Here is a 114,484-nt window from a genome sequence, read left to right as displayed (position 1 = left end):
AACATTTTAAAATGATTCCTTTATTTTTCGAAATAATTTCAAAACTATTTTAAATTTTCTAATGATTTATTATAGAACAAGACAGTAAGTAGTAAATTTATAAATATAACCAACACTTAATCAACACTTTTTGGTTGCTTCAAAGATATTTCATGTAAAATGATCAGCAAGTTGAAAAAAATATGATTCACAGCATTTAGCTGTCCGTTCGATAAACGGAAATTTGAGTGAAAAGTGCATATTCTTGTTGAATCTGGTACAACATTTAAAACTTGCTGCTTTGTAGAGCCTTTCTTATATTAGACCTACGAAGATAATTTTTGAAAACTAAACATAAAATCATAGTAGGATGAAACCCATCGGAAGCGAAAGATTAAATAATAGGCATTAAAGAAAAAATAATTTAAAGGATATTTGAGGACGAGGAACGAAGGAGATCAATCCTATTCTTGAATTTTTTCGGTTTATTTCGTTTATTTCGCGGTAAAACTACGAGTCGTATAGAAAAAAATCGTATGGCAATGTTGTAGCTAATGCAAATAACTATATCTTTTGTATGTAGACTGTTTTTACATAACCTCCAAATTTATGTGAAAACTTTGAAAATACCAAGTTTTTTTGATTTTTTGTTTTTATTTTGTCCAAGAAATTTTTCTTTCTCGAAATTTGCTATAAACTTATCTTCTTATGGCCGAAAAACACTGTATTTTTTATTTAAAATATTAAGAAGAAACTCTTGATTCGATTTAAACTAAAAAAAACTCTAATTTTCAATCAAATATTCTCACGTAAAAATTTCAGATTAAAAAAAAAACAGTAAAATTGTTTTCATTGAAATCTTTACTTACTGATGGTGTAAAGATATATACATACATACATTAATATGGTATGGTAAACGTTCTCAGCAAATGTAAAAAAAGATCGCATAGTGCCTTTCTAAAAGGGGAAAATAGAACGGCACTGTGAAATACTACCATAAAAGCCTTACAACTCCAATGCATAAAATCAGAATCTTTGAAGGATACTCTATCGCCTCCATATGTATGATATTTGATATCTGTCGCACCACTTAAGTTCTAAAAACAAAATTAGCAACACAATGTGATTACTGTTTAAACATGTTTTTAATATAATTGTAAAAAAAAATATTTTTCAAGAAATAATTAAATTGTTTTATATCTCTGCCTAAACCCCTATAAAACTCCATAAAAAGGGGATTAAGCTAAGGAAAGAAGATGACAGCTATTTATATCTCTAGCTTCAGAAAATTGGTATACTAACTTTTATTCGTCCGGTTGTTCAGTGGGCTTTAAAGGGCACACCTAGTGTGGCAGCTTAAAAAACGACGATATTTTTGAATGTAAAAAAACTTTATTGTTTTTATATTTCTCTCTAAGCTCCATAAAAAGGTTAGGATTATGCTATGGAAAGCAGATAAAACTACTATATCGATTGTTTTGAAATTTTCAGGGTATATTTCGTCACCTTTTTATAACCAAAACTCAAATTTTGTTTCAATGTGAGTGATTTCGAATATATTGTTTTTAGTTTAAGTGTGTTAAGTTATTTTGCATATATATATATATATGCGCATAAATATTTCGGATCATTCCGAAAAGCGCTCGAGAAAAACGCTTTTGAGGAAAAACTGTTTGAATTGTCCTTTAAACGGGTGTAACTCAAAAACTATTTCAGATATCGATTTGAAATTTTAGTATGTTATTTATAAAGGTAAACTATCGAAATATGAAAAATCGATGCTAATTGATTTTTTCCACTTTGTTAAGACTTTTGACTTATGGTGGTATTTACCTCTCGATTTCGTCCGAACGAGAGACAATTTTTGAAATTATAAAATAACATAAATGTCAGTTGTAATAACTTGAAGAATGGTAAAGTCTTGGCAAATTACGTTATGGTCAAGATAATATGAGGTTTTGTCAAATTAAGATGCAGTGTGGTTACATTAAATAAAAGATGCAATAAAATTTATTTAAAATATTATAATGTTGAGTTCGCTATCAGTCAGCATTTTGCATTAAATATCTTGGCGAAAAATTGGGCTAAGCCATCTTGAGTATTCCAAAATATATCTTCTTCCAAGCTTAGCCAGGTCCTTCTCCACCTGGTCCTTCCAACGGAGTGGAGGTCTTCCTCTTCCTCTGCTTCCCCCGGCGGGTACAGCGTCGAATACTTTCAGAGCTGGAGTGTTTTCGTCCATTCGGACAACATGAGCCGCTGTCTTTTAATTCGCTGAACTATGTCAATGTCGTCATACATATATCTCGTACAGCTCATCGTTCCATCGAATGCGATATTCGCCGTGGCCAACGCGCAAATTACCATAAATTTTTCGCAGAACTTTTCTCTCAAAAACTCGCAACGTCGACTCATCAGTTGTTGACATCGTCCAAGCCTCTGCACCATATATCAGGACGGAAATTATGAGTGACTTATAGAGTTTGGTTTTTGTTTGTCGAGAGAGGACTTTGCTCTCAATTTCCTACTCAGTCCGAAGTAGCACCTGTTGGCAAGAGTTATCCTGCGTTGGATTTCTAGGCTGACATTGTTGGTGGTGTTTACGCTGGTTCCAAGATAGACGAAATTATCTACGACTTCAAAGTTATGACAGTCAGCAGTGACGTGTGGGCCAAGTCGCGAGTGCGACGACTGTTTGTTTGATGATAGGAGCTATTTCGTCTTGACCTCGTTCACTGCCGGACCCATTTAAATAAAAGGAAAAGGATGAAATATTCACAAAATAAAGCAGAAAATCGGAAAAACAATTATTGTTTCTAATTTTTTACTTGGCAGACATTTGTAATTAACTTAAATGATTGTTCTTGAAAAATATATTTATAAATATAACTTTTTAAATAAATTAACAATTAAACAAGAACAAGGAGAGTGCAGTTACTACTTTTTAAAGTGATAAATAAAATTTATAGTCGCAGGGGGCAAAAAATTAAATTTTTTTTGCTTAAATCTCTTTAAAAATAATCTAACAATACTTTACCATAGTTATAGATGGGAATTCGAAATATTTTCAAAGCTAGAAGGGAAAGAAAGGAGCTTCTAGCAAATATATTAGCGCTTGGGCCGAAAGCGAAAACTTTGACGCGCGAATTCTCAGTTGTTCACGTTTACGATTTTCCTTAATTGGCGGGCAGGCTAGAAAAAAAACTAAACGTCATATGGAAATGGTTTAATATCTTTGGCTTTAAATTATCTTCTATTTAAACTAAAAAAAAACTAAGAAAAGTCAAGTTGGAACATATTATTAAACAACATAAAATAAAATTTTTTTGCTCAAAACCCACTTTTTTCAATTTTTAAAAATTTTGTAAAACTTTAAATTTTTTTTGGAACTTTTTTAGCTTAACTAAAACATAAATGATTAGAAAACATGAATCTCTTTAAATTTTTTGTTTCCGATAGAAATTGCGACCTGCATCCTGCCCGCCGTCCGACAAATGCACATACGAGATGCATCGGGCAATTGCTTTCCAAAGGCAGAATATCAAAGATTTCGTATCCAAAAAATTTGCGAATAATGTTTAAATATATAACTATAAACGCTAGAAATTTTGCATTAATCAATTATTTCTTTCCTTCCCTAAAAAATTCTCCAAAAATCGATTTTTTGAAACGTCTAAAGCAGGCTCACCCCTTAATAACCAATCATTAAACTGATGTATGGTCTCAATTATGACAAAACCATATACAAATGCTTAAATTTCAAAAATATATATATATATTTTTGTAATATTTGCTTATTTTTGTTTTATTTTCTGATACCAATTGATATCTAAGATGATGTATCGCAGATACTTATATACATAATATGAAAATAGCTAGACCTGTGTGTGTTTTAAAAGCAAAATACCTATACACAAAAGTGCAGATAATAACAATCATATAAATAGTATTATGAAATACTTAACAAATTCTTTTTTTTTCGCAAACTTTTATTTTGAACTTGAATTTGGCTTTCTTCCAATTGTGCGATTTTTTCGCTTTTGTAAACATAATACTATAATATTATATGTATGTATGTGTTATACGCATGTATTTAGGAAATTCATAATCTATGCGATAAATTTTGAGGAAGAAAATTAATGACAATGAATTCTAATTGAAAATTGCAAAAATGTATAGCATTTTTCTGTACAATTCGATTATAAGTTGTGCGATTTGTTTGAAATTTTGGCTATAAGACTTTATGCATTATTAGGAATTCAATGTTTCAAAAAAATTTTGTGGCTATAAATGTACATATGTAATTGTCATCACTTCAATCGTTAATACTAAATACAAGTTTATGAATTTTCAATTTAATATTTTTGCTTAAGAAATTATATAGATATATAAATAATTGAGGATTGTACCGCGACCTAAGGTGTACTGTGCCCTAAGACATTATATTAAAATTGTAATATTAAAATATGAATTGAAGACATTTAGTTGCCATGTTTTTGATAATTTAATTTTATTTGTGAAATTAGTTTTTCCCCAAAGAGTTATTATAAATAAAAGCAATAAAAATATATAGAATATTATTTCTTTGATTTTTGTTGTTAAAAACTATTCAAAAAATATGTTTCTGAAGGTCAAACTAATAATAATGTCTATATAATAATATTTTATAATAAAGCTTTCTTCTTCTTCTTCTATGCTTAATAATAAAATAATAAAATCGTATAAACATAATAAATATGATATTATGGTAACTAGGAAGGTAACAATAAGCATATTGGGTTCCAGTCCGTCCCTGCTTTTAGCTCTATAAAGTACAAAAAAACAATAAAATTTAAAATAATAAATAAAAAAAAATAAGTTTATAATCTTAAATGTTTATAAAATGCAAAAAAATATATATATTTTGTTTTCATAATAAAATATATTTTTTCAAATAAAGTATAGTAAAGTTTTTTATAAATAATTGGTTCCAAAAAGCTTCTTAAATTTTTTACAGAGAATGTATCAGATGGAATTTTCAAAAAGCTGTTATATTGGAAAACTTTTGAAGATTTAAAATTTTCAAAATGTCATACAAAAAAATATTTATCAGAATAATATTATTTCCGAATTTCTAAATCGGTTTAAAAATGTCTGAAATATATCTTGTTCTTTATATATTTATTTTTAAAAAAGCCTATGTATGCTATTTATGTACTAATTAATTAAAATTTTGTTTTAAAACGTTTTTGGTATTAGTTTAACGCAAAAAAATTTTGAAAATAATTACTAATATTTTTGACGTGGAATGATTTTTCCATCTTTAAATGTTTATAAAATACCAAAAATATTATAATTTTTTACTTTACGTGTATTTATGTGTGACTGTATATACATATGTATATTTTATAAATTTGTATAAAGTTTCTTAAAAACAAATCAGAACTTTTTTTCGAAAATGTTTCCGAAACAAATAATAGACAATATTTACCAAGAAGTATTTTTAATAATTATTTATTTTTTAATTTATAATTTTTTTAACTCAAAATGTTTGCAAAACAGACGGACGGACGGAATTTACATTTTTCGACTCTACTCGTCACCCTGATCATTTATATATAAATATTATTTAGTTTTAAACAAACAACCGTTATTTTACAAAAAATAAATACTCTCGTTAAAATTGTTGCGAGAGTAAAAAAATAAGTTTTTTATCTTCGGAAAAAAATTTTTACAGAAAATTTGTAATTTATATATTTTTTCGCAAAAAAAAATTCAATATATACCTACTATATTATTTACACCCTGTATTTTGAACGACACACATATTTTATCAGCGATAACAAGCAGCATGCCACCACTCATTACACACGCGCATACTCTAACTCGAGCAGCTTATACACACACATATTCGACGCTTTGTCGTCGTCGTTTGCTTGTTAAGTGTATAAACATGCACAAATCGTTTCACTGCCGAATGCCACCGGCACCACCAACGCAGGTCGAGAGGGTTGAATGCCTGAATGCCGACAGGGCCACAAGCAGCACAGTTGAGAAAAGTGGGTCAATGGTGAGTGCAGGACGAGTAGAGGGTGGATCTTCCACTCTTAATTGTTTGCATTTGCTCGCCATTTCACCGATAACGTAATGAAGCTACTGGAAAACAATTCACTCATTAAGCGATTACGGTAAACACTGCGTATAAGCGATGGGTTTGAGGGAGCTACAAGTATGTATAGAAATTGAAGCCTCACGGCATTAATGTATGTTGTTATTGTTGTGCGGTCTTATCGGCTTATTGTCCTCGATACAATACGTGTAAGCGGCGTGGGAGATAACGGTGTTGTAAATAATATATAACCGCTATAATTGTGATTTTATATGAAAGCATGAAATCAGTGTAACGATGCACAGAAGGGTTTTAGTAATAACATTAGTTGGAGACAGATTAGAGTAAATATTTACAAATAATATACTTGTAGCTATTCAAATTTACAACACTTAACGCATATAATTTAGGGGTGAATTTTAGTAACTAAAAAATGCACTTTGTTTACAAACTCGGCACATCGGGAGGCCTGCGCACTTCTGGTCCAGTTCAGATGTTTAATGTAAACAAAAAACAGCTGATTTTCACACTGCCAAGCCGCACTTGTTGTTCAGCTTCGGGTTGAATAACTTCTAAAATAATATGTATGAAATTGCTTCGGCACATCAAAGAGGCCATCGAGGTTGTTTAGAAAGCCTTTAACAAAAGCAGTGACAATAAAAGTGAAATCAAAATAGAAGAGCACTAGAGAGATAAGTGGAATTACTGAGTTTGCGTACTTACAGCCATCGAGCCCATTGATGAATTGGGATGCTGGTAGAAGGGCAACAAGTTGATGAGTTGCTTTCGCCGGCTTTATCAGTTAGTGACCCCTATCAGTCAGTTGCTAGGTAGTGTTATCAGAACATAAACAGTGTTTGTGACAGGCTTTTATAATAACCTCCATTCTGATATGTCCAAAAAGTTTGTTCACAAAATTCAGTTTTGGTTAATAAAAAAATATTTCGATACCTTACGCAATTTTTTTAAGTTAAGTTATTAATTTGGGGATCACGATATATAATTTTACCCTCATCTGCTTTATGACAAATATATTTGATTATTTTACTTCACTGGAGCTCAAGATGAAAAGAAGTTCACATAAAAACATGCATATCAATTGTGGGGTGCGTATGAGTAACACTGTGCGGTAGATATATTACTCATACGCCATGCCAGTTCTGTGAAAAGTGACAGCTTTTTAAAATCAAGAAAAGTTATGTAAAAAAGTAGCTAGTTTATCTTCTTATTTTATTAAAAGAAAATACGATTTCATTCAAGAGAGAATTAAACTTATGGACAATTATTAAGTATTAAAGGACTGAATAATGTTGCTCATACGCCCCGGCATTATTATATTATATATGGTACATATATTAAATATTATCTTTTTTGTCTCCGGACTCTAATAATCTAAGTTTTAAAGAGTAGATAAAACGCTGTGTTTAGCGTTTCTTCATATTAACATGATTAAGGCAACTGTCTGAGCGTTATTGTTGGAAAAAATTGGAATTAAGCGGAACTCATAGTAAGAAATTTTGAAGAACATTTTTTTTTTGTTTTTGCATATTGTGATACTTTTTACCTTCAAAAATACAATGATAAAATTTAAATAGATATTTCAAATATGTACGTTTTTAGGTACTTCTTAAGTGTAACCGCTCAGCTCAAATCTTTGAACGCTTTTTTTCTCGAAACAGCATTTATCGAATTTGCTGAAATGATTACTCGAAGGCATTTTAAATTGTTCCTCGAAAAATATTTAATTTTTGACTTACAAATTTTTAGCGTGTATTCTTACATTGTGACGAAAGAGTACCCGAAAATTGTAAATAAAACGCAAAATATTTAATTATTCTTCAATATTTTTTTTGTCGCCTTCAAAGTAATCCCAAACAGATGCAATATACTTATGCCAACGCCTTTTCTAATTTTCGAATTTTGTTTTATCTCTTCGATCAACAAGAAACGAGTTCCACGGTGCGGCAATTTCAGTTTGAAGAACAAGAAAAAATCACACGGAGCCAAATCTGCTGAATACGGTGGTTGATCGATGGTATTCATTGCGTTTTTGGCTGTAAATTCGGTCACAAACGTGGTTCGAAGTGATGGTGCATTATCATCGTTTAAAATCCATGAATTGTTCTTTCACAATTTCGGCCATTTTCGATGGAACTTCTCAGGCAAACGCCTCACTACGACCAAAAAGAACTTCTTATTTCCATGTTTCTTCAAACCATGAATATCGAAAAAACAACAATGATCATCACCTTAATTTTCGATTTGTTTGATTTCGGCTCGGTTTTTTACCTACATTCCGAAGATTGTTAACTTGTTTGCATGTCAAACTCATAAGCCCATATCTGATCGACAGTTTAATGTTCTCCATGAATGTAGAATTGGAATTCGCACCATCAAGCATGTCCAAAGAGGCATGTTTACGGTAGTCATTTTGAAAAAAATTCAGCTTTTAAGGGACGAGTCGAGCTCTCTTACCTTCTCTCTAAAACTTGCCGGACGATTTTAAAGTACCATATTCTTCACTTTTTTAGTAATTTCATCAGTTGAAGCGGCCGTCCAGAAGAAGTCATGTCTTCAACGATATCTCGACCGTCTTTGAAGGCATGTCTTTTTGATAAAATGTAATCACCGCAAGCCTTTTCCAACATTCGACTATAGCAGCTGCTGTAAAAAAACTGGTTAACGGATCGCGCTCATATTTGGCATAGTAATTAAGAACAGTCCTATGAAGGTAGCAGAAAAATTTTTTTTTTTTGAAATATCGCTTACTCGTGAATTTAAATTACAGTTTATAATTTTTTTATCCCAAATATAGGATTAAAAAATTACTTTTGAGGGGTCAGTAGGGTAATCTGGCCTGTTTTTTTTGAATTTTTGTTGTCATAGAAATTTTTATTCTACAATAGAACTTTTTTTTTACATATCATGAGGTGTATCGTGGAGTGCCTAAACAAATTTTTTCGTGGCATCTGTCGGAGAAATGGCTGGGTGAATGAGATGTGTGTTTTCACTGGCGGACACGATTTCTCATGTTTGGAGGATCTGAAACACAAAAACGCAATTTATTCTTAAAAAGTTCGTGAATGGTAATCGTCCCCACTAGAATCATGAAAAAAAGTTAATAAATAAAAAAAAGTAATTAACGTTTTTTTTTTCAATTTTTCTACATGTTTTTTACATGAATTTCGTCATAACATTGACAATAAATTATAAAAAATTATGAATCTAGATTCTAGGGACGATAGCCAGGCGTTTTTATTTTTGGGCCTTTTTCGAAACCTTTCAATGGTAAAGTGGGTTTCTACATTAATTCTAAGGGTATAAGGGAACAAAAAATGCAAAAACAAAAAAAAAAAAAAATTGAAAAAGATGACCCTACTGACCCCTTAATTCCAAACTACCAGATTAAAATATGAAAGTATAAAATTTTAATTCCAATCATATAATTTAGAATTAAAAAGAATGAGAATTTGTTTTAGGATTAATAATCTGCTGGATTGCGTTTACTTACTTCATTCAAATAAAAAAAAAAAGAAATAATCCGAACTTTCAACTTTTAATCCCAAAACATATTGTATAAAAAAATAAAAATTTAATTTTAATCATAACATTGACATTAAAAAATAAAAAAACCCGTTTTAAATACAAAATTTTTGAATCTCACAATTTCGATATACAATGAAAGAAAAATATATTCTTTAGTTTAGCGAAAAAATATAATTTTGATTAAATTGGTGGTGAAAGAAACTTTAAAGCATTCTAAATATCCAAATAATTTAAAATGTTTCCTATATTTTCAGCAACTATAATGCGTGTGAAGCAACTTTGTTTATTTTAAAAATAAATCAATAACAATTTTTGACCATTAAAGGTGCTAAATATGTATGCTTCTTCCATCTTGTCTAGGATATCACACAGTTTTCTGTTTACACACAGTAAGTGAGCATGTCAAATAAAATATAATTAATTATAGCAAATCGATATGTATATCTGCTTCGCCGATACATAATGCTGTATATATGCATGTATTTTATTTGCAAATAATACGGCGAAGCACCGAAAGCCACAAAATAAGATAATAAATGAAAAGAATTTCTGTGTCATCGCTGGTAAAAATAGTGAAACCAAAAACATGTTGCGTGGCGGCATAAACCAATTCATGCTCTCGCATACCAATACATACAAACAAATATAAGCACAATGCAGGGAGCATATACAGTTAGGCGTTTGTATGTAAGAACAATGGAATTTTTCACTCGACACAATGCGAACAACATGCAGACATGCTTAATAAGTATGCAGGAGAGGTGGTGAATTTGACCATTTTTATATGCGTATGTATGTAGGTAACTAGGCAGATATAACATACATATGTGCATGTGTTTAGGTATATTTGAAGCTTATCAAAATACTGTCTGTATGTATGTATGACCAAAGATGACGCTTTTCAAAGGTTTTCAGGAAAATATTAGGAAACAATCAACGCACGCACACACATACATAGGCATGAGGAAAATTATTGCAACCAGCGAAGTGATCAGGGTCAATAGGCAAAAAATATTTGGCTACAAACTAATTATGCCTATTGATTATATTGTATACAAGCATATTCTTATATTTATATAGAGTTTGTAGTTGGGATTATTTGCGTTGTTTTAATAAAATGCCAGGCGCTGCTCATACGTACATACATAACTAGAACACATTCGCATACAGCTCTTTGAAAAGGCAAATATCCAATGATATTCAACACTAAGGCCGGCAACGGCTGACGATTATTACTGCTGTACATATATGCATGTATGTATTGCATGTAGTTTCCTATGCGCATCCGAGTAAAAATAGCAACGACCACTGAGCATGCCGTAAGACGTAGTCGACAGAGACGCGAGGTGGCGGTGGTGGTGCTGGTGGCGACTATTTTGTAGCTTTCGTTGCTGCTATTGCTATTGTTTGGCGTATTTTGTGGTGGCCAGCTCAACAAGTAAATCACCTGTAGGCTATGCCGCCCTTGCCAAATAACAAAAACAACAACAACAGCAACAAGTGAGCATCTCAATGTGTTTGCGTGTGTGTGTGTTTTTACTTAGAAAAAATTGAATTATTTTGTATACTTAAATAGGCACACATACAGATATGTATAGACGCAACATAAAATATTTTGTGGGAAAAAAATTTTTCTTTAGAGAAAAGTAATTTTTATGAGCAAACACTGAGCAACAACAAATATGCGAAACACTGCAGCCATGCTAAGCATACACAAATACATATGCAACTCTCATTTTGTGTGTGTGTATGTGTTCATCTCAAACAGCCGATTACCCGCCCAACAACCGAATTACCCGTTTTACCCAGCGATTTCACGCACACATCGGTAGCTGAGTGATCGTGCAGCGCTCGGCTTCGGCTGCTGCACGTTCGTATGTGTAACGGGAAAATTGTGAAAAACTTTTTGGCTGGCCAAGCGACAGGAAAGTACCTAACACGCGTGCTGTAGACGAGAAACGTTCAGTCGAGACAGAGCTCATCCACGGGTTAGTTGATTTTTTCTCATCCAACAAACAAAATGGTGAGTGACTGCTGCTCTAACGCTTGAGGATCGCCACAATTAGAACAAAAATAATAAGCATTTGTTCCTACATAACCTTAAAAAAGTTGGAACAAATGTAAAATTTTCGTTTTTAATCAAATAATATTTTATACAACAACAAGAAAGTAACAAATATTTTAATTTCTTCTAATTCTAGGCCGATTTACCAAAACGTGATATTGAAAGTAAGTTCGCATACAAGTTGTTATTTAAAAAATAGTGGTATAAAAATTACTGGAAATGATTATACAAGCGTCTCCAAGGACAATTAAATATATATTAGAAGATATTTTTAAATTAAAATGAAAGTAATTTCAGTACAAATAACTTTTTTTGACAAAATTTATGGTGTTAACTCATGAAAATTCTATAAACACACCATAACCAAATAACCACGAAGCATATACTTACATAACGGTACAAAGTGTTAACGTTACTTTCAAAAGGCTGCCGAGGCTACGTATAGTTTTCGAAAAAAGAGCAATGCAGACGCATAATTTTGGAATACCAGTTTTGGAATACCAATTGCCGCTAGGCAATTTTTGTTGCTTTTTGGATACAGCGCAACCTACAAAAGCGTATAGTTACAACGGTACATAGCGGTAATAGCCACAAATGACAAACGGACAAACGCTGCCATATTAACGCAACACCTACGTATTTCAGCGACGAAGGTGCCCATAAAAAGTCTACATAACGGCATAAACGAAGCGAAACGCCAACGAAACGGAATGGAAATGGAATGGAAACGAAAAATTTTACAATCGTTTGCGTGCTATTTTTAACGTGCGACTGAATGCCGCTAGTGTGTTCACAAAAAAAATCTCATTTGTTCAAAAACAAAGTTTTCGTAGAGAAAAAGTTGAAAAAAAATTGAAAACTTTAAAAATAAATTTGCTAAAAAAATGTGCTTAAACTAACTGCGCAACTGTTGTTGGCATTATAAAAATAAATGCAAATATGTGAACGAAAATAAAACAACGAGAGAAAATATAAAAACTAGAAATGAAGGACTGAGCGCAGAAATATATATGTATATACATATACATATATACTATAGTATATGATCAAAAAAGTATAAGTGAATGTATGTGTATGTTGAAATAATTTAAAAAAGTTAATATGTGTGCGCACAGACTAACGGTAAATGCGTGAACACGAATAGTACGAATAGGCGCTGGCCGAGCAACGGCACACCGAACGCATTTCTAATTTTGGGAAAAAATCGTGCATTAAGTTTTCATTCCGCATACCTCACATACTCAAAGGTGCTTATACATATGTATATATACACACAAACAAAAACAAATCACCGACATAAACTCGGTAAAAATCGCATGCGTGTTCGGTGCGCTAACTCGTCCATACAGCCGATCGTGTGCTCAACTATTCGTACGCTCGGGTGTCAGATTTCTTTCTCACGACACGCTTATATACACTGAGCGAAATTCCACTAGCTATGCGCTGTCAAAATGTATACTAATGAAGGCCCCATTAGTTGGGGGTGCGCTGCATATATGGCATGTGTCATAAATATCTTTTTTTTTGTTGGTCTTGAATCTACGGATCAAGTTCGTTGATTAGCGTGAAGGAGGAAACGCATATGAAATATGTAGGTTTTATGGATCGAATGGATACATTTATATTTGTTTAAGGGCAGTAGGACAAGGACGTCTATTTAATTGAAGTTGGGGTATGCAAGATTTCTTCTTTTTTCAAAATTTTTATTTCATAAAATAAACCGTTATCGCACTGAAACTTAAGTGCTTATATAACGGCTTATTTACTTAAGAGAAGTGCTTTCCTATAATTCCCGGGGGCACATTAGACCGAAGGTCGCGGTGCAATGCTCATCTATTTATCTTCCCATAATTTGTGGGAATATTTGTATTTAATAATTTCTTGAAATTTGCCTCAAACCCTCTGAAAAAGTAGAGTTATACCATTACCTCATCTCATCTGAAAGTTTTTCCGTGTTATTGGTTGAAAAAATGTTTGGTTGGGATCACCCTCATCAAAATCATTTTGACGAATATGTTTGTTTACAGAAGAATCAGCTTTCTGTTAGTCATTCTAATTCACCTAAGCTTATGAAACTGATTATAAAAAAGCTTTTTCGCAATTATTTAAAGTAAAAATAAATAAAATCATTACAGTAACAATACTTTTTAATCTTTTTATAGTACCGTTAATTTAATGAGAGTTGCATGGTCTTTTAAATTTGCATAATTTCTTAAATGCTAAAAGCTTTGAAGACATCGAACTTTTATACAAAAAAACAATAATATGTTAAAATAATAAAATGGAAATCAATACTAGATATTACAAGCCTGTTGGCTTTCATAACATATTGAACCTAAGCATAAAGCAACGAAAGTGAAAGCTCTGTGAAAGCTCTATGAAAGCTTTATGAAAGCTTGATATGAAGTTGCACTCTAATCAAAAAAGTACATAGAAATAAATAAATGATGTGACCTGGTCAAAATAATATCAATTTTCCAATAATACTTATGCCACTTTTATCAATAAATAACTTCATTTTCCATCAAAAAAAAATCAATATTAATAATTTTTTCGCTGTTTTTCGCAGATGTCGAATTCGTTTTCGAAATCATGGGCTCTCCCGGCGTGGGCATTGATGCCGTCGATCTAGGTGATGCCCTCCGTGCTCTCAACTTGAACCCAACCTTGGCGTTGATCGAGAAATTGGGCGGCACCAAGAAGCGCAATGAGAAGAAAATCACCTTCGAAGAATTCCTCCCCATCTACTCACAAGTTAAGAAGGAGAAGGACCAAGGTTGCTACGAAGATTTCATTGAATGTTTGAAATTGTACGACAAAGCCGAGGACGGCACCATGCTCTTGGCTGAATTGCAACACGCCCTCCTGTCACTTGGTAAGTTAGATTGACATCTAGCTATTAAATTGTAGTTGTAGGGGAGCAAGTCTTAGAAGTGATCCAATTGGAGTTTTAGTTGAGTTTTCTTGAAAGAGAGAAAGTTTAAAACTTCATTGCATGCCATGATCAAATCTTTAGACAGCTCTCTGAACTGTTATTTTAGTAATATTTTAACCGTTTACAATTTACTCTTCAACTCACAGGTGAGCAATTGGATGATGAACAAGTTGAGACACTGTTCGCCGACTGCATGGACCCCGAAGATGATGAAGGCATGATTCCATACTCCCGTAAGTAGAAGCAAAATAGTATTCTTCTAATTTCATCTAACTCATATACATATAATGCACTATATATTTATGTATAGTGTTTATTTTTAAAATTCAAAAATCATTTTTGTTGTCATTCACCAACATACATATGTTTATGTTTGTTGAATTTCGCACCTTCTCACCTTCACCGAAAAAATACATAATCTCTATATTTATTTATATATTATATATGTACTTATACCATATGTTGTCTCTGCATATATTTGTATTAAATTTGTTTTTGTTTTTCACATGTATTCTCATTCTATGTCGACTTATGTATATGTACCTACGTTTTATGTGCCCGTCGAATGTCGAAAATCCAAAAATAAACCCCAACGCACTGTGGAAAAAATACACCAAAAAACCAAAAAAAAAAAAAATGCACCACCTCACCTCCCCATATATGTATGTATGTGTATGACGCACTTTCACTTTGTTTTACAATCATATACACATAAACACACACACACGCGCTCGCCCACCTACGAATGTGAATGATTGTTTGCGCACACAATTGCACAATTCTTGCGTGAAATACATATATACACATACACATACGTATGTAAAATGCCTGCAACAACAACAAAAACACATTATTATGTTTACACAACGTGTGCACCATGCAGAGTTCATCCAAAGAATGATGAGCGATCCAGTTGTCTTCGACTAAACGGTAAGTACCCGATTAATTATACGCACACATGCACACAAAACTCGTATATGTGTGTAAATGGGAGGGTTAAGTTTGGGGTGTAATTAGGTCAAATTTAAAAGGAGTATAGTATGCATATACATATGTATGTACGCAGAAATTGTAGAATTTAATTTGGGAATTTAACGTATCTTATTTATATACATAAAGTATTCATATACATATGTAGTTGTAGTCGCGGTTGTAGATAATATTACAAAATAAATTGCGACGCGTCGAGAAAATTTTAGGTAAAATAAAAAATTATTAAAAGATAATTGTATTACGAAATTTTCTTAATAAAACAAAAATTGTGAAAATAAAATGAAATAAAATAAAATTTAAATTAAAACTAAAAACAACAAATAAATTAAATTTTATTAACATGAAATATAATAATTTTAAATAAAATTATAAATAGAAAAAATAAAATGAAATACAAAATAATGTAAAATAAAACATAATATATATAATAAAATATAATTAAAAAAAAAATAAATAAAATTAAATCAAATTAAATTAAATTTAAATTAAAAATTAAATTAAATTTGACACTAAAATTAAATTTATGGTAAAAATTAAAATTAAATCTAAAATAGATATATAAATTAAATTAAATTTTAATTACATAAAGTGTTACAATTCAAAATAAAATTAAAAAATAGAATTAAATTAAAATAAAATAAAACAATGAAAATTGAAAAATTGAACAAAATATAATAATATTAAAATAGAAAAATTATAAAATAAGAAAATATAAAGTAAAATTAAATAAAAATAAAATTTAATTAATTACAACATAATAAAAAAACAAAAAATAAAATAAAACAATGCAAAAAAATACAATGAAATAAAATAAAAAGAAAAATAAAGTAAAAATAAAAAAAATTGGATAATTTTTCAGAATTTTTAATAAAGGTTTCATCATTTAATTCGGATGCTGTTTCGGTAGAGAACAGGAATTTTAGACACTTGCCATAAATTTCGAATAAGACAGTATCTAACCCAATAATAAAAAAAAAACTTACAAATTTTGGTAAAAAATAAATAACTTAAAGGATAAGATAGGATGAATATTATTATTTTTCATATATTATGTTTTCTTTTTTACTTTTTTCTAAATATTTATTTAAAGTAAATATGTAGATACATACATATGTAGATCTGCTCTACATTTTATTGTATACTCTTGTACGGTTTAAAATCGCTTAGTTAAATATTTTGAAGGGCTTAAAATTTTCGATATCAAAATCAGGAATATCCATTAGTTTTCACTCAAAAACTTATTCAATTCCAAATACAAATATTATCAATTATGTATAAGTTCCTCACTATCTACCACGTCTTTATGTGCACAACAAAATTTAGCACTTTTTGTTTGTATGTATACACAATGTTTATGTGGGTGTTTCTCAAAATATAAAATTTACAAATTAATTAAATTAAATTATTAAATTAAAAATTTTTTCAATACATACAACTAATTATATATATTTCTTTCTTTCCTCCCACGCAGCATTTCTTGCCAGAATGTGTGATAGACCAGATCAGCTATAAAAATACCAACAACCAGTTATAGCAACAACCATTCTCCATAGATGTTTTATTCATCTCTCTCTCTCTCTTATATATTTATTTTAAATTAAATTTTTAATTTCTCTGCTTATAAATACACTTAATTGTACTGCGAACGTGGTGCAATTACTTTTGAAGAAGGCATATATTAAAACAAAGCAAACAAAACTCAAAACAAATGATGAAGAACTTAAAACAATTTTTAAATTATGTATATAAAAAAAGTTAAACCAAAAAAAAAAAACTAAAATTAGAAAATAATTTTGTTGTTCATTTATTTAATTTTAATTACATGAAAAACGTATTTAATATATAGTAAAACAATATATTAATATATAGAATGTCGTGAAGTAACAGCGAACACGACAAAGCACGAGTGGCCAACGTTACGAAAAGGACTTAAAGCAATGTACTTGTTACTACCTATAATAAAATCACTTGGAAACGGATAACATGAACTCCTATTATATAATATTTAATAACGAAAGGGAAACAACAACATAATGATAAACATTTTTAATTTTGAATTTAGTAATATATTATTTAATTTTTTTTGGTATTGGAAAACTCTAACCAGTGTCATATTCTGTGCCAAAGCTCCTTGAAAACGGAACGAACTAAGAAAACTTAACAACAATAGCAACAAAGTGATCAAAGTCGACTCCAAAAAATATCAAATATCTCTCTCTCTCTCTGAACTCCATATGCGCATATAAAGTTGATATGTACATATGTAGATATATATGGAAATTCATCTCTCTTATTATATAAATAAATATGCAAAAAATTTGTTTTTTTTTAGTTTTGTAACAATATTTAATGTGACATAGACGTTCATTAGGAATAATACTAAGTTAAAAATAATTTGTTCGGTTTAAAATGTCATCGTTCCATCGAATGCGGTATTCGCCGCGGACAATGCGCAAAAGAAAGAAACTTTTCTCCACAGGTATGATGAGAGTCTTTTAGAATTTGGTATTTGTTCGACGAGAGAGGACTTTACTTACCAATTGCCTACTTAGTCCGAAGGAGCACTTGTGAACAAGCGTTATTCTGCGTTGGATTTCGAGGCTGACATTGTTGTTGGTGTTAATGCTGGTTCCAAGATAGACGAAATTATCTACGACTTCAAAGTTATAACCGTCCACGTTGACGTAGGAGCCAAACCGCGAATGCGACGCATGTTTGCTTGTTGACAGGGGATATTTCGTCTTGCCATCGTTCTCGATCAGACCCATTTTCTTTAATTCTTTGTCCAACCTGTAGAAAGTAGAACTAACAATGCCGCTGTTACGGCCAATGATATCGATGGCACGCCAGCTCTTGTAGAAGATCTTCTCTATTCAGATGTGCAGAAGAAGTCGCACAATAGGGAGTTGCCGTGTCTGAAACCTCGTTTGGTATGGAACTGCTCGGAAAGGTCCTTACTATTCCTATGCTCATCATCGGTCTCCGGCGCTTTGTTGTTCTATAGACATGTAACTGCTATTCAAACTTCTTCTTGGTCGGGCAATGGAACATCTGCTCTTCCGTTATCGATTGAGGAATCGGGTTCACCATACTCTGGTGTTATGCTTTCTCTGCCATGTAGCAGGCTGAAGAAGTTGTTTCTTCATAATTTCAATATGCTCTGGGCACCAGTTACTAGATCACCTTTGGGGGTTCTATAACAGTGTGCTCCGGTCTTGAAACCTTCTGTTAGTCGCCGCATCTTTTCATAGAATTTGCGAGCATTACCTCTGTCAGTCGGCTTGTCAAGCTTGTTGTTGATGACTTTGATGATTTGTTTTTGTCATGTATCTCAGAGTTGGATTAGAAGGAGGGGGTTTTATTTTCCATTTGGCAGGAAAAACTTTAGTTCTAAATTACTTAATCCTGTACTTAATGGTAAGACTAACTCAGAGTGGGATTAATACATACATATATGAAAGAAATTCAAGTAGTGGCATAATGTTTAAGAAACCAGCCTGGCCTAGTTTAGGCTAATAGTCATTTCTTGATTCAAGCGGAATTGCGATACAGACTTCAGCTAGAATTATTCAGAAAGATCAAATGATAAATAGTAATCGTGATACACCCCATTTCTAAATCCTCTTCCATTGAAGTGAAGAGGTGGAATAACTTTACAGAAGACACCCCACCAAACCATTACAGCAGGTGGATAGTGACTATGTTGAGCCCTTGGGATAAAATATTTTGTGTCTTTGGAAGTTTTTTTTTTATTAAAAATTTCTTTAACAGTGACAATTTTTTCATCCATAAAAGTGAAGCTTTCGAGACCGCATATCGCTGAAGAAGACGATTGTATCAATGGGGCTTAATTTGCTTCAAGTGCGTTGTCCGAAGATGACCAGTACACCGACGGTAGGCTTTTATGTGAAGATCATATCGAATACCTCTTGATATTTATCGATATATCCTTTTGATTATTTACAAGTTCCTGCTTTTTAAGGGCATTTCTGCGAATGCGTTCGTGAACGATGTTGTTCAAATGACGCTAAATCATAATATTTCTTTACGATTCTCAATTGAAGCATTGTTAAAACCGCTTTCAAAACGATAGAATACACTACCTGGAAATGTCTCATGCTGTAATGGAAGTGTTTCCCGGGACGTATGACATGTGGCATTGTCTCGTTGAAGCCACATATTGGCCACATCAATAACATTCAATTTCGGCAAAAAGAACTGGGTTATTATCATGTCGCGATATCCAGTAACAGTCATTGCTAATTTTCAAAAAAGTATGGTCCAACTATGTCTTCAGGTCAAAATCCGCACCAAACAGTGACACGTCCTGGATGCATCTCTTTTTCAACAATCACATTAGGGTTCTTAGGACCCCAAAAGCGTCAATTTTGCCGATTAACAAACCCTTCAAGGTAAATATATGCTTCCTCGCTTAGGATGATTTTGCTCGAAAAATCAGCATCCATTTGCTGATGCTCAATAATCCATTCAACAATCGTCTTCAAAGCAGAAAACATAAAATATTTCGATTTGCATCTTCTCATTGTTTTATGTTCCCTGGCTCTACATAGTAATTTTTGAAACATTCATGCATTTTCCGTCAGATGCCGCTGTTGCAGCTTTTACGCCAACCGCTCTGCTAACAGCGCTGGTTAACAGCATTACCGGCTTTCGTGTACTAAAAGCTCACCACAAAAGCGTCTTTGTGCGCGCTCTCACACAAATGCAATGTCTTCTGCATTGGTTCTCCGCGGCTTTTGGGCTTGCGACGCGAGCTGTACGCATTCGAACGTTAATTATAAATTCTTCTTTGCAGCGCGCAATCAGTTCGAGACGAGATAACAGACCAAATAGATTCATCCTCGGTTTAACAACTATTTACGGTGCGACACAACACTAAGGTGTGTGACAGTGTGTTTTTTGCTCTTTTCATTTCATTACAGTTTGCTGATGGTTAGTTTTTTTTTGTTGAGCGTTTTTGTGCATATTAAATAAATTTTTTCTTTTTCATATGCAAATAAATGCTTTGTGAGTGAATTGTGAAATTTGAATTTCGTTTCTAACTAGTTACTATTGAAAGTGCACTGCGCAGTGCGGCGCAGAGCAAAGTGTGAATAAAATTTAGGAAAATAGATGCATACACACATATGTACATACATACATATGTATGTTGTGGTGTATACACAAAAGTTTCAGCGAGGAAAAATAGCCAATTTGTAGCAAATTGTGAATTGAAAAGAGACTATTCCAGAAAGGCAACGGTAGTTGGTATACCAGAACGCACGCAAACCGCGAGTGACCCTCACCGTTAATTTAATTTCCGGTGTGAAGGTGGTGCATGAAGCGCGTAATAAACACGGGTGATTAATAATGCTTTCTTTACAGGTTCGAAATTGTACATACATACATACAAACCTCTTGTTTTGTTAGCAAAGAAAGAGTTACATAAGAAAAGTGCATTTAATAGCAAAGCGAAATTGAATCGCGTTGAAAAGTGCTTTAAAATTTAAAGAAGAAATTGTGAATAGAAAAAATTTTCAACAAACAAAAGATACACACACAATCCACGAAGGCACGAAGTGAGAGCCAGTGCGACGCAGGCGGCAGCAGAGGGTGAGCGCAAAGCGAAATACAACAATAACACTGCGTACTGTTACTGTAAAAACAAAATCATTAAAACACACACCCCCACACATACATACATACATACACAGACGAAGCTTCGTAGTCCTGAGTGCAACGCATTCCTTCGCATTATAGAACTCGTCTTCTGCAAGGGGTGTCCCTTATCGTCGCTGCGCATCGCAATCCACCCCACCGCATCCTTAAGAGCGCACGGCACGGAAGTAGAACACACACGCATACATACCAGCAAACGAGCGCTCTAAACCACACACACACACTCGCATAATAAGCGCTGAGTGGCGAGCAGCAAGTCAATATGGCGGATATTTTGGAGAAAAGCTCCGTGCCACTGGAAGCTGCAGCTACTGTTAGTAACGGTACGGCAGCGACAGAGGTCGCAGCAGCAGCAGGCGCAACCACAACAAGAACAGAGTCAACCACAGGCATACCGGCACAGCCGATTGCCGCAACAACAGTGAATGACTCACACTCGCCGCTGTTGTTGAAGGAGCAACAGCATCAACAGGAGCAAATCTACCAACAACAGAAGGAGCAACAGCAGTCGGCCGCTGTCAATGTAACAGCCATCGCCGCAGCAGCAGTACCACCAACACCGCCAGTGTCGGCTTTGGATGTTAAGCAGGCGCAACCCGAGCAGAAAGGTAAGCAAACAAATGAATACTTGCACACAGCAGAATGAAAGTCCAAATGGAATTTGTGCTAAAAGGAATTGCAAAAATAGCAACACACACATACGTGCATATACATATGTATATATAAATAAGTATTTGTGTACCAGAGGCAAACAGTGGTTATTGAATAAGCTCGCTTAAAATCGATTTTTGTTTAATCTTTCGTAAGTAACAAACGCAAATAGCACAAACACACACTTTTTATCAACCAATTGATTGCTATTTTGTGATTCAACAAATGCTAGGTAGATAAAATTATTTTTTGTGTGACTAAACTTTCTTTTATTTGACTAAATGTGCAAATTTTCTACTCACGCAAATATGTTCGGCTCTTATCAGGTACAGGTGTATGGCTGTCATATTGATGTTGATATTGAAAGCTGTTAGAATTATCAAATTGCTTGCAATAATTGATAGCGGTACTAAGTATACCTTTCTAGATGTGTGTATGTACATATGTACATTAGGATAGTACTAAAAATACTGCAAATCATATGTGAGAATTATCTAGTAGTGAAGGTTGGACGATGTCAACAACGGAAAGCAACGGAGCAACGGCGAAAGATTTATGGTCCTTTGCGCGTTAGCCACGGCGAATACCGCATTCGATGGAACGATGAGCTGTACGAGATATACCACGACATCGACATAGTTCAGCGAATTAAAAGACAGCGGCTACGCTAGCTAGGTCATGTTGTCCGGATGGACGAAAACACTCCAGCTCTGAAAGTATTCGACGAAGTACCCGCCGGGGGAAGCAGAAGAAGAGGAAGACCTGCACTCCGTTGGAAGGACCAAGTGGAGAAGGACCTGGCTTCGCTTGGAATATCCAATTGGCGCTACGTAGCGAAAAGAAGAAACGACTGGCGCGCTGTTGTTAACTCGGCTATAATCGCGTAAGCGGTATCTACGCCAATTAAGAAGAAGAAGAAAGGTGTTACATTATCGTCTAAAAATAATAGTAATCAGATTATTCTAAACGGTAGCAAAAATTTAAAAAGAAGACGAAGCAAAAATTAAAATACGGAAAAAATAAAAATTTCAATAAAATTAAAAAATATCAATTAGTGAATAAAATCAATTTTTTCTTAATCTAAAAACAAGGTTTAGTACAAATATATATAAATTTTGCCAAAAAATACCCGGAAATTGTAAATAAAACGCAAAGTATTTAATTATTCACGAATTTTTATTTTGTTGCCTTCAAAGTAATCCCCACCAAATGTAATACATTGCCAACGATTTTTCCAGTCATTTACAATTTCGGGTTATTTTTTGTCCCAATGTATTTATATATATTGGAATATTCGGATATTATCTTTGATTTTGACAATTTTTTAAGCGCCAATAATTGAGTTAAAATCGACGAAAAAGTGAAGGTTTAGAAAATCTGTTACAAAAATTGGTTAAACTTTATGGTATTTCAGAATCACCCTTATATAGCAATAAACATATGCATGTTGCTATGACGGAACAATTATAATAAAATTATTTATACTGCTATTATCTTCCAAGTGTCTTTTTTTTAACAATTAAATTGTCATTTCTTCAATTTGCTTTATTACTTTCATTATATGAAAATAATAAAAAATATGAAAAAATCTTGTAGGAAAAGAAAGCACGAATGTCGTTTAAATAACATTATTAATTTATTTTGAAGTATATATTTAAATACTTTATACCTTTGCTAATTTGAATATGTATTAAATATTCAAAATGATTTCGTAACGAACGGAATATAATGAAATGTTCATAGATCTTAATTTTTAAGAACAGGTTTTTGCAAATAGAATGAGGTTATGCATCACGTAAAACTAATCGAAATAGATTTGGGGTTATATGAATATATATAAATGATCAGGATAACGAGACGAATTGAAATCCGGATGACTGTCTGTCTGTTCGTTCGTCCGTCTGTGCAAGCTGTAACTTGAGTAAAAATTGAGATATCTCGATGGAAGTGGCACCGCCCACTTTTAGGTGAAATCGTATATGTCGAGATCAGCTTGACCGATTTTAACCTAATTTTTTGAAATTTTTATGTTACAATGTGAAAATAGACGAAATCGGACTATAGCCACGACTTATTCTCATAAAATGTGTTAAGATCTCAATTGAAACTTTCACTTTCCAGTATAGAAATCAATAAACGAATATTATATCAGGATAAAACTTTGCATGAATAGTGCCTTTGAGGTGTGTCATCTTATGTCTTAAAATTGGCCAAATCGAACCGAAACTATTCAAGCCCCTAGGTACTGAATATGTGAACCCAGTGCTTATAGCTGAATTTTTACCAAAAATATCGATCATTGTGCGAGATATACTATATAATTGAAATGTAGAGAAAAATCTTTCTTAGTAATAGTATTACTGTGTGTCAAAACTGGTTCCATCGGATCAGTACCTTCTTTAGCCCCCATATACCTTATATAAAGATTTTCGAACTTCCGGGTGACTTTTACTATATATATCGGCCAATATGTGAGTTATCTTAATAAAATTAAGAGAGCGTTTTTCATTATAACGGTGCATCCTTGTTCTTAGATTGAATAAAATCGTGTGAAAACCCGCTCTATACCCCATATAATTTAATAAACCTTATGTACCTGAAGATACCTTCATGTATTTAATTATTGCAAGTTGCAAGAGTATGAAATTTTTCGGTTACACTCGAACTTAGCTCTTCCTTACTTGTTAAATCTAAGTTTTTTTTTGCGGGTGAGGGGGAGGAGAATGCCATCCCTTTCCCTTTCCACAGCAATGGTATGTGCCACTTGCAGGATACTAAAAACCCCCCTCTAAGGAATCGTCGGCCACCCTGAGACCGCATTTGCATTACTTTAGGGTGGCGTTCCATTTTTCTCATTGAGAGATTTAAATCTGCGCGCCTGCGTCCCGCTTTTTGCTGCGTAGCAATATTGCTGCGAGTTTCTGGATAATCCCTCATTTAGCTCCACTCTCCACCATGGCGCTGATTAAATTGCCCGCTTTTATTGGGCTGACTAGGTCTTCTACTAGTACGGCGGTACGTTCTCGATGCCTGCGCACAATTCTTACTTTTTGAAGCATCCGTGATCGAATAACAGCTGGGTTGAGTAAAAATCGACTTCTTCGAAAACTTTGCGTACACGAGTCACATTGTCGGTGTTTGTCGAAGTCGTAGGTCTTCCAGCACGGTTTTCATCAGCGACCTCTTCTCGGCCCTCCAAAAAGGCCTGATGCCATCGAAACACACCACTTCTTGCTAAAGCAACATCTGGGTAAGGCTGCTTGATCATATCAAACGTCCCTGTCACAGATTTACCGAGTTTCACAGAGAATTTAATCGCGTACCTCTGCTCTAACTAACGCTGCATTTTCGACTTGCACCACTCATAGAAACACGGATATCAGCTAAACGCTTTGATATCCTAAAAATTAGAAACAAATTTTGGAGTGTTTACGGTACAAACTTGAAAGTCTTGAAATATAATTTATTTTATAAATGATTATGTGTTTTATGACACCTCACCTATACGTACCAACCTCCTAATGAATACAAATAGGAACCATACTAACACATATGTACTTCTATATGCATGAGGTTATATTATATATACATATATCACCTCCCAGACAGTTGTGGAATGCCTCCATGTACCAATATACGGTTTAACGGTACATGAATCCCAAGAATTAATAATTGAAATGGCATGTATGTGCCCGTTTGTAGACAGCGCTTGGGCCAACTCCCTTTTTTCAGTGCCAAATGCAATGGAGCGAATGGCATAAATACCAGACAGTATACTGCTTGACACACACGCACACATTTATCAAGTAAAAAAAAAAAATAATAATGAATTTTTATGAATGAAGCGCATACACGCAACCAGAAAATTAGGTATTAACCACGTATGACACTTGGTTATTGAAGAACGGTGATGTGAGTGCGGACATGAGACTATATGTGTCTCTCTAAGTGTCTATATGTGCATATAAAATTATATGTATATTTTTATGAGAGCTTATTTGTACTTGTGTGCCTTTGAAAATGACAGTCGGTTAGACTGAATGTCTAGCGCGGCCAAGAAAAGTCACACCGCAGCCGCTTGCTGCTGGTGGCCGATAAGTCAGACTTTGAGACCGCGCAAGTGTCCTTCTAAAATGGAAACGACAGCGACAAGTGCTTAACTGGCGAACATGGCTTTGTTGTCAATTGTTGTAACATGAGAATTGCATTGTGATGACTGTAAGGAGAGAGGGAGTAGCGGTTTAACAGAACAGAGGAATACAGACATACATACGAATATGAAGAGACATACTTAACTGGAAACATAATTTTCATAAGTGCCACATTTGTTCGTATGAGTGTAAGAAGGTGCCTGTGGCATGCACCACCCACACTAAAACATACATACATATATACATACTCGCATATAGACATATTTATATAATAAGACTATAAGAGAACCTGCGAAAAGCAATGGCATCATGTTAACTGCCGAAGTCGCTCGCTGCATGTCTACATGTGAATATGTACATATGTTTGCATGTTGACATTTTGTCTTAGAGTTTTGTGACTCTTTTTCACAGCTCCATTGTCTTCATATTTGCTACATGCTTCTGCCACTTCGGCTTAAAAGTGCATTCGCAGGGGGAGCGGTGCAATATTCAGCATTATTTTTTCAGATTTTTCCAACTCTTATATGTATATATGTATGTTTGTAGGTGCGTATGTGAAAGCGATGAAGTGATTACATACAATGTTAGAACAATTACAAATCGGCGCGCATACAAGTGTGAGTTGAAAGACCTCAAAGTGTGACAATTGCCGTATCTAGCATCTGCAAATCGCGACAAAATACATATATGTGAATGCAAATATACAAAAATATGTATTTATATGCATACTTATATGCCTGTAGTTATCATTTAGCGTTTTTTGCATTTAAAGCTCCTTTACATACATATGCAAAATGCGTGTGTGTTCTTTAATTATATATGAGCTTGCGCTCATGCATATAAATATGTTTATTCGCCTATAAGTCGATCTGTTGATGGATATGTGTAAAATGTACAGTTTTTTATAATTTCAGCAATGTATTTTATGACATGTTTTATGGTGTAATTGCACATTTATGCGGATGCATGTTGAGCAAATGTCATGCCAAGTGCACGACTACAGTGGAACGAACTGAATTTTTGGTAAACAAAAAATATTTTGTCAAATTTGTTGTTAATATTAATATAAAATATGTGTTTCGATGTAAAACAATTTTTTTAACGATAGCTGGCAACTCTGTTCATGTTCTAATTATTTGCGTTTCAAAAACATATCTCCTTTAATTTGATACATATTATTTACTCGTTGGAGGTAATTTAATTTTTTTAGACTGATAGATACCGTACACTTCGCAAGAAGACGCTTCTGAATTCGATAAAGCAATCCTGATAATTTTAATAAAAGAGTTTTAATTGTTTTAATGCCTGTTTCCATAATATATTCATTTTGAGTCTTGCTTCTGTTAAGGAATGAGTGAAAAAATTTGCTAGTAAAAATCCTTGTATTACATTAGTCAGTTAAGAGTTAGCCTCAGCATCTCTGACCGATTTAATTACTTGTATCCAGCTGTAAATATCAAAATATCGATTTTTTTCATAATATTTTAAATGAAAATTTAAATGGTGATCCATTTCGAGGTTCCCTACATTTCTAAAGAAAAAACACAGAAACTCTAAATTTAATGAGAAATGTTTATTGTCATTCAAAAGAACTTCTGTGGCATTTATTTTTTGAAGATTATCTTTTTTAAATGTTGTGCGCGGCTACGTCTCAAACGGTCCATCCGTTGAGTCCAATTTTCGATCACTCGTTCGAGCATTTCGACTGCTAACTGGCGAATGGCATGTGTAATGTTTTCCTCATAGACTTTAAGCTTTACAAATCCTTACAGAAAAAAGTCTAATGGTGTGACATTACACGATCTTGGTGGCCAATCGATCGGCCCAAAACATTAAATTATCAGCTCACCGAAGTGTTCTCTCAAAAATCCATTGATTGATGCGATGTTTTGGAAGTGGCGCCATCTTGTTGAAACCAAATGTCACCGAGATCACGATTTTCAATTTCGGGCATCACATAGTGGGTTAATGTGGTGCGAGAACGATCACCTTTGACTGTTACGTTCTCATCGGCATCATTTTTGAAGAAATATGGACCGATGATTCCACCGATCCACAAACCGCAACAAACCATTGTTTTTTTTTTGTTTTGAAGGAAATGGCAGCTGTTGAATCCTTTCAGGTTGATCTTCGTCCCAAATGTGGCAGTTTTGCTTGTTTACGTACCTTTTGTTTCAAACCGCTGCATCTTTTTAGAACTTTTCAAGAGTCCATAGAAGGAAATTATCTCGCTTGGAAGGTCGAGCGGCTTCAGTTATTACTCAAGCTGTATTTTGTACGTTTTCAAGTTAGGATCTCGCCGTTAAATGCACCAAGTCGTTTCATACGTAAGACCAAGTTGCTGCGAACGGCGTCGAATTGACTTTCCACGGTCTTTGTGTATACTCTCAGCTAAGGCTTTTATATTGTCTTCACTGCGTGTTGGACGTGGTCTATTTAGCAGAACATTACCCAATAATGAATGGTGAGTCTCCAGATGGGTGATAGTGTTGCGAAGTTGAACGAAGTTCACGCGCTTCTTCTTTATAGAATGTGAATTTTCGTAATAAAGTTGAACGGTTTGTAAACGTTGTTCAGACGTAAGACTTTCCATGATGAAATGCCAAACATTACTGAACAAATATAATATGTATGATAGATTGACACGACTCACGCGTAATCTATAAAAAAAAGCATTTTGATAAAAATATCTTTACTTGGATCACCCGTTTTTTAATGTTATTCTCTGAAAATTTGAAGTTCATCAGTTTGAAACATTCACAATAGTAAAACTGATCAAGAGACAAGAGAGCAGAATCAAACGGAGAAATGGCGAATCGAAGACAGCTAATATCATATTCTCTATAAAAACTTAAATTTTATGTTGCAATAATTTTCTGGGAGTTACGAGTATTGACTATATTCCTAAAAATATTGACAAAAATTTTCTCTTAAATGTACCAGTTTCAAAGACTTCATTTTTATGCTCGGCAATACTATTTTTTCTGTTCATCCGACAATTAACTGTGGTCAGTGTATGCGTATGTATGTCCATTTGGGGTTACGTTTGCGCTCATTTATGATCTCTTTTGTTTCTTATGTTGCATTAATTAATGCGTGTATGGCATTTATTCGTTCCACTAACTATAGCGCACATTCTGAATGCTCAAACACCCACTTGTACCACATAAATTCATATGTACACGCATACATATGTACATATGTAACTGGATCAAAATATTTAGATGAAGTCCATGCGTTGGACTCATGGACTCAATTTCGAGGCAAACATTCGGGTTACGAGCACGAATTTTTAAGTCAACTGTATATATAGCCACACGTTCTGATTAATTCCCAGCAAATAGCGTGCAACAAATGCTGAATTTTTCTTCCATTGGCAATATGCAATATGAAAGTGTTTATGATTACCACATTTTCCCCCTCAGTGTTTTATGGCAGTCATATAGTACAACAGCGGCAACTCAGTTACCGATTTGTTACCCAGTCATATATTAGTTACACACACATATACACAGTTTCTGTAGATTTAAATTTGCACCTTGTATTTGTATTTGACTTGGCTTGAGGCGCTTATATCTGTACAAACCTTACGCCGCCGGTCTCACGCTTTCCACCGCTTGTCACTTTAAATAATCAATTCTAATTTATCTGTCATTTGTTTTATGATTGCGCTGAGCGCCGTGGACAACAAGCTATTTGAGAACAATTTGTTGGCGATTTTGTATTTGTGATTTCTTATGTGCGGTTGTAACATATGTACATATGTGTTGTGAATTTAGATCGAATGAAGTCATTGTGTGTTGTGTTTTGAGAATTGCGATTTTCAATGAGTTCTTTGAAGAAAGCAAGTTGATAATTTAATAGCCAGTCTTATGTTAAATTGCCAGAAATTTTGGGATATTTTGACGGTCATAATTGTTTATCGGGAGAAAGTGTTTTTGTTTGTTATAAATTATTCAAAGAGGGTCGAGAACGCGTTGACGACTAACCACGTACAGAACGGCCACCAACATCAACGGATGATCAACTCGTCAAGAAAATAAAGGAATTGCTGCTTGAGAATCGACGATTAACAGTCGGAGATCTTACTGGCATCATTGGAATATCGGAAGGATAGTGAAAACGATTTTAAAAGATCATTGCCTAAGAAAAGTGAGAGTACGATTGTTTCGAAAATCACTAAATGTCTGTGAAACAATGCTTTCCGACTACCGTGTTGTCATGAAACTCATTATTATTGGCAATGAGTCTTAGGTCTATGCTTACAATCCGGAAACAAGCAATCAGTCCGCCTAATTTAGTAGCAAAGGTGAGCCGAAAAAATTAAGTCAAAGCAAGACAAAAAGCAATGCTACGTTAACAGTTTTCTCTCCAGATGTCGTGCACTCCGAATTCCTTACGACCGGCAAACTGTCGGGAAGGAATAATATTAGGGTGTTATGCGTCGTTTACGCGAATCTATTCGTAAAAAGAGACCGGAATTATAGGCCGACAGTTCTTGGTTTTTGCACTGATTCTTCGTGAGTGGTGCGCCAAATTTTCAACCAATATCGTGCCGCAACCACCGTATTCGCCTGATTTTTCTCCAAGTGAATTCTGGCTATTTCGTTTTGAGTCAGTTGAAGACCTTAAACGAGAAACGCTACGCGCATTGAAGACTATTCCGGAAATTTATTTAAACAACAGTTTCAAGGAATAGAAAAACTTTGGCACAAGTCTATTGGAGTGCACGGGGAAGTACGTTGAGGGGGACGACATAGATTTTGAACAAATAATTAAGAATTATAAAATTATGAGCAAACTCTTAATATATTTTGGTCATTGTAGTATTTGAATCGATTTCATATATCGATATGTTGTGAGAAGTCATTCAAAAATTATTCTCAAATTAAAAACAAAATGATTTGGTATAATCCTATATTCCAATTCAAACTTGTAACCAATTCAAAGCAAAAAAGCGTATTGTATTAATATGTACTGGTATGTGTTCATTACAATAGCGCCGGCGCTGATCGCTTATCAACTGCTTTCGTATTCCACTTGAATATTATTACCTTTTTATTCAAATTAGTAAGTATAACCTGTACAACTGATATAATTGTTTATACAAAGTTTGTTTGCATACTATATACATACATAAGTAGGTAAAAGAGCCGGTTGTAGGGCTATTTTTGAAACACTGCTTTGGATTTTAAATAAACAGTAAACATACAAGGAGCGTTCCAAAGTAAGCAGGACTTTTTGAATCTAGCGCCCCCTGGTGGGGTCATCTATATGACGGCTGATGCGTTAGAATCTGCTATCTTTATCGATTGTCCAGTGAGAATTTCATGACATTTCGTTGATTGGAAGTGAAGTTATTGCGTTTTAAGTGTCAGTATGTTTGTGTTATTGGTGCGAAAATGAGCTTCGAACAAAGAGCCAACATCAAATTTTGTTTTAAAATTGAAAAAACTTCTACCGAAACGTTTCAATTGATGAAACAAGTTTATGGCGATGGTTGCTTATCCTGTAGCAGAGTGCACGAGTGGTTTCAATATTTTAAAGTGGTCGTGAGGACATAAATGACGATCAACATGTGGGCCAATCAAAATCCGTGATCACCGGAAATTCCATCGAAACTGTGCGTGACTTCATCAAAAATCAGCCGAAATCATCATTGAAATTCATGGAAATGGAATTGAGCATCTCAAAAACATCGACTTATCGCATTTTGACCAAACATTTGGGCTTACGTAAGGTGTGTACACGGTTTGTTCCCCACAAATTGACTGACGACCAATAATTGCTCAGAATCCAACATTCGAAGGACGATTATTTGACCAAGAATCACATTTTAACCATTAGCCACTCCCCGTATTCACCTGATATGGCACCGTGCGACTTCTTCCTTTTCGGAAAAATGCATTTGCCCATGAAAGGAAAGCGTTATGCAGACGTAGAGGCCATTCAAAAGGCTTGCACCGGCATACTGGCGGCCATACCGGCCAACGAGCTAAAACACTCGTTCGACATGCTTTTGGACCGTGCAAAAAGCTGTATTGCAGCAGAAGGAGACTCTTTTGAATAAAATAAATTGATTTTGCCAAAAAAAAACATTTGTTCTATTTTTTTTAAGTCCTGTTTACTTTGGAAAGCACCTTGTTCATATGTATAACATTAAAATATATAATTATGCATAAAGGTGTTATTGTTAGCATTAATTAATTGTTACAAATCGTCACCTAAAATGCAAAACAACGTATGTATGATCAAAAAATTCGAAATTGACGAATCCACTACTTCAAATTACATACATATACATAAGTACATACATATGTCTAATATTTTAAGTTTCTGCTATCAGATATAACCCAGTTTTAAACAAATTTCTTTCACTCATGTTCCACTTTATATCATGTGTCATTCATTTCCGTGTAAATTTCTGAAAATGTTGTTACGTTATTTTGCATTTTAGGTGACGAAAATTACATACAATTGAATTTAAATCGTGAAGTATAATTTTATTCATTGAAGATTATAAGCTTTTATATATTAACACTGATTATATACATATATGTAGTATTAAGGTTTATATTTGTGTTTACCTCCACAGTAATTTCCTCTGAGTTAATAATTTGTTCAAGATTTGAACTAGAGCTATATGAAACACTTATTCTCTACTTTCGAATATGTATTGAAGAGTTGGCAACTTTAGTTGTGTTTCTTTTTATGTTCAGGGCCATGTTTGTGAATAAACTTGATGTGCAGTATGATAATTCGATTTATCAATTTTGGTAGATTATAACTATTTCCAATTTACCAGATGTACCGAGGAAATTTTGCTTCAAAGGCCAGAAGGTGATCAAAACGCAATAATTTATATAAATATTTTTTACATGGTGCACTTGGTATATAGTATATATGTGACCTGGTCTACGAAAAGGGAGCTAACGTGCGAAAACTAGTTTTCTGGGAAAAGCTGTTAAAAATAATCGTCAGTTTCTCGTTATCTCATTAATTGTTCTCCTTTTTTTTGACACCTACTAAGTCCCCTTTCCGTAGACCAGGTCACATATATTTTTTTAAACAAACTGGTGTTCAGTGGCCAACTTTTTGTGATTAATAATTTTCTTGAGGTTGTATTTTTCAAAGGCTTACGAAGAACCAAATGAAACCAAAATTGTAATTGATGGTTCAAGGTCGAAAAGCAAATTGTAAGAAAAACAAGAAAAAATGCTCTTCACAAATGCATCTTTTATAGTAACTATATTTATAGCAAACGTTGTTTTGACATAAACCACCTCCAATTCGAACTAAAACTATCGTATCGCTGACTTGGACCACATTCTACTCAAAATTTCGTTAAGATATCTTGTCCAATAACAAAGTTTTCCACACAAGAATTTGATTTTCATCAGTTCAGTTTGTATGACAGCTATAATGATCCGATTTTGGCGGTTTTGAATTTCGATATCTAAAAAACTTAGGGACTTATTCGCTTATAGCCATTAATCATAGCAGCCGTAGCTGAGAGTGTCTACGAAGATCGGGAGAGCCGATTCGGCGCCGTTCACAGCAACTCGAACCGACATACGAAACGACTTCGTACATCTTGTGTCGAGATCTTAAATTAAAAGCGTAAAAACTACAGCTTGTGCAAAAAGTGAAACCATTCGACCTTGGAGCAAAACATCGCGCAAGTCAATCGCCAGTTTTCAGTCGAAATGCACGAACGTGTCATCGAAAATTGGTCTCAAAGGATGGACCATCTGAGAAGTAGCCGTGACTAACAAATGAAATAGATAATCTTTAAAAAATAATTGCCAAACAATGTTCTTCCGAATGATAAAAAATGTTCCCCATTAAATTTAAAGTTTCTGTGTTTTTTCTTTAAAAAGTAGGGAACCTTGAAATGGATCACCCTTTACATACGTATGCTTTTTGAGTGTTACAATCTTTTTGAGAAACTCGGTTCGAAAGTTAAAGAACGGCGCGGAGTTTAGGTAAGAGTTAAGTTTGTAGTGTACCAGAAGAAACTCAGTAAAAACTAAATTCACAGCAGCGTCTATAACTGTTCAAACCTCTATGATGTATCACACTATAATATACTTATTTTTCGTAATTTTGAAATTATCGATTTGATTGTAGCACATAAAACACATTATTTTTCTCTTTGGTTTCGGATACCACGTTCAATATAAAAAGTACAAATGCGGAAAGCAATTGACATTTCAATTTGAACTTCCTTTGCGGCAAACACACCCAGAAAAATATGTTTTCTACTAACTAACTACAAATATATGTACGTGTACATTTATGGTTATGCTATGTCTTTGGTGCAATCATAAAATCGATATTTGGTCAAGTTGACCTTAATTAGTTTCTTTTTTATGTGTATAAGTGATTTCTTAGTTGGTAACTGATTTATTATGAAAAAAGTGCGTATTAGCGCTTTCAAGTCAAGAATCGAACATATGTATACAAAAATGCTATTGCAAATCTTATGTTTGGCTGCATATGAGTTCACATATGCGTTAATTCGAAGGAGTGTCTCCAAGCTAGCAGTCAAGACAGACATTATTTACGAAACATTAAACACGAAATTTATAAGAAATTAACCTATGCGCCATATATTGTCAAAGTATATGGCATAAGAGTTTTTCATGGCCAATTACGTACCATTTAGGAAATCTTGAATACTTTCACAGACAATAAATAACCTTAGCATTGAATTCTGTGCAGAAAAAAGTAATAAAAAAAGAATTCTTGCTGACTTATGTCATCTGTTGTGCTTATAAGGCGAGCGACCAGTCTCTAATTGCTTGAAGATGTACAGCTGTGTGCTTAAGAAATCATGAAAATTGGCTGAAACGTTGAGTGGACAGACGCAGCTGGAGATTTCGAACTGAATATAATTTAATTGTTGAAGTTTGCAATTGAAAAGAACGCAAGATTTATGCAAAATCTCAAAGCCAACTGAAAAGTTGCGCACTCGAAGCATTATTTGCATACATACATATATGTATATATGTACGTATGTATGTGTTCCATCATCAATTTCAACTTGGCCTCCACAATAGAGCACTCTTTAAGCAAGGCATTTTACGGTATGAGATTGGCATCAATTACCTGTTGCTTAGCTAATTTGCATGCAACATTCAAGTGCAACTCACAGACTTTCATTAGACTGACTATTTCCACATATGTACATATGCGTGTGTGTTTGTGTGTGGCTGTGCATAACTATATTATTTGCATATTTACGAGTACTTAGTTGCACAAACTCAACTATGTAGAAATTTTTAGTTTTTATAGACATTAAAGCATTTCCGACGCTTGCTCAGCGCAATTAATTTACATGCAACAGCTTTGGCGTTGTTGCTGCACCTTTTGTGGCAGCTCTTTAAATCGTACATTTGTGGCTGCAGAGCGTCAAAGATGCCACAAAGAAACGTATCTAATACGCGATAGCGCTAAATACCATAAGCGCATACACACATACATGGCACATACACATACACACATGTGTGTGCAGGCACTTTTCACTTGCGCTTCACCGCCGCCAGTGTAAGTGGAGCGTGGCTATCTTTAGCAAAACTTTCGCGTCGGTCACTGTGAGTGCCCTTCAAGTGATTTAGCACGCTAATGATTGCTAGAACGTGTTGATGACTTACTAGGCACACAAACACACACACACACATACTATATACAATATATATACTTATTTGTATGTGTGGATATAAATTTTGCATGCACTTGTGTCTTGGCTGTCGGGCAATGTGGGCCAAACTGTGCGAAGTGTGAATGCACTCAATTAGAGCGCAAAAGATAAAGAAAACAAAAAGCAGCAGCAACAACCAGCACCGCGAGTAATCAAGTAAAAGCGCATTGTGCTCAGCGCCTACGCGTCGGAAATGTGTACATGATAGCTGTGTTTCCATATCGGTAATTAGATAAAGCACCTTTCTTCCGATAATAATTGCAATCCATATGCATACATACAAACACATACATACATATATAACTATACATATGTAAAAGCCGGTTGATTCCAAGCTATTTCCAGTGCAAATTCAATTAAAACGCTTAGATGCACAACCACAAAACAATTGCTAGAGAAAATATAAAACACACGCGGATATTTCATTTGTATGTACATTTATAAAGGGTGCAACAATATTAACGCATGATTGGAATTACACACAGGGTGTTCCATAATTAACGTAAGATTTAGATTTGCCGTCATTTCTGTGAAAAATGTTCAAAACCCTAAAAAAACACACATCGACAGCTGTCAGTTTAGACTTAGTAAAAATGGACCGTTACACAATAGAAAAACGTGCCTTCATTATTGTATCATATTTCAAAAATAATGAAAGCTTGGCGGCGCAGTTCGAAAGTTTCACACAAAATATGGTCGGAATAGTGTTTTAAGGGGGTATTCTGGTCTAGGACTTTGAAAAAATCGTTTTTTTTGCATCTTTGCAAAAATATGACCTTGGAAGGATTTTTCAAAATTCGACTTATTTTCGGAGATACAGCCGATTTTGTGACGTGGCGTCCGTGTTCACTAGAATTGCCTCCTAAACTTTAAACGCGTTTTTTTCGAAACTACTTTTTTTGAGGTGGTTGACATGATATCTCAAGTTCTACTGAACCGATTCCTTTGAAATTTGATATATATCTTCTTTATACAATGATCTATCGTGTCTGTTTTGGATTCCCAAAAATTTTGATTTGAAGTGTTTTTAAAAAATTCGAAAAGGTCGAAAAAATTGGGCCAAAAAAAAATTTTTTTTTCAAGTCGACGCCATTTTGTTATTTTTTTTTTTGTTTAGTCAACCCGATAACGACATCCTTAATAATGAAGAATCTTCTTGTTTTTTGTGTTTTAGATCTCTACAAGGGTGGTAATCACGTCAACCGTTTTATTTCGACGAATTTTGATTTTTTTTCTTGCATTTTTTTTATATTATTAAAATATCAATAAAAAAAACATATAAAAAAATGGATAGTAAAAATGTTTTTAATTTTTTTATCCTAGTTTATAAAATGCCTAAAATTCATGCGTCTTGACCAAAATACCCCCTTAAATCCGTCAACTGCGAACATTAATATTGATGGCGGCAAATTTAAATCTTGCGTTAATTTTGAGACACCCTGTATATGTACATTTGTTATCTACGTACATAAATGCGTATATATGCAAAATGAATAATTGTTATTAGAGGTGTTACTACTAACTAGCTTCTAGATTCTAACTACTATTTAGCAGGCCAATTGAAAAGTCTCCGGCCTACAACAGTAAAACACATTTTTTTGGCACTTTTTATTCGACGAACATTTTTTTCCAGTGAGCATTCTTTTGAGCTAGTCGCTGGAGACCAAAGCGGGAGAATACGGTGGGTGCGGAAGCAATTCAAAGCCCAATTCATGGATTTTTTGTTTTCATTAACTTGTGACACGGTGTATTGTCTTGACGAAATATCATTTTCTTTTTCTTCAAATTCGGCGATTTCGTTCTTCAAACGGTCAAATAACACTATGTAATAGTCTCTGTTGATGATCTTTCCTTTTTCAAGGTAGTCGATAAAAATTATTCCATATGCGTCTCAAAATACCAATGCCATAATCTTGCCAGCCGACACTTTCGTTTTGTCATGCTTTGGAGCGGATTCATCATATGCAGTTCACTCGGATGACTGTCGATTGGACTTCGGAGTGAAATGATATCATGTTTCATCCCATTGTCACATATTTTTGCTACTCGAATCATCTACTTTGCTATCTCTTTGCACCGAGCTTTCTCATACCAATATATTCGTGAATTCGTGAATGTACACTTTCAGTTGATATCCTTAGAGTGCCTGCTATTGCGAACAACTTCCTTTTACGGTCATCCAGAATTGTTTTGTGGACTTTTTTGATGTTTTCTGTCGGTAACAACTTCTTTTGGGTGTCCACAGTGTTCAGCGTCTTCGGTGCTCATTTCATCAGATCTAAATTTAGCATACCACTCTTGATGAAAGATTTTCCTGGGGCAGTGTCCAAAAACTCATCATCAAGCCAAGTTCTTGCTTCAACAGTATTTTTTCCTTCAAAAAGCAATATTTGATCAACACGCATTGTTCCACCTTAAGCACTTTTTGCAATAAAAAACATTTGCTTTACTCAAAATGATATAATTCACAAACTAAGGGCTAACTAAAAATCACTTTTTAATTGCCCTGTTAGTCCCTCGATAGAACACGTTTCTACTCTCGTATGCCGCATTATTTCTTACAAAGATGGGTTAAAATAAATGTTTCACATATTGACTGATGCAATGGTGTAAAATCAACCGGATGTTCAGAAATTCAATTGCTGCGAGAGCTATGGGAAGTATTCAATATTGACCATTTTAGAGATGTTAATACACTGTTGACAAAACGAGATGCTCTCTCAATATAGAAGGTATGAAATCAACCGAAAGTTCGAAATCTTTACATTTCATATATTGGACCTAGGCGAACTAAGTGTTGACTCGGTTATACTTGTTTTTGATAGAAGGGCCCATTGTTATCGGGAAAGCATCTCTCTGAATTTCAATAATACGTCTCACAGATTGCACGCTGTTTTCACTAAAAAGTCATCCATAGACACTGAGATCCATAAATTCGGTATCAGAAGACTTGAAAAGTTATTGCCCAATTTCGACAATTTCTAAATTTGTGAATTCCCAACCTTAATATATAGACTTATGTATATGTAAGTGTATTTTCATAAAATTAAAATCTTTAATTTTTCGTGAGTTAAAACTAACTTGTCCTCTGAGTTTTTGACTAATTAATTTTTATACGCATAAATTAATTAATTATATTTTCTCGCTCTTTATTGTTGCTACTTCTTAATTGCCTGACTTATGCATGAACTAGCGTAGTTTGATCAATAAAATGTATGAAAAATTAAATTTTTGCGTGTAGATTGCTATGTTTTAGCAAAACTTTGTGCAAAAACAATAAGAAATGGCACACAACAACAAATACACACGGTATGTTAAAGTAAGGCATGTAAATGTAATGAAATTAAAATTGGCAAAAAAGGTTACACGACTAGAGTAGCTACAGGTTGTGTCGTGAAGGCAAAACAAAGAAAAGGAAGGATTTTGCATATACAATACATATATACATATATAACACACACATACATGTACATATGCATGATTTAATGCTAAAACCCTGTAAAAAATGCGCTAAGTCCGGAATGAGTCCGCGACTAGACGCAGAGAAACATGTTAATAATAGAATTTTTGATCTTTTTTGTGGAAGGAACTTGTGTTTGGAAGCTGTTTGTTTACGACGCGAAAGTTTTGTCTGGCGATTTTTACCATAAAAACAAAAGTTTTACAAAGAATTTGCTTGAAATTTTGCGTTTTCAATGAAATTACGGCTACAGAATCCTAGAAAAATTTGCCCTTTGTTGTCTTTTATAGAGTCTAGTTTACCACGTACGAACACTAGTGTTAGGGAGATACTTACGCTTAACGTATCGTCTCTGGCCGTACATTAAATAAAAAGAGAACGCGTTTGTCAGGATAATTAAGCAGTATATTCATTAACAATGTTTGTTTCAGTGTATGATTGTTAATGAAAGTTAATACACATTTCATTTCATTATAAATTGATTTAAAAGAAACGGAAAAATATTAGATTATATCGTGGTATACGTGTCACGGCGTCGGTCGTTGATTGCTCACTACTCTTCTTCTCGTTGACGTTCTGTACATTCGGTTACAGTACTCACTGCTCTTCTTCTTACTGATGTTTCTAACACAAGTACGTATATGCATGGTATAAAGTATTTAGTCGAAAACAGACCTCATGCGAGACGTCCATCCACCAATTTACTGACAATAACATTGAAAAAGGTAAAGAAACTGTGAAAAGTTAGTCTCTTATCGACCGACTCAACATAATTTGGTTAATGTTCTGGGTATGACGAGTGGCAATGCTGGATTCGTATCAAAAGACCTGAATCGTTTGCAAAAATGGCGTGGAATAGAGGTCACCATGGATATGTTTGACAATGTAACTGATCCCACATTTATTAAACAAATCATTACTGGCGACGAGCCATTGGCTTATGAATATGATATCGAAACTGTTCAGCAATCTAACAATCCAAAAATGAACACAAAACGAAAAAATTGAAATTTGCTGAAGGTACTAAAGGCCATCTCAGAATTGGAAGCGGAGACAAGCTTGCTCAAAGGAAACTTATTTTGAATGCGATAATTAATATTTGTATGAAAACACGTGAATGTGAAGTTTTTCTGTAAGTCCTGATCAAAATTTATCAGATGATACATGGGTGCGTGAACTAGTTTTCTATTTCTAGAAATTTAAAAATACAACTTCCTTTCAGTCGATTTACGCTATTTTAACATATTACTGTGGCTATATTATTCCTTGGTTAAGACTGAGGGCAGGAAATGACAAACTTCTCGCAAACTTTCACTCAGCTTATACGCCGACATTTTATATATTAATTTCTATAAATCTGATACATACATAAATATATGCATACACATAAATTTTACAAAGCATGAAAATATTAATAAATATGTATGCCAACATGCGTTTAATATGCACCAGAGTATGCGTGTTGCAAGTACAATTATAACGGCGTATACAACGCACACAAATCATCACTTATATACTTACATATGAACACACATAATTATATGTGCAAAGCAAGTTTGCACAAGCATCCACCATAAGCGAACTTGGTGGTGGCGGCTTTGCAAATAAGGCAACGGGAAAAGCGGCAAAAATCCCACTATTCAATTTGTAAACTTTTCATGTAACGGAAAACTTCACAAGTACAAAAGTCGTTGAGAAGCCAACCGAAGCGTACAAACAGACAAACACACAGCACATTTAAGGAAAATTCAGTCACTTTCGTTTATCAAGATAACAACAAATGAAGCAAGTCATAAATGCAATCACATTTATAAAAAGTAATGAGTATATTTGTATTTGTTTGACTAACTTCAACGAGTTGCTTACGAGCATGAGAAGGAGCTTTTGCGGCTATCAACATGTTTATCAACATCAACAGTTTGCGCAACAACATTCCCATGTTGATGGCTATGCCGATGTTGATGATGATGATGATGATGTGGTGGTGGATGATAATTACAGCGCTGCTGTTCATAATTTATGCATGACCATTTTCGTGTTCCCCGGTTGTTGGCGTTAGATGACTCGCGCTTTTTGGTCACTGCTGGCCGGTCGCTTTGTCCACTTTGTTAGCTTTGCCGCTGCCGTACTGTACATATAGACTTATGTTGTTATGTATTGACTTTGTCCATACAGATCGAATGGCATTCCGTTGCGTGCGGTGCTACAGGAGCCGCCATCGTGTAGCTGTCAATCGCCAAGCAATCGATAATTTCCAAATGCGTTGCACGAAAGTAACCCTAAACCGTAAAGGACTGCGCATATTATGAGTATACTATACGAACTTCGCTTTTGTTTTTTTACTCGCTTCCAATTTGTGCTACAAATGGTGTCCGTATAATTTTGGTTGGATGACCTCAGTGGGCCATAAATTGTTTCTGTATATAATTGCTGCAGGAGTTAATACTAGCAGTATAAATGTCTAAGCAAGTTGTTTTTAGTGATACTGTTGAAATACTATATATTTACATATCAATATTCTCGTAGATATATGTACATATGTATAATGTTATTATTGTATTTGTCTGCATGTAATTATATGTTATGACTCTGGGAAATGTAGTAACATTTGCTCACCATATAAACAACTAAAGGTACACTAACAAAAAATATTTAAACTTGGATATATGTATCTATATTTAAGTTTGTATCTATGCATATAATATGCAGGGAGTGCCAATTTTAATCTCATTCCGTGCTGACTTAATGAAATCAGTAGCTTTTGTGGGCAACCACATCAGTCAACATTCATCGGCATCGATTTTCAGCGACATCGATTTCCAAAGACTGTTTCGTTTTGTGTTTTCATTTAATGAAAACAAGAAACTTCGGTTGCACCAAATCCCTAATATACTTCCCAAATACCAAAGATTCCTTACCAGAACTAAATTTTGATGAGTCAGTTTGTATGACAGCTAAACGCTATGGTGATCCGATCTGAATAATTTCTTCGGAGATTTCACCATTGCCTTAAGAAATGAGTTATACTGAGTTTCGTAAAGGTATATTCTCAAATGAAAAAGATGAACACTTGATCTCGATCGTTCAGATCCTGAAATCGGTTACCATTAATGAACTGTCAATCGAAGTGTCATGAAACATTGAAATGACTGAGCGAAATATTTTCTAATTATTTCTAAATGCTTTTCCATATAATATTGAATCCTCATAACATAGCGTTTCAGAATCATAGCATGCCTGGTTAGCAATGAATTGTCCATCAGTTGTTGATTTACAGTCGGGTCGATAAGTGACTAACTCTTTTACTAATTGAATAATGATTAGACATTTGGTTTATATAGGCCTATGTAGCGTACATACAAGGTCTGTCGCAAAAGAAACAGAACTTTTTAAATATAACTGTTTCTGGTGGCGCCACCTATTGGTGGGTATATGAAATAAAAAGTTTGATCTCTTGTTGATATTTCGTAAAAATTTTAAGACAATTGGATAACTACAATCGATGTTATCGATCAAAAAGTGACAGCAACTTTTGGTCATCGGTCGTAAAATGCATTTTGAACAAAGAGCAAATATTAAATTTTGTTTTAAACTTGGGAAAACGTTTACTGAAACATTTCAAATGATGAAAAAAGTTTATGGTGATTAGTGCCTTTCCCGTAGTAATGTGCATGAGTGGTTTAAGCGATTCCAAGCAGGTCGTGAGGACCTCTGTGACGATCAGAAGTTGGGCCGGCCAAAATCAGTGATTAACCAAAACAATATTGAAAAAGTGCAGGAATTTATTAAGAATGAGCCGAAATCTTCTTTGCGTTACATGGAAATAGAGTTAAATATCACCAAAGACTCCATTCATCGCATTTTGATAGATAAATTGGGTCTACGGAAGGTGTGCTCCAAGTTTGTTCCGCACAAATTGACTGAAGAGCAAAAATTGCTACGAATCTAACATTGTAAGGATTTGATTAAGGAGTCGAGAAAGAACATAAACTACAAATATTCGATTGTGACTGGTGATAAAAGCCTGATCTGGCACCCTGTGATTTTTACCTATTTGGAAAACTTCATTTACCCATGAATGGACACTGGTTTCAGGACATTTCAGCTATCCAAAAGGCGACGACCGATATTCTCAAGAGCATTCCGAAAAATGACCTTAAACACTCATTTGAAATGCTAATTGACCGGGCTAAACGCTGTATCGAAGCACAAGGAAACTACTTTGAATAAAAAATATAACTTTTGAAAAATATTAATTTTTTGTTGTTTTTTTTAACAGTCCTGTTTCTCTTGCGACAGACGCTGTATGTATACATATGTTTTAGCATTTAGATGTTAGTAAATAGATGTATATGATTAAAAATTAATACCCTAAACTTCAGTCTATTTTGCAGCAGTCGTAAATATGTATTCAAATAACTTCATATTGATTATACCGAATACATTTAAATATTTTAAATTGTTGAAAGGCTGAGATCATAATTGGAAATTACTAAAAATATAAACTATTAATATATAAATATATATGTATTTTTGTTTACAACTTCTAAGCGCTATTTATTTCGAGCTGTTGTATATTACATTGTATTTAACATAGATTTTAAAATATGCTAATATGTATTTTCAATAGAGCTGACTCATACTCAAACTTTCATATGTACATATGTATTTACTTGATTACGCGCATGCTGTAGTGGATTTCTGAATGAAATCACATTTTGTTAAAGCGACAATTAATCAAAAATGATAAATTACAAAACTAAATTGACTTAATAAATATTCTCGTATTTGTCATTTTTTAACGAGCTGACCGACGTGGCTAATAACAATAGAGGCATGTACTACTATGAGCAAAAAATAGTAAGACTTTGTTCATAATTTTAAAATTCTTAATTTATTCTTCAAAATCTATGTCGTCCCCTCACAGTAATCCGCCTTGGCCTAAATACACATGTGACAATGTTTTGAAATATTGTTGAATAATATCACTTATCGTAAAAATCGCCGAATAAACTTTATGTACTTCAGAAAGACAATCATATACTGAACACTAATGATTATTTTGATGTGAAATTTGGCAAAGATGTCACTGGCAGTCATACCCACCTATAAAAAAAAAATTTCAACGAATGGGGTTTTCGCGCGAAAAGTCTTACTATTATTTGCCCACAGTAGTATTTATGTTAAGACATAAATTAAATATATGAATAAAGAAAATTTTAGAAATGAAAAAGTTAAGACGAATGCCACATTTGAAATAATTAAAAAAATATTGTTGGTATATTATTATCTAAAATTATAAAAAAGAATCATAAATCATCAATTCTTCCACCAAAATTATATAAATGTAGGTTGGACTTATTATCCTTGTTAAAGTTTCTTACAAGCAAATTAATATACCAGTTTCAGGGATATCACACTGAAACACAAAGTATTTTTTGAAATGTCAAAAAAAGTTAAAATAACACTAAAATGAGTTCCTTTTAGAAGTGTTGTTTCAGGCATCACTGTGCCACACTCGAGTATTGGACCAAACCTAAGTAAAAAGTAATTTCTTCACGTTTTCCTTGAAACCTTAAACAATAGTAAGCTCGACCAAAAAAATTTATAAACCTTTGAATGGAGCCCACATTTTTCATTATTAGGAAGACAACTGAACAAACATTTTTTTTTCAAAAAATAAAAATTCCCTTAATTTTTAACACATCTCCAGAAAAAAATTTTTCCGTTTTACGAGATTAGCCTTGAGAATCGAAATAAAACGTATAAATTGATTTTTTCCTTAGGAGAAGTGTTCAAAAAAACAGGAATTTTCAATTTTTGAAAAAGAATGTTTATTTATTTGTCTGTTGTCGCCTACAAAATATTCCTCCTTTGATATTATATAGTACTTTCATGCCAGCGCTTCTTTCAATCGTCGAAACACTCCTCAAACTCGATTTGTGGGATAGCCTATAGCTCTTTCGGCCTTGCCATGTTGAATATGAAGGCTGTGCTATCGTTGCAGTATTGTTTTTGTCCAGGAGTTCTCGAAAAAATTCTTTGAATCATTTGTTTTAACAAACGAAAATCGTCAATGTATAAAAACACATCTAACTTTAGTGACTTCAACAGTCAAAGTAAGCAACTTATACAACTGAAAATTTTGTCGTACTTCAAGGGCTGACATACATACATGTCATACATAATGAAAATAAATTTGTTAATTGGATTCTCCATCCCCCAGGCCCCCAAATCCTTTTAGCTGGAATGAGAAAACGCAAGTTAGAAAGATTTTTTTTTTTTGGTGATAACTATTCACCAGTTCAACCTATATCGGTGGATGCTTCTAACTAACGTGCTCATGTGCGGCCACCTGATTTATATAGTTTCCGTCATCCGGTGTACCCTGTTTAGGCGCTAATGGCCGCCAAATGGTGACACGAAAAAAGGCAAAATGCTTTTTATGCGGTTGCCACGCCCCTAGTAGTGCTAGGCAGATGGTTGATAATGCCAATAAAAGCCCTGATCCTCTAGGCTGTGCAAATTGTTTTTACATAGCTCATATACTCTGGCCGCTAGATGTCGCAGAAGGGTGCAAAAATACCTGTTTTTATGGCAGAACGGTCATTTTATATTCTATACGATTGTCACGCTCCTGGTGGAAGTAAGAGGGAGGTTGATGGTGATAATGGGAGCTCTGAGTGTCCTCCAGAGAATCCACTTGGAAAATTTTAATTACAAAATTCCCGTTATTTTTGAACACACCTCGTGAAAATACCCAGGAAAACGTTGATTTTAACGTATTACAAAAAAAAAAAAAAAAAAATACATACAGACTCTTGTAGGTTAATGCACCAATAAGACTGACCAGCTTTTGTTTCATTGAGGTAGGTCCAAGTATGGCGCTGGCTTCAATTTATCATGAGAAGCATCTGTCTGCAGTCTCCTCACATGTTAACTTTTTACACTTTATTTAGTTATATATGTATGTACATATATCGCTATATACATACATATAAGCCCTGCAGTAAAAGTTTTTTGATGTGCAAAAAACAGCGGGTGAGCGCTGCAAAGTGTTCAGCGGGTATTTGAAAGGTGCAAATTGAACGTCTCAATTACCGGCTAATTAAAAGTTCGATGAATTTAGCATGCGTTTTTGCACAGTTAGCACTTGCAGTCATATGGTGACGGTATACCGTACATACATACAAATACACAACACTATGGTAAAAACTAAAAACACAAACACTCATGACTTTAGCGAGTTGTTTTTGCTTTCTTTTTTCAATATTGCACTGTTATACTAAATTCTATATGCATGCATCTGTAAGTGAGAGTGCTAAGTGTATTTTTTTGTAGTTTTTGTATGCATATGTATGTGTACATATTTACTGTTAGTTAAAGTATAATATACGAGCCACAGCTATGGCATTATGAGCTTATAAGCTTAATTGCGCACTGCGCCAGCGCATTCAGCCGTCAAACAAGGTGGCAGTGATGACATCGCAGTGCATACGGTTTATAGTGTCTGCTAATACATACATACATATGTACATGCTATATATCCCTGCATACTTTTACAAATCAATGGCTTTAGTCTCTTAAGACCATCGTATACGCTGGGTCCACCCCGTTTAGACAACACCCTTAACTACATTGCATTTCTCAATAGTTGTTGGTGTTGTCGTTGTACTATATACATATGTACTTCTGTACATGTAAGTATATACAAATATAAGTATAAGCCTACTGGCACACCCCGCACACGCTGCGCGCCGTTTGAGCGATTAGTCATGTAAATGGGGCAAGGAGTGCTTTGGGGAAGACTTCAAGCAACCAAACAGAATAAGGGAGAACTTGAATAAAAAAACGGAAGAAAGTAAAAATATTGACATTAATTTAAACTAAAATTTGTAGTATAACAGTACTTTGCTTTCAAAACGTAGTGGTATACCTGCAGCATAATTATAGTGTTTAGAAAGAAACCACAACAACAAACGGGCTGCTGATGACATATAAAAGTTGGGAAAAGAAGAAAAAATAAAAACAAAACCAACACAAAGCCATATGCCTGCTGCGGGTCTGAGGGTGACCACTGGCCACTCATTGTTGACATTTTCTAATACTCGCATGTTCGGCTTTTTCAATGGGGCTCGTGCTGGCTTGCGCGTGTATGTGTGTGCGGTTAGTTGAGAAGAGTCAATTTGCTGAGAGATATCAAAAAGACAACTAATTAACAGCGCAACTGTAATGTTGAGCTTTCGCTTTTTGCTGACAGCTTTTTTAGTACTTTCTTACAAAGCTTTGCTGCGGCGGTACTCTAGCGGTAAATGCGCATACGTGTGTGAAAAGTTTAATAGGAATATTAAAGCGCTTCCGGTTTGCAGTGCCGTTAGTTTTAAATTAGTTTGATCTTGATATACTATACTGAAATTTTGAATTTTCAGCATTTTATTAATTTATATTTATTTTTTTAATTTCAGGTAAGCCTTATGATCTTCCAAAAGTGACTCCAATACTTGCACGACAATTATTTTGAGGTAAAAAAGGCTTCATTGTCAATTACATACTAAAAAAACATATATGTATGTATATTATAATTGAAGTTGTTATCCATAATTATTTTTTTTTTTGTTAGCAATGAAAGTGAATAACTTACATAATAGCATTATTAAAAGTTTATTATAAGACTGGTACTTAGGTCGCGAATCATGGTCGAATCGAATGAAAACTGAAAAGCTGATGATCTTGCAAAGTAAAATACCGGAATAGCAGCAGGTGAGCATGCTACCTTCTCTTGTTATTCTTTGCCCAGTCTTGGAATAACAGCTAGACCTTACGTAAGCTCAACGAACGATGTGTAAAACCCTACAGGCTTTAGCTGAAATATTGGAGTGCCAGATGAAGTTTTGCATTCAGACTTAGACTCAGACACATCTTTTTTTGTAAAAGAAATAAGAAAGAAATGCCTATCTACAACCTAAGGTTAACAAATTTTGACTGACCTCTACTGTCTATCTCTTCATTGTTCACATTATGTACAATGTTAGTTTGAAATTTATCTTAAAGTTTTAAACTATTTATCTCACAAACCATTTAAGCTTAATCAGCTAAAGCTAAGAACAAGTCTTTCATGTTCCTCTTGATATACTGTGAAAATGGAAAGGAAAACAGCTGTTAAACACGCAACCCTATATAATGGTTATGTTGTAAACTGCTAATGTGAGATAACTCAATAAATAAAGGAATTAGGAGAGAATATTTTGATGACAATATTGTCTTGTGTCAAAAATAGGTAAAACCTGGTCAATATTACGAATTTCGAAGTTCGTCTGACCTTTTACCGCAAGTATTGTACAAAATGTGAGTCTTCTTAATGAAATCCAGCAAATGTCCTTCTGTGATAATTGTCTGTCCTTGTGCCGAAAATGGTTATAATCGGTTGAGCAGATCTCCTAGCTGCCACATACCTAATATAGTGAGTCCCAACCACTTAATTAACTGTTTTCTTAACCACTTGTGGATATGCAGGAAATCAGTCTAAGTCTCAACGTTATTCTCACCTCCCGTTACCTTATATCTCATGTATCTCAATTGAAGATACCACAACAAAATTAAGCAATAATATATTAATTAGTCATTCGGTAACAAAAATTATGAATATCGATACACGAATAGCAATTACCCGTCTGAAGAACAATAATGCGACGGGGCCGATGGATTGCCGGGCGAGCTATTCAAATACGGCGGCAAAGAACTGATAGGGAGAATGTATCACCTTCTTTGTAGAATACGGTTGGATGAACAGTGAGTCTTTAAGGCTGGAAAACCAACAACTGACCAGATATTAAGTTTTATGACCAGATATTATTGAAGAAAGGATCGACACATACCACCTCTTCGTCGATTTCAAAGCTGCTTTATGCCGCTACGTCTGAATTCGGTATCCACACAAAGCTAATATGAATGTGTAAACTGACGTGGAGCAATACCAAAAGCTCCATCATGATCGGGAAGAGCCTCTCCGACCCGTTCGATATCAAACGAGGTTTCAGACAAGGCAACTTCCTAGCGGCTACGATGGCTAGGTCATGTCGTCCGAATGGATGAAAACACTACAGCTCTGAAAGTATTCGAAAGAGGAAGACCTCCACTCCGTGGGAAAGACCAATTGGCGCAAACAGCGAAAAGGAAGAACGCGCTATTGTAAACTCCACTATAACGTAAGCGGTGTCAAGGCCAATAAAAAAGAAGAGGAAGATATCACTTCCAACACTAATAATATGAAGAATACATAGAAGAATAAGATATTTGTATTGATTTTGATATAAATATATCGGACTAAGTGATTACATGACATATGGATTAAGATAGATACCAAATATGTTCATGATTCATTCATAGTTTTAAAATTTGTTTTAATAAAATTTTTTTGCTAATTTCTAAAAATATACTCCGACTTATAGCTTTGAAAATTGTATGATATTAAAATATTTCGTTACAGCCGAATTTAGTTTTTCTTTCTTGTTGTTACTAGATTACAGTACACTCGGAAATTTTAGACTCTTAGAAAAAATATCGCTCTACAGTGAAGCTTGGATAAGAATAGCAAAATTTGTTCATTAATTTACCAGGAAATGACAACACAGGTTTTTTCTTTAATTTAGTGTTTTTAAAGACTTTCATACATACAATAATAACATGTTTTATATATTTTTATAGTGGGGAAAAATTTATAAAAAAAATGCCTATGATATGCTTAACCTGTTTAATCAAACGACTTCCCCAAACAGACTCATTTTCATATTTAAACTTTGCTTTCTTTAGAGCTGAAGCAAAGGAAATTTTTCAGGGGAATTCAATTAAAATAATAAATAAATTTTAATCTCTCTATCTCCAATATTATTTCTTCCTACTTCACTACACACAAATTACGACTCTTCTACCCAGACGTCCGCACAATAATCCCACACTTTACTGTGAAAACTTTGCCGACTCGATTTAATGACTTCACCAACAAAAAGTCAACCCAATGACGCCTCACCGCCAGTACGACTAAACTCTTATATGTACTATATGTACAGCTATAAAATACACCGGTACCACCTGCCGCCATCCCTTCACAACTATTTCACTATGAGAGCTACGCCTGTTCACCTTTCGGCTTTCCTCAAAGCGGTTCGATGCACAAGTGTTCGTTTTGTTATGATTTAGTCACCTAGTCTACCTCCAACTACGATGATTTACCGTTGTGGGGGCGTTTAAGGATGCATGTGCACGCATTGAAACTAATGCGGTACTTTTGTATATCAATAGATATCCTCAACTATTCGTGGATATGCCATACAATTGTACAATGGCAATGCGGTGGGTTGGTCGGGTGTGTGTTCGATTGCTTGAATTCGCCACTAATAACCAACAAACTGCGCAAGGACATTTTTACTTTACGAGCGCAGTCACTACTATGCCACTACGGCGTGCCTTTATAACGGTATGCGATGCGACCTATTTTGTTTGGGGTGGAGTGAGGTGTCTTTAGTCGTTTATGTTTGCCTATTTCTTTTTCCAACAGACTGCGAGTGGCGAAGAACCGCAAACGAAAAAATCAAAACAAATTTCTAAGAAATTCCATTCCTTTGGCAAATCGAACGAATAGTCGTGTCTGAGCGTTCGCGTTTAACGGTTGATTGTTTGTCTGCCAAAATTATTAAACTTCTAGAAGTGAAGGCAACTATTTGCAAGCCTCTGTTTTTAGTAAAATTTCGTGTGTTTTGCGTAGCTTTTGGTGAAAAGTGAATACAAATTAAAAAAATATTTCGCGATATTCTAAAATTGAACGAAAGGACCCTCTAATATACAAGTGTAGCAGATGCAGCTGTAATAAGAAATATACAAATAAATAAAAAAAAAATTTGGATAAATCGCGTGCCGCTAAAAATAGGTCTGTTGTAGAAAATAGTTCGTTGCAAGCGCAAACTGACCCTTCAGTGGGTTAAAGTGCATTATCCTGACTGGCGTCGTGTGTTATTGCCCTGCCGTGGACGCATGAAAAATCGATAAATTGCATTTTAAGTTATTCATTGCTAATATTTTACACCTGCCGGCCATAAATATAGCGTTGGCTTCACTGATTATTGTTTAAACTATTATTTATTATGACTCAGTGTTTGCTGCAGATATTTTAAGGATTGTGGAAGGCGAAATATTAATAGCTCTTCTAATTGCCATTAACAATTACAGTAAAGTTCGAAGTTTGTTTTTTCAATAATATTTTATTTCGCCAATATTATGCATTGGCGCGCATTGCCACCGAATACCGCAGCATTGGAAATCCCAAAGTAGACACAGTGTTTATAATTGCGATTTTCACAAGCATTTTGATTTTTTTTTTATTAATTTGAGTACGTGAGTATATTTTGTAAGCGAGTGAGAAAAAAATATTTGCTTCATATACTATTTGTTTTTTGTTGATATCTAAGGGGTTACATGGGTTTCCTCGGGCCCTTTTTCAACAATTTTTTCTAATATAAAAAATGAAATATTTACGTAGAATTTTTCTGTTACAAACATACACCATTAACAAAGAAGTTCTGAAACTTTTGAAAAAAAAATATTTTACAGTCGGCCATTTGCAACGGCATTTCCGATGACTCGTCCATTTTGCAGAATAACTCCTTACAAGATCATCTAAAGTGAAAAATACGTGTTTTAGGTACCACCTTAACTTAGAACTTAGACGAAGAAAAAAAACTGAAAATTGGATTTTTGGTAGACAGTTAAAAAAATGAACATTTTGCGACTTTTTTTTTCAAATAGTTGTAATCGAAGTCCTCCGTCCAAGTCTTTAAGAATTGTATCTCAAAGACCTGTGTAAAATTTCATGAAGATCGGTTGAATAGTTCTCGAGAAATCTTGCCAACCGACTTCAAAAACGCAGTTTCGAGAAAAACACGCTTACAGACCGCGCACTTAGCCCAGCTAGCCTCGAGCGCACTAGTTCTCAAGACTGTTTCTCCAAAACTATTACCCGGATTAACTTCAAAATTTAGGACAATATTCTAGAGCTGTTGTATAATTTAATAGGGTAATAAAAAATAGAGTTTTTGAAACCCGAAAACCTCATTTCAAATCGCTTATTAGTTTATTAATCTGAATCGTATTTGATTCGCCAAATTTCTATTGACAAATTTTGATTACTAATTTTTAGTAAAAAATTAAATTATGTTTGCAAATAAATAAAATAGTATGCGATTATGCCAATTTAGTATACAAAATTATATACTTATGTTGTTGTTCGAAAGAGCCCTGGCTGAACTAGAAAATTGTCTTTGTATAAGCAAATCCTCTTTAGCCACTCGCTTACAAGAGGACGCTGGTGTTATACTAAGAATATTTAAAATTATAAGTTCGATGGAAAAAGAAATATTTAGAATCAGTTAAATTCTCATCGAGGTTCTCCAACGGTAGGCCCAAGAAACGAGCTGTTCCGACGAGGTCGGACTACAGAGAGAGGGGTGTTAGATGTGCAGGGTTAGCTGGGCATGTAAAGAGTTGGTTAGAGTCATTCGAAGACTCGTTGAATGCAGGACATATAAGTAAGAATTTAACCTGCTAGAGTATCCAGAACAAAGTATACTTTGGATACCTTCTCCATATTGGTTTTTTTCAAAAGTTTTTTAAACTAAACAAATAGAATACTTCCTTATTACAATAGACAGATCTTAAACTGATCTAGATAAAGTTTTACTAATCTACATACTAACAAGTAAATTTTTTTGTTCATTCTCGACTCCTAAAAAAAAAGTGGAAGCATACATTTTAGTCTACGTTCTTTGTTTTCCGACAATCAGAAATTTCTATAAGTTGTATCTTTTTGCCACAGTAATGAAGGACTTAAAAAAGGTTTTAGCTGTCGAAGGTGCCAAAGGTTTTAAGCTCTCTACGTAGGGAAAAGGACTTAAAAACGCAGGTCGGAGATGCCGTAAGGTGTTGGCCATCGCTTGCAGAGAAATAAAAACATGTTGATCGAAAACTTCAGGCGTAGAGAGCTTCTTAAACTCACAACCATCGATTATGTGTTTTCTCAAAATCTCAAAAATTTTCTTAGAGTTCAAGTTCCTTTTTTTTGAAATAGTTCCGAAAAATAATTGTTGGTGCAATAAGTGTTTTTTTTAATATTATGTCAAAACTTAATTATTGTGGAGCACAGCTGGTTCAAAGCTTAAGACCTTGAGAATAGTGGAAGTCTAAGTCCATTGTTTAAATAAAACTTCTATCTATAACCTTTAATATTTTTTTTAATATTTTTTCTATTCTCCGGAATGAAGACGAAATTTTTTGATGCAGTTGGATATTTTGAAAGTGAAGTAAAAAATATTCAGAAAAGTTTTTTCCGTATTATGCCAAAACTTAATTATTAAATTTTTGAGAATTTAAGAAATCTACTGTATAAATTTTATTTTTTTCAATTTTTAGAGTATTTATAAATATTTGAAAAATAAGCTAAAAGTCTTCCAATTCTGGAATTATTACGTTATTCTCCGAACCCTCTTCTAGAAGATTTTAACCATACAATAACCTACCGTTCCTTAAAAATAAAAGATTGAAAATTTAAAAAATAACGCTACTCAAAAAGAGTAAATTTTATCCAAAATTTTAGTGGTTTTTGACCAGCTACAACTCTTTTTTGAACTAAGGGGCCATTATATGGAAAACCATCTATCGAACATGCAGAGCATTTTAAAATGTCTCCGAGTAATCACTCAAGTAAATTTGAGAAATGAAGGTTTGTGAAAAACGTGTTTAAAGATAAACTGTTTGAGCAGATTGAACTGAGTGGCTACACTTTAGTAGGCTGTAACCAAGAAACTATTTCAGATATCAATCTAAAGTTACAGAAAGTCTAAGAATGCGATTTTTTTCTGAATTACATACGAGGCGTGCGTATTTCATTAGTTTTTATTCCCATATTCACCTACACAATGCCACTGTGCGACAGCAGCGCTGCACCGCGCTGCCGATAACAATCAAAAGTCGATTGCCGCAACAATGGCGTCGAAAACTTTACCGCAAACTGAAATTATTCGTGCAATTCGTACCCGTCAGCCATTTGCGGTTGTAGTATTAGATATCCCTATAAAAGCACGTACACACACACACAATCATATATATATGTTTACAAATAGAAGCCTGTTAGTTGTTCATATGTATGTATGTATGTATGTCTCGTGTGTGTGTGTGTGTGTGGTATTGAAAGGGTATTTATGGCGCGCGTCTAACTCAGCTTTAGCCACGAATCATTCGGCTGTGAATGCGCATTCTTGTTCAATCGCCTCAAATAGAAAATCGCATGCAAATTAGCAATAGCAAAGTTTTTTCAAGTTTCAATAGCTCCAACTTTCAACTTTATTGTCAACATGAAATGCAGCCAAGCTACTCGTAACCCGCAACTTCCTCTCTTACTGCTGAACATCCAGCCACATGTGTGGGTCGTAAAAGTCATAAAAAAGGAAATGTTTTGCATACAAGTTTGTAGGTCAAAAGGCAAATGGCAAAACAATGCAGAAAGTGTTATCCAATGCATTAGAATATGCTAAGTAGCGAATGGCTTGACTGCGCGCTGCTCAATGAGCATTAATGGTCAGTAATGATGGCAGCGCTTCGTTGATGTGTAATTGATATTAGTGGGCTCTTAAGTCATGCGTGTATTTAGCGCAAGGGTAGAGAAGCGATGTGAATCTATAAATACAATGAGGTTTTCATATGCTTATCCTTCATAATGCCTAACTTGTTAGAGTGTTGAAGTTTTAGAGTGCTTTAGAGAAGCGGAAGTGAAATCATTTCATTGACTGACTTGGTTTCAATTATAAACATTAACTTTTAAAGCAAAACAATGGTAATAATAGAGCAGAGATATTTTTTAATTTTTAAATTTCTTATTACAAAATTTGATAAATCGATTTGGGTACAAAAATATCTCTAATTCAGTTCAGGGTTATATACAGAGATCGCTATCTTTTATGTCCGTACAATTCATATATACTTTTTTAATAAATAATTATATAGTAATTCGAAAACTTATGCAGCATTAATAAATAATTTTGAACAGTGATTAAAAAGATAAAAAGTGAAAAAGTAAATTGTGAATTTCAAAACTAATTACAATTTAAAAAAATACATATAAATTAAACATAAGACAAAACTCTAATTCATTTGAATTCTAACAATAATGGGGGACGCGGAGGCGGTAAGTTGTGAAATATTATTTATTTTACTCAATAATATTTACGGGAACATATCCATGTATGTGTATTTAACCAAGGACATGTTAGATTTTCAAAATTTTCATTGAAAATTTGGTAAAAATTCTTATGGTGCACACAAGTAATAAGTGAATTTGTTTGATATTATTTTATATAATATTAACAATATTTTATACCATATTTTTACTCATATCCATACTTTGACGCGGTCTGTCAAAAAAACAACATTTTGTGATATGTAAATTCAAATCTTTATTAAGAGCTTCAAAATAAGTTCATGCAAATTCTTAATCCAATATTCCATATGCATTTTATGCTAGTAGGACCCGACAAAAATGCACTTCAGTGCCTTAGGCAAATGACTTTGGTTCTCCAGATTTTCCAGTTTTGAAAAATAGAAATATGTAAGTCACAGAGATCCAAATCTTATGTAAATAGCAAAAAAGCTGAGCAAGAACTTTCCTTTGGCATTTGGCTGAGTCATTCCATTAATTTGATAACCACAAATCCTGTAATTTTCGACGAATCGCTTCACGTAGACGCCTCAAAAAGACCAAGTTGTATTCTTTATTGAGCATTTAACCCTGTGAAACTATTTCATCTTGACCCAAACCCCCATAATCAAAGAACACTATGAGAATCTCCTTAATTTTTGACCGAACTTGACTTTTTTTTTGTTTTCCTTGATATCAGAGATATTACCAACATGAGGATTTTCAAGCACTGTTTTTGTTTTTGGCTTTAATCGTAATTAACTGAGGCGGATGGCCCTACATTTATATAAAAAAAGTAAGGAAGGGCTAAGTTCGGGTTCAACCCAGCATTTTATATTCTTATAACTTGGAGGAATGCCAAGAAAATACCCTAAGGCTAAAACGTGAAACCGACGATCGGAATCCAAGCATATATATATATATACCCTATACAACTCATACTTTGACCGACATATTCTGCATAAGATTTGTTCGGAAAACGAAAATTATTATAAATAGTATATGGGAGTTGGGGTAGCATATACCCTATTTTATTTATTAACTATTATCATGCCACTATGTCAAGCTTTTGACCAATTTTATCTATTTTGAGCTCAAATATACTCTGTTATCAGGAAAATATGTCATTGAGAAAACTCACATGATAGCCGACATGTGCGGAATAAAGTCACCTGAAAATCGAAAATTGTTGTATTCCATAAAAGCTAAGGGAAGTATTGACACGATTTAACCAATTTGAGTCACACAGACATACAATTATCAGAAAAGGTTTCTCTCTGCATTTAAATTATATATCTCACACAGTGACCGATATTTGTGGTAAAAAAATAACTATAGGTACAGGGGTTTAAATATTCGGCACCTAGGGGCTTGAACAAGTACTGTTGGATTTGTACAATTTATGGTTATAAGATGGCATATGCTGAAGGCATTATTCGTGCAAAGTTTTATCCCGTTATATCAATTTATTCTTAACTTTGTACACTGGTAAGGAAAGAGTCAGATGGAATTTAAAATTTGTTATAAGGGAAGGGGGAGTGGTTGTAGTCCAATTTTGCCTATTTTCGCACTGTGATATACAAATGTGAAAAGAATGTCACGCTCCGTATTAGGTTGAAATCGGTCGAGCAGATTCTGAGATATTTGATTTTACCTAAAAGTCTAAAGCCCTCTCATATCATTTCGGGCGTAAAATTTAATATCTCATGCGTATTTAGTGCTTGATTTATCAGGCTTTCTAACATATCTTGCTTAGTTTTAGGTGATACATACAACCGTTAGATGAACAAAGCTCTTATACTCTGTAACAACATGTTACAAGAGTATTAAAATTTCTGCAATAAGAGCTGAATTAAAATATATTTTTTTCTGCTTAAAATAGACCCCAACTGATAAAGTAATGCAAAGCTCAATTTTGAGAAAGTTTAGTTTCACGATAGGAACACTCACACATAGCTATGTTCTAAAATTTTAAGAGAATCCCGGTGTTTTACAGTCATGAGAAATCATTTTCTGATTTTTTTTTTAATTTTTGATGTTTTCGTTCTTTATACAAGTAGTTTCATGTGGAAAATTAAAATAACATAAGGACGAAGACCTAAGTAGCTACATCCCTTAGTTTCTGTCTGTAAATTTATTTACAGGTCATACTTAAATAAAATAACAAAACTTGCCTCACCGAAATTTCTGTACTCATATCGCCCCATCACCCGATAGCTATGCAATTTACAGACGTGTCTGTTGAAGGTTTACTCTAACCACAAAATATATGCGCTAAATTTTAGTGCCTTTCACTCAAATATACGGCACTCTTAGCCTGCCTGATAAGATCAGCAGATAGCAATCATAATTGTAATCGATTCACAATTACATCTAATAATGAGTTTTCACGCCTTTGTGTATATTATATAATCGGCCTACCTAAATAGAACACTTCTTTACTGTTTTTTCTTAGCAATAAGAAGACACAACACAAAGCAATAATTCTTTGCAATATGCAACATTCTGAGGTTGTAAGTGCCGTCATACACTAAGGTGACGCTGTATTGAAGCCTGTACCGCCTGTATCGAAGCTTTTCACCGTTTCGCCATATTCCTCAGAGCTTTTAACCCTTTTTTGTCGCTTGATTTGTATACAGATTTGTGTCAGCGCCATGCAAATTTTGTGCACAAGAATTTGTTATTCAAATGAGGCCGTAAAATTGTACGAAAATAAAAATAGTGCTTTCGATATTCAATGTAATAATGACCTTGTTGCAGTCGACGTTGATTTATGGTGGCATAGGGTTAAGAAATACAACAGTCAATGTTGTTACAAAATCATTTTGCAGGACTTGCTCGGCGGTAATGCAAATATATTCTAATTTTTTATTGAGCAATACATTTAAAATGCAACAAATAACAATATTTTGGTATACATTTCTGTGTGTATGTGTGTGTGTTGTTAGGTAGGAATATAAAAGTCAACATTTGTTGAATCAATAAGCGATTTGTAGTCATTCGTTCAGCTCTGATTACAAGCGCAATTCATTATTCAGGTCAAATCTCCTACTCTTCACCAAAATGTCGCTGGAAGAAACACGAAATACGATACCATTAAAATATAAACAAATTCGGTTAAATCGTGCGACAAATGCCAGTAGACAGCCAAGCAAGATTTACATATTTATAACAAGCTCAACATTCCCTACATAACTACCTACAGCTATGAAGAGTGGGGGCACTAGGTAGCTTGACATGCCTAAACAATGGGACTGTTACGCGCTTTCGTAGCTTAGAAACATAGTTGTCGTTTACCGAGATTCCATTATTCCTTTTGTCCTTCGCACATACAAACATATGTTCCCGAGCATTTATTTACACACATATACATATATATTTATCTCGTAAGCCTAACACCCAAATTGAAATCATATAGATGCGACCACCCATAAGTGGACCACGGCCACCGTTCCCCGGCGGTGGCATGCCGCCACGTCCGATGGCTGCTCCACCACGCGCTCCTATGAATATGGCTGGAGCACCCGGTGGACCGCCGCCCAGAGCAATGCCACCACCGTTGCGTAATACAGACAGCAGAGGAAATCTGTTGATGGGACCCGGACCGGGTGGCCAACGTCTACCACCACCACCTTTACAAAATCTACAAATGCGTCCGCCTAGCGGTAATGGCGGACCAATGAGTCCACCTGGACAAGGTCAACCACGACCGCCCGGCGCGTATCCATGGTCCGGCGGAGCACCAGGACAGCAAATGCCTGCCGGTCGTCCACCAAATCCCTACCCTGGGAATCCACCCACACGCCCGCCATTTGCACGTCCACCTGGCGCTCAACAACCACCGCCACGTCTGCCTTACCAACAACACGCACAACCGCAGTCACAGCCGCCTCAGCAACCGCAACAACAGCAACAGCAACCATATCAGCAATCACCCACACAACAGCAGCCACCACCACGTCCGCCCTCAGCCGGTTCAAATAATAATGAAGATGACGATGATGTGGTCATGGGTCAGGCGATAACACCACGTAAAACGCCGAATCTGAATGAAGATCCAATGGGTCCAGCGCTGTCGGAAGATAGAGTGGACACGCTCAAAGATACCTACGGCATGGGCGAGACACTTGCACCCATAGCCGAGGTGAATGCGAATGGTGTGAAAAAATTGTCGAGCATACAGGAAATGCTCAGCAGCGGCGCGGAGAACGAAAAGCAACAAAGAGAGGGTGTACACAGTAAGAATATGAAATATTGCTAAGGCTTTAGTTAGAATTAATTTCATAAATTACTCATACATCATAAATTAAGCACGTATAAATGAAGGCACCTACTCTTCGAGATGTTGTTGTGCAAGTATTGAGGCATCTTGTTATTTGTATTTATTTTTTTCTCTCACTCTTTCAATTAAATACTAATAAATCCATTTCGTTGCAGAGGGGGACAATGACAGCGGTGTTGATGAGTCTACTCAAGAGAAGGTGAGTGCATTTACGAGCATTAACGCGTTTCCGTTATTTTATTTATATTAATATACATTATTTTGTCGTACATATGTATGTATTTATGTATCCGGGATGTTTCGAAACACCAAATACATTTTTGGCGAATTTCAGACAAATTGACCAAACAGCAATTAAATGATTATTATATATAAGTAGTTCAGGTCCAACCCAGTAAGCATTTTTGTATGTTAAATTTCGAGTCAAAAATATTCATCTAATTTCGAACTTTAATGTAGTGGGTATTCGGTGCTATTTTTTTGTTTTTTTAGCTATAAACCTTATAGTCTAGACTTGGCACCAAGTGAATACTACCCGTTTTTGTCTATGAGAAATGATTTTGCTGCAGAAGCTTGGTAAAATCGATTCTCAAATTTTTTTCAATAGGACCCTTGCTATGAAAAATGCGTTATGAAATGCTGAAAATTTATCGAAAAAAACGGTGCAGATTTGACCTAAATCGGATCATTCAGACTATGCCTTGGCCTGAGCAAATTCTCCACTGTTTAGATTTCATTCCTTCCAACATAGATTACTGCACCACATAAGCCTCTCTTCTTGGTTACTTCGCGGCTAACGCACCTGCGAGGGATTTGTGGACGGGGCGAAGCCGTTGGAGGACGGATGAGAGATCCAAGTTAAGGGTAACAGTAGGTGGTAGAGTTTTCTGTCGTGAACTTTCCATCAACTCTGGTTTCAAATTATTAGACCACTATAGCGTAGTTCTACGTTCTGACGTTAGATCATTGGACCTTTAGTGAGCTCAGCAAACGCTGGTCAACAACCACAAATTTTGCGAAATAGTGCGCCGTATGAGGTAATCCGAACTGCTGGCTCTTAGCAAAGTCAATCTCGCCACAATTATAAATGTTCTGGTTGGACACTGTGTAGTATGTGTAAACGCGGTGCGGCTCAGTGGCCTGTCGAACGCTCTTTACTGAAAGTAGGAAGTTGAGGTAGAATTATCTTGTCACTTCCTCCTCTATTGCTCAGCTTTTGCTAGAATGAGATTGCAATAACTCGGTTGAACCACCTTCGGCGAACATAACGAAGTTGTTGAGATCGATATTAACCGTTTTAATATGTGTATTGTAAGCACAAAACGATTCGTTCGCCGATCGGTGAGGATTCGCAGATCTATTTTTTAGGAGTTTTTAGGTAACACAAAGGACGAATTTCTATCTAAGTGATTCAACCACTTTGGCTCAACTCCACGACCTAACCTAACCTCACCTGACATTGTCAATAGAATATTCTAGACCTTATAAATCTCTCAGCTCAGCTTTGCGTATATGGTTTCAGTAATCTCTTACACTTTTACTTTAAGAATTTTCTATTTTGTGCATTTATATAGCAGTGTTGCATTAAAAGCCATAAAAACTTCTTAAATTTTGCATGCTCACTTTTCTCCCTCAGCTTTTTAAAGTTTTATGTTAAATGTTTATTTTAGAGGTTCAAGAAGTTATGAGGCATTTTTTTTATATAAAAAGTACCCTCGGCTGAATTTTTCAACTAGGAAAGCTTGCTTCACTTTTTCTTCCAACTATTGGGGTTTAAGTTTAGCAGACTAATAAACTGGAATCACTTTAAATTTTCCAGTGTTATTTTAAAACAATATAAGTGATACTTCTCAGTGCGAGATAAGGTTAAGTCGGAGCATTCCATCCAGTTGCGTAGATTTGCTGAAGATGAGTATCAACATAAAGAATTTTTAGAATTACGGACAAAAACTTATGATCTGAAGAAAAGTAAGTTGTTTAGAAGAGTTTGGATTTTTCTCTGATAATTAATAAGTAATAATTGTAGGTAAGCTATTCACATAAAGTAACCGATATAATATTGGGTAGTCGACAAAAGTCTTCCTGTATTTTGTTAATAGATATTATTGCAGTCCAGTGCTACCAATCACATTGTGTCATACCATATAGTGTTGGAAAGGTGAGATTTTAAGCTTCATTTAACAAAGAAAAATAAACTTGGGGAAGTTGAAAAGAAGTTACAGTGTTCAAAAATGAGTGAAAATATTGAAGCCAAGAAATTTGTGAAGTTTACGGAGACGATGTTGTATCAGTTGGTGTAGCATAACAATGGTTCGCTCGCTTCCGTTCTGAAAATTTGGATGTGAAAGATGCACCTCGCTCTGGTCGACATATTATTGAAAAAGTCGATGAAACTATGGAAAAGATTAACCTGGACCGTCACATAAGCAGCCATTACATCGCTAAGGAACTTAACATTCATCATCAAACGGTTTTGAAACAATTAAAAAAGACTGGCTACAAAAGGAAGCTCGATGTTTGGGTACCACAAGAATTGACTGTGAAAAATTTAATGAACCCACTTAATATCTGCGATTCTTTGCTGAAACGAAATTAGATCGGACCATTTCTGAAGCGAATGGTAACAGGAGACGAAAAGTGGATCAAATACGACAATAATGTGCGAAAAAGATCATCCAAGTGTGGTGAAGCTCAACAAATGGTCGCAAAGCCAGGATTGACGCCTCGAAAGGTTATGCTGAGTGTTTGGTGGGATTGGAAAAGAATCATCCACTATGAGCTGCTCCAGTCTAGTCGAACTATTGATTCCAAATTTTACGGCCAACAACTGATAAGATTGAAGCAAGCAGTCGAAAAAAAATGGCCAGAACTGATCAACAGAAAGGGCTGCGTTTTCAAGAGGACAAAGGCTGACCACACACATCTTTGATAACTCGGCAAAAACTGGGAGGGCTTGACTGGGAAATTTTGATGCATTCACCATATAGCCCTGACATTACACCATCGTACTACCATTTGTTTCGGTCAATGAAGAACTCCCTTAATGGAGTAAAGTTGGTTTCAAGAGACGCCTGTGAAAATTACTTGTCGCAGTTTTTCGCCGAGAAACCAGAAAAGTTTTACACTGATGGAATAAGATAAGACTTTTTCGACTACCCAATATATCGAGCTTATTCCCAGAACCACCTTATCTTTTTAAACCAGTTTTCTAACGTAAAGCAAGCTTTAAGAAATGTTGAAAATCGTGAAGTTCAGTCGCCTTCAAAGTTTAAGTTTCCTCTAGATTGTTTACTGGGTAACTTCACTAAGGAAACGCAAACCATTTTCAATTAATTTCTTTGCCTTTTTAAACACAACCTTAAAAGGTAAGCGGAATAATCATGAAAATGTGACATATATGTGCATATATATAATTGAGACAACGAAATGAAAGAAAAGCGATTGAGATCCACAACTACAAAACACACGCAGCATATCATACTATCGGCCCACACATACACGCATCCGTCCTAAAGCCATACGTATGACAGTTATGCTCATCTATACGTTTGTACAAATGTACTATAGGTGGTTGTGGTGAACAACGGTGATTCTTGAATGATGTTGCTCAACGCTGAAATGGCGCCACGCTTCAATAGCGCACCCGCCCACATGCGACACATACGAAAAACCAACTGAGCACATCTAGATATGTCTGGTTGACCTGCCTTCATTGAGGTAGCTGCCTCGCTGCTTTGGCCTGAGAAACGGTAGTTGAAAAATTTCCTCCATTCCATTCTAAAACTCAGTGCCGAACGAGCGATCTCAGCGCTATAACTAAACAGTTATTTTTGCAAACAAATTTTTAACTGCTGTGCAGTAATAAAATATTAATAAATTTATTTTGCATTTTATTGTGCGCCATTGTGCCCTAACAATATTATTGAAGGCTTATCGACATACCGTTAAAGGGCAACGCCAGAACAGGTGTGTAAATTTCAACAGCTGTTCGTGGTGATACGAACTGTCGTGGCGATAACCGTTTGTCTGTTTGTAGAGAGAGCGGGAGAGAGAGAGAGGTGGCAGGCAGCTTGTAACGGTTTTTACCTTGCCAATGACACGACAAGGATGTTTGCGTTGTGTGCGAGCAACTTGAGTTTGGAGTCAAGAAACTTTTCGCTGAACTAAATAAAAGTATAGTAAAACTAACGGCAAAGAATCACTTGGTAGAAACAAAAATAAAAAGTGAAGACAGAAAAAAAAACTCGCATAAAACAAAACAAGTAATCAAACAAGTCGACACAAGCCATGAAGGATAATTCGGAACAAATGTTTATTGATGAGTAGAGAACGTAACGGCACAACGTTAATGGGCGCGGTGAGGAGCACAATCGGGCAAATAGCTGTGCGCGAAACTACCAATCTCGTGAGGCGCGCGAAGGGTGTGGGCATATTATTTATGTTTTTCGCATTTTTGCTACTGTTTTTGCTGTTGTTGTGCTGTGTATACATATTTATACGTTTTTCTTTTGTTTTGCATGATATTTTATTTAACTGTCTTTTGCACCAAAAAAAATAAGAATAACCAAAAGTGGTACACTTTGCGTCGAGTTGAATCGATAAAACAATGTGGAATTCCTGCAAAATCACATTCGTCCTTTGAAGTCATAATGCTCGATTTAGTCGAAATGTCGAAGTGTACACAAGCGGTGTAGCGAAATAAGTCCAATAAACTTGCTTAGCGCACGATAAAAACTGCATTTAATAAAAATATATATATTTTAGCGAATTTCAGTGGAATTTGAAATGCGCGAGAAAATGCATTTGGTGATTACAGCCGATCCGAATTTTGTAGTTGTAGAACGGGGCTTGCGCGTCGAACTGGCAATATCACGCAAACAAATATATTTACATACATATATTAAGAGACGCAGATTTCTGCACTCCAAGCGCTTGGAAAATTTGTAATTTACAACTTTTTTCTTTTGTTTTAATTTTTAGGAACGCAACGGCCCAGGTTCGCCAAGTTCTCCGGCTAAGACACCGACGTCTACCACTTCAAAGGGCGAGAAGACAGGCGCCTCTCGTCCGCCGAGCGCAACGCCATCGAACAAATCGTCCAAATCACGTTCGACATCACGAAATCGCTTGTCATTGAAGACTCCCGAACCGGAGCCAGTTAAAAAAGGTGAGCGAAAGCTTTTTATTAACTATTTATTTTTATGTGCAAAGCAAATTTTCAGAAATGGTTTTCAGAGCACGCACTACATATGTACATTAATTATAGATCTCTTACTGAGTGCATTCGCTGAACTTTATTAGGTAGCTTAAGAAGCTTTCGGTTAAAGTTTACTACCGGTTAATATCATATGAACCGTAACCCAAAAATTCCTGTTATAATATATACATATATATTTATATATATACATATATTTATACAGTTATATGCTAAAGTGATCCGATCTGAAGTATTTGTTCAGAGCTTGTAGCTTTGACTTGCAAACTTTCAGATCGGTATTTCAAAAACCAAATCGAACGAACATAGCTAAATGATATGACTCAAAATTATATGTATTAAGAAACTTCTTTACAGACCCCAAAAACTCTGTAGTTCCCTCTAGAGATTGAGCCTTCCTTTTTGTACCAGAGAAGAGTAAAAAGTAAAAGCCTAGTAATATTCCTTTCAAACTATATTAGTGCTTGATCTTCTTTAACCAAAGTTTTGTATTTATATAAGGTTTGGCACGAAGTGGAGTCGGAACACTTTTTATAAGCACTTTTTGGGATGGCCTTCAGATCCTTCAGCGAATTTTGTTTTATCTCTTCGATCGACTGAAAACGAGTTCCAAGAAGCGGCAATTTCAGTTTGGGGAACAAGAAAAATCAGACGGAGTCAAATCTGGTGAAAACGGTGGTTATCGCTGGTATTCATTGCGTTTTTGGCTTTAAATCCGGTCAGAAGCGTACTCTTTTTGAAAAAAATTCAGCTTTATCGGGACGAATCGAGAAAGAACACGTTTTATACCCAAAATACCTACCAAAATCATTTTGATCATGTCGAGCTCTTTTTCAATCTCTTTAACACTTGTGTGACGATTTTCAAGCACCATGTCCTTCACTTTTAAAATATTTTCATCAGTTGAAGAGGTCGAAGGTCGTCCAGAACGAGGCATGCCTTCAACGATCTCTCAACCGTTATTGAAGTCTTTGTACCACTCGAAGACTTGTGTTTTTGATAAATCTGAATTTCCGTAAGCCTTTTCCAACATTCGCAACGATTCCGCACACGAAATTTGGTTAGAAATACAAGATTTGAGACAAATTCTTTCGCACACGTTCTTTTCGCGCCTCTCCCTACTCATTTGTCAGAACCGAACGATATCGCACCACTATACATATAATTGCTATACAAACAGGCCGATTAAAAGCAAGTTCTTGTTTGAAATATTTTTTATTATAGCTTGCAACCGAAGTTAACCTGTTTTCTTGCCTTTGAGATATATTTACAAATTTTTTAAAACTTATCTAATAAGAAAACTATTCAAAAAATTTCTTTTCCATTTCCATTTTTCAGTACCAATGAATAAAATACAAGTCGGTCACGCTCCTTCACCCAATCTCAAAGCCGTGCGTTCCAAAATTGGTTCGCTGGATAATGCTGGCTACAAGCCGGGCGGTGGGAATGTCAAAATCGAGAGCAAGAAAATCGAAATAAAAGCCGCGCCCAGAATTGAGGCGAAAAATGACAAGTATACGCCACGTGGCGGAGAAAAGAAGGTAAGATGCAGAGATCTAATATAATAATAATATACATACAGTTTTAAATAACGAATACAAGTAAGCGATTTAGCAGCAAATAGGTGAAAGATTTTGCAGTTTTTAAGTCTTCTAAAAATCTATTTTTTATTCATTTAATTTGAAAAGACACGAAAATTTATTTATGATTGTAGTTTAGCGAATTGCAGCTTTTGTGTCTGAAATTCTTGTAGTTTTGAATACACTTAAAAAAATCACCGTTCTACACAATGTACATATATATATTATTTATGTATATACGTAGATTTCAACTATTGGCTTGAGAATTCTCACCTTTCAAGAATTGTAGACTGTTATTTTCTTTTATCATTCATCTTCAATACATTTACTACACGTATAAACTTACATACATACAATGTTGTGGTGAAGTAATTTCACACTTGATTGATTTACCGATTAGCTCTTTATGATTTGAGACACCATTGAACATATGTTGTACTTTAACGGTCGATTAGTTTGCTGCGCTCGATATGAAAAAAAATTATCTACAGATATACAAACAAACTATAGTATATAAGAGAATTGGAAAAGCTTATAGGAAAAATTCTTTGAAGAAATTTTTTTTGGAAATAATTCTTTTCATATATTCGCTGTAGAGCTCAAGCTCCACTTTCTATACTCCCTCACAGCCTTATATATGTATTTAGCAGTTTTAAACCATACAAAAATGCCACTTTATACTTTAATTTGTAATATTATGGGCAACGCAGATCATTTCGACAAAGCTACAGTGGAATGCCAAGTCGAAAATTGGCTCCTTGGAGAATGCCAATCATAAGCCGGGCGGCGGCGATAAGAAGATCGAAACAATTAAAACGGACTTCAAAGACAAAGCCAAACCGAAAGTCGGTTCGAAGGATAATGTTAAGCACGCTCCGGGCGGTGGTGATATTAAGGTAAGGTGTTCGCTACAACGCAAACAAAATTTGAAAAACTTTTAATATCGATACAGTCAGGCGATTACAAACATACATAAGTACAATTTTGTATTTGTTGAATGGTTCGGCAGCATGCTCGAGTTACATTTTCTAACTTACATACGATTTATCTGTATTAAAATGGAATGCTCTGCTATGTACATACATACATATGCTCGTTTTGAAGTTGGTCAAGCAATTTCTGTATTTAAGCATATTTTTGAAAAATTTGCATGCCCAAAGCGAATTGGCTCTGCGTTGAAATTTGAATGTGTTTGGTTTAATAACTTCTTACTCAGTTTTGGCTGCGTACTTAGCTTAATTGGTTTTATAGCGTTGCTGGCATGTAATTCAACTTGAATGAAAATTAACTGTAAATATATAAGCTGTATTATATACGTATGCATAAGTAGATTTAGTATTGCTTTTGTATAATTTAGGTATTTACCATATTTGGATACTCATTCATATTTGTAGGAAAAGTTTCAGTAACAAACATTCATATTTTTCAACGAAGCAAGCGTAGTTTTAGGAGCAATAAATAACAGGAACTTCAATAGAAATAAATATTTTCAAATTACAAAGTTTATTTCATTTATATATTCCGAAACGAGTCCAGTTATAGTCTTTAAAACTTTAGGAGCTTGCCTTCAAACAGAGCAGTCCGACATGTGGCAGTAGAGTTTCAATTTATTATGGGTCAATTTCTTCTTTCTTTACTTAAAAATTTAGTTCGACTTATAAAATATAACTAATTTTATGAAAAATATAAAATTATATGTCGAACATTATATCTAATAAAACATTTCTTCAAAAATGTTCATATTGAAGAGAGCTATTATAGTTTCTACTCAGCTAAAACTTGCTAATGGAGCAAAACTCACCAACAGCCAAGTGGGAACATTAACCTTATACGATATAAGTTCTGAAAAAATTTCTGCTTCAACTAGCGAACTCCACAATTTGCCTTACCGAACTCAATTTGATAGCTAGCTAAGTACGTGTGTTTTCAATGATTCTAATCCCATTTTATTGGTACTTCTTCATCCCGACTGTTAAAATGCTTTTCGAAAAATACTTAGAAATATCAGCAATAAGAGTATATTTTTGGTTTTAGTTCATATAGTTATTGAACCTCCTTATGAGTTGAACGGGTTGAGTTTTGAAAATAGAAAAAGTTTTGATATCAAATAGTTTTGGAACAGAAATTGCAAATTTTGAAATGCTGCGTCCACATTATCACCTGTCGAAAAGTATTGAGTACTTTTAAATTACTTTAAAGGTTAATTTAATTCTAACTTTAAGATCTATAGTTATACATTATATTAATTTTTAGTATATATAAGAAAATTATTGGAAGTTTTTTCAAACTTCTTGTTTATTAAATTATTTATATATGTTGTTGATGGAACTTACATATAGTTAAATGTAGGAGTCCTTGGGTCGCAGTCGGTTAAAATAATGCAAAAGTCTCCGAAATGAGTGTATGTTAAATGCATATATTGTAAAGGTTGTTTTATGACGTTTGGAATATGCTATTTTATTACCCCGTAGGTATTGCTATAGGGATACATAGTAAACATTTTTCCATACATAAGCTCATTATAAATTATAGTTCTTTAAAGTTTCAGAATAAATTAAGTTTGTTAATTTATAATCAATTAATTTTAAAAACTTGACGGTTTCACTCAACCACTTTAAGACAACTACATTGCAAATCTGATAGAACTGGATTAATAATGAACTTACTATTGCCATTTAATGAAATTAAACTCAACTAAAATGTAATAAGCATTTCACACTTCTAAATTTAGTCAATTAATATTAATTATTGACTAATTACAAATGGAAAATTTCAATTTGTTGTTTGATGATGATCATACAGTGGAACCCAAATAATAATGCTGGATATTATCGTTTATAAAGGTCATGTATAGGGAAGCATATAGTAGATGTGGTATTACATTAATTTGGAGTCAATATATTATACTACCTAATGTAGCGTTTGTTAGCTTAGGATCTTTTTATTTATCTGATTCCAAGCTCGGTCTCTTGAACATCATATGTAGTAATTGGAAAGTCCGATAAAGTTTATCTTTCACTGTCAAGAGAAAGTTGATTGTCGTTGATTGTCAAAATTACGTCGGCCATCTTCGTAACAGAAGCAGAGACACAGAGCGTATGATGTGCGACGTGTTGATTTTAGCCGTCAGTTATATTATATATACTATACATATATGTATATACATAATTAGATAAAATATATTCTTTTATTTACTAACAGTTATATTTTAGGTAATATAGATTAAAATCTATCTGATTGTAAATTATAAGAAAATAATAAAAAAATTTAAAAATCACTTTTAAATGAAAATTATTATAAATATACTTTAATTATGTATATACGGTCAATAACTATATTCTTGCGGCTTTTTTCAACAAAATTGATCGTTAATTTAAGAAAAACATATACAATAGGATTACTCAAAGTATTGCCGTTTTGAAGCTATAATCCCAAAAGAACTCCGCCAAGTTTATGACCAAAAGTTAACCAAGCCAATTTTTGATACCTTGTTCTGGTCTAGTGAGGACACATATGGCAGAGCTTTGTCATGATGGGAAATTCGGCAATTGATCTCTCATCAAATTGATGAGTTGTTGTCTCTTGGCACACCGCACGAATATAGTTATAGAGCCAATTTAATAATAGCTGTCTTCGATTCGCCAAGCGTTACTCTCCAGCGAATCAAACAAGCTGTAGTGTACCAGGCCTTAAACAAATGGGTAGCACTTGTGCGAATCTTTTTTAGTGGAGAATTAAAAAAAAAAAACCTTGCCTTAACCCTTTATTTTGGTTTTCTATAAAATATTTTAATTGTTTTCAAGTCTTAAATTAAAAAAATATAAGAAAAAAGGAAACTTGTATATTTGTCATTTGAGCCATTCACAATAGTAAAAGCGATTCAAAATATGTAAACGAAAACTTGGTAGCAATGAAGTTAGCTTGGCAACTCTCTTGTACGGACTCAACTCCATAACATTGTTGTTCCTTTTACATGTAATTTTCTTAGCAAGTGAGCGGAAGTGAGTAGAGAAATGGCGAATCGAAGACTGCTAATAAAATAGGCATTAAAAATATTTATTTACACATGTTATTATGTCATTGTATATATATTCATAAATATGAATTGAATTTTTAATTATGAGCTGTAGCGTTTTTTGGCATTCGTTTTATTTAACACTTTCTTAGTATTTGATTTATGGTACTTCATTTGTTTCTTCTCTTTTTCTGCATTTTATGTTCCGAAACTAAACAAACTTTGATTGATTGATACTGGCAAACTAAAATCACAATAAAAAACGACAATAATTATGATTACTTAAAAAAAAAACAAAATAATTATACTTACGAACTCGTAAAACTTAACAAACATAAAATTAATGTAAGAAATCGCAAATCTTGAAGGAAAGCACAACCGCCAAGGATGTAAGTAGTTTGTGTGAATTTCATAAATATGTCAAAAATGGAAAAGAAAACTTTATTTTTTGTGTGTACTGTCCTTAGCGTCTCATTATTATTTCATCAATTTGGCATACCAATGTAAAGCTAACGGCACAACACGATGCAACAGCTCACAAGCAGGCGCTGTAGATGAGTAGTAGCGTGTGTTGCGGATTTTTTTCAATATTTTACAACAAATTTTTATTAAATTTTCTCTATCACAAATTTTGAATCTTTCTGCGCTTAGAATTTTAGTATCTCGTACTCGTAAAATTCGCACTTTTCTTTGCACCATTTGGCCGTTTTAGGTGTTTTCTCTGCGTAACTTTGAAGTCTCACTTTTTTCATGTTTCGTTTAATTTTTTAGTGTCTATTTTTCAACCCATACAAAAAAACAAAAAAAAAAACAAATATTTGTGTCCACATTACACTGCTGTGTGTTAAAATTTTGCAAATTATAGATTTTCAATACAAAACGAAATCGGGTACTTTTCAGATACAAACTCAAAAGATAGAACTTAAGGCACAAAGCAAAGTGGGCTCTTTGGATAACATTAAGCACAAGCCCGGTGGTGGGGAGCGAAAAATTTTCGATGATAAGGACTATCTGAAAAATGTTGAGCATACAGTTGCACTGACACCACCGACACAGGTAAACACCATGTGATTAACATTTCTGATACTTGCAAATTATTTTGGAATTGGAATTGTAGCAAATACGAGTTTAGTTATAATTCTCGTTTATTTTTTGGCATTAAGTTTCACCTACTTCATTTTTAATTATATAATAAGTAAAATTTATGCGTTTGAAATAATTTACGAAATTAATTAATTTTAGAATTTGTTTTTGGTTATTTGGGTTTTGGCAGTAATCAAAAGTACTTATTCTGCAATTGAAGTGAGGCGGCGTTAAGAGAAACTACAAATTTAAAATAAAAAAATTTTTTTGAAACAATTCTAAGTGAAGGTGTAAAGAGAAATTAGAAATTGGAAATAAAAAATGTTTTTTATAAATTTTTAAGAGAAGGTAACACCGGAGAGAACCAGAGAACTTGAAAATTTAAAATAATTTTTTTTAATTATTGAAAGAAGGTAATAAGAGAAATTGGAAATATAAAGTAAAAAAAATGTTTTAGACAATTTTAAGAGAATGTGTTTAAAATAAAAAATTAAAAGAGAAGGTGTTAAGAGAAATCGAAAATTTTAAATAAAAGCTCGTTTTTTAGAAGATTTGAAGAGAAGGTATTAAGAGAAATTTTAAATTGAAAACAAATTTTTTATAAATTTTTAAGAAAAAATATTTTTTTTTAATTCTTATGAGAAGATGTTGAGAGAAATCATAAATTTAAAATATATTTTATAAATTTTTAATTGAAGGTGTTAAGAGAAATGGAAAAATTAAATTATTTTTTTTTTTAAGAAAATATTAAGAGAAATTTCAAATTTAAAATAAAAACCCTTTTTTTTTGAAAAATTTAAGAGAAGATGTGAAGAGAAATTGCAAAAATAAAACTATTTTTTTTTTTTTTTGTAATTTTGAAAAGATGTTGTTAAGAGAAATTGAAAATTTAAACTAACAACTCCTTTTATTTTAGAAGAATTTAAGAGAAGATGTTAAGAGAATTTCAAATTGAAAGCAGAATTTAAATACATTTTTTTTTTAATTTTTAAGAGAAAATATTCTAATGTTAAGAGAAACTACAAATATACATTTTTTTTTAGTTTTAAGAGAAGGTGTTAAAGAGAAATTGCAAATTAGTTTTTAGAAAACTTTGAAAGAATGTATTAAGAGGAATTATAGATTGAAAATAAATAATATTTTTTATAAATTTTTAAGAGAAAATATTTTTTTTTATTCTTATGTGATTTTTATATGAAGGTGTTAAGAGAAATGGAAAAATAAAATTATTTTTATTTTTTAAGAGAAATTGTTAAGAAAAATTTCAAATTTAAAATAAAAACTCTTTTTTTAGAAAAATTTAGGAGAAGATGTTAAGAGAAATTGCAAAAATAAAATTATTTTTTTTTTTGTAAAGAGAAAGTGTTAAGAGAAAACTCTCTTTTAGAAAATTTTAAGAAAAGGTTTTAAGGGAAATTACAGATTCAAAATATTTTTCTTAACCGCTCCTCATTTCAATTGTAAGAGTTTAATTTAGTATCACATCTGTTGAAACGACATCCATGCACCCTGTACCGCAATAGTGGCTTGCTTTCGTTATATCGGCGACTCCATTGAACAGTTTACAAGTTTTTTTTTCAATTAAATGCAACGAAAAATATTCCATAACATAAGCAAAAAAAAAAACAATTAATTAGAAAATAATCAATAATTAATCAAAAATAATTTTAAAAAATTCAAACCCAAAAAAAAATTATAAAAATAGTCAATCAATTTTGTTTTAGTACTAATTTGCCTAGCAATTAGAAACTATTAAGTATTAATAAGCTCGCACAATTACACTAACGACACTCATATTCACCATACGCATGCGAATTCAGCGCACATATACATGTATATACATCTATATGTAAGTAATCGCACACCTGTTTCCGAAAAAAGTAATGCAAAGTTTGCTAATTGGTGCAAGTTGAGTTCGATTATTAGCGTTTTGAGGCAAAAGCAGAGCGTAGCATTCACTAAAGGCACCTTAAAGCAATACAAATACATACATAACTACATTACTGATTACTAATTAAAACGAAATTACCTAAACATTACTAAAATACTAGTACTTAGTGGATATACTTAAATAATTGCAAGAAATTCGAAAAGAGTACCGCTGTATTAGTTATAACAATGAATATTTACAAAATTTGTCCATAATCTTTTTTTTTAAACAACGGTCTTCTAATTAATTGATTAACTACATAAGCTTATCATAGCACTAACAACAAATTTAATAGAAAACAGTGCCGCCCACGATAGACTTAGCAGAGTCGAGCAAAAATTCATTTATTAAACTCGAGTTTCTCAGTTTTTACCCTTTATTTCCCACTATTATTTATTTATTTTGTATGTTGTAAGTTTCTTCATATTGTTTAATTTTTTTAGTTCTTATTTTAGAAATAACTGTATTTTCGTATGCAGGAGTTTTGATAAAACGATACTACAATTTTTGTTCAGTTGGAAGAGCATGTCTGAATTTAAAAGATCCAAAATATTACAGTTCAAGAAGAGTAAAAAATGTGAGATGATTTTTTTTTAGAAAATATAGAAGTTAAGTATGATACACAAAAGTATCTTCTCCGAACCTAATTACCTGTGAACTTCATTAATATACATATACTTATATATATATATATATATATATACATATATATATGTATAACATTTTCGCGTTCAATTCTGTATTTTAATCTAACGATTCCATGACAGTTTGATATTCGTGAAGTAAGCATTCCAGTCTTATATATTAGCCTTGGACTATTTCTAAAGCGATATTTTCTAAAATCGTTCGAAAATTTCTATAACGCTACTACAAGAAACAACTTGTTCCACCAACATCGAGTACCCATACCCAACCTTACAAAATTATTTAATTAAAATAATATTTTTCATGGGGGTGATTTTTATAATAATTCGTCTAGTAAAAAGATACCCATAATTTTCCCAATACGTATCACACAGTATTCCATTTGACATTAGAAAGGTAGGGCGATAAGGTTTCGTGATAAAAAAAATTTCTCGGACGGTTTTGCGATTACAAAAGGAATGAATGTAGAGTATATAACGAGAGTGGAATTATGAAATTACCTTCAAAATGACAAAAGTTAAGGAACTAAACTGTGTTTATTTGACCGAAATCAAATCGCACTCATTATGCAAACATACCTTCAATTTAATAAAAAAAATAATTTTTTTTTCTTCTAGTTTTAGGTTAGTTAATCTGGTAGGCCAATGAGCCATGCTTGTTACGATACGAGATGGAGTTCACCTTTAGGATCCATATATATTCCAGTGTGTCATACCGTAGGGACCCCAGATACTTACATCGTAATCCAATGCGGGACAAGTATACAAGAGATGCTCTATTGTTTCTCCGGTGCCTTGCTGTAGATAATTTCTGCGGTTTTCTCGATCTATCAGCACTATTCTGCGGGCAAGTGTCGCCACCAGACTGTGATCAGTTAGTATTCCGATCATGTTCCTACAATCTCTTCTATTGAGTGCCAAAAGGAATTTTGTGTACTTCCGATCTATCATTTTCCACATGACTTTTGCAGTTGTGCACCCAGGTAGCTCGTTTCTTCCGGTTTTGATTTTCTTTACTATCCTTCTGTCCAGATCGTCGTATAGACAATGCATGGGTTTCCCAAAGCTGATCACGTCTTCGGGTGATAGCCGTACATCATTCTTTGCAATATTGTCCACTATTTCATTGCCCTCGATACCTTTGTGACCTGACACCCAGTAGAAGTGAAGTTGCTTGCTCCTGGCAACACTTTCCACTGCTGCCCTGCTTCCCAAAACACTTCTGGCCGATATGCGATACGAAATTTCTTGTTTTCTGCTTGGCTGTTAGATGTTGAATTACCTGCAGGTGCATTAAAAAATACTTAGCGCAATATTGCAATAGCAAAAACATCATCTTGAAATATGCTGCAGTGTATCCCCGCACCAACTCCATTTTCGAGCCATCCGTATAAATGTATCGAGTGTTGCGCTCGGCTAATATACCTTTACGCCAACCATCTTTTTCTATGTTTTCTTTGAACCTTCTTTCCTAGTTGAAGAGTGGAATCTTGTAGTTGGTGCTTGTCAAACCGCCATTACCCACCGAGCTATGCCCGAAACCAATAGCATCGGTACACTAAAACGTATTTCTGGACGACTTTTACTTAACTGGGTTTCCAGGTACTAAACTCCATTTGTAGCACTTAAACTTATTATTTAATAATAAGTAATAAATGGACTTCCTAGAACTTAATAAAGATCTCTTGACAATATAATCACTGTTTCGGACATTATATCCTGTGAAATATGTGTGCCTCTTTTGAAGTGTTCTGAATGAGAACGGAATCAATAGCATATATTTAAAGTTAATTTTCCTAGCATTTCGATGGTCTATATTTTAAGGATCTTTTTTTATTTTGGTTCGATATTTAAAATAATTGAGTCCTTCGTCATAGCTTCTATTGTAGTCTTCTATATCTGTAAAAAAATATAAACGAGAACAAGAAATTAATCGAAAATCTCTTTAAGTCTAGGCGCCAAAATCTTTTCTCTAATCTCCAAGCTCTTTTCTTCAACCTTCCGTTGAAATTTTGAAATCAGACTCCATTTGGGTAAATCAAAGTGAGGGTAAGAGATCGCTTCCATTCGATAAACTGCATACGAAATGTTTTAATTTTATACCGTTATTTTTTGTCACTAATATTACAATATTAATCAATTATTTTCCTCCATAATTTTGTTTGTTGTGCTTATAATTTTTTAAATAATTAATTTGTATGTATAATATTTTTAACAAAAGAGATTTTCGAACAAAACTCAAAATTCAACTGTTTTATACAATCCGTTAAAATTCCATTTAATTGAATTTCAATGAAATATCAATTTGTTAACTATACAACCAGCAACATCCCGTACTTCTATTCTTTTTTCTCTCTTTACTTTTATTTATAGTTCCCGCAGGGACGCCTTATAGCCACCATCCACCTAGAATTTGGCCTTTGCAATTCAGACTGTGTGTGTAATGAAATATTTCAATCGCTCTTTAAATGAATTTACTTGCAAAATGCTTTGCCAAAACAACTACAACAACAAGCATAAAGTTTACATTTATAAAAAAATACATACATACATATATATTTACATAGTAAATTCATAACAAATAAGGCAAAAAAAAAGAAGTAAAGTTAAAGCAAAAGCGTAAATTTTAACGAAAGCAATCGGGCTAAAATAGCAAATAACTAAAAATGGCACCTAATTTTGCGCAATTAGCAAAATGCGATTTTGTACCTTTAAACTTTAAAATTACGTCACAAGAACGCTTAGCTCACTAGCGCTACCAATAACTAGATAAAAAAAGCAACAAAAATTTGCATAGAAAAAGAAAAAAAATGTTGTTGAAATAGAAAGTATTCGAAATGAAGTGAAAATAGACTAAATGATAGGTCCACAAAGCACACAAACACACAAATACAACTTAGGTTCGCTCCAAGCGAACTTAGGGCATTTCCAACTCAAAACACGCATACACACACACACAAAAACGGAACGGTTAACACAAAAGTTGAAGCAAATTGTACAAAAAAAAAACAGAAAAAAATTATTTATGCCAAATGAGAATTTATTCACTTAAACTTAGACAATATTTGTTTTGTTTGTTCAAATGCAAACCTTAAACAGAACTTACTGACACTAAATATGCTATATACAATCCTACATACAAATGTATAGACATGCACACACACTCATACATACATATATATCTACACATCTACTTAAGTATACACGTAGGTGACAGTATTTTCTATTTCTAAGTACTTAGGCTAGCCAATTACGTCAGATAACTATTTTAAGTGAGACTCAAAAGCATATAATATACTTACATACATATATAACTGTTTCGAACACTCGTTAAAGTAGCAAAATAAGGGCTGAGTGGCAGCTAAAGCAGCCAGGCCAACGCTGAAAAGCCAACAGCACGTTTCTTCTGCGTTATTTCTTAAATTTAAGTTAATTAGTGTGTACAATTTGTAGGTATTTTTAACAAAATTATATAATTGGGCGCATTGATCCTTGAGAAAATTAACCAATTCAAGTAATTGCTTGATTTTCCATATTAAATATTTTGGAAATAACATTTTAATCAAACCACTTTAAGTGTGACCATTTGTAGTTTAAGAACGCGTGAGATTATTTTTATGTTTTTTTTTTAATATATTTCCATTTTTTTTCTACACTAACAGAAACAATCCTGCCAAATAATAACATACTCATCCACTCATAGACATTTTTTAAATGTAGTCTTAGTGCCTTACGTAGTATTTCCTAATTGAATTTACGCTTGTTTCCAATTTTAATAAAAACTGTTTAAAAAAGAAAATTTTTTAATTTCAATGAAAATTGTTTAAAAGTAAAATTTTTCAATTTCAATAAAAATTAATTTAAAAAATAAAATTTTTTCATTTTCAACGATAATTATTTAAAAAAAAAAATTTTGAAAATTTCAATAAAAATTCAATGAAAATTGTTAAAAAATAAAATTTTTTTTTAGAAAATTTTTAATAAAGAAATTTTTGTTCAAAAAATAAAAGTTTTTTCAATTTCAATGAAAATTGTTTAATAAAGTTAAATTTTTCAAATTCAATGAAAATTGATTAAAAAAGGAAATTTTTCAATTTTAATGAAAATTGATTAAAAAAGAAAATTTTCAATTTCAATGAAAATTGTTTAATAAAATTAAATTTTAATTAAAATTAAATTCAATGAAAATTGTTCAAAAAATAAATTTTTCAATTTCAATGAAAATTGTTCAAAAAATAAAATTTTTCAATTTCAATGAAAATTGTTTAAAAAAAATTGTTCAAAAAATTAAATTTTTCAATTTCAATGAAAACTGTTTAAAAAACTTTATATAAATTGCCCGATTCCAGCGACTTTATTAAGATCAAATATTTGCAACAAAATATCCCGTTAGACACTAAAAGTTTAAAAAGTAATAAGAAAAAAAATATTTTTTTAATTAATTATCTTTTATATAAAAATTAAAAAAACCTAGATTATTTTAAATACTTAAACATACATACATAGTCATTAAAATAAAAAAAAAAATTGTTAATTTGAGTATATAAAATCGGCTAATTAATTATTTTTTTGTAATAAATATTTAACTACTATACAAGTATATAAATATTTAAATTTTATCCTTCATTTCTGTTTAAAAATTTATTTACTCTTCTAAATTAATTGAAATCATTTTTCCATTTTTTCTTAATTTATTTTCTGGAACCTTTCAGCCAAGCCTTCGAAAACTAGAGAATATTAGCTTAAGATAACAAAAAAATATATCTGAACTATTTTAGGTGTTCTAACATTATATATAATTTTAGGTGTTCTAACATTATATATTTTCGAACTTTACTGCCAAAGATCAGAAACATTTTCGTTTTAAATTAAGACATGTAAATTTGAATTTCCACTTTTGCACAATTATGAACCATTTCTGATAAAAAGCGCAACATATTAAGTGTTTAGTAATGAAACATTATTTGTTGTTAAAATTCACTAATAATTCATGGAAAGCTTTTGTATAGCAAAATAATTTCCTTATACAATAAAAAAATACAAATATCAGCCGATCTGTTCAATGATCCCTCCTACCATCTCGACTCTAACGCCACCTGCCGATAAAAATGTCCAAACGAACGTTTCGCGATGTATGTACATGATATCCGTGGTTCCGTGAAAGAACTAAACCAAATTTATTTCTTGAAAATATTGCCCGTACAAAAACCAAAAGTTCAAAAATACAACAACATTTGACAAAATGGCGACGTTTGCTAAAAACAAAAAAAAAAAATAAAATAGTTAAAATTTACCCAAAATATTGCTCGTTTTTGGGCAGCAAAATTTGATTTTTGATCAGATCAAAAACTTGCAGCTGATTGTAAGTAAAACTACGACTATGAGCAAAAAATAGTAAGACTTTGTTCATAATTTTAAAATTCTTTATTTGTTCTTCGAAATTTATGATGTCCACCTTAAAGTAACGCCCAGCTACAATACTTGTGCCAACGCGTTTTCCAATTCTCGAAACAGTTGTCAAAGTCAATTTCCGGAATAGCCTTCAATGCGCGCAGCGATTTACGTTTAATGTCTTCAATTGACTCAAAACGGTTTCCTCGGAGCGGTCGTTTAAGTTTGTTGAATAGCCAAAAGTCACACGAAGCTAAATCAAGCAAACACGGTGATTACGCCACGATATTGGTTGAAAATTTGGCGAAAAACTTACGAAGAATCAATGCAATATGAGACGGTGCAGTATCGTAGCCTCATTTTACGAAAATAACTCGTAACACTCAAATAGTATTCCTTGTTGACAGTTTGGCCGGTCGGAAGGAGTTCGGAGTGCACCACACCTCGATAGTCGAAGAAAACTGGCAACATAACCTTGATTTTTAACCTGCTTTGACATGGTTTTTTCGGCTTTAGCCACGATATTCGTTCGATAGATCGTCTGTTTCCGGGTCGTAAGCATAGATCCAAAACTCATCGCCAATAATAATACGTTTCATGACATCCTGAAAGTCAGAAAGCATTGTTTCACAGATGTTGACTTTCAAAAAATGGAGTTATTTTGGAACCAATCGCGCTTTCACTTTTCTTAGGCCCAGGTGATCTTTCAAAATGGTTTTAACTGATCCTTTGGATATTCCAAAGATGCCAGTAATATCTCTGACTGTTAATCGTCGATTCTCAAGCACCAATTCCTGTATTTTATTGGCGTGTTGATCATCAGTTGAAGATGATTGCTGTCCTGGTCGTTGTTCGTCGTCAATTCGTTCTCGAACCTCTTTGAATAATATGTGCCAATAAAAAATATTACCGAAGGTTTCTTCCAACATTATGAACATTTCGGCCTCAGAAATTTGATTTAGATACTTAAATATAATTTACAGCTATATGATTTCTTTCTTTATATAAGCTGATATTTTTGTTATATATTTATTTATTTGTTTAGTATTTTTATATATATTTTTTTAGCATTTTGATAACATGTTTTTTAATATTATTCTCATACTTCTACATAGACACTACAGTCATCAATTGAATAACACAAATTAACTTAAAAGTGGTAACACTGGTCAACCAATGGTTAGAAATATAACGTCCTTAGGTAGCTTAAGAAATTGTATAACTAATAATTTTATTTAACAAAAAAACTTATAATAATTGTGCGTAACAGAGAAATAAGTTAACTATTTATATTTATAGGAATATTTATATACCTTTTACTGAATATGCATATGAAATATTGAACTGATAGTCCCTAACTGTCATGCGAAACTACCAAAATAAAAGTATATCTGCTAAAATATAAATATATATCCACACAACCAACAACAACCAAGGTCTAACGTAAGTTCGAAAGTTATTAAACAAAAAACTGATTAAATGATAATTTCATGCATAAAATGACTAATGTCTGTAGAGACCCTTCAAATAACTACTAAGCAGACTCAACTGCGTACTACTTGTTGCTCCTTGAAAATACGAAATTAGAAGCCTAAGTCTATAACACAAATAACTGCATTCGAACATTTTGTACCTGCGATCCATGGACCCTCATTTGCTTTAAACACATGCATTAATACAAATATCTGTTTATATACTATATATGCCATATATATATATATACTATATAGGTGAAACTGTACATAGCAATACATAAATCGTCTAAGTGGGTGCTCTAAATGTTAATGAATAATATTTTTCATTTCTACTTTCCATATACTATTATCGTATGTAAAATAATTCATCAGACTGCATTCCATTCTCCTCTGCTTCTACTCATTTTCGCATATTTTGCTTAATTCTTACTGACATTCCTCTTTAACGGTTTTACACGTCAGTTGTTTTTCTTTTTTTGTTTGTGGAAATATGATTTTTTTCAGTGTAATTTTGAATGTTGAAACTTGTGGTGATAGTTTATGATTTGATATTTTTTATTTGAATCATTTCTTCTTAAACGCAGAGTCCACAACCATCCATGACGACTTCAACAACTGGTGCCGATGAAAATTTAAATCAGCAGAGTTAAACAAATTAAGCACGAAAGAAAAGCAAAAAACAAAAGAAAACAAAAAATTATCAGCAATTTAAAACAAAATAAACATTAAATACAAACATATTTACAAAGTAATAAAAATTAAGAACAAGAAATACATAAAAACATAAAAACAAAAACAAAACATACTTCATTAAAGCATTATTATTAGCATTAATTGCATACGATTGAATACATAATTATTAAAACAGAAAAATTACAAAAAAAAAATATTAAAAAAAATTGCAGTAAAAATTCAAAATTACATGTATACATACATTTGAGCAACACTGTAATTGTTGAGATTGTATTATCACCAGACACAAAATATGTAAAATTACCGTATTGTATTTGGAGAAACAGTTATTACTCGTAAAAAATCGGTGTGCATTTGAAATGTAGCAAACAATTTGCAAATAATAAAACATTTTTCACAAATTTCACGTTTTTTCACTTACCAATTATTTCAAGCAAATATATATTTTACACACAAAAGTAATTATTTCGTTGAAGATTTGCTTAGACACCTTAAGTTAAGCGGCAAACTTTGAGTTTTACATAATGCAACCATTCATATATACAGTAAAACCCGTTTAATACGCCCTATTAAGTACCATTCCGTCTTAAATAACTATCATATTTGGGCTTTGAACTCGCAACGAAGGACTTAAGCGTCTCTTTTAAGTAGCCCACTCGACTAAGTTTCTCAAAAAACAAGGATTCTGCGTTAAGCATTTAAGCGAGTTTTACTGTACCTAGTTATAGCATAAAGCCGAGCATATTTCCTTAAATAAATTACTCATTTGGCGACCCATGAGGAGACCACGATGTTTGTTTAAAATTATATCAAACTTTTATACGTCAACTTCCGCTTTGGTTTGACTTAGGCTTCATTAGACTGGAGGAGCTGTAAGAGTTACATGGGTTTCCTCGGTTAAAAAACAGCCTTTTTTCAACAATTTTTTTCTCGTATAAAAATGAAATGAAGTATTTTATTAGAATTTTTTTTTGTTACAAACATACATTATTAACAAAAAAATTCTGAAACTTTTGGAAAAAAAATCCTTTTTCCTAGGGGTCAACGGAAATGGGGTTGCAATGGCCGAGTTTCCGGTGACCCCTATCTAAAGTGAAAAATAGGTGTTTTAGTTAAAACGTACTTTTAGAACTTAGACGAAAAAATGAAAATTGGATTTTTGGCAGACATTTTTGTCAAGTGAAAATTTCGCGACTTTTTTTTTTTTAATTAGTTGGATCTTCGTCCAAGTCTTTAAGAATTGTATCTCAAAGACCTATGTAAAATTTTATGAAGGTCGGTTGAGTAGTTCTCGAGAAATCTAGCCGTCTTCAAATACACAGTTTCGAGAAAAACGCGTTTAAAGACGACACACTTAGCCTAGTTACACTCGTGCGCACAAGTTCTGAAGGCTGTATCTCCGAAACTATTTTTCGGATCAACTTGAAAATTTAGGACAATATTTTGGAGGTGTTGTAGAATTTAATACGATAATTCGGTTTTTTGAAACCCCTTAAACCAAAAAAATCTCGATCATTCTTGTATTTGATCATGATTTTGTCTTATGAAATATTTCTATCAGAGCCAAACTAATGAAGATGCCGTAGACCAAAATCTCAATTATACAAACTAAATTTATATAACAGCTATTATTTATCTTTCAAGCGGATTTTGTAAGATTTGAGAACTTTTAAAGCGTACTGAGGCAGTTTTGAAACTAAAGTATTAAAAAAGGGCAAAAAGTTGAGCGATGGTCGGTAAAATATGTGCGACTTTGGAAGTCATAATTTTTGGGGTCAGGAAGAGCAGTTGCTTCCGTGGAGAGAACCATGCTGCTTTCATATGCAAATAATAAAATTAGAGCTAAACTTTAGGTTAGTATAGGTTAATCTGGTAGGCCAATAAGCCACGCATAGACCAGTTTGATCCTTTGCGTTACTAGATGGAGTTCATTTGCTAAGTCCAAGAGGAGTAGTCATCGTTTAGAATGCCTGCGCTTGACGCGAATTTTAACAAACTCTGCGGCCTCACTGTCGATACCTCTTCCTGTGTATTGTACTCTGTGGACCCCGGATACTTACAGCAAAATCTTGCCAATGCGGGTCACGTGCACAAAAAATGCTCCATTATTTCCCTGGTGCCCTGCTCTAGGCATTGCCTGCAGTCTTCTCGATCTAAACTTTACTTAAAGCTAAATTTGAAATAGAGTTCGTTCGGTAGTTATTTCGAAAACCCCTCAAGCCTGACAAACATATATTATAATTATCTAAATAAAATTACTTTTTTATAAAGCATAATTTTTTTTATACACAAAAACAAAAATACAAACATTTTCTTGATTGAAAAAAAAAGAAATAATAATTAAATCTTGCAAATATTTATGCCTACCTATTTGCTCTCATACAAAATACATAAATATATCCAACTTAGGCAGAAAGCTACTATTTACCCAAAAAATAAAAATAAGTCAAATATATATGTATGTGAATGAACTGTTATGTAGTAGTCTATATTAAAGAAAACTAAATATTATTATATATATTTACAAATGTATACACCTAAATAACTGTTACACTTATACATATATACAAGACAAGCATACATGCCCTGTAGGGAAAAGCTGGTGTGTTAAAATATCAGTAATTATAAAAAGTAAAATTAAATAATATTTTGGAAGACATATCAGCTTATTTAAGAGAATACATTTTTTTTTAATTATATGATTTTATTAAAATGTTTTTGTTTTTGGAATTTTGTAATTTTTATTAATTTTTTATTAATTTTTTAGTGTTTTTTTTCAATATTTTTTTTTTTTTGCAAATCTTTAGTTAATGCTAAGCGTTAAAATTATTATTTTTTTCCAAATTTCAATTAGAATTTCCTTGCAGGGCTTCAATTATAGCAACAACATAGACACAGTTAATAATATTACAGCAAGCAGTATTGCTTTCAAACCACCAAAAGTAATTCAATCACATACATTGACACTTTCTTATAATTTCACTGCCCTACGGTTTTGAAAATTCGGTAACTATAATGCCTAATTTCTATTTCTAATTATTTAGCTGATTTGATTTAAGCTGGGAACATAGTGGAGTGATGATAAAATATCAATGAAAGCAAAGCGAGAGAGTTGTGTTGTGTACATATGTACATACATACATCCGTTCTCTTGAGCAAACTGTGTCAGCTTGCACCTTGCTCCACTATGTTTTCAGCCTTTTATGAATCTAGTATATGAACTAAACTCTCAAAACAATTTTTTTTTTGGTTAAAAACGCTATGCGTATTTATGCGCTCAACTAGGGAATCCACATAAATAACTTCTTAGAATATTAAAAATAAAAAAAATATTTTCAAATTATCTTAAAAGTGTCCCAATAGGAAATTGTAAGCAAATTACAAACAAAAGACGAACATAATTTCCACAACATTCTTCACATTCGCGCCTTTGCCATTAGTAACTTTTATTATTTTTCGAAAAGTGCGAAACAAATCCAAATCTTTTAATATTAATAATTTTTTTTAACGAAACTTGTATTATGAAAACTACACAATTCATAATTAATTCAATTTAGATACATTTATATAATATAAAATAAAACACAAAAAAAATCAAGAAAATCGAAAACTTCATTCATATTAATGTGGGAAATTGTAAACTAACATTGCAACAAATAAAATTGATTTGTCTAAAAAAAATTACGAAAGATGCACTTTTTCTTTATTATAAATATATTTAAATTTATGCATAAAAATACGATTTTTACAAAAAAAAAAAAAAGGAAAGAATAGTTTTGCTTTAGTTTTGTAGCGAAATTTAGCCACAAAGTGAACTTTATTCACCAAATTTCATCGACATCAAAAATTATTAGCGGCATTTGTATTTAAGCTATGGCATATTTGTGCAACTACACCGTTAGTAAATAAAAAGAACCACACCTGCAACAATCTATATGTATTTGCAAGCCAAGGCAAATGAAAATTCGGCCAACTTGAAATGTATTGGTAAACAATTTGCTGCAACACGCTGAGGTAGTAAGTTTTTTATTGTATAATATTTTTAAAATATTTTTTTAATGTTATATACTTGTATATAAATAATTTATATAAATTGAAAATAATAATTTTTTAAATAAAAAATAATAATATTAAATTAAACTGAAATTTTATAACATAAAAAATTAAAATAACAATAAAAAAAAAATAAATAAAAAAACATGGATTGAAGAAAATAAATTAAATAATTATTATTAATAATAGTTGCCTTAAAAAAATTAAATGAAAAATAATACAATACAAAAATTAATTTAACTAAGAAAGAATAAGTAAAAAATTAATAAAATAAAAAAATTGAAAGAAATATTGTAATTAATAAATATAATTTAATAAAAAAAAATTAAAATTAATAATTTTAATTAACATTAAATAAAAAAATAAATAACTGTTAATAAAAAAATTCATTGAATTAAAAAAAATAAATAATTTTGATTGTAATAAAACAAACTAAGAAAATAAATAAATAAAGTCTGAATAATTCGTTTAACAAACTTAAAAAAAACGCATGTTTAATATGTTTGCCGTCTTTGAACTAAAGACAATAGGTTGAAAAATTGTTATAAATATTAGTTGCCTTAAAAAAAAATAAGCAATATAACAATATAATACAAAAAATAATTAAACTGCAAAAATTAATGGAAATAATTATCATAACTCAATTTAATTAAATCTAATAAAATAAATATTTGTTATTTATATAAATAATACGTAAATAAAAAACAAAAAAATAAATAATAATAAATTCAAAAAATATTTATAAATTAATATTTATTAAGTTGAAAAAACAAATATGCAGAAAATTAATTAAAATAAAGAAGGCGAAATATTCACAAAGGAAAGTTAAATAAAGAGCAAAATTAAAATAAAAAATATATATTATAAGATATGTATGTATATTATAATATACATATATTATAAATATATATGTATATATAATATATATATTATAATATAAAAATACATATACATACATATATATTTTTTAATCATTAAAACACAAAACAACCAACAAAAAATATAATAAAACCTAAGAAAAAATTCATATTTTTATTAAAATGTTTTTTTTAATAATTTTAAAACAATAAAAAAAAATCAAATATTAAAAAAATTATTAATAAAAAATATAAAAGCCAAAAATAAAAAAATAATAATAATAAACAAACAATCAAAATAATTAAAATTCTCATTGCATGCATTTCAATTTACCTATAATACTTTAAAACACACTCAATGCCTTAACAATGCATATTTAAACAGCAAATCTAATTTGACTATTTTTCCACATTCCTCTTCATACATTAATTGCATCGTATAGCACTGGAAGGTGCAGAAGGTACAACGCGCCACCACCATCACCTCATCCATGTCGCTGCCTGCCGAGTGTCTGGTGCTCTCGGTTTCAATGCCATCGCTGAATGCGGAACAGAAACGTCCCAAAAGTGCTGGCCCCAAGAAAAAACAAGGACAAGTGGTACATCCAAAGCCCTTCCGTCTGTACTAGATAGAGATATACTTACATATCGTATACATATGTAAACAAAAAACATTAATTATATGAAAGAAGCTAGTCAACAGCACCGTTTCGAGTTCCATAATGCGCCAGGCATGTCTTTAAGAATTTAAATGCAAGCAAAAACAATTAAATAACAACACCGGTACATGCATATAATACATACATATACACAAATTGTAAAATATATTCATCGTGTTTTGTGAAAATCATTTGCGCAGCCGCAAAGGAGACTTCAACAATACAAGTAACGACATGTGCGAGACGAAATTGCGTGAAAAGGCAATGAATTCCATAAAATATCGTTAAAAAAAACGAACTTAAATATTCACCAAATTTGCATAAAATCAATATGTCATTAAATTACAATCAAAATGTTGAAATAAAGAAAGTAAATTATTTATCGTTAATTGGGGTTTCTTCTAGTACTAAGGAATTAGTTTGGTGAATTTGCATAAGAAAAGCCTGAACATATTTTCTTTCCTAAAATGGTTGGCGCAAGTGAGTATACAGAACTAGCTCAGCTAGCGCAACATTTTTCATACAAAAATGAAGTATTATATTATTGAAGAGTATCATACTATAGTTTTTCTGTTGTCAAAGCCATTTGGAGAAATGCGGCCAGATAAAAATTTGGGTCCGTTCCGGTTACGCAGACCCGACAGTCGCGGTCAGTCAGGGAACGGCAACCACATACTATCGTTTATTAATTAACATTTGGAATAAATTCACGATGCGCTTTTGTTCATTTTACTTTATTCTTTTGCATATATATATTCGCTTCGTTTCACAGTAGCTCTTCTCCTCCATTTTGTTTATACATACATTATTAAATCTACTTCACTGCCGTTACTTTTCTTATTTTTGATTTTTTTCTTTTACTATTATTATAATAATAATATATAAAGTAAATATGTATTCTTTTATTTTTCTCTTTATCTTTGTTTTTTACTCATACAAAATTACAAATAACATTTAAATACATTTTTCAAAATCTTTGAGGTTATAATTGCAAAAATTTGTTTACAAGATGTAAAATATTAAAAAGTCGGAGTAATGCATGAGTGTGTGAGTGTGAGTTTGTTGAATGCATAAGATAAAGGAGAGATTACATATTTTAGTTTATTAGCGTTTATTAACTTTTTTTTCGGTTTTATAAAATTCGGATAACGAACTTTTTTACATTATATCTTCACATTCTACATAGTAACTGTTTTGCAATCATAATCATAATGTTTATGCATACATAATAAATAGTTAAAATGGCAAATGAAAATATATTTGTTATAAAAATAAAAATATTAAAGTAAACAGTCGTTAATGTTTAGTTGTGACGTACATATTAGTTTATACATACATACATAAATATATGTTGTTTGCAAACATATTAAAAAACGTAAAAAATAAATTGATATGAATAATATGAAATGAATAATTGAATAGTGTAGTTTACTAAACAAAATACCGCTGCAGCTGTGTGAGCGCAAGGGGGAGGACGATGTATGCAGCGACGTTTGGTGGCAACATCGCATTTCTGTCACCATACTGTCAAAAAATTTAAAGTAAAAGAAACCATTTTTTTTTTCTTTTTTTTTAATGCTTAACAAAACTAAATTCTTTTTAATAGTTTACTAATAGAGTGTACATTTGTGCATCGTGCTACAAATGTAAATATGTATGTATGTGTCTACAACAACAAAAAAATTGTTATTAAAATAAAAGTTAGGTAATTAACTAAAGTGGGTGCTATAATTTGCTGTGTCACAACACATAGTGACAATTTGTTTTTGTTACTTTTGTCTAAGCTCAATTCGGTATGCGCCACAATGCGCTCAACCAACTTCTTATCTGTTCAATATTCTTTAATTCTTTACACAACAACTTTATATACTTAGCTGTTATTTAGCTTCAACTTTTCACTTAATTTTTAATTTTATATTTTCCGTTTTTCTCATTACTCATTACTCAATTGACTAGATAAGCTATTTTCTTTTGTCCAGTTACAGTTCATAACAAAGAGTAATCAGCTGATTAAATTTGAGACTTAAAATAAAATTTGTTTGGTTGCTGCTGCGGTGCAGGCGAAATTTTCCAAACAAATGCTAGCTGCACAACGTTAATAAGCTGCTGCTTGGTTTGAATATAAGTATGTGTAGACAAGCTTGTGCTAGGCCATTTTTCATTTGGCGATAACAACGTTTGTCTACAGTAATGGCTGTCAACTGAAAAAATTATGATAAATGCATAATGTCCTCTGAAGGAGCGCAAAGAAATCCTAATTTCGCAGTTATTGAAGAAATTACATTTAGAAGCAAAAAGCATAAAGAATAAAAAAAAAATAAAACCACAACACATTTCTCAAATTGTCGCTGTCTACACGTTTGATATTCGCCGACTTTAAACTTATATCAGTTAGTTAATAAATATTCGAGTTGGATTTCTTAGACACGAGTTGACGCCATGATTGTGTTTGTGTGTTGGTTGCCGTAAGGTAAATGAGTGGTTTGCGTTTGTTAAATATTTGATGTTTTGTTTCAGTAGAGCAAAAGCTGTATATCTTACATAACTATACACTTTCGTTGACGACGCTTTTGTGGTTCTGGCCTGAGCACAGCTCTCACAGCTTCTTCAAAGACCTGCAAATATGTAATATAAAGAGAAATCCACTTCATGTATGCAGTTTACAAACTTGTTTCAATCCTCTTTGCGTAAGTGCCGAACACTCCATGTATTTGACGGCGCGTATTTTATTCGCCAACTTTTGACCCTGCTCACGTTTCAACGGTGCTAAACCCTGTTCGGCTAGTTGACTGAGCGTTTCGCGATCATCGCGCAAATCAATTTTGGTACCTAAATAAAGCGCAATCAGTTAAATTGAAAAGTTATTTTGAAGTAGTTTGCATGTTGTGCTACTAACCGACTAATATAATCGGTGCATCCGGGCAGTGATGCTTTATTTCAGGATACCATTTCGATGTGACATTTTCAAATGAGGATGGACTGGCCACGCTGAAGCATATGAGAAATACATCGGTTTGTGGATAGGAGAGCGGACGCAGGCGATCGTAGTCTTCTTGACCCGCTGTATCCCATAAACCAAGCGACACTTGTATTGTATCCACAGTCATGGGCGCAGAGTAGTTGTCAAAGCTGGTTGGAAAGTAAACAAAGTTAAATAATATATAACTTTTGTGAACTTGATTAAAACTTACACTGTAGGCACATATTCGCCGGGAAAACTGTCTGTGGTGTATGAAATTAACATGCATGTCTTACCAACGGTTCCATCGCCAACGACGACACATTTAATGGGCCTTCCTGTCGACATCTGCGAAAAAGAATAAAGAACGTATTGTAAAATACATATATTTATCAAATGTAAATATGTGCCAGTAACTTGAGTAAGAATGCAAGTCGGTGTGGCCAGTAAAATTGTATAATCAAATAAATTAAACTTCAGCAACGAATGTGGAACAATGGAATGTATGTAGCTTGCAGCGTTGGTGGAGTGTGGTACATTTAATTAAATACAATTTGCCACTTGAGCACATTTACTGTCTTTCATTTTTCTTTGCATGGAATGTCAGAAATAGTGTTGCCAAACAGATAAGTATATATGGGTGTATGCATGCATATGTACGCCTATCAATAAAGAACAAATCATATGACATTTTGCCACAAGTTTAAGGATATTAACTTTCTATTTTATTTTTAAGCGATTGTGATAAAAATATATATTAAGGTATTTTATATGTCAAAATTAATTTTAATTAAATTAATGAAGAATTTCCGTAAAATAAATTCGCGCATTATCCTTCTGTTATAAAAACATATATATGCATATGTTATATTCATCAAAAGATTGCAATGAAAAATAACAAGGAAAGTATGCCAAGATGTGTCACTAACGCAAACAAATTGAGTATCACCTTTTAGAAGCATTTTATGTATTCACCGATCCTTATATTTTCAAAATTTGAAGCAACAAACTATACAAAACGTTGACTTTAGGAACCTACGAAAGCACACAACCAAATAATGTGCAATGCACGCAAAACAGCTTTAAAAGCTTAACGTTAAGAATATAAAAACACGCCTACACCACAAACAACAAATGAGAAAATCAAACACAACACCACAAAAAGAATAACAAATCAAAAAAGCAATAAAAGACGAATTATAATGGGCATCTGTTTGAGTGAATAGCTGGCTACAAAGCAAAACGCGAACGTCCGCCGGCGACATGATTCGCGAAACACACAAAAAAAATATAAGCGGCGCAACAACCGAAATAGATCTTGTCCCCTTACAAGTTAAGCACACCGCCCTGGACGCCAAAACGTCAGCGTCAGCCGGCGATTGTAGTTGCAGCATTAATGTTCTATTTCTGCCGGCGACGTCAGTCCGATGGGGGGAGCCACATTACTGTCGGCCAAATTTTCTATTTTCGAAATGAACGCAATTAGGTTTACTATCAGCGCCATAATCATTGCGACTATCACAACATCGAAGTCACCTAAAAGCGCTAGTTTTGCGCAACAACACCAACATAATAAAGCGACTGGGGTAGAGGGTAGGTTGTGGCAGTGCGACAGTGTGGCACCAACGTTTCCACTCCAGCGTTTTAAGGCTGATGTGATTCAAGTGTTACAGCATATTGAGTCAGCGGATTCAGAAATTAATTTTTGTTATTTAAGATACTGTTCCTTCACTAGTTCAACTGCAGTATTTACAATTTCACCATATAAATTTATATACCTATATGTATGTGCATACATGCATATAAGTAAAATGGACAGGAGTGGTCCGCCAATGGTCACAATTCTTACCATATACACACAGCCGTTTGCATATGTATATAAATATACTTCTTTTGTCGTGTATTTTTTCCTATTACCTTACTTTTGCAACGCACTCAGCTCCTCCGCTGCACAATCTTTTGTTGTTTTCTTAATCCACTTTTTTGCGTACTGCTACTGGTGGTGCTGCTACGTCGTTCCTTTCACTTTTCCCCCACAATTTTGTACTAAAACGTTTTCGATTTACTTTACTCAATCTCTAAACTGATTGTTTACCATAAAATTCGTTGATAATATATTAATTTTTATTTAATTTTACATAAAAAACTGTGTAAAATAAATGCTGCTGCAACTTTAGCTTTGCTACTTTTTTTGTTTCTTAATTCGCTTTTAGGCCTTCGTTTATCGCAGGTTTGTTTTACCTCTGAATGCGTGTGCGCACTCATACACGCACATTTACACACACCCTTTTCGCCGAGCAGTGCTGCCAAGTCGCGAGTTGTGGTGTGTTTATTTGAGGCATTTTTGCGAAAACGTTAAGGAAATTTTTTTATTATTTTTTAAATAAATGTATTTATTAAAATGTTATGTTGTGTAAATATGTTTAAAAAATTATTAATAATTAATTAAATATTTTATTGAGAGGGTAATATTAAATACAAGGCTAATAACCCCATTATTAAATGTAATCAGACGAAACGAAATATTGTGAAATTAGTGTTTAAGTAATTGATGAGCTATTAAATATTTTTTAAATAATTATTTTCAGTAACTTAATAATTTCAGTATAATCAATTAAAATAAATCATATTTCATTTTGTGTATACGTGGGTGCGTTCAGTGTTGCCGTGTATTTCCTTTTCCTTCACCTTTTTGACAGTTGTCTTTAAAGAAATGAAATTCCGTTCTATGCGCCTACGTTGAAAAGTTATTTTAATATAAGCTTTGTTTGTGCTTTTATAAATAATACAGCACAAATAGTGTGTATAATGAATACATTATTTACTTTTTTGTGTTATTATTTACATTCAAGTAAAGATCGTGAGTAATGCGGATCTCAGCAGCTGTGCAATATTAAATACTTCTTATCGAGCGCGAAATTCACGGAGCTTTGCATGCGAGTGCCTTAATGCTCTTAATACCATATCACATAAAACTAAAAATGTGTAAGTATATACGTAAATAAATTTTAGATTTCATAATAATTGTTGCAAATTATTTATGTGCTGGCATTTAATCTTCCCATGGGCATTACTCCATCAAAGAGTTTCTTGTCGAATACATCGAATACAAAAAAATTGCCGCCAATGTCAACTTAACTTCCAACATTATTTCTTTTAACGATGTTATTGCCAAAATAATACGTTTTTATTAAATATTTTTTATTTAAAACTCTATTGTATTTTCATAATTCATATATCTACCGAGCTATTTCATATTAAACAGGGCATCATCACTCTGCTGCAGCAAACAACTATAAATATGTACATAGTGCCTTCTTGTATTTGGTTGGAATTTGAAATCACACACAAGTTTCGTAATTTTCCCAACCTCCAATAACTCAAAGTCTACAAAAGTTACAACGAAATAAACTTTCTGTGCTATGTACAAATATGTATGTATGTATAAGTATGCATGGATGGACCAACAACTCCTTCCCAAAAATTTGCTGATTCCAAACATATGTCCACACTTAGGTAAATTGTGATTGATGGACACACACCGGTTGGTAACTTTGTAGTCCCACCACTTACGCAAAATGCCGACTGTGCGACGAGGGGTGCAGAATTTTATTATTGGCGTTGATGTGATTTGGACAAATTACAACGGGTCACTTGGTGGTATACATGAGTGTGCGATAAAGGGCGCACAGTTGAAGCGGGGGGAAAAAGTAAGGGTAGTGGTGATCTGGCGATTAAATTGTTACTTCGTACTGTCAAGTGTCAGTGAGTTGCACACACTGTCGATATGTAAATATGTTTATATACATATGTGTATGTGTGCCATGACTAACGGTTTATTTAGAGTATTGAGTAAGGAGAGAAGCGTTCGATATTTATAGTTTTTTTATTAGATCGTGGGGAAGATTTTTTCTTAATGTTAAGCCTTTTTTGCATATAGCCTTTTTTGAATTAGATTTGACTGAACAAAATCTAGAAAAAAAGATACCTTTAAACCCTTCTATGATATAAGAAATGTTTCTGTCTAGGGTATATACATATGTAGATTCGTAGCTGTCGAAATTATAGTTTTTTCTCGCTTTATTTTTCAAGTGTTGCCATTTGACCACAAAAACTAATTAAAAATGCTTCAAGCGCAAACATTAACATCGTTCGGTCATACATTTTTTGTTTTACAATAATTTTTTGTCGTTTTAACATTTAAATACATACTGGTATGTTTAACCTTATGTGCTCATGTATGAGCAAGTGTATATAGGATTAATCACAAAGGAGTTGGATAGACAGGCAACGCTGGGAGATGCTGGTGACGATTTTAATTTAAAAGTTTTGTGTTCCAATTAACAGTTAGAACTCGTGGGCAAGAATGGGTGCAACATGCAGCCTTGACGGTCTGCACTAGATGACTGACTTGTAGATTTGCGCAAATGTATGTGTGAACGTACATATGCATATGCACATATGTATGTATGTATGCGTGCTTGCACTCGTGTATGCGATTATCGGAGATTAAACTAGTCTTTAATTAAAAGCTGCTAATACAAATGCTAATTTTAACGTGTAAACTGCTTTTTATTAAATTAGACGTAAGTGAACTTAATTTTCTATGAATGCTGATCTGAAAGTGCAAGCTAATTGATATTGCAAATACGTAGGAGAAAATGAAGGAAAAGATAAGTGCAAGAAATTGCAACAACAAAATAAATAAACTGGTTTGAACACGAACTATATAATAAACTACTTATATTTGAAATTGATAAGGCTATAACCATATAGGAATATACATATGTGATAAAATAATTGCAAGTGTGCACGTTAATTGCAATTTTGCTATTTGAAAAAAAAAAGTAATTTTTAATTAGCCATAAATTTTATTATAACGTTATCACAACTGCTGTCTGCTTAGGGGGGTATATAGTACAGTTAGAATTTTCAAAAAATCGATTTTTTTAGTTTATTTTCCCAATGAACACATATATGTATTTAAAAATACACACACAAAGAATTTCATATCGTTCAAGTAAATATTTTTGAAGTTACACGCAAATTTAAGAAGCCGTTTCAGAGTGCTTGGAAGTACAAGGTCAAACTTTAAACGCGTTTTTCTCAAGATGGTGTTTTCAAAGTCGGTGACTAACATTACTCGAAAACGGCTAAACCGATTAGTCTCAAACAAAAAACACGAGCTTCTTAAATATGTTTTTTAGTAATAAAATAAATATGTTTTTATAAACAATTTAAGACCAAAATTTTGGCCAAAAATCGATTTTTTTTGAGAAACCGGCATTTTGTCAAATATTTTTATTTTGCTTATTCCTTCGATTTACTTAACTAGATTTAACACTACTTTAACGAAATCTGTTTGGTTTTTTAATTTCAGAGTATCCAGTTCAGAGACATAGTGGTCACCGCAAAACGTCTTTTTTGAGAGGAGCTTCCGGAAATCAGCTGTAGATCCACTCCAAAAAAATATTTTTCTAATACGAAGTCTTAATATGTGTACAAGTTTTTGGAACCATAAAGTTAAAAATTTCCTCAGAAAAATTCTGGAAAATTCGCTTTTTTTAGCTCTTCTAACTGTAAATGACCCCTTAATATAGACTTAAAAATAATTAACAGACTGTTACATTACACTGGCTAGGTAATGTTGCTCAAATGAACGAAAACACTTCAGCTCTGAAAGTATTCGACGCTGTACCCGCCGGGGGAAGCAGAGGAAGAGGAAGACCTCCACACTTTTGGAAAGACCAGGTGGAGAAGGACCTGGCTACGCTTGGAATATCCAATTGGTGCCACGTAGCGAAAAGAAGAAATGACTGGCGCGCTGTTATTAACTCGGCTATAATCGCGTAAGCGGTGTCGCTTTCATTAATGAGCAACAAAGGTCTCAGACATTAGAACCATAGAGGTGTTTTAAAAGTTTGGGAGAATTGACATAGCCCCGACCTGTTGTTATTATTATTAATCTGAAGAAAAAGCTTCATTTATTTAATAATTTTGTAGAATGCTATCAGCTTAGCAGCCCTTAGCAGGGTTATAAATCGGGGCTTGTACTGATTACATGGATCAGACTAACCTGGGAACGACCACTGACAACTATTTAGAATTGTTGTTTAAATCTGTTTAAGGTTAATTAACTATCTGAACAATGATGGCAGAAATATAAAATATATAAGATATTATATAGACGTATTAGATTAAAAATTCATTTGGTGAAAACTTTTATGTCCTTTATTTGCGACTCCATATCTCCATAGAAACACCTTTGCTAGATTTCTGCTGTCGGTCTGTAAAGTCTATTGAAAGCTGATGCTAGAAAAACTTTTATTAATTTTTTAAGACCACCCTAATGTACACAAAAATGTTTCCTCCATTACTAGTCCTTCTAAATATTATTTTATGCGTCCGTCTGTAATGTCTATTGAGAACAGATGTAGGGAACAACTTTCATTATTTGTAAGAGCCACCCTAATGCATACTAAAATACTTTCTTCTAGTCCTTCTAAATATTATTTTATGCGTCCGTCTGTAATAGAGCTGATGCTGGATTGAATTTTCAATAATTTTTAATGACCACCCTAATGTACGCAAAAATGCCTCCGCCATTACAAGTTTTACTAAATTATATTTTATGCGCATACTTCATTAGCAAATCATTAAAATAGTGTTCCACCATTGGTATAGATTTCTTCGCTTTAATAGACCCGTAATTCGTTCATCCAAACACATACATATTATATTTTTCACCACCAGACCCACAAAGAAATAGCTCAATATTGTCACAAGCGAGCAATATTTTCCCTTAATTGCACGCACACACATACTCTCACGTATATAAATATTAGCTTGATGTTAAAATTTAATAAACTACCGGATTGTGCTCTCGCGATGACCCCCAACCATTGAAATGTAATATTAACTCATTCGTATGCAAAAACAGTAGAGCGTCACCCGAAAAAACTCGCCACAAAAAATTGTTGTCATAATTTGGTTATGAGGCTGTTTGGTGCATGCAACAGGCGCTATCACACACACACACACACAAAAGCGGACAATTGCTGAACTCATATGCAACACCAGAGGATCCTGCTTATTGCTCGAATGTCAAACAATGGGAATTTTAATTTCGGCACACACCAAAAACCCGCCACAACACTCGTGTCTGCTCACCCTATCATTCAGCTCATTTGTTGATTATACTCGCATATGGCTGTGTGTATGTCTTCCCACCTTTGATTCGTGATTGTAGCCAAAGGCACAAAAACTGCGTATTAAATGCGTTTGCTCATCATTCATGTGTGCATATCTTTTGTGCGCGAAAAAAGAACCGAAAAGTGTACAAAAAGTCATATGGCAAATATAATTTTGCGCCTCTGCGCTTTTTTACGCCACCGAGAAGCGTGGGATTTCCAGTGTTGAGTGGCATTGTGGTGCCTCCTTTCTCCTCGCTGCTTTATTGACAGTGATTTTGTGGTTTTGCCTGCCAATGGTGGCTTATTAAAATTTCGATTCACGAATTCCTTTCACCATTGACACTCGCATGTGTGCGAAAAAACTCTCTTCGCTTGTGGATATTTATTTATTTGCTGAACTTTTCACAGGCAAGTGTGCATTTATGTGAAATTTTTGATAGTGATGTGCCGAATTTTGCTTGGATTAGCACGGGTTTTTGTGAATAACCCTGCGTTGGGACTGCGTTCGGGCTCGAAGATTTCTATACGCTAATTATTTCCTTCAAATAATTTCAACGGTGTATGTGTGTACGTGGGTTTTAATTCGATATATTCAAGCTGTGTTATAGCACTTTTAGTAGTTTTCAACATAACCGTTATATGGAAAGTAAGCGAGGTTATTACTTGATGTTAGCCATTTTCACCGTATATAAAGAAGTCCTAAAATAACTATTAACTTCCTTCCAGTAAGTGTGGAACCAGTTTGTAAGATATCGTCATTAAACCATTTAGCCACTTAAAAAAGCCATCAGTTGTCCCTCGTTACTGCGATCACCTCTATATCTATCTCGATTAGTTTTAAGTGATGTAAACAACCTTTAGTGAACAAACCCATTATGCTCTGTAGCAACATGTTGCAATTCTTCCGAATATTGGGTTCCTAAGAGAATACGTGGCTGAACACTAGAAAATCCTCAAACACTTTGACTTCATACCGGATCACGTGGATTCTAGAGTCGCCAAACCGAACTCTGGCGGCTCCTCCTCCGTCCATATACCGGCGAGGAAGTTGTGGGTGCGAAGAAGCCGTTGGAGGAGAGCGGCAGTGAGCTTCTTTACGGATGGGTTAAAGCTTGGGGGGCAAGGTTGGTGGAGGGGTTTACTGTCAGGAGCTCTCTATCAACTCCAGCTTCAGACTTCTTGACTAATACAGTGTTTCCAAGCCGAGGTTGCAGCTATTAAGGCAGCAGTACATTTACTGTTCTGGAGTGCAACCTCTTTTAGAGAAGTGACCAGTGATAAGACTGGTATTGGTGCAAGGCCACAGGAGTATCGAAGGAAATTGTAAAGCTGATAAGCTTGTGAGGAAAGGCACCCTAAAACCGCTATCAATATTGGCGTCAAAGCTTTAAGGTTGGGAATTTACCAGACGCCATCTGTAGAAGCTGTATGGAAGAAAATGAGATAGAAACAATTCAACACTCCCTTCTTGACTGTCCCGTGTTTGGGCTTCACAGAGAACTACATATATCCAAGTGAGATCTCTATAGATCACCTATTTAATCTAACCTAACTTACCCATTAAAATCATATTATACATTTAAATATTTTTCAAAAGAAGTTCTCATGTAATATATTTCTTTATTGTCATGTGGACCACCGAAATATTTGCTGGATTAAAGAAGATATTTTTTCGGCTCCTCCTGTTTATACTACAGAACTCATAGAGTTACATATCCATAAGTCTCAAACGAGTGATACTCGCAACGTTATGAAAAAAATTCTCAGACAATCTAGCCAGATCTCAGTGACTAACGAATCTTCGAATTCGATCTAATCAAACTGAGTATCTCGACGAGCTTCATTTTATGAAACCAGAAATTCTTTTGATGGTGTCATTGCTTAGACGATCTCGTCAGCGCTGTGACTGGGTTATCTCCAAATTGGGCTTTATCAAACTACTAATTCTCCTAACTATATGTAATATACCTATAATATCGAGTTCCAGTGACTAGGGTATCTTTAAGTTCTTTTAATTATAGAAATGTGATTCATAGTGTTTCCTTTATATTATATGACAAACTGCGTATATTATTCTCCGACTTCAACTACTCGGTTGTCATTTGTATGCCCGAAATATACTAACTGAGGAAGTCTCAAAATGATTCGATGCATCACTATTTATATTCAAATTATTCGCTTGCCGCCGATGTCACAGGCATATAAAACAAATTCACACGTACATATGCATGTACACGTTCATTTGTTAATATACTCGTATTTGCATTGCCGCATTTATTGCTGTGCGTGTGAGTGTTGTTTTGCATGTGATTATCCTTGGCGCAGCAATCAAAGCCAAAATTGGAGAAATTAAATTAAGTTGCCGCTGTGGCACTGAAATTATTAGCCCCAATGAAGTAAGGACAATAAATATATATATTTATGCGGACACAAGTGCTAATAATTCCAATGACATCCTGCATGGCGGGCCAAATGGACGGTGGCTGGTGGAGCGTGCGAAGGTCCTCGCGCGAATAGCCATGCAACAGGTCCACACTCTAAATGCATTCCATGAAAATTCAAGTAAAATTTAATTTTTTCAGCGCTTGGTGGCTGAAAGTTGCGCTTTATTACGCTTGAGGCAACAAATTACTAGTTCATTTGGCGCAAATCCGCTGTGGTTTGCTCTAATTCCTTTTGTATACATGTATATAGTGGAATGGGTGTGTGTGTATGTGATGCAGGAGTGCATATGTTTGCATTTGCTCCATTTCACACACTAAATTTTGTGCTGAATTCCTTTTTTGACAGTAAGCTGGGTGCTTCATACGTGTATGAGTGTGTGTATGGTTTTGTGGCATAAAAGTGTGTGTGTGTGTGTAGGTTTGCTTGCCAATTTAATTGAGATAGATTGCTTTTACAGCTATTAATTGGATTTTCCTCCTTTTAAATTGCGCTTTCTTCAACATACTTAATCGGTTGTATGTGGAGCAGTTAACTGTATAGCGGTACATAAATTTGACTGCTTAAATTTAATTCTTGGAAAGTGCGGGCAAGGCTTAAAAGTCTTAAATTTAATGAGCGTGAATTTTAGTACTAAATAGGAGTAATATTAAAGGGACATAAACTCATGATTAGGCGGCTAATACATCGATGGAAGAAACATTTCTTTTCAGCATTAACAGCCTTACTTACTCAAAGTAGTCTCCTCTTACCTCGATACACTGAGCCCAGCGATACTTTAGTTCTTTTAACCTGTCTGTAAAATACGTTTTCTGGAGATTTGCAAAGTAGGTCTTCATGGCGGCGCAAGATCCACTTTAGACTAAAATTTCCTCCCGGCGACTGACTTCTCCAAATTTGGAAACAAAAACAAGGGGGTCAGTTATAGATACGGTAGACTGGGAAGCAGCAGTTCATAGTCCTATTCGAACAATTTGGCCGTGGGGTTGGTGGTATTGTGAGCCAATGCGTTTTCATAATAGAAGGGAACTTTTTATAATGATTCCATATTAGAGGTACATTGAAGTCTGAAGTATATTAGGAGCGAGTTCTTATTGATGTATGTAAGACTTGAATTAAAAATATGGATATATATAATAGTTTCTTTCACTTAACTGTTGTTTGTATCACCTGAAATATATTGAGATAAATAAAGAGTCATATATTATATATGTACATATATGTGACCTGGTCTACAGAAAGGGGGCTTAGGTGTCAAAAAATCAATTTTCACTTTTTAGCTGATTCAGATGGAAGATGGAAGGATGTTTATTTTTAACAGCTGTTTCCCAGAAAACTAGTTTTCGCACGTTAGCTCCCTTTTCGTAGACCAGGTCACATATGTATAAAGAATCAGACGAGTTGAAATCCACGTGTTTGTCGGTTCGCGCAAGCTATAACTTGAGTATGAATTGGATCCTGGTACATAATAGGTCAATTGAAAAGCGCCATAGTAAAACACATTTTTTTGGCAAAATTTGGTTTTTTATTCAACATAGTTCCCGTCAAGGGTCTGAATATAGCGACCCTCCATATTTTCTATACCATTTTCGTAGTACGATTTGTCTTTTCTTACAAAATAGGCCTCAGTTTCGGAGATCACTTCGTCATTCGATGAAAATTTCTTCACAGCGAGCATTCTTTTGAGATTTGAGAACAGGAAAAGGTAGCTGGAGCCGGATTCGAAAAATACGGTGAGTGTGGAAGGAATTTGGACTTCTGCCATCATTTTCACTGACTTGTGACATGGTGCCTTGTGAAACAGCACTTTTTTGTTCTTCAGATGCTGCCGTTTTTTGCCGATTTCATTCTTCAAACGGTCCAATAATACTATAGTCGCTGTTGATGGGCCTTCTTTTTAAAGGTAGTCCATAAAAATCATTCCATGCACGTCCCTTGCACTTGGATTTTTTACGCTTGTATATCTCCAAATACTGCTCCGAATCATCAACTCGTCGTTGTTTTTGGTCAAAAGTGAGCTCGAGCGGCATTCACTTTTGCACAGAGCTTTCTCATACCCAAATATTCGTGAATGATATGATGTAGACATTTAGTTCAAACAACTTTACTTTACAGTCATCCAAAATTATTTTGTGGACTTTTTTGACGTGTTCGTCGGTAACAACCTCTTTTGGGCGTCCACTGCTCATTTCACCACGTCTAAACTTAACATACCAATTTTTGATTAATGATTTTCCTGGAACAATGCCCGAATCTCATCATCAAGCCGACTTTTTGCTTCAAATGTATTTTTTCCTTTGAAAAAAAAAACAATATTTAATCAAGATGCGAAATTACTTTTTATCCATGTTTTCACAATAATAAAAGTTGCTGTCAGATTTATAAGCGCACCTTTTGTAGGTTAGGGCTAACTAAAAATCATTTGAACTCAATTCTAGTAGCACTATCTATGCATGTGTTTTCCCCAAAAACTCTTTTTGGTTATTGAATTTGAGGTAACTTTTCTCTCCTCTTCCTCAACTCCAAACACTTTTTTCGGAGGTCCTCCTTGTGATTGGCTATGGTTCAAGGGAATTCAAAATTTTTCAACAATGAATTATCAATTTTAAGATACATTAAATTTTGTAAATACACAATATTAGTATTTATTTAAGAACTTAAATGCTTCTTAAAATAACAAATTAAGATAAATGCGTTCTTATTCTAGCTAGCAAGTGGATACAACCTTTAAGAAAAGTTATAAACTTACGACTTCAAAATTAATAGAACATAATGTAGACCAAAATTAGTCAAATAATTTCGAATACTCATATATATACATACCTACATGACGACTATTCGCATTATCAACTCATTCATTGCGAAACGACTGATGCAATTTCAGGATTAAATTGACCCTTATGCAATAAATAAATTTACATAGCAAATCAATGGAAATGCAAAGTCTTCTATTTCAAATTAAAACGGATATGTAACGAGACGTATGAATATCTCAAACCATGCAGGTTGGCGAAATTTACATAAGTATCTACAACTCATACAAGTATATAGAATATAGGAACAGCGAGACCTCGACTGCATTTGATGCCATTCCATAACGAAGTATGATTTCATATAAATATGACTCATGTGAGAGGATTGACTTAAAGGGTATACTCTCTGTGCTTTAATAATATATAAATGCGATTTATATATGTACATATATACATACGTATGTGTATTTCTAATTTCATGATAAAGAAAAAATATGACTTTGACCTTTGCACACTTGATTTATTTAAGCATTCATGCAATTTACTTAAGTACGCCATTATAATGCTTAATATGCCCCTTTGCATATATATTTATAACTATATTCATATATTCAACAGAAAAAATTAGATATTAGCGCAATAATAATCAATTGCCTATATTTATTTCATCTACTTATTCACATTCAATTGAGTTTTGCTCTTTCGCCCGTCCTGCTTTGTCGTTTGGGCGTAGATTTGGAGTTATGTCCTTTCACTTGCTCATGCATGTACACCCTTGTGTATTACTTAAGCAGCACAATAAAAATGAATTGGCGTAAAAAAGTGCAGAAACAAAGCTTTCCAAGAATTATATAGACACTTGACAATAACTTTGAAGTTCTCTCTGTTAGAAAAGTTACTGGCGAAGAAACCTAATTCGCAAATTGACTACAAATAATTGAGCAATTCATGTGGCAATGCCGTAACGTAACGAAAAAAAATCTTTGTCTTATTCCATATCCTTTCCACACTATTTTTTGTGCGATTGTGTGTGTGTACCGGTGGGAGTTGTGTCTCGGTAGGAAAAATTTGTTATGAATGTATATTTTAAGGTTAGTGTTGCGAAAAGTCTACTACGGATATGATCAGTGTTCTTTGATTTTATTTCAATACTTTGACCTTTTTGGAAACCTCATGAAAATCTTGAGATAAGTGTGTATTCAAGATAATAATAATATATTTTAATGCTAAGTCTCTTATGAAAGAACTCGAACGGCACGTAGATATTTCAGGACAGAGGCTTATCCAAATTAGGTTGGGTTGTTTTACAGGGAGCAAAAAACGGAAAAATTACGTATGCGGGAAATGTTCTATGGGTCACAATCCTAGTGCACAACCCTGGAGAAAGATGTTTCGCCTTCTCACTTTAACTCTCCTTCAAACGGATGGTTTTTCTTGTCTACCCAAAGGATACTTGATCTAAGACTAGAAGTCGTGAGTTGCTTGAGCCATATGTAAAATAATCGCTTTTGGCCACTACCAAATGAATGGCACTTAGGAACTTTCCTCACTTGCGTCAACTTCTCCACATAACTCCATCCTCAATTACCCGTCTGAAAAAGCGGCGGGGCCAATGGTTTGCCGGCCGATATATTCAAATACGCCGCTGAAGAACTGATAAGGAGCATGCATCAGCTTCTTTGTATAATATGGTTGGAAGTAAGCATGTCCAACGATTGGAATTTAAATGTGCTCTGCCTAACCCAAAAAGGGGACCCCACAATCTGCGGCAACTACCGAGGGATAAGTCTCCTCAACATCGCATATAAGGTTAAATTGAGCGTATTTTGAGAAAGTTTATAGCCCGCCGTCAACAAACCGATTGGACCCTATCAGTGTGGCTTTAGGCCTGGAAAATCAACAATGGACCACATATTCACCACTAGTAAAATTTTGAAAAAAAAAAACCGGTTAAAAGAAGATCGGTACATATCACCTATTTGCCAGTTTCAAAGACTCCTCCGACAACATGAACAAGAACTGCCTCTAAGTCGCTATGTCTGAACTTGGTATCCCCGAAAAGCTAAAACGGCTGTATAAGCTGACGTTGAGCAACACCAAAAGCTACGAAGGGGTTGAGAAAGAACTCTCCGAGCCGTTCGATACCAAACGATGTTTCAGACAAGGCGACTCCCTAACGTGCGGCTCCGTCAGCCTACTCCAGGAGAAAATAATTCCAATTGGAGAGCTGAATAGAGAAGGTACAGTCTTCTATAAGAGTATGTATGGATGGTGACAACATCTGATGAAACGGCGTTACGAGTTTTCGAGAGAAAGGATCTCCGAAAGATTTATAGTTCTTTGCGCGTCGGCAACGGCGAATATCGCAGTCGATGGAACGATGAGCTGTACGAGATATTCGACGACATTGACATAGTTCAGCGAATTAAAATACAACGGCTACGCTGGCTAGGTCATGTCGCCCGAAAGGATGAAACCAATCCAGCTCTGAGAGTATTCGACGCAGTAACCGCTGGTGAAAGCAGAGGAAGAGGAAGACCTCCATTCCGTTGGAAAGACCATGTGGAGAAGAATTTGGACTACACTTGGAAACTCCAATTGGCACCAAACTCAGCTATAACCACGTAAGCGGTGTCTACGACAATAAAAAAGAAGCTTTCCGTATTTCCTGAAGCATATTGCATTGAATGTATTCTCTTCTCCATTTTAGTCTGCTTCTTGAAAAAATATGGGCTCCATCTCTTAAAAGTTTGCGGCATAGGCCTACCTCATTTATGTAGAAAGAACACTTAGTTTTCATCCGAAGTTTGTTTAATAAATACTGAAGCTCACTCGACTTTACTTATTCGTGTTGAACGTGGTGCTGTAGATATATCTATACTACATCTCTTAGAAGATTTATAGTCTAGATTAAGTTTTAAATTCCTACTGGGTCCGTGTTCTCTGAAGACCGTGAATAACTATGCACTTCCACCGCTCTTAACGCACTCCTATAACCCATTCTTTACGCTTTGCTTTCAACCATGTTAAAGTGGACAATAGGCGGACAACGAACCAAACGTATTGGTCGGTTGACTAACTGCTCCAGTGAGCGCTTGAGCACCTAAGGTACGACAAGAATACCGTAAGTTATCTACTTGTTCAAGTAGTTTGTGAGTGCGCTCACGACAAACACACTCAGCAACTGGCTATGGCTGGTGGTAGTGTGTGTGTGTGTGAAAACGCTGACCGGCTGGCCCGACCTGCTGACGACCTTTATTGCCAGTCATAAAGTATAATCTGTGTTGGCAGTGCGCACGCAGCAACAAATTCAGGATGTGCGAAACTGTCCTGACCGCAGCGAAGCGAAAATGGATGGCCACTGCCGCCACTCATCTCTAATTGTTATGTTATTGCTGCTGCTTCTTTCATTATTATTGCTGTTGTTGTTGTTGTTAATGTTAGTATTGTTGCTGCTAAGCGGTTGACTAGTCGATCCAACAACTTGGAATATCGTGGCAGCAGCGCCAACCAACTCAATGCTCCAGTGCACAATCGCACGCGGTCGGAAAGTATCGCTGTGGACGGACAGCGCTTGAGCGCTGTGCTGCGCAACGCATCGCAAGGATTTCGCAGCGGAAGCGAGGGTCATCCATTTAAACGTTGTCTACAAGCAACTTGCGAAACTTACGCAAGCGGCAACCTGGCAGCGGCAGCTTTGCCCCAAGTTGCAACTTGAAGTGTGTTAAGTTTGGTGCTCACCTTTTCCGTTTCCCACAGCGTGACAGCATGTGTGTGTGTGCTGGCATTTCTTGTAAAATTCTTGCCACTTGATTTCTCTTAGTTTTCGTGGCGCCACAGTGGCGTGGAAATTTGTTTTAATCGATTAAAGTTGCCATCATCTTTGCTGTTTCTGTTGCCGCTCCAACTTCTGAAGATTTCCTTGCCGTGCGTTTCGGAGTGAGTTGATGTGCATGTTTGCTAGTGTGTGCGTGTGTGTTTATGTGTGTCCCGTTGGTGGCTTGGCATTTGTTTGGAGCAGTTTAAGTTGGAATCACCGTTAGCGAAGCTGCCTCAATAAACATGCCAATTTTTCGCTAAGGAAACTTTGCGTGAGTGTCGCCTTCAGTTGTTGATATCCTCCTTTTACCCATTAAATTACTTGTAATATTTATGCAGTTTAGCAACTGTATTTAAGATTTACTAAACTCTTATCTATTTTACGAGGGTTTTTTTTTCAATTCGTATGAAGAAAGGAAATGCTTGACTCCAAATATTGGTTCGAGAATGTTCGAGTTTAATCGAACTTCCGTCATTCTTTGCTAAGGCAAGAATATAATTAGTGTGATTAGAATGAAAAAAAGAAAGAAGTCATTAAGTCACTGCCTTCTTTTGACTCAACGTAGTTATATTTTGTATTGTAATGGGTGATCCTATTAAAGGTACTTTTTTCAATAGCCTTTTTTGACAGATCTCGCGTAAGGCGCGTCAAGCTATCATGTTATTTTTGCTTAATCCGTCAACTTTATTACCATAATTCACGTTCTGTAAAGAATGTGTTTCGCACACTTTGCTCAACTTATGGTCAATATAATAGGGCTACTGAGCATACTATTCGCAGCACCATCACCCATCTTGAGACCCAGCATTCATTATTAGATAATATTCGACCGAAAAGACTACATCCAGCATGCAGTGAAGAAAGTAGCCACAGCTGAGTGTGTACACAAAGACCGTCGAAAGTCGATTCAGCGCAGTTCACAGCAACTTGTTCCGACGTATGGAGTGACATAAAAATAGTTCATTTTACGTCGAGATCTTAAATTGAAAACGTATAAAATACAGCCTGAGCAAGAACTGAAGCTGCTCGACCTTCCCAAGCGACATCGCTTCGCTCTATGGGCTCCTCTTGAAAAGATTCCAGGAAGATCCGACGTTTTCGAGCTAAATTTTGTTCAGCGATGAGACTCCTTTCTGGCTCAATAGATATGTAAAAAAGCATATATTTGGGACGAGAGTAACCGAATAGATTCAAGAGTTGCCATTTTTCCAGAAAAAACGGTTAAAAAAAATCATCGGTTCTTTTTTTGAAACGATTAGATTGGTTCATGATCAACCTTTTTGACCGATAATTTCATTTAAATGTTGATCTCGCGACATTTTGTTTCAACAAGACTTCCATTCAAAACGATTTTGGGCAATATTTTGAGAACATTTCGGAGAATAGCCCGAATTTCTTCGGAAATGTTGTCTTCCAAAGCTGGAATAGTTGCTGGCATTATTTCTGTAGACTTTAGACTTGACGTAGGAACAAAAAATAGTCTAAAGGCGTTAAATCGCATGATCTTGGTGGCCAACTTACGGGTCCATTTCTTGAGATGAATTGTTCTCCGAAGTTTTTCAAAATGGCCATAGAATCGCGAGCTGTGTTTTATCGCCATCTTTTCAAAATACATGAAAATTTAAATGAAATTATCTTCAAATTAAAACAATCTAACGTCAAATAAAGAACCGATGAGATTTTGCAAATTTTATGCTTTTTTAAAAAATTATAGCTCTTAAAAATTTCCATTTTAGTCACGAAGAGTAACCTAAATAGATTCAAGAGTTGCCATTTCTTTCAGAAAAAACGGTTTGGTATGGTTTGTAGGCCGTTGGAATCATCGGTCTATATTTCTTCAAAAACGATGGTGGTGAGAACGTAACCATCAACCATAATAACCGACTGTTTGTTGACTAAAATTGAAGCTCGTGATCTCATAGACATTTTGTTTCAACAAGACTGCTCCACTTCCCATACAACGCATTAACCAATGGATTAATTGAGATAATATTTCGGTGAGAACGAAATTTCACCTTTTGGGCCGGTCGTTTGACCACCAAGATCCTGTGATATCACAGCTTTAGACTTTTTCCTGTGGGATAGTTTTTGTTTAGTGCCCTATCGAAGATGGGTATTTTCAACAGCATTTTCGGCATATTTTACTGTTTTAATATAAAAAGGGTGAAAATGCAGTTCAACCATGGCGAAAATTCTGTGATGTGTACAGAGAAGATGTGTTGAACGAACGCCAGTGCCAAAATCGGTTTGCACAATTTCATTTCAGCAATTTCGATCTTGAAGATGCACCATCCATGTCCTAGAATCTTGAAGCTGATGTGTGTCGAGAGATTGCTGATAGATTAAATTTGTCTAACGCGACTGTTCACATGTACATGAAACGTTTAGGATTAATCTCGAAGCTTGAATATGGCTCATGTGTTTACAGAACAAAATTTGCTTCGTCAAGTTAACGACTGTGACTGACTAAGGTCAAAAAAGTGATGCATTTTCAAAACGCATGATTACTGGCGACGAAAAGTGGATTGCTTACAAGAATGTGAATTGCAAGGGATCTTGGTCTAAAAATTATGAACCAACTCAAACCACTTCGAAGACATATAGCACCAAAGAAAGGTTATGTCGTTTGTTTGGTGGATTTTCAAAGGAATCATTTATTTTCTGCTTTTGTCCGACAATACCGCGATTAATGCTGAAGTCCATTGCCCATTGCTAGACAAATTGAGTGAAGCACTAAAACAGAAAAGAAAGGAGTTAATCAAGGGGAATATGTCGTATTCCACTGGGATGATGGGAGGCCTCATAAAAGTGTGATGACTGTTACAGCTTGAATGAGATGCGGTGTAGTAGCGCCATCATATTCTTCAGACTTGACAACCTTCGGACTATTACTTGTTCTGCACGATTTTTTAGATGGGGAAACCTTCTCCTCATTTGGATCAGTTTTTTGGCTGCAAGGATCGAAAATTCTATTGTCGAAAAATGCCAAAAGATATTGTGTCAAAATGAAAAACATATAATTTCAGCTATTATTGCTGCTACTATTACTATTTTTTAAAACCAAAAAATCGTTTTTAAATTTCATTAAAAACCACGAATTTTCTTAGTGAACGAACCAGTACTTGAGTTTATTCTTTGGGCAGAACTAATATTCATGTAAACAACGAAATTTTTTTTAGCTTTTTGAATGCGCCGCTAACTTATTTGACACATTGTAAAAATCATCTCCATTATAGTCTCTGAAGATTGCAGTACTTCGTAATATAGTTAATGCTTATTTTGAAACAAACGTTTCTAACGATTAAGTCATGTCTGTTACTTGCCTATGCTTCCTGCATGAATTTGAAATTCACTCGCGAAATGTATTGCATTTATACTTAGTGACGTAAGGGGTTGTAGACTATACTGAACGTGTACTATGTATACAATACCATTAAACTCGCATCTAAAGTGCTAAAACGTCCATCGATTCTCGTCCGCTCACTTGGCCTTTGGCATCTGTTGTCAGAATTTTTACTGCTGCTGAATGGCAGTGGCTTGCCGACTGGAACAAATTGTGTCTAATAGACTGATTAATAATGAGGATTATATGGTGTAGTCGGCACTTGATTATTTTGGACCTTTTCGTTTTTGTCGGAATTCTTTTGTAGCCAGCACCCGCTTTTTGGTTTTTGCTTTAGTTTTAGCTCGTTCCTTTCGTTTCGTCTCTTTTTTTTTTTGTTTTTGCTTATTCTACTGCGCCGCGTGCAACACGATTCTTGCGGATAATATATGCTCAAATTGATTGATTACTCAAATGATGAATAGCGATTTTTGTTAGTCGTTTCTTTTCACTTTTTCATGCAATTTGGCATTACAGCTTTTTTTTTTGCTCGCTCTCTAATACTTTTTCGGGTTTTCTATTGATCCAAGTGACCGAGTGACTTATTGTCGGCTAGCTGCTGGCTTGGTGCGCATGGCTGCACGTAAGCTGTGCGCTCAGGTGATTAGGTGGGCTAGAATGGAGTGACTGAATCTAACAAAGACTACAATGTGGCGTGGATTAATTATGGTGAGCAATTATTTTTTCGCTTTTTGACGTTTTTTGTCGCCTTTATTTGGTCGCTGGAATGCAGGTAGATACTTTTTTTCGAGCGTGTAAATTAAATACTTGCGCGGGTTGAGTAATTTTGTGAGTTATGCGAGTTATTTTGCGAAATTTTTATACGAGATTGTCGTGGCGTAGCACATACTGCCGTATTTGGGTAATTTAGTAGGCGGGCTTATTAATATGCCTTAAGTTCAAATGTCACTTTTGCGCTGAGAATTGCGTTATTTATCAAATTTCGACACAATTTATTGCGGAGACAAAAAACTATTCAGCAAGTCTCAGCGAATTTCTTAAGAAAATCTTAAACGATGGTGAATAGAAGCAGCGTAACTTAGACACATATGTAGTTCGTTATATATACATAAAAATATAACGGTAGACGCTAGTTGTGCCACTACATACTTCATTATAAATATCCGCATGCGTAAGTAATGCCACTATTAACATTTCCCTCCTTTGCGCATCGACTAAACACTCCATCGTGAAGTTGTCCTTTAGTCACCTTAAGTGAAACCGGAAATAGTCGGTTATAAAAAAGAAATATTACCCATTATTGTCTCATGGAGACTTACCGGCGACAATATCTTTTAAACTAATGCGGTAACGAGACGCTGACATCAAATAATGCCGTGCCACACCACAGTTATCCTTTGCATACAGGTACACATACATATACATATGTGTTGTCCTTTGTTTAAGTGTGTGTGTGTGTTTATAAAACAGTTTGCTCGTGGAAAATGGCAAATTATGCGAGTTTTGCGCAAATTGCTGAATATCGTTAAATTCAACTGTGAGATAGCTGTGTGCGAAGGCACGAATTATCGTGTGTATGGCAGAACTTCGAGCTTATAGAATTGCTATAAAATTCCCCACACAATACCGCTTGAGCGTTTGCTTTGGTTCTGCTGAAGTCTTTGCTTCTTAAGTTGATTGTGCAAAGTTTGCCAATAAAAAGTGCATTCTGTGATGAATGCGTATGTGGAAATGATGAAAATATTGAGTGAATTCACTCAAGCATTCTTCCATTGCATCTATTTGTCAGATGCTTGTATGCATGAAAGCTATAGTTAGTGAATATGAAAGCTGTTATTAGTGCGTATGCATGCGTTTGATAAAAATATGGTGGTTGAGTAACGGAATCGTTTTTAAATATTTCTAGCTGGTAAATATTTCACACAATAGTTGCAAATATGCTATTGAGTTGCATGTTTTATACGCGGATTACAATGTTCAAATGCAATTTGTTGACAACGAGCGGTGTTTTTAACAAAGGCTCTCTACTGTGAAGTAAGCTGTTGAAATCCTAAAGAAGTAAGAATCCCTTTTCTTCTTGTTTTTTGGTGTAGACAGCGCTTACGCGGTTATAGCCGAGTTAACAGCGCGCCAGTCGTTTCTTCTTTTCGTAATTTGGCGCCAATTGAAGATTCCAAGCGAAGCCAGGTCCTTCTCCACCTGGTTCTTCCAACAGTGTGGAGGTCTTCCTCTTCCTCTGCTTCCCCCGGCGGTTACCGCGTGGAATACTCTCAGAGCTGGAGTGTTTTCAGCCATTCGGAGGACATGATCTAGCCAGCGTTGCCACTGTCTTTTAATTCGCTGAACTATGTCAATGGCGTCGTATATTTTGTATAGCTCTTTGTTCCATCGACTGCGGTATTCGCCGTTGCCAATGCGCAAAGGACCATAAATCTTCCGCAGAATCTTTCTCTCGAAAGCTAGTAATTGTCAATTGTCCACTTGTTGGAAGAGTTATTTTGCGTTGATGTTGTTGTTGGTGTTAATGCTGGTTCCAAGATAGATGAAATTATTTACAACTTCGAAGTTATGACTACCAACAGAGACCTGAGAGCCAAGTAGCGAAAGCGACGACTATTGGTTTGAAAACATGACATGACTTATTTGCTTCGCTTTTTTGTCCAACCTTCAGAAAGCAGAAGTAACGGCGCGGTTGTTATGGTCATAGAAGGTCAGTTGTGGGTTTTTCAGGCCTGAAACCACACTGATGAGGTCTAGTCAGTTTGTTGAAGGTGGGCTTCAATCTTTCACAAAGTACGCTCGATAGAACCTTATTTGCGACGTTGAGGAGGCTTATCTCAGGGTAGTTGGCGCAGATTGTGGTGTCTCTCTTTTTGTGGATTGGGCAGAGCACACCTAAATTCCAATCGTCTGGCATGCTTTCATCCGAGCCTATTCTACAAAGACGTGATGCCGTATTTGAATAGGTCGGCGGACAATCCATCGGCCCACGTCGTTGTGTAGTTCTTCAGACGGGCCAATGAAACGTCCGCTCCATCGTCTCCCTCCATAATTTAAGTATGCTCTAGGCATCAGCCATTAGAGTTTTGTCTGCAAAGGCGTCTGGCTTCCCTCTTCAACTCGCCGTATACCCCACATCGTACCAGCCATTCTTTTGCCTTTTCCAAAAACCAATGACTTCGTTTGCAGTTGTACGTAAAAAGCTTGCAATGCCGTCCCATGGCTGGTAGCTGCATCTTTGCTGCAACAAGATATGGGTGCAAGTCCATGCTAGGACCTCTGGTGCCTTCCGTCTATCAAAATATGATCGATTTGGATAGTGGCTTTTCGATCCGAAGACAGCCAGATAGCTTGATGAATTTTCCTATGCTGGAATCTAGTACTACAGAAACCCATATTTCGGGCCAGGCGAAGTCGACCAGCCTCAGAACTCCTCTCCCGAATTTTATATTTCATTTCAACGTAACTGTTATACTTGCCATGTTTGTGATTCGCGATACCTTTGATAGAAACAAGAAAAATATCTATGTATATTTTAAAAGTTTCCTTTACTTATTATAAGCCTGTGGACTATTTTATACCACTCGTAAATTAATAAAATCTTTTATCAGATTTTCAGATCAGGTTTTTCTCGAAAATTTCTTTTTCAAAACGATACCTACGATTTCTCAGCTTCTACTAGTTCAATTTACCTGTAATACCTTCTTTATAGACTTGTCTATCTCTGGAATGAATTTTTATACAAAATTTGCTATAGTTAAAAAATTTAATTTTTTAGCCCCACTTCATCAACTGCTAATTAATGAAGTTTTTTATTTTTTTATTTTTTGATATTTGACTGCATTCTTAAAATATAATATTTATACAAAAGCTATATATGAAAAATTGATAGTAAAAATTTTAATTTCCTTACTGCTCATTTTCGGAACTATCAAAATAACATATGAAATATATAAATCTGTATGAATATACAATACCATTAATCAAGCAAACTTTTTGTCTGACGAAATCTTTAAAAATAATGTGTCATTGGCAACGCCATTGTTTCATAGCTAAGATTATAATCAGCAGCACGGCCTTAAAAAGTTTTTTTCACTTTTTTATTTTTTGATATTAGTCAAAAATTAAATTCCTTTAAAAGTAAAAATATTAATTTCCTTTTCCTTTCACTACAAAAACTACATGAAATTCATGCCTCTGGATTAAAATACCATTAATCAAGAAACACCTTCCGAGCGAGGGAGCAGCAATTTTCCCATGTAGGTCTGTACATTTGTCTCATTAAAAAATAAAAATAACTTTGGCAACATCAATGTGAGAAATTAATTCAGCAGCACGGCCTAAAAACAGGTCACTGGAGTCACAACAGAAGAAAAAATTATATTTCCCAAACTAAATTAATCTTTTCAACAGCAAAGGCTGAGGATCGCTGATATGTGGCAACTCTCGGTCGAAAATTCTTCAAAACAGGCAAAAAAAGATAAGTTCGAAATTTTTTAATGTAAATCACATTTGTATTATAAAAATTAGGTTCCAAGATTAATAGTTACCGTCGACGATACACTGATAATAGATACCTTTGAACTTTTCGATATCACTTTTCTAATACG

The 114,484-nt window shown here is 33.9% G+C and overlaps 3 protein-coding genes across 26 annotated transcripts; 2 read left to right on the top strand and 1 right to left on the bottom strand.

The window, feature by feature from the left end:
- Positions 1-11,528: 11,528 nt before the first annotated feature.
- Positions 11,529-17,594, top strand: LOC126762075 (myosin light chain alkali). 2 transcript variants are annotated; one of them, XM_050478571.1, is made up of 6 exons: positions 11,529-11,636; positions 11,815-11,842; positions 14,248-14,553; positions 14,760-14,846; positions 15,497-15,543; positions 17,078-17,594. In XM_050478571.1, the coding sequence occupies exons 1-5, from the start codon at positions 11,634-11,636 to the stop codon at positions 15,538-15,540; spliced, it is 468 nt and encodes a 155-aa protein (XP_050334528.1). In that variant the 5' UTR covers positions 11,529-11,633; the 3' UTR covers positions 15,541-15,543; positions 17,078-17,594. The 2 variants fall into 2 exon arrangements, with proteins under 2 accessions (XP_050334528.1, XP_050334535.1); XM_050478578.1 differs by lacking the exon at positions 15,497-15,543.
- Positions 17,595-20,396: 2,802 nt separating this feature from the next.
- Positions 20,397-87,753, top strand: LOC126761453 (microtubule-associated protein tau). 20 transcript variants are annotated; one of them, XM_050477624.1, is made up of 11 exons: positions 50,983-51,173; positions 55,298-55,478; positions 58,906-59,725; positions 59,925-59,968; positions 64,750-64,936; positions 66,323-66,525; positions 67,275-67,460; positions 70,948-70,968; positions 71,480-71,635; positions 76,610-76,670; positions 87,149-87,753. In XM_050477624.1, exons 2-11 carry the CDS (start codon positions 55,461-55,463, stop codon positions 87,367-87,369), a joined length of 1,917 nt encoding a protein of 638 aa, XP_050333581.1. In that variant the 5' UTR covers positions 50,983-51,173; positions 55,298-55,460; the 3' UTR covers positions 87,370-87,753. The 20 variants fall into 20 exon arrangements, 18 of the variants coding, with proteins under 18 accessions (XP_050333700.1, XP_050333720.1, XP_050333739.1 ...); XM_050477633.1 differs by having other exon boundaries at positions 70,930-70,968; positions 76,610-76,672; XR_007667367.1 differs by lacking the exons at positions 50,983-51,173; positions 87,149-87,753 and adding exons at positions 80,927-81,070; positions 81,687-82,196 and having other exon boundaries at positions 55,318-55,478; positions 70,930-70,968; positions 76,610-76,672.
- Positions 87,754-89,288: 1,535 nt separating this feature from the next.
- Positions 89,289-92,525, bottom strand: LOC126761569 (ras-related C3 botulinum toxin substrate 1). 4 transcript variants are annotated; one of them, XM_050477876.1, is made up of 5 exons: positions 92,241-92,525; positions 90,556-90,671; positions 90,261-90,493; positions 90,033-90,193; positions 89,289-89,979 (listed from the first exon to the last, which is right to left on the bottom strand). In XM_050477876.1, the coding sequence occupies exons 2-5, from the start codon at positions 90,669-90,671 to the stop codon at positions 89,902-89,904; spliced, it is 588 nt and encodes a 195-aa protein (XP_050333833.1). In that variant the 5' UTR covers positions 92,241-92,525; the 3' UTR covers positions 89,289-89,901. The 4 variants fall into 4 exon arrangements, with proteins under 4 accessions (XP_050333833.1, XP_050333841.1, XP_050333858.1 ...); XM_050477884.1 differs by having other exon boundaries at positions 92,246-92,525; XM_050477901.1 differs by lacking the exon at positions 92,241-92,525 and adding an exon at positions 91,273-91,368.
- Between the last annotated feature and the right edge of the window lie 21,959 nt (positions 92,526-114,484).

This window comes from Bactrocera neohumeralis, chromosome 2 (assembly GCF_024586455.1).
Source record: "Bactrocera neohumeralis isolate Rockhampton chromosome 2, APGP_CSIRO_Bneo_wtdbg2-racon-allhic-juicebox.fasta_v2, whole genome shotgun sequence".
NCBI classification, from domain to species: domain Eukaryota; kingdom Metazoa; phylum Arthropoda; class Insecta; order Diptera; family Tephritidae; genus Bactrocera; species Bactrocera neohumeralis.
This window is presented reverse-complemented; position numbering and strand designations above follow the sequence as displayed.

What these genes read in the sequence shown, in the direction of transcription:
- LOC126761569 (XM_050477876.1), bottom strand. Translation starts at nt 90,671, where the DNA reads ATGTCGACAGGAAGGCCCATTAAATGTGTCGTCGTTGGCGATGGAACC. An exon ending in TGCACCGATTATATTAGTCG is followed by an intron (nt 90,194 to 90,260) that starts GTTAGTAGCACA and finishes CGCTTTATTTAG; the next exon opens with GTACCAAAATTGATTTGCGC. An exon ending in CGCAAAGAGGATTGAAACAA is followed by an intron (nt 89,980 to 90,032) that starts GTTTGTAAACTG and finishes ACATATTTGCAG; the next exon opens with GTCTTTGAAGAAGCTGTGAG.
- LOC126761453 (XM_050477624.1), top strand. An exon ending in ACAAAGAGAGGGTGTACACA is followed by an intron (nt 59,726 to 59,924) that starts GTAAGAATATGA and finishes ATTTCGTTGCAG; the next exon opens with AGGGGGACAATGACAGCGGT. An exon ending in CACTGACACCACCGACACAG is followed by an intron (nt 71,636 to 76,609) that starts GTAAACACCATG and finishes TTTTATTTATAG; the next exon opens with TTCCCGCAGGGACGCCTTAT.
- LOC126762075 (XM_050478571.1), top strand. An exon ending in ACACGCCCTCCTGTCACTTG is followed by an intron (nt 14,554 to 14,759) that starts GTAAGTTAGATT and finishes TTCAACTCACAG; the next exon opens with GTGAGCAATTGGATGATGAA. An exon ending in AGGCATGATTCCATACTCCC is followed by an intron (nt 14,847 to 15,496) that starts GTAAGTAGAAGC and finishes TGCACCATGCAG; the next exon opens with AGTTCATCCAAAGAATGATG.